The sequence below is a fragment of the Triticum urartu genome, chromosome 2A (assembly GCF_056163025.1).
Source record: "Triticum urartu cultivar PI428250 chromosome 2A, HENAU_Tu73, whole genome shotgun sequence".
Taxonomy (NCBI): Eukaryota; Viridiplantae; Streptophyta; class Magnoliopsida; order Poales; family Poaceae; genus Triticum; species Triticum urartu.
The window spans coordinates 711,386,187-711,528,693 of record NC_141874.1 but is presented as its reverse complement, the minus strand read 5'-3'; the positions used below and the strand labels follow the sequence as shown (position 1 = coordinate 711,528,693).

The 142,507-nt window shown below is 44.5% G+C and overlaps 9 protein-coding genes, 1 long non-coding RNA gene and 1 pseudogene across 14 annotated transcripts; 8 read left to right on the top strand and 3 right to left on the bottom strand.

Annotated features, from left to right (window-relative positions):
• The first annotated feature begins 1,036 nt into the window (after positions 1-1,036).
• Positions 1,037-2,149, top strand: LOC125534245 (BTB/POZ and MATH domain-containing protein 2-like). The gene has a single exon (XM_048697514.2). It carries the CDS (start codon positions 1,037-1,039, stop codon positions 2,147-2,149), a length of 1,113 nt encoding a protein of 370 aa, XP_048553471.1.
• A 5,448-nt stretch (positions 2,150-7,597) lies between these two features.
• On the top strand, positions 7,598-16,699 carry LOC125539950 (phosphatidylinositol/phosphatidylcholine transfer protein SFH11). Of its 4 annotated transcripts, XR_015617531.1 has the most exons (13): positions 7,598-7,980; positions 8,753-9,030; positions 9,211-9,310; positions 9,460-9,726; positions 10,085-10,162; positions 13,314-13,415; positions 13,511-13,560; positions 13,627-13,735; positions 15,299-15,376; positions 15,661-15,762; positions 15,835-15,905; positions 16,003-16,129; positions 16,360-16,699. XR_015617531.1 is itself a non-coding variant. In XM_048703502.2 (12 exons), exons 2-12 carry the CDS (start codon positions 8,852-8,854, stop codon positions 16,046-16,048), a joined length of 1,182 nt encoding a protein of 393 aa, XP_048559459.1. In that variant the 5' UTR covers positions 7,598-7,980; positions 8,768-8,851; the 3' UTR covers positions 16,049-16,201. The 4 variants fall into 4 exon arrangements, 3 of the variants coding, with proteins under 3 accessions (XP_048559459.1, XP_048559458.1, XP_048559460.1); XM_048703502.2 differs by lacking the exon at positions 16,360-16,699 and having other exon boundaries at positions 8,768-9,030; positions 16,003-16,201; XM_048703501.2 differs by lacking the exon at positions 16,360-16,699 and having other exon boundaries at positions 16,003-16,201.
• A 2,502-nt stretch (positions 16,700-19,201) lies between these two features.
• LOC125539949 (putative amino acid permease 7) lies at positions 19,202-21,007 on the top strand. Its single transcript, XM_048703500.2, has 3 exons — positions 19,202-19,730; positions 19,820-20,046; positions 20,136-21,007. Exons 1-3 carry the CDS (start codon positions 19,273-19,275, stop codon positions 20,903-20,905), a joined length of 1,455 nt encoding a protein of 484 aa, XP_048559457.2. The 5' UTR covers positions 19,202-19,272; the 3' UTR covers positions 20,906-21,007.
• A 34,447-nt stretch (positions 21,008-55,454) lies between these two features.
• Positions 55,455-57,498, top strand: LOC125539951 (F-box/kelch-repeat protein At1g30090-like). The gene is made up of 2 exons (XM_048703505.2): positions 55,455-55,712; positions 56,028-57,498. The coding sequence occupies exon 2, from the start codon at positions 56,091-56,093 to the stop codon at positions 57,285-57,287; it is 1,197 nt and encodes a 398-aa protein (XP_048559462.2). The 5' UTR covers positions 55,455-55,712; positions 56,028-56,090; the 3' UTR covers positions 57,288-57,498.
• Positions 57,499-57,635: 137 nt separating this feature from the next.
• On the top strand, positions 57,636-62,389 carry LOC125539947 (DUF1365 family protein). The gene is made up of 5 exons (XM_048703497.2): positions 57,636-58,117; positions 58,342-58,459; positions 58,591-58,683; positions 59,031-59,234; positions 61,931-62,389. Exons 1-5 carry the CDS (start codon positions 57,837-57,839, stop codon positions 62,201-62,203), a joined length of 969 nt encoding a protein of 322 aa, XP_048559454.1. The 5' UTR covers positions 57,636-57,836; the 3' UTR covers positions 62,204-62,389.
• A 92-nt stretch (positions 62,390-62,481) lies between these two features.
• Positions 62,482-65,581, bottom strand: LOC125539948 (S-adenosyl-L-methionine-dependent methyltransferases superfamily protein). Its single transcript, XM_048703498.2, has 8 exons — positions 65,286-65,581; positions 65,085-65,211; positions 64,944-65,005; positions 64,066-64,221; positions 63,837-63,981; positions 63,602-63,673; positions 63,072-63,180; positions 62,482-62,803 (listed from the first exon to the last, which is right to left on the bottom strand). Exons 1-8 carry the CDS (start codon positions 65,410-65,412, stop codon positions 62,702-62,704), a joined length of 900 nt encoding a protein of 299 aa, XP_048559455.2. The 5' UTR covers positions 65,413-65,581; the 3' UTR covers positions 62,482-62,701.
• Positions 65,582-65,725: 144 nt separating this feature from the next.
• On the top strand, positions 65,726-72,872 carry PEL1 (Eukaryotic release factor 1 (eRF1) family protein). The gene is made up of 15 exons (XM_048703496.2): positions 65,726-65,923; positions 66,060-66,142; positions 66,590-66,665; positions 67,211-67,342; positions 67,507-67,552; positions 67,668-67,743; positions 68,674-68,749; positions 68,837-68,869; positions 68,961-69,029; positions 70,000-70,106; positions 70,478-70,550; positions 70,719-70,757; positions 70,994-71,088; positions 72,200-72,306; positions 72,564-72,872. Exons 1-15 carry the CDS (start codon positions 65,873-65,875, stop codon positions 72,635-72,637), a joined length of 1,137 nt encoding a protein of 378 aa, XP_048559453.2. The 5' UTR covers positions 65,726-65,872; the 3' UTR covers positions 72,638-72,872.
• A 20,222-nt stretch (positions 72,873-93,094) lies between these two features.
• LOC147987037 (uncharacterized) lies at positions 93,095-94,175 on the top strand (annotated as a pseudogene). The gene is made up of 2 exons (XR_015617532.1): positions 93,095-93,315; positions 93,391-94,175. The product of XR_015617532.1 is annotated as an uncharacterized LOC147987037 (transcript).
• Positions 94,176-96,470: 2,295 nt separating this feature from the next.
• LOC125534246 (uncharacterized) lies at positions 96,471-100,702 on the top strand. The gene is made up of 3 exons (XM_048697515.2): positions 96,471-97,613; positions 99,617-99,843; positions 99,923-100,702. The coding sequence occupies exons 1-3, from the start codon at positions 96,809-96,811 to the stop codon at positions 100,301-100,303; spliced, it is 1,413 nt and encodes a 470-aa protein (XP_048553472.1). The 5' UTR covers positions 96,471-96,808; the 3' UTR covers positions 100,304-100,702.
• Positions 100,703-101,939: 1,237 nt separating this feature from the next.
• Positions 101,940-102,631, bottom strand: LOC147987036 (biotin/lipoyl attachment domain-containing protein). Its single transcript, XM_087540228.1, is given in 2 exon segments — positions 101,940-102,160; positions 102,163-102,631. Coding segments are annotated over 2 exon segments (690 nt in total).
• A 28,332-nt stretch (positions 102,632-130,963) lies between these two features.
• Positions 130,964-134,189, bottom strand: LOC147987035 (uncharacterized). Its single transcript, XR_015617530.1, has 3 exons — positions 133,883-134,189; positions 132,587-132,655; positions 130,964-131,288 (listed from the first exon to the last, which is right to left on the bottom strand). It is a non-coding gene; the product is annotated as an uncharacterized LOC147987035 (long non-coding RNA).
• Between the last annotated feature and the right edge of the window lie 8,318 nt (positions 134,190-142,507).

Genomic DNA, 142,507 nt, shown 5'->3' with positions numbered 1-142,507 from the left:
AAGGAGAGAGAAATCATAAGAAAAAGGTTTGTCTTCTCTTATTTAAGAGAAGACAAGAGATGATCTTTTAGCACAATATGTCTCATTACGTTTTTAGGAATAGCCAATTATTGAAAATAAGGCTAAGAGATGATCTATTGTAGACATTTTTTTTGTCATCTCTAAATTACATGCAAGATTTAAGATAAGACTATCTTATCAACTATTGTACATGCCCTCAGATCAACACGGCGGCGTCGAACGCGTGCTATCGATGTGGTTGTGCCATGAGGACACTAGAACACAGGTACTGTAGAACATGCATGCTCTTGGCCCACATGGCGGAAGTGAACTCGAGTGCTTACCAGACGAGTGAAGGATCGGGGGCGACTATACCTTTTTAGGACATGTACAATGGTTGATAAGATGATTTTATCTTAAGTCTCACATGTAATTTAGAGATGACAAAAAAAATTATCTACAATGGGTCATCTCTTAGCCTTATCTTCAATAACTAACTATTCTTAAAAACATGGTGAGACATGTTATGTTAAGAGATCATCTCCACAAGTCTTTTCTTATGAGTTCTCTCTTGTCCATCCATCATTCATCCTACATGATACTTTCACATCTTTGTACATGCCCTCATATTTCCATGGCACGGGCGTAGGCGTGACCGTAGAGGGATCAGTCACGTGAAGACTTTTTTTCAGGGAGATTCACGTAAAGACTTGATGCATGCGATATAGGCTTTTAATAAATTTTTATTTAAACTGGAAAACAGGTACATGCATACACGGCTCCTGATTTACGTAGGAAACCAACCGAACGCAAGCGAACTTGTAACGTGATTATCCCCTAAAAAAGAGTTTTTTTTAGAATAGAAAACAAAAAGAGTTGTAACGTGATTATTGCGTGGTACGGGTTAGAGACCCATCCGAATTAGATTAATCACCTGGGCCCTCTTATATACTCAACCCTTAGTTAACAACCTCCTAATCTAATCTGATCAAAACCTCAACAACTTTTTTCTAAACCCTAGACAGATCCGTTCGACATGGGCGTCGGCCCTTCCGTCGCCGACGGCGGCGACACCACGGCGGTGACGGGGTCCATCAGCGAGGTGCCCAAGGTGTCCGGCACCCACGAGTTCACGATCCGCGAGTACAGCCGCACCAAGGGCATGGGCGTGGGCAAGTCGATCCTGTCGCAGTACTTCTCCGTCGACGGCCGCCGCTGGTACATCCGCTTCTACCCGGACGGCTACAGCACGGCCGACGGCGCCTGGGTCGCCTTCTACGCGCAGACGCTCTACAAGCCGCAGTTCCGCCCCGTGCGCGCCGAGTTCACCTTCCAGCTCCTCGGCCCCAACGGCGACGTCCGCCACACGCGCCGCTCCGATCGCGCCTGCAAGTACGACACCTTCTGCAACAGCTGGGGCATCCGCCGCTACATCACCCGGGAGCAGCTTGAGAGCGCCGCGCTCGGCGCCATCCACGCCGACTCCATCACCGTCCGCTGCACCGTCACGATCCACCTGGCGCGGAGGAGGAGCCTCGCCATCAACCGCCCGGGCCTCGTCCAGATGCCGCCGCCGCCGCCGTCCAACCACGGGGAGAACGCCCTCAGGTTCCTCGCCGGCGGGAAGGCCCCCTTCGACGTGCGCTTCGACGTGGACGGCGAGATCTTCGAGGCGCACCGGATGGTGGTGGCCGCGCAGTCGGCATGGTTCGAGAGCCTCCTCTACGGCCACGGCCGCGAGGCGGGCAAGGACGTCCTCGAGGTCGGCGGCGGCATTGTCACCCCGGAGGCGTTCCGGGGCGTGCTCCACTTCATCTACACCGACGAGCTGCCTCCCGAGGCCGCCAAAGGGAGGGGGTCGTACGACCTGACGCTGCGGCTGTTCGAGGCGGCCGACTACTACCTCATCGAGAGGCTGAAGCTGATGTGCGCGTGCAGGCTGGGCGACTTCATCAAGGACTCCACCGTGGACGCGCTCATGGAGATGGCGGAGGACTACTCGTGCAAGGACCTCGCGCAGGCGTGCCGGAACTTCGCGGCGCGCAGGGGCCTGAGTTTGGCAGCGATAAAGAGGAGATTATTGTCCAGCGGCGCTGCTCCGGCGACGAGGAGGATCATGGACGTGCCGGCGCCGTCGACGAGCGGCTGAGTGAAATTTTCTTGTGCATGCATGCATGTGGTACGTATACTTAGTATCTAGGGTAATCTCTCGGACTACATATATACGATATAGCTTTGTTTTCTGCTGGAAGGTCGAATTTTTATAGTTTATTAGGTTATTGGTGTGCTGAAGTACTGTTTATACTCCATACTCCATAGTACTATTTAAGCAAGAGTCCAGTTTATGATAGACGCCTCTCTCATCGTCGTGAGAAAGAATTTGATATACCTTTGTAGTTAGGTTATTGGTCATATCCACAAAATTTGATTGCCTTGAGTTTGCACTTTACACTACCCATGATATAGGGCTGGAAAAAAAGCTCGAAGCTCGCGAGCTAAACGAGTAGCTCGTGACTCGGCTCGAATCGACTCGAACTCGAAGAATAATGAGTTGAGCCAAGCTTTAGTTTAAGATCGTTTATAGACCAAGTTAAACGAGCCAATCTCACGAGTATTCGTGTAACTCGTTAGGCTCGGTACAAAAGATCAGCCACTCTCAATACAAAAAAAGATAAGCCACTCAGCACCCTACGTTCCAGACGCACAACACAAGGCCCAGCCATTGAAGACCCACCCGCCTAGAAGACTCATGCATTACAAGAAAATTACAATTGTTTAGTGATATATATGTTTAATATATACATAATTATTTTTTATCATTTTGAGGGTTTTATGTTCATATCTTTAACGAGCTTAACAAGCTAAACGAGCCAGCTCGCGAGTTATACGAGTCGAGTCAATCTTGGGTTTAAGCTCGTTATAGTAACGAGTCGAGTCGAGCTAGCTCGTTAACGAAAGGAGCTCTAGCGAGTCGAGCCGAGCTGGCTCGACTCGGCTCGAATTCCAGCCCTACATGATATGTAAGAATTTGCTTTCATGTTCTTGGTTTTCGTCGGCGTTTTCGCTGGGTTATGAACTTTGCTCTATTGTTCTTTTCAAAACCTGTCACTATTTGTCGCTTAAGCGACAGAGATGCAAACACAGAGATGGAAAAAGCGACAGAGATTACAAAAGCAAACACAGAGAAGAAAAACATGGCCAAGAAATTAGGGGGCTAAGGGAGGGATTGTGTCAGTTTTAAGTTATAGGATATCTGAGGTTGATCATCGGGTCTGGAAACAATGCATGCTGCTCAGCCCAATTGTTGTGAAATAACTAATCTCTGAAGTAACTGACGGACCTCTGGGCATACGTGTGCCAGCATTGGCGTCCCACATCAATTAAATCCTATCCTGTGTTTTCACTTTGGGCACTGATCTGCGTGGGCGCGCCGGCCCAAATTCGGGCCGGTCGCCTAGCAGCCGCCCGGTTGGAGCGGCCAGGTTTGTTTGATTTGCATCTCTCCTTCCTCCCGCACAGGATCGAGCCCGCGCCGCCTCCGCCTTTGCACCTCGCGCCGCCTCCGCTTTCGCACCCCACGCCGCCACCTCACGCTCGTCCGCGGCTAACGGCCACCACCGCTCGCCCCCGGGTCGTCGTGCTCGTCGTCTACTGTCGCCATCAGCGAACACACCTCTTTGATGGAAAAACCATGACGGCCGTCGTGGCAACATTTTCATCATTGGTCGAAGCAAAACAGAGACATAGTTGTAGCAAAAAACATTGTGGTTGTCTGCTACCAGTTGTAGCTCATCGTGCAGGTCGCAAACACACGGCTGCCGTCGTGGCAACGATCTACAATTATGGTCATAGCAAGACGTGGCCACGGTTGTAGCAAAAGAACATCATGGCCGCCACCGCCAGTTGTAGTTGTCGTGCAAGTCATGAACATTAGCATCTTCGGTTGTAGCAAATCACCTCATCGGTTCCAGCAAATGAACACCGTGGTTCCAGCATTTTTCGCTGCCGGTTCCAGCATCTAGCGAGAACGGATTGCAACATCTGTAGGCGCATGGTCACCGCGGCCACCACCCCGTAGTAGCAAAAAATCATGCCGGTTTCAGCATCTAGCCACAGCGGTTGCAGCATCTGCAGGTGTGGTCACCGCGGTCACCGTCCGCAGTAGCAAAAAATTATGCCATTGTAGCACTTTGGCTCACCGGTCGTAGCATATTTGGACGCCGGTTGTAGCACCCCTTGCTTGTCAGATGCATTCCGGTGCTTGGCCTCATCGCACGCGGCCATGGCGAAGGGAGCGAGCATGGTGACGGGCGCATCCATGGCGACGACGAGATCTGGAGAAGGACGAGGAGTGTGGCCACCCCCGTGCGTGGACCCAGCTAAGAGAGTAGGGGATCGGAGAAACAAGATAAGGCGGGGGCACGGTGCTCGCGCCAAGCGTACGATGGTCTCGATCGAGTGGCTCGCGCGGGACCGGCCGAAAGTTTCGGCCGGCGCACCGCGTAGAACTTTTGACACACATTGCACTGAAATCAGCACTATCACAAACAAAACAATGAAGAAGGCATGCAATGCAAACATGATAGCAGTACCCCTGTTTTCCTGAACATAGCAAAAACAGGGCGTTCGGCAGCAATTTGTACACCGTTAAGCAGAACATTCAGTGGGAGCTTGTTTAGATCAGTGTGGATCGTGCTGGTAATCTGCCTCCCGGCGAAGAGGTGGATCGTGCCATGTACTTGTGTCCTGGGAGGATAGGATTAGTTGCTGATAATTGGAGCTTCGTCTGAAAATATCTACAACCACAGTCGATCTTGATCAGCTGTATGTTATGTTTTGAACCTCTAACCACCACAACTCTCCTTGATTCCGCTACCGCCAACAGTGGCGGAGGGGTGCCATGGCACCCCCTATAAAAATGAAAATAGTTTACATTTTTTTTTGAGAATTCTCGCCACTTTATTGAATAATGTTCATGGATACACGGTTCGGATTATGCGGGGTACCCAACCAGGTATGCCTACCTAAGGCTAGATTACAAGCAAATTTAGCGAGATTATGAGCCTCAAAATTGTGACTCCTACGCTCATGAATAAAAGTACATAAACTGAAACTAGTTCTACTGGCTATTATTTCACGAATGATTGCAAATAGTTTACATGGTATATTTAATCTTATTTTTTGGACTAATTATTGGATTTATGACGACGTTTAGGCCCAATCATGCTTATTTTGTGTAATTTATTAAAAACTTTTACCCATGTATTGATGTTTGGCACCCCCAGCAATTAGATCCTAGGTCCACCACTGATCGTCAAGTTGGTGGCACAACTGCCGGATAAGACCATCCCATTCACCAAATCTCTCACCTTATATTACCTTAACCTCAAACATCGAATTCAACTTGCTCCGTCGCCATGAGTACCCATGACAACAATTCTTTTTCACATTCTTTGTTTTGGTTGGGTTGTGAGCTTGCTCTGTTTTTCTATCCAAAAAAACCATCACACTGTTATGTTGCCGATGCTTATCGGTTATCAGAGACAGGGGGTGGGGGGGGCGCTTTCCCAAGTGGATCATCAGGTCAAGAAAACATTCGTCTGGCTGAGTCCAATTATTGTACTCCCTCGGTCACAAGTATAAGATGTTCTAACTTTTCTCTGAATGGGCTGTATATATTTGTTAAGGAAGGGAGTACACTTTAGCTATTTATCAGTTACCTGAAAAAAAGATTTGGATAAGTTAATTCCGCGTGAAAGCCACAACGTGGGTGGTGTACTGCTTATGTGTCTCCCACGAGGCTGAATCAAGACCTCGTTGGAGACAGAGATAATGCAGGTGCCCATGGTGTCACCAGCATAGACGAGGACGAGACTTCACATGTGCGGGTGAGTGGCCGGGACATCATCCGAGATCGACATGGCGACGCCACGACAGCGGGCGAGGCATGTGGAGTGGAGGATGCAGAGAAGACATTATGTACGTCGCAACGTATAAGATGAACAATCACCGCCGATGGGCCAAGCTTTCGCATGTTCTGTGCAGCACCACGCGTTGTTGGCGCCCACGCTACCGCTTCTCTTTAACCTTGTCTCTTTATAAACGGCTTATCATCCACTCGTTTCCTTTTCTTCTATGATCCTATCTATCCTTTTTCTCCCTCCGTTTTTTTTCTAAAGGCTGCCATGGACGTGCCTTTCCTCACCTTTTTGCTATCATTGCCGCCATGGATGCTCTTCTCTCATGTTGTTGTGGTCGCTAAGGGCACCCTCCCTCCTCGCCATAAGCATCATCTCCATTGCTCACCTGCTCTTCTCTTTCCATATGTTTTTTTCTATCATTTTTTTCTTCAAAGTTTTCCGTTGTTCTTTATTTTTTAATCGGTTTTCTTTCCTTTTTTCCATTATCCTTTATCCTTTTAAATTTTCTTCCTTTTCTTTTCATTTTTATTATTCAAATTCACATTTTAATTTCATGAATTGTTTTTCATTAATATTAATATTTCTTGAATTCGAGATTTTTTGGATTTCACAAACTTCATTTGAATTTTGAAAACTTTATTTGAATTCGTGAACACTATTCAAATTTGTAAACTTTATTTGAATTCGTGAGCATTTTTTAATGCATGTTTTTTAATTCACAAACATTTTTTCAATTACATGAACTCCTTTTGAACTCAAAAATATTTGTGATTTTGAGCTTGTTTAATTCCATGATCTTTTCTCAATACGTGAACATCATATCAATTCACATCCATTTTTTAAATTCACTAGCATTTTGTAGATACATAATTTTTAAATTTCATGAAAATTTGTTTGAATTAATTGACATTATTAAAATTCATAATTTAGTTCAAATTAGTGATTTGTTTTAACACTATTCACATTCATGAACATTAGCAAAAATGTGATTTTTTTTAAATTTAGGAACATTTCTTCAATTTCGTGACTTTTTTCAAATTCACAAACATGTTTAAAATTCATGCACATTTTTTGTTTCATGATATTGTTGAATGTCATGAATAATTTTTTAATTCATGAACTTTTTCGAGTTCGTGCACATTGTTGTTGAATTTGCATGCATTTAATTTTATTTGTATTTTTAAAAATTTCCGGAACTTTTTTCATACTCGTTAACATTTCTTGAATTTGTGATGTTTTCTCAGAAACCGGTTCAAAAACAAAAAATCGTAAAAAAACGCTGTGAAAACCAGACACGCAGTTATTAATTTAGCGACCTGTGTTGTTTATTTAGCAAAAAAACGCACATTTCTTTCTCTTTTTTTGACGGGAATAAAACGCACATTTCAATTTCGTGCTGATGCGTCGCTCACAGTTTTTTTTTACAATCTCGCGTCGCTCACAGTTTTTTTTTACAATCTCGCGTCGCTCACAGTTTTTTTTTACAATCTCGCGTCGCTCACAGTTACTACTAATCAGAGGGAAAAAACGAACTAAACACGGCCATGCGCGCGTGCGCTCGCTCGTGGCTGCAGTTGGAAGATGGGCCAGGCCCATGTAGCGACAGACGCGAGGCGCCTGATTTGCTGCAATTTGTCTAAAAAAAAGCCTGATTTGCTGCAAGGGCGACACACACCACCCCCACATGTCAGTGACGCGAGAAGGCGTTAAGACCTCCCGAGCGACGCCAATGGATTCTCCGCGCACTCGGAGCGAAGCAGTCGGCAGCCGCACGTGATGGGCCTGGCCGAGGAGGAGTATGCGGCCGCTTCACGTCGCTTCTCCGGCGCCGTGTCCATGAGGGAGACGCCGGATTCCTCTTATTGCCGCCCGCGGAAGCATCCTTTCCCTTCCGCCTGGCACCCGCCGCATGCCCACCAGGCGTTCGACGTAATGCCACGCCCAGGAGACCCAGCCCCCATTTTATATCTTCCAAGTCCAGGACGAGGAGGACTCCTGGTTTATTCGCAAAATAATTGGTAGCGCGCTCACAAGCAGCATCCCGGAGCTTCAACCCTAGGTAAGATCCTATGTTGGTTCTTGAGATTGCAGAACAGCAAATTCCTTGTGTTTGTGCATACATGACATGCATTTGATTTTTTTTTTGAGGAAACATGCATTCAAAATTAGCGGAATTGCGCACGGTTATCAGTGCTCAGACGACGCTGTGGACCTATTGCACTAGTGACTATTTCATTTTCTCTTTCTTAATTTTCTTGCGGTGCCGCCTTAAATTGTAGCTGCACTGATGTGCATCAGTTGGACCGTGCAGAAGTGGAATTCTTGAGTTCTTCCATCTTCTGCGTGGGCCAGATTAATATTGCAGTACAAAAGCAAAGCATCATCCATGAACAGAAAATAAATCACAAGTATCTAGCTATATTTGGCAATGGGTTACTGTTGGCCAATCAAATTACGGCAAACATGATGGTCTATTGAATACCTTCCTCATCTTCTTTTCTTGGTGATGCCAGAAATTCACGATAGTATATTATGCTATATAGGATAGGTGGTCTTAAATATTCCTCTTTTCTTAACTTATAAAATATTAAACTCTAAAATTTAAATCAGGGACGTTGATGGTATTACAGAAAAAATAAATCGCAGCACAGAATACTAATGACCATAACTACCATATTGTTTCCCCATGGACTTGCACAGTTAAAACTCTCTTTCCTTTCTGCTTTGTGTATGCTTGCTTACATTGTTGGATCAAATAAAAGAAAGTGGAATGCCAAGCGAATGTAATGGAGTCAAACCTGCTTCTAATGGCCTGCCTTCTTTTTACGAAGGGTTCAATACCACAGCTTCAGAACTAATTTACCAAGTTTCCACTTGAACCTTACTGGCACTTCCTGCAAGTGGATAACAAAAACAGCTCCGTATCAAAGATGAGCTTCAGATCTATTGAGCAACTACTTAGAAGGAACAGCAAGATCAAAATTTCTCAGAGTATTGCCAATGGTATTCATGACCAGAAGGAAGAGCGGTCTGTGCAAGCGTTGAGGGAGTCACTTCTTGCGACCAACCAGCTTCCAGAGAAGTTTGATGACCATCATGTCCTACTACGGTATCTAAGTTTTATCCATTATCCAGAAACTATGTTGTATACTTCTATACATAGTTACATCACCAAATTATCCATCTAAATAACTGGGAGATATTTTACACCTCAACAGTTAGGAGGTCAGACGTACTCTTATTTTTTATTGAAGTTGGACTTGATCTGATTGCTATCTTCATCATGTAGCTTTCTGAGAATGCGAGGATTCAATGTAATAAAGGCAAAAGAGATGTTCTTGAATATGCTGAAATGGCGTGAGGATTGTGCTGTTGATACCATTGCAAAGGTATGCCATGGCTGTCATTTGTAAATATTCTGTTTGTAATTTGTCCAAAGAGTCTCGTAATTGTCTTGTATCCTTCTACATTTCTAGTTCCACAGTATTATTGTTATCTGGTTGAAATATTAAGGGGAAATGGTGTTTCTATGTCACAGGATTTTAAATTTGAGGAATTTGACGCATTAAAACGATGCTATCCTCATGGATTTCATGGAGTTGACAGATTTGGAAGGCCACTATACATTGAACGGATTGGCTCAGTGGATCTCAGTAAGCTCATGCAAGTGACTAGTATTGATAGATATATAAAATATCATATATCAGAACAGGAGAAAACTTTATCTTTGAGATATCCTGCATGTTCTGTTGCCGCAAAGAAGCACATATCTTCTACAACAGCCATATTAGATGTCAAAGGATTGGTGCGTTGCTGTCTGTGAAATCTTCTTCTCAGCGCTATATACATTAATTCCATTGTTTCATTGAAGAGGGTAGTTGCATAGCTGTTTGATCATTTCTTCATTGCCTGATACTGAGGCCAAGCTTTTGTCTTGGAAGCAGGTACTCAATTTGTTTTTGTTGTCATGTAACTTGGTTCATTCTTAAGGCTGTTCCTCTGTCAAGTTTTATTTACATTAGGAATTTTTGGCTGCAACAGCAATGTACATTCATGAAACTATCATATGTCTAAGCTATTAGTTTTAGTACTCAGCACTAGCACATGATGAGGCTATTTTACTATGTACCAAAATATTCATTTGGATACTCCTGTTATTTCAGGGCATGAACAATTTTTCAAAAGCTGCACGAGAGATGTTCATTGAAATTCAGAAGATTGACAGCAATTACTACCCAGAGGTAATCTAATCTAGTTAGAAAATGTCCATGTTAGACCCTTGACTATGTTCCTGGAAGACTAGAATCCCGAAGTTCAAAATCATTTATCTAAAAAATTATTTTGTTGTGGACCTTGGCCTATAATAGCTTTGATAAGATAATGGTCTGAAGACCAGGGATCAGGCACTCGCCCTCAATAGCTGCAGCAGGGGTTGTTCCTGACGTGGAAGTGATCTATTAGGCTTTGGGATTTCATTGCTTCATCTAAAAGCTCAATTGAAACTTTCGAACTCAAGGCCTAACCATAAATCTACCTTCCTATTCAATTGAACCCTTGCTAATTTAACTGGACTCTTTCATATTGAGCCAACAGTATCCAACAAGGATATTTATCACTTATTTATTCCTTTTCTTAATCTTCATATCTTTAACATAACCTATCAAATGCCTTCACGAACAGGCCTATCTCCTGCTGCCTTGTGCACTCACGACCATAACAACTTCTAAACCGTTTGCTTTAAACCCTAAGGTTCTTTTCAAGGTGATTTTGATATGGTGGATGTTGGCGACGTGATAAACCTTGTGTTTGTGAGTAGCTAGTCTTCTCCTTCGCCTCTTCATCTATGTCTCTCTTGTCATTATCCTCGACATCCTAGCCGTCACCTTCTTCATTTTTAGTTTCATCAGGCCCAGTGGCATGTCATCAGTGACAACAGTAGTCCCATGGTATTCCATGGTGAGGTACATGATGTTGTCAACCAGCCCTTCATGGAAGCGTCTTCCTGTCACAAGGTCATCGCCACAGATGGTAGCACCGACCAATTTCGCGGTGTGCCTTTGCTAGTTCGTCATGTGCCGCATGCCCATGGCCATGGAACTGGAACCCTGAGGTTGATATGCACCTGCAGTCCAATGGATAATGAAACTGAACTTTGAGATGTTGGATATCGGCAAGCAGTAGTGCAAGATGGCACTGCAGCGTCAACTGGGCTTCCAGGCCGTAACAACAAGCTAGTCCTCGGGCCTGCCAGGTATCTAGACCTGGATGTCATCACTGATGTAGTCCCATGAATCATCAGGTAGGAAATGTTCGGAAAATTAGCAATATTATGATTAATTTAATCCATAAATAAATCATGATGATAGCAGTAGCAGTATTAACCTCATACTGATCTGTAAACATGCGAGTGCGTACTAGTTATAGAAACGACATATCTATTAATGTGCTGAGTACCGGAAACGCATAAGCCAGTAAAACAGGGATTCACAGATCATACCTCCAGTTGCCCAGGTAGCATCCTCGGCGCCTTTTTCGTGGCTTCGGAGTTTTCACCCATGGCGATTTCGTGGAGGTCAAGGACGTAGTCGAAGTAGAGGACAAAGAGGAACAACAGCGAGCACCGAGCAGTCGCGCCGAGACGCTCCTCAAAAATTAATCGCCCTTCTCCCAGTGCAGGATCACAAAAGGCGGGGTTTCGGAGGCCTGCTCTCCCACATAGCCGTGCACGCGGTCAATGGGATGGAATTGCTGAAAGCAGTAGTAGCGAGAGGAACGACAGTGGGTTATGCGCTAGGAGGCAAAGTAGATGCAATCTGATAAGGTGACGGCTAGGGTTGCCACTGCCCCCAATATATATGCGGTCGGGTAGGAAGACGTGGTGCTAGGCCCATGACCGAGTCGGCAACAACCCACAATCCGACGGTTTCAGATATGGTTGTTACATAACACGTCTGTTAATGACTCACAATTAATTAATTATCTGTTCCTGGCCGGCAAATATAAAGCGCACATGACATAGGTCTGAGCTCGGCTTGGCTCGTTCACGAAACATGAGGCGCGCACGGCGGAGGAGGAGCACGCTTGTACCACTCCTCTTCTCAAGCTCCAATCGCATGTGGAAGAGAATCCGCTCCAATAGCACGTGGAAGAGAATCTGCTCCAATAGCATGTGGAAGAGAATCCCTTATATGTTTGTCTCACCTCTCCTCCGAGACCGCGGTGGTACTAAACTTCCGACCATGTCATGACAACCCACATGAGCATTTGAGATTTTGCAGGATTTATTGTTTGTATGGGCCTAAAGCCCATCTATAATTCAACAATCCCCCACCAGATCTTGGAGGCCCATTGTGTTGTCCTCTGTTCCGAACACTGTTTTGATATACCAGTATAGTATTTTCAGTGGAGACTGGTAAGGTTGAACATCCTCCTAGAGCAAAGAACTACACTTCTCTGCAACTGAACAATGGACTATGCTTTGAATTGTCAGTTTGGCATAAAGAAGTTTCACTAATTGTCTTACTGGTACTAGGCAGCCGAAGGTTAACCCCGCTTGTGGAGCATATTAGTCACACTCCTGGCCTATTCATGAGCTTACTAGAGATTACCCTATCTCATAGACTGTGTAACCAGCAGTCGGGCTTATATAGGTCTGCTCTTCCAAAGATTGCTCTGCATCTCGAACAGAATGGGTTAGTAAAGTTACTCTCCTCCAGTTAACTAGTAGTTTGTTTTCCAAGGTCCTACTTCACGGGATCTCCGATCACATAGGCTGGGTTACCACCATGGCAACTCATGTGGGTCTCTTACCCATCTCCCTTGATGCATTTTCTATCACAACACATGATAAAGCTTTTGTGAAGGTATCTGCCAGATTCTTAGCCGACTTGATATAAAATCCAACTCTATCCTTGCTATGCTTAATCCATAGTTTTAAATAGCAGGCTATGGCATTCTACGTTTGGAGCTAAATTGACTCTATGGCGTGCTAAATGACGCTAAGTTGTACATGATGCGTTTAGCGTGAAGCCCCTCCAAACACTATAGCGGAGCTATAATGCCGACACAGCGCGCTACTTAAATTATTGTCTAATCCGATAGTCTAGATTTTTATTTCTCTTTATTTATTTATTTTATGCCGCAGATAGTTAATACATGACCATGAGAGTGTTAGGAATGACTTTCTATTTTATTTTGTTTTCCATTAAATTCTGCTGCTTATTAGCACCTACGAATTTTTTGCTGGGAAATTATGGATCTTCATAAAAACAGAGCCAGTTATGGCTAATATCCTGTTGTTCGGAAACAAAACTAGTTCTAGATTTCTTGCTTCCAATCTCAGCAGAAGATAGTTTCAACAATATATTCATATGGCTTTGATTTATGATACAGACATTACATCAACTTTACATAATCAACGCTGGTTCTGGATTTAGAGCATTGTGGAAAGTACTAAAAGCATTTATGGAGGCAAGAACTTTAAAAAAGATTCAGGTAGCGCATGTTTTCTTTCTGTAAGTGCCAATTATTGTTCTTGGACAAAAGATTGAATCACTGAATACTGTGCTTACTCACATGCTACTTGTAAGGTTTTGGGGACCAATTACCTCAGCACCGTACTAGAAGCTGTTGAGCCAAGGTAAAGTGCATCAAGTTATAAGCTACTTTTACATGTTAGGAGAATGACATTTGCTCTTTCCTGCAGCAATTTACCTGAATTTTTGGGTGGAACGTGTACTTGTTCTGCAACTGGAGGGTGCTTGCTCCAAGATAAAGGACCTTGGACTGATGCTGGAATTATCCGTGCTTCTAAGGTGAGGTATGATGCTTCTTTTAAAGTTTGTTCAAAAGTTGCTGGGAAGCTGAACTAATTGTTGGGAGTATATTTGTAACTAGGAAGTTTTTGGAGAAGTGGGAAATCTTTCAATAAGATGACTTCTATAACTGCAAGCAGGCTATTTTGTTAGTATTGTTGTTTGCAACTTTAGCTTTGGCTGAGTGAAATCTATCCTTGGATTGCCCAGTAGGAGGCTACAATAGTGTTGTTTGGTCAGTGGCCATTCATGTGTTGGTATTATACTTCTCAATTTCAAGTGTTATGCTACGTTGCACGGATACTTCAGAAAGCGCGCGTATCCAGCCGGATACTGCCCGGATACTCGGATACTGCCCCGATACTTCCTGATACGTATCCCGTAAGTATCCCTTGATATTTTGATATAAAAAAGAAAATAATATTTGATACTCCTAGGATACTTCTGCGGCACGTTTTGAATACCTGAAACCCCTCGTTCGACGTGAAATCCCCTAAAAAATAAAGGCGCACCTTTTGAAGATTCCCAACATGGGCATGAGTTCATGTGAAAACATGTCTGTCAATGTTTTTGTTCAATTGAAAGGTGAGCAAGAGAGAATCGATGCACTGATTGGAACAGCAAACCTAGGCACACCTCCCTGCCAATTAATGGAAGTGTACTAGTAAGTGCAAGAAAAGAAAGGGGTAATCGTATTGAGGCATGCTTTGACCTAGAACCTCCTTAATTTTTTTCTTCATATTTGTAATAATTAATATATGTAACATCTATATATAAACGTATCCCCGTATCCATGTTTTTAGAAAATTGGCGTATCGGGCATATACCCGTATCGCGTATCCGATACGTATCCAAGTATCCGTGCAATGTAGGTGTTATGGACTAGATACTTCATGGTTGTTCAAGTTTTAATCTTGATTTAGTATATCTACTGCCCTCTTTTATCTTTATCACTCCCATAAATATTTGAGTTGGTGGCGGTGATGGACATCCTTCCATGCCACCTCCTCTCCTCCAGCAAAGTATCTTCATAACTGGTTGGGCAATCTCTCCACAATTTCTACCATCTTGGATTTGCATAATATGTCGTATGGTTATTTTTAGTCTTACTTTTTCTAAGTTGCCCTGTTCTTTAAATTCCAAGTCATTTTTGTGTGGCCACGATCCTATACATGATTTTTTAAATTAGTTTCATAGCAACACACGGGCATTCTGCATAATTAAAAAAAAACAATCTCATACTTGTGAGCTTCCTTTCCTGGATTGCCCCCTCCTCATCTCTCCATTGAGGTTTCCTTTCTTCTTCAGTGGCTGATTTTCAGAAATATTATTATTACATAACATAGGGACCTTTCCCATCAAAAGAAAATATCTATTGGAGAAAAATAGAAGTGTAACACCTTCATTGTATCTACTCATTTCATCTTCCTTTTGCCCTCCCACCTCAATTTCATCACCAAGTGTCACATCAGAATAGAAGAAACATACGCCTATCTTCTCTCGTTTTCTCCCTCCTTTCCCTTGCAAAGAATGCATTATGGATTTCTGACACTTCATTTGCAGGAGCCTTCAGCAAGACATGTAGATTCCACGTGTGGTAGGAAACGTACTCTTGGCATGTTGTTGTTAGAGGATAATCAGGTCTTGATACTGTTACTGAAATTATGCTTCTGCCCTTGTATACTTCCATTTAAAAACTGGAACAGCACATATGATAGCACATAGCACAGAAAGTATAAAAAAAAACTCAAATGTTTCTGCTATGGTTTGACCGTGAACCAGTCGTGCAGTTGCACTTCGGGAGTTCAGATTAGCAGATATTACTTGCATGCCTTTCGAATGAGTGGTTTTGCCTCATAGCCTAACTACTCCCCATGAAATGGGAATTCTCCAGTTACTAATTGTTGCAAATCTGTATGGAACAGGTTGCTAATCAGATGAGTGAAAATACTCATCAGAAACAAGCCAGTGAACAGATCTCAGGGAAGATACAAGAACTTGAAGACTGTGCTGCTCAGACCAAGGAGGTGAGAAAAGACACTTAATTAAGAAATTGCAGCCTAAGCATCAGCTGAGTGATATTTTCTTTGTACGTGCAGACCCTAGAGACACTAATATGTAATCAGAAAGAACTTGGTATCCACATTGAACAGTTGAGGGAACTCCTACGGTGGGAATGACATCCTCCTTTACCTGTCTAATTGCATACTGTGAATCCTTTTCAAATTGAGGCCGTAATATGTGTTTTGTTTGTTTTGTTAATACAGGGATGATGTCCCGGCAGAGAAGAAAACAAGTGAGAAGGAAAAATAAGTCATCACCGCATTGCGGTTTTATTTCTAGTGTACACGATGTCTACTACTGCTCTACCTTGTCCCATATTATGTTACTCATGTAATCTCCCTTCCTCTAATTATCATGAATAAAGTTATCATCTCTTATAAGTACTAAATTTACTTTATGTGATACTTTTGCCAATAACTGCCATCCACAAGGCTTCTTTCAACATCGCGGTTGCATTTCAAAGGCACCTTAATGTCAAGATGTAATTCTAGCTTCTAGGGTTGTTTTGGTTTCAGTGATATTTCAAGGCCTTGATCACCACCTGGTTGTCTGAAACACAGGTGCACCACCAGGACCCCAAAGAAGAAATCCAAATTGAATTCAGACGTGGAAATGTTACCTCCATTGTACTCCCTCCGTTTCTAAATACAAATCTTTTTAGAGATTTCAATAAGGGAAAAGCTTACCATCATCCGACGGATCGTAGTGGCCGCGTTCGCCACCTCCGCTGCATGACACGCGTCCAATTGATAGCTCACATGCCGTTCTTTGTCGAACGCGCTTTCGAAACAGAGGCTATGTTTTAGAAACATATGTGGTGTTGTAATAGTCTATGACGGGTCTAGTTTTACAACAAAACCTCTGTTGTGGAAATTTTCCGCAACAAGACCTCAGTTGCAAAAAAAATTGCGACAAAACCCTAGTTGTAAATTTTTTTCGTGACAAAACAGGCGTTGCAAACAAAATTCCGCAACAAGACCTATGTTGCAGTTCTGGAGTCACACTCGACTCGCTTGATGCGGCAATCCAACAGCTCACGAGCCGGCTGATCTTTTAAAAATATCAGCAGGTGGACCCGTAGCACGCCCCTTTCAATAGGGACTACATACGGATGTATACAGACATATTTTAAAGTATGTAGTCCATATTGAATGTGCTCAGTCCGGTTTGTGTAAGATAAAAATCAACAATACATCTGAACACCAAACAACTAGCGATGGAAATACCGAACTGAAAACTATAAATCGAATAAACCAGAAATATCCACCGACTCGGTTAGGTTAGGATAGGTTTGATCCTCAGTTTTTGATTTCTTTTTAAAAAAGACTTATTCCACACTTTCACGGTCAAAGAATGGCGCGGCAAAGCTCGCCGTCACCCTACAGTCTTGTTGAATCCCGAGTCCGGGTCGAGGCAAATCGGGGGGCGACATGCGAGCCCCTTGCCAGCGTTGTTTAACCCGGTGGTCGCGGAGATCCCCGTGACTTGAACGCGACGTGCACGCCATCGAGCAAGTGTAGGACCGCCACAGCCTGTGCAGTGTTTGTGCAGTGGTGGTTGGGCTTCCCTCGTCTTCTTCTCCGTAAAAAAAAGAAACAGTTTGTCTAATTCACGTCTAGATTTTTTTAAGAATATCACATCTAAACTCCCACAATATATAATGCAGCAACAAAAAACAAAAAAAACTAGGACAAAAAAATAAATTACAAACAGAATAAAAATCTAAACTGATGTGTCACATCTAGATGTGTCCTAGACAGACAAAAAGAAAACGACGACCCTGCAGTCGAGCGAGAAGGCGGGCTCTGCCCGGCAGCTCGATCGGCCGTGGCGTTTTGCGCGTAAACCGAGCCGGCTTTGAGACAGACGAGACAAATCGATCTTCTCTCCGATCGAGCTTGTCCAGATCACCCACCCACTCAGTACTCATCATCAAGTGGCAATAATAATGCGGCACCAGCTATCCATCCAGGTCATTTTTCTTCCCATGATCAGTAGTCAGTCAACTCCCAGCTACTGTGCAACAGGAGCAACATCCCATTTCAAAGTTTATCCAAAATATGCTTGGACTGCTTAACTTTTCTGATAAATAGATAAAAACGCTCGGGAAAAAAAATTAGACGCTCTTAGTTTGTTAACCGGAAACACAGACTTGTTTAAAACCCTGTTGTTTTTTTCTTGAAAAAGGTTTGAAAGTGTACCAACGTCTACTCCATCCATTCCTAAATGCAAGTCTTTTTAGAGATTTCACTATAAAGACTACATTCAGATGTATACAAACATCTTTTGAAGTATAGGTTTATTCATTTTGCTTCGTATGTAGTCTATAGTGGAATCTTTTAAAAGACTTATATTTAGGAACGGAGGGAGTATATGAGATTCCTGTGAAACCATAGCTTTCATGGCCGGATAGCATAGTTTGCAGGGGTTTGTTATGAGATATGCGCCCTTTGCATTTTAACTATAGATATTTCATCTTTTTTGCGGGTACAACTATAGATACGTCGACCGGTATGACCATGGATATTCTTCCTGCGAAAGGGCCCAAGGCCATATATTAACTATCGCAGGTCTTTACAAGCACACTTATGCAGAAAAAAAATTACATTCAAATCTTTGGAGGTGCCAAAGTCTTCTTCCTCCTGCATCCATCGGCGGCACCTTGTGACTCGTGAGCATAACTCAATTCCGCCTCTACGCCTCCGCCTCAAGGGAGCAAAATATTGAAACACAGAGCTTGTAGAATAGAACCAGCAGACGGGAAGTCGTCGATGCAGATTAGGGGACGCTGCCAGCCGCCCCAGAGAAAAGAACGCCGATGAGGACCTGCAGAAACTCGAAAGACCATGGATATTCATTATTCTCTCTGTCCTCTTTTACACGTTGCCCTTGTTTTTCAATAATTAATTAACAATATATGCGTTATACGTCATAGAAAAATATGCATCATTGTAAATTTCGTTCAGATACAAATCCGATAAAATGACCATGTTTTTTTTTCTTTTTTTGCAAATATGACCGTCGATACTTTTTTTTTGATCGTACACTAGGACACTCCATCTCTCATCATCTCCCCTATAAATCTGGCAAATTTTATCAGATGATCCCAGAAATCTCTACGATGTGACATGTGATGTGCACATGATCGAATAAATGTACTTTCTTGGTATATATCGGCCATTTGGTACAGGCCGTTGAGCGGTTGTTGGGCTTTGCCGCATCTTTCACAAGAAAACGGGAGAAGAAAATGACCGGCCGTTGGTGAGAGAGAGAGAAGAGGTCCAAAGACTCTGAGCAGGACGGACGCGGCTCCATCGCGCCGGTATTTTCAACTCTGAACCACGGACCAATCAGGTGCCGCCACGTACGTATGCCGGCTAGCATATCACCTCGCATCTCGTCAGATCGGTCAAACTCTCGACTCCCCCGTGTGGACTCCCGAGTCCCCCGGATCGACGCCGTCAACAACGACAATGGCGCCGTCGTCGCACCGCGGCGGCCAGCCCCTCGACCTCGACGCCGCGCCCGCCGCTCCCGCGCTCGACGACGACGGCCGCGTCGCCCGCACGGGGAACCTCTGGACGTGCGTGGCGCACATCATCACCGGCGTGATCGGGGCCGGCGTGCTCGCGCTCTCCTGGAGCGTCGCGCAGCTCGGCTGGGTGGCCGGCCCCGTCGCCATGGTCTGCTTCGCCGCCGTCACCTACGTCTCCGCCGTCCTGCTCTCCCACTGCTACCGCTCCCCCGCCGCCCCCGGTGGCCCGGACTTGCCGTCGTCCGAGGGGGACAAGACGCGGCGGAACTACACCTACATGGGCGCCGTCCGGGCGCTCCTCGGCCGGAAGCACACCTACGTCTGCGGCTCGCTCCAGTACCTCTACCTCTACGGGATCGGCGTCGCCTACACCATCACCACCGCCACCTGCCTCGGGTAAACACTTCACAAACCAGAGCTCGATCGATTTGTTCCTTCCTTCCTTCCTCGTCGTTGCTGATGGGGTCGATCGCGGTGGCCGGCAGCGCGATCAAGAAGGCCAACTGCTACCACGACCACGGCCGCGGCGCCGCCCGCTGCATCTCGGACGACCGCGAGCAGCACCTCTTCATGCTGCTCTTCGGCGTCGCGCAGCTGGTGCTCTCCTTCATCCCCAACTTCCACAGCATGGCCTGGCTCTCCGTCGTGGCCGCCGTCATGTCCTTCACCTACTCCGGCATCGGCCTCGGCCTGGGCCTCTCCAAGACAATAGGTACGTATGTGCGTCGGTCGCGTCAGATGATTCAGTCAATTACCTGAACCTTTTGTTCTGAACCTGACACGTTCCGAAACTCTGTTCAGGCGACGGCGTGATCCGAGGCAGCGTCGCCGGCGTCCCGATGCACACCCCGATGCAGAAAATGTGGCGGGTGTCCCAGGCCATCGGCGACATCGCGTTCGCCTACCCGTACTCCATCGTGCTCCTGGAGATACAGGACACGCTGCGGTCGTCGCCGCCGGAGGGGGACACCCTGAGGAAGGGGAACGTGATCGCGATGCTCGCCACCACCTTCTTCTACCTCTGCGTGGGCTGCTTCGGCTACGCCGCCTTCGGCGACGCGGCACCGGGGAACCTGCTCACTGGCTTCGGCTTCTACGAGCCCTACTGGCTCGTGGACTTCGCCAACGCCTGCATCGTGCTCCACATCCTCGGCGGCTACCAGTTCTTCAGCCAGCAGATCTTCACCGTCTGGGACCGCTGGCTGGAGGCGCGGTTCCCGGAGAGCGCCTTCGTGTGCCGGACCTACGCCGTGAGGCTCGTGCCGGGCCTGCCCCGCTACGGGCTGAACCTGCAGCGGGTCTGCTTCCGGACGGCGTACGTGGCCAGCACCACCGCGCTGGCCGTCGTGTTCCCCTACTTCAACGAGGTGCTGGGCCTCCTCGGCGCGCTCATCTTCTGGCCGCTCATCATCTACCTCCCCGTCGAGATGTACTGCGTGCAGCGCCGGGTCCGGGCATGGACGCCGACGTGGGTCGCGCTGCAGGCGTTCAACGTCGCATGCTTCGCCGTCGGGACCTTCGCCTTCGTCGGCTGCGTCCAGGGCGTCGTCCAAAAGAGGCTCGCCTCCTAGGCCAGACCGTCCATTGTTGTTGTTGTACATGTCATCCAGTAGCTAGCACTTTACAAACTGCCCAGTTGTACGAAATTTGTTGTACATATCTTCCTGCTAGCCTGTACTTTCGAGTTTTACTATTCTAATGTACTCCCTCCATCCCGATTTACAAGCTAAAACAACTTGCAAAATAATCTTATATTATAGGACGAAGGAAGTAGTAGAAACATAAACTTGTGGCTCGAATGTATCCCCCCACCCTCCCTGGTTTGGTGCCTCCCGTCGGTCTAACATTGTCCAAGAATCTTCCATTTGTCTTTTTTTTCTTCAAAAGTAGTTAACTGTATGTTACAACAAGAGTATTTTTTTTAAATGAAGGCAAAAGCTTTGCCTTATTTCATTAATAAAGAAGAAGAGAGTTGCTCAGTTAATTACGAAAAGCCAAGCAAAACCCAATACAAACGCCCACACAGGGCAACACACTAGCCGAATTGGCTACCAACGCAAAACCCACACGTCATCGAAAAGACAGATCACTGCCAAGGTTGCCATTCAGCGTCATTGTTGTCACTCCTCCACGAGCCAGCGATTCAACACGCAAGACAAGAGAGCCATGCCATCCAACAAATTGGCAAAACTTTCGCCACCCACTGATGGAAATATGAGCAATTTATCAAATGGCTTTATTAGCAGAAATATTAGATAAAGCATGACTAATATAACAGTGACAAAACAAGCCATGCGATTTGACAAAGAGAAAGTAAACAGCATCTTCATATATGAACTGTAACTGAACATATGTAGAGCAGTCAGTATAACAAGTTGCATATATGAAATAGAGTCTAACATATGTAGGGCAAATACTAGAACAAGGAACTGCAGCAGGACCTCTAACAGAAAGGAGAAGAACACGTACGGGACAGTAGCAGCAGAAGCGCTGGACTTGGGGTCGGTGTCCTCGCCTGCCATGTCGCCGAGGAGGTCGTGGACGTCGGGGAAGTAGTCGTCAAAGTCCGTGATGAAGAAGCCAGTAGTCGCGCGGAGCGCTCCCCAAAAACCTTATCACCCTTCTCCCGTACAAGATTCAAAAGGTGCGGTTCCGGAGGCCTACTGTCCCGACCTGCGGTGCACGCCGCAAGACGGGATGGGGAAGAACGTAGCAGCAGCGCAGTGGTCGAAACTTTGTGGCGAGAGGAAGAGGAGCTTCTGTTGTGTCTCTCCGGAGAGGAGCGACCTCTCTTATATAGGCACAGGAGAAGGACGCGAAGAGACTGTGGCGGGAGGTGAAGCAACGAAGGGAGACGAAGCGAACAGGCAGCGGCCGATGAGGCGCGCCGTTCGAATTCAGTGTCCACTACAGAAAACGTTTCAACTCCCACGTGACTTTTTGTATGCCCGTCGTGCGTGGCAAAAATTTAGACATCGGCTCGGCTCATTCCCGCAACCCGCGGCGCGGCGCGGCGCATCGTGACGAGGCGTGGCGAGGCGGGCGGCAGAGGAGGAGCGCGCGTGGATGTCCCTCTTGTTCTCATGCTCATGCATGTGGGGAAAGAACCTTCCTTATAAAGAGGTCCAACTTCCTCTAAACTAGCAATATGGGACTAAACTTTTGTTCCACCTCTTGCCTTGCATGAATGGGCTGCGTGGGCCTCTAGGATTTATTAGGAATTTCTGAAACTGCTACTGGGCTAGGCCCAAAATAGACAAAATTCCAACAATCCCCCACCAGATCGCAGAGGCACACAAAATTTGCCTTTGGTTCCAAAACATTGTTTTATATACCGGTACTGTAGGGGAGACTGTTAAGTTGAACTTCCACCTAGAACTCTATACTACACTAGTAAGCAACTCGAACAGTGGACTGGGCCTTGAACTGCAAGTTTTCTGTGAATCTAGCTTCACATAAAGCCTTGACCGATACGTGGCTACCGTGGGTCTTCCCCGCGGGTGGAACTTATGCGTCATACTCCGAGACCTTTCATGAGTTTACTAGAGAGAACCCTACTATCATAGATTGCGACGTTTAAAAATCAGACTCATATATGTGTGTTCTTCAAAAGATGTTCTGCAGGACGACATCTCTGCTTCAATGAGCCACTTAGAACACTTTAAGATATACATCAACCTGTCATGCAGATTAGGAGAGTATTGCATCTTCATGGAGTGGTATTGTTGATAGTAAGGATACTCTCCTCTCAGTTGACCAACAACTTGTCTTCCACATCTAATTCACGGGATCTCCGATCACAAAGAATAGGTTACCACTGTGAACAACTCATATTGTGGGTCTCATACTCATCTCCCTCAATGCATTATCTATCACATTACGTGATAGACCCTTAGTAAAAGGATCTGCCAGATTCTTAGACGTTTGGATATAATCCAATGCAATAACTCTGGAGTTTCTCATTTTCCTGACAGATTTTAACCTTCTCTGAACGTGTCTTGATGAATTCATGTTGTCCTTTGAGCTGCTCACTTTCGTGATCACAGTTTGATTGTCGCAGTTTATAAGGACACCCGATACAGGTTTCTCAACAACCGGCAAGTCATTCAAGAGCCGACGAAGCCAATCTGCTTCGACCGTAGCTGTATCTAGTGCTGTGAGTTCTGCTTCCATTGTTGACCTCGTTAAGATGGTCTGCTTGCAAGACTTCCAAGAAACAACGCCACCTCCATGCGTGAATACATATCCGCTCGTGGCCTTTATCTCATCAGCATCTGAGATCCAGTTTGAGTCATTATACCCTTCAAGCACCTTTGGGTGCCCGGTGTAGTGAATTCCATAATTTGCAGTGCCTTTCAAATAACGCAAAACTCTCTCTAGAGCTTTCCAATGCACATCTCCTGGTTTTGAAACAAACTGACTCAGTTTGCTAACAGCAAAAGAGATGTCAGGTCTTGTAGCACTGGCTAAGTACATAAGCGAGCCAATAATCTGAGAATACTTCAATTGGTCTCTAGCAATTCTTCGATTCTTTCGAAGCAACACACTAGCATCATATGTTGTTGGAGAGGGCTTGCAGTCACTGTAGCCAAAGCGACTCAAGATCTTTTCCACATAGTGAGATTGAAGCAATGTAATCCCACCATCATCGTCTCTCAACAACTTGATATTCAGAATGACATCAACCACTCCTAAATCCTTCATCTCAAAATAACGAGATAGGAAATTTTTTACCTCCTTAAGAGCATTCAGATTTGTTCCGAAAATCAGTATGTCATCAACATACAAGCAAAGGATAACTCCCTCGCCCCCACCATGGCGATAGTACACACATTTGTCAGCTTTGTTTACAACAAAGTCTGCAGCTGTTAAAGTTCTTTCAAACTTCTCATGCCACTGTTTGGGTGCTTGCTTGAGTCCATACAAAGACTTCAGCAACTTGCACACTTTTCCTTCCTGACCATCTAGTACAAACCCATCTGGTTGTTCCATATAAATTTCCTCGTCCAACTCTCCATTTAGGAAAGCAGTCTTAATATCCATTTGATGAACGAGAAGACCATGTGAGGCAGCTAGTGAAAGTAGAACTCGAATAGTGGTCAGTCGAGCCATAGGTGAGTAGGTATCAAAGAAGTCTTCACCTTCCTTTTGGGTATAACCCTTAGCCACGAGTCGAGCCTTGTACTTTTCAATAGTACCATCAGGCCTAAGCTTCTTCTTGAATACCCATTTGCATCCTATAGGTTTGCACCCATAAGAACAATGAGTTATCTCCCAAGTTTCATTCGCTGAGATGGAATCCATCTCGCTACGAACCGCTTCCTTCCAGTAGTCAGCATCTTCAGATGCATAAGCCTCTGAAATAGAACTGGGAGTGTCATCTATGAGATACACAAGAAAATCATCACCAAAGGACTTTGCAGTCCTCTGCCTCTTGCTCCTAGTAGGAACTTCATTGTTTTCCTCCACAGGACTTTCAAAATGTTCTATCGAAATGGCAGGTTTGGTAATTGTAACTGGTTCCTGATTCGATGAACTAAGCATCTACTAATTAGATGAGGTAGCCATATCGTTCATGGGAAAGATATCTTCAAAGAAAGTCGCATCATTCGACTCCATGATCGTACCGACATGCATGTCAGGTACCTCAGATTTTACAACCAAGAATCTATATCCAATGCTATGAAAAGCATATCCCAGGAAAACACAATCCATAGTCTTTGGTCCAACCTTTCGCTTCTTTGGAATTGGAACATTGACTTTCGCCAAACAACCCCATGTTCGTAGATAAGAGAGTTTTAATCTTTTATTCTCCCATTCCTCGAATGGAGTTATCTCTTTGTTCTTTGTGGGAACTGGGTTTAGGACATGACATGCCGTCAATATCGCCTCCCCCCACCATGCCTTGGAGAGACCCGATGTGTCTAACATGGCATTAACCAAATCTGTTAGAGTACGGTTCTTTCTTTCGGCCATCCCATTTGACTGAGGTGAGTAGGGAGGCGTCCTCTCATGGATTATACCATGTTCCGCACAAAAAGCATCAAATTCATTGGAAAAATACTCTCCACCACAGTCGGACCTAAGCCTCTTGATTTTTCGATCAAGTTGGTTTTTCACTTCAGCTTTATAGATCTTGAAAAAGTTCAAAGCCTCATCCTTAGATTTCAGAAGATACATACGGCAGTATCTAGTGGAGTCGTCAATTAACGTCATGAAATATTTCTTTCCACCTTTTGTCAAAACGCCATTCATTTCACAAAGATCTAAATGTATGAGTTCTAGTGGTGCAAGATTTCTTGTTTTCGCAGTCGTGTGAGACTTACGAGGTTGCTTAGCTTGCACACACACTTGACACTTAGATCCCTTGACAGTGGTGAAACTAGGGATTAAGTTCAACTTTGCTAGTCGCGACATGCAACCAAAGTTAACATGACAAAGATGTGAATGCCACACATTTGATTCACTATTGTTGCAAACATGATTAACAACTTTATTGTAAACGTCTGATAAGGATAAACGAAATAGGCCTCCTGACTCATAGCCTTTACCAACAAAGGTTCCATACTTAGATATTACAAATTTATTCGACTCAAAGACAAGCTTGTAGCCATCTCTACACAGAAGGGATCTGCTAACAAGATTTTTATTGACGGAGGGGACATAATGCACGTTCTTCAGCCGCACGATCTTCCCCGAAGTAAACTTCAGATCGACCGTGCCAACACCACAAACAGAAGCACTTGAACCGTTGCCCATCAGCACGGTTGAAGTCCCTGCGGTCTGATAAGACGAAAACATGGAAATATCACTGCATACATGCACATTAGCACCAGTGTCAATCAACCAATCAGGAGAATGACATACTGAAAGAATAGTGGGAAATATACCATACCCAGCATCCTTCATATCAATGTCTCCAATGACAACATTAGCGGTCTTGCCGCCTTTCCCAGGATGACGCTTGTCATAGCGATTAGGGCAACTAGGAGCCCAATGATCAGGATCCCCACACACATGACAGACACCTTTCTTCTTGTCATTCTTCTTCTTGAAGTTCTTGTGCTGGACAGCCTTGTTCTTCCCATCAAACTTTGCTTTACCATCAAACTTGCCCTTGTTCTTGAACTTGTGGGGCTGGAAGTTCTGCTTATGTACCACATTGGCACTAGATCCTCCCTCAATACCTCGAGCACGTGTGTCCTTTGCTCTCGCCTTTTCTTCCACATCAAGAGTGCCAATGAGATCCGGGACGGAAAACTCCTGCCTCTTATGCTTCAGCAAGGTAGCAAAGTTCCTCCATGAAGGAGGAAGCTTAGTGATGATACCTCCGGCAACAAACTTGTCCGGTAGCATACAGCTGAAGTGCTCAAGTTCTCTAGAAAATGACTGTATCTCATGAGCTTTCTCAACCACGGAGCGCTCTTCAGTCATCCTGTAGTCATAGAATTGCTCCATGATGTACAGCTCAGTGCCAGCATCTGAGACCCCAAACTTGGCCTCGAGTTCATCCCACATATCTTTTCCATTATCAATTGATACATAAGCATCAACTATGTTCTCACCAAGAACACTCAAGAGAGCAGCCTTAAACAGAGTATCCATTTTCTGAAAGGCTTGTGCCTGTTGAGCATCAAGCTCCCCTTCAGGTTTGCCGAGAGTGGCGTCATAGCAACTCATGGTTTGAAACCATAAGACTGCTCTCACACGCCACCTCTTATAGTGGATACCCTCAAACATAGGAGATCTCATGGAAGCAGCAAAACCACTTGGGGTAAATTGCCTATAATAAGGATTTTGGATTGATGGAAATATGAGCAATTTACCAAATGACTTTATTAGCAGAAATATTAGATAAAGCATGACTAATATAACAGTGACAAAACAAGCCATGCGATTTGACAAAGAGAAGGTAAACAACATCTTCATATATGAACTGTAACTAAACATATGTAGAGCAGCCAGTATAACAAGTTGCATATATGAAATAGAGTCTAACATATGTAGGGCAAATACTAGAACAAGGAACTGCAGCAGGACCTCTAACAGAAAGGAGAAGAACACGTACGGGACAGTAGCAGCAGAAGCACTGGACTTGGGGTCAGTGTCCTCGCCTGCCATGTCGTCGAGGAGGTCGTGGACGTCGGGGAAGAAGTCGTCGTCGGGGAAGTAGTCGTCAAAGTCCGTGATGAAGAAGCCAGTAGTCGCGCGGAGCGCTCCCCAAAAACCTTATCACCCTTCTCCCGTACAAGATTCAAAAGGTGCGGTTCCGGAGGCCTACTGTCCCGACCTGCGGTGCACGCCGCAAGACGGGATGGGGAAGAACGTAGCAGCAGCGCAGTGGTCGAAACTTTGTGGCGAGAGGAAGAGGAGCTTCTGTTGTGTCTCTCCGGAGAGGAGCGACCTCTCTTATATAGGCACAGGAGAAGGACGCGAAGAGACTGCGGCGGGAGGTGAAGCAACGAAGGGAGACGAAGCGAACAGGCAGCGGCCGATGAGGCGCGCCGTTCGAATTCAGTGTCCACTACAGAAAACGTTTCAACTCCCATGTGACTTTTCGTATACCCGTCGTGTGTGGCAAAAATTTAGACATCGGCTCATTCCCGCAACCCGCGGCGCGGCGAGGCATGGCGAGGCGGGCGGCGGAGGAGGAGCGCACGTGGATGTCCCTTTTGTTCTCATGCTTAGACATGTGGGGAAAGAACCTCCCTTATAAAGAGGTCCAACTCCCTCTAAACTAGCAATGTGGGACTAAACTTTTGTTCCACCTCTTGCCTTGCACGAATGGGCTGCGTGAGCCTCTAGAATTTATTAGGAATTTCTGAAACTGCTATTGGGCTAGGCCCAAAATAGACAAAATTCCAACACCCACATCTCGCTATCTTGAAAAACCTTGAAACATCAAATGATGGACTCCAATCCAAACAATGCCCAGTCACTCCGGCAACGCCAATTATTTGGCTTTGCAGTCCAGGGCTCCCATCCAAACTTGCCTTAATGAAACATATGGATCCCTATTTTTCTCCTTTTTTGAAGTCAACCCCTTAGAACTTAGGACTCGATTCATTAAAAAGACAAAAGAGAGTAGTCTAGTTATTTTGTGGAGATCATTGCAACATGCCCTCAAGAAAGTGCACCCTCGACCGATCTGACTATCCATAAGACCCCCACAAACCTCCCCCCCCCCTCCCCAAAAAAAAATAGCAAGCAACTCTGACTCCATCATGGACGAGCAACCATATGCCCTCAAAACGAACGAGGCATGCGAGCCCTGTTGGCCTATGCCAAACAATCAACCAAAAGCATCAAGAACCAGTCAACTCCGACTTCGATAACATGCTTGACATGAGAAAGAATCGTTTTTTACATGATGTCATGTTTGTCAAAGATCCCAGAGTGAACACCATCACTAACCTTGTCTACTAGATCCACTACTTGTTTTCTCATATGGCTTCGACTCATATAACAACTATTTTGTTGCACGATTACCTAAACCCCAAGGAAAAGAAGAGATCGTCGTAGTTGTTGTCTTTTGTGAATAGACCAGGTGAATATGCTCACTTAGTTTTTTTCACGGTTACACCCTTACACCGTAGAAATAGTACTTCAAGCATTCCTTCAGAACATATCACTAATGGTCAGTTTAGTTAGAGATGTAGTCTTTACGACTTTACCAACCATATGTGGAAGGAAGTTTTTAAATCTCTAAACACCCACCAGGGGTCCATCACAACTTACCATCTCCAGTTTAATGGACATATCGAAAGGATTAACTAATGAATGGAGAAGTACCATAGATGTATGGCCATAAATTGAGAAACAGTATAACATAGCCACCTAGGAGCCCTCTCAACGACTTGAGATACTAAGCCATTGGATCCTTGCACGAGCGCACTAGATCGATTGGCCGTCTTGCTGGCATCCGGGAGACCGGGAGGCATTTTTCACCCGTCACCCCGCTTGCCACGCCTGGCCCACCGTCTCCGGGCCGCTGCTCCGGAGACTGACCTGGGCGTTCTCTCTTTAGTTGGGCCGAATAGGGCCGAGTTTATTGGAAGTCGATCCACGTTGTTTGTTTCTTGGTTCTCCACAGCCCTCCGAGCATTTGCTTCGGTTCATCTCCTTGCGGCGGCGGCGTTTGTCACGATTTGGCCTCCTCGTTCGGCAGCGCAGGACGTGTGGGCTGCGGCGGCCCATCAACAACGGTGGTGGGTTAGGCAGTGGCGTATGGTTGGGGACGGCAGCGACTTTCTCGCGCTTCACTCCGGCCGACTGTCCATCTCTCCTGAATCCCAATGCTTCATGCCTCTCCTCGGCACAGCGACGGCGGCTGTGTGCGTCGTACTCCCGGCTTCCTCACTTGTGCCCGATGTGTCTTGCGCTGGTGCTCCGTCTGAGGGTTGTATGATTGTATCCGTCCAAGAGTCCAAGACCGCCCTCCATACGAAGGCGCTTCTTGGCTAACAACGCTCCCTTACCTACCTGGTAGTCTGGTACCAAAACTTTCTCCCCATCCTTTCTCTTTCTCTGCGTATGCAAACTCTTTCTTAAATTACGATGGAGCACTGCCTATTTTGATCTTGTGCATCCAAACTCTTTCCTATACTAGGATGGAGCCCTGCCTATTTTGATCTCGCGAGGCAACACGACCTACATAGGTAATCTTTTTAAGTAAATTTAATCACAGTACATTTTAAGTTTTGAACTGTAATATGTAATAAGCATAACAACATTGTTATTCACCAAAACTTGGGACGTAATTTGTGTGACACTCAGATCAATTAGAACATATGCTATATCTAACTTCTTTTATGCATGACAAGCTGATATTTCAGTTTTGGTTGCCCAGACTGGGAATACTGAATTTTGTTGGACAAAAAAAACATGCAAAGAACTTTAGAAAATGATCCACATGTACCCGGCCTTATGGTTTGTTGAATGATGGATGTGTCCCCCCACGGCTTGATCAAATGCATTCTTGCCAAATCCTTTTCTTTATATTTTCTTACTACAGAAACATCTTACATTTTAAGACAGGGTGAGTACTACGAAATGACAAAATGAGAAACAAACGAGCTTAACAATAAACAATATATACTTCTGCTATGAACAAACTTAACTTTACTTTTTGTATTTTTTAAATAAGTATGTTAATTATAGAATTAGGTGGGCGCGGCAACGCGCGCTATCATGATCTAGTGAACCTATAAAGTGGACATCCTGACTCTCCTGGCTGAGTTTCAGTACAACTCAACATTCCAGAAAAAATCCTTACTCCCAAGCTCTCTATGCATCTCTGCCAACGGAGTGAATTGCAGAAAACATCGACACTGAAGGCTAGGGTTGCAGAAACCACACTTCTACAATTTTGTGCCAAAAATCACTAATTCCGAGGCTAATTTTTTGCAAAAAAACACTAGTTGTCCGGTTTGCTCGTTTTAAGTCCGATTATGACAGATGGGTCCCGCTTAACAGGGTGGCGGTGACACGATATAACAGATCACAAATAGACAAAATTGCATGGACCAAACTGTAAAAAGGAACTAAGGTTGGTGCTATGAAAAAAAAAGAGGACAAGGTCATGCCTCGGCCTCCCGCTGCCCAGCCGGCGAGCTCACTCCACCTCCTGGCCATGGACGCCCAAGTTCGCCGGCAAGCCCGCCGTCCGGCGGACGCCCCACCCCGCCTCCCCTACATCCCTTCTCTCTCTCTCTCTCTCTCTCTCTCTCTCTCTCTCTCTCTCTCCACGAGCAGCTCGCCCCCGCCTGTGTCGCTCACGGCCAACTCCTCGGGTCGCCTCCGGAGCTCCGCCCCCAAACGCGAGAAACCGCGGCCGGCCACCTCGCCCGCGAGTTCCCCAAGGCCTGTAGTTCGAATTAAGGGCCGGCCTCAACCTCCTCCCCGCACGCCGGGTGCTGCTCTGCACGGTCGCGAATACCCACGACGTCGGTGCTGCACCGGAACCGGCGGGATTCGGCCGGGAATCGAGCCGCCGCCGCCCGTTGACCTTCAATGTTGGGGGCTGGCCGCCAGCGAACCCGACAGCCGCCTCGTCCCCGCCAGGCACTGGATCCGGTAGGATCCGCCCCTTCTTGCTCTTTCGACAGGGGCGGCCTCACGCCACCTTCCCCCTGGCTCTCAACGGTAGCTGCCCGGAGAGGTATTGGCCGCCAGCGTCCACCACCGGACCGGTGCGAGGTGAACGTAACGGAGGACCCGATTGCTTTCTTTTCAGGGGTCTTTTTGCAAATCATAACTGTATCAGGGTGTAATTTGCCTTTTCTTTTGCCACGTCACTCTATCCAGTGGGACCCATCTGTCATAATAGTGCTCAAAACGTCCTAAGCCGGTGACTAGTGTTTTTTTGCAAAAAAATAGCCTCAGAATTAGTGATTTTTGGCACAAAACTGTAGAACCGTGGTTTCTGCAACCCTAGCCTTAAATGTCGATGTTTTATGCAATTCACTCCCGCCAATGAGATGAACAACCACAAGAAACCAAGCTCGTCCATGTCTGCTTGCAGGAGGGAACCATAAAAAGGTAGTTCTATCGACATCGATTGTTGAACTTTCCTAAGAATTACTGAGTCGAGACCAAACTTTGATGAGCTTCTAGTTTTGTTGAGCATGTTGGGAGGCCGTCGGAATGACATTTATGCGTTTTTGGCAATTTATCCATGAGCTAAAGATCAGGCTTATTGATTAAACAAAGTATATAAAATCGAACAAGCTAAGCACAAAAATGACGATAAAACTACAAAGTTACATCAAAGTTCTTCGAATTCGTAACTAAAAAACAGTTCTTCCAAGTCATCATTTCTAACATAATATTTTGCATCTCAACTTTTATCATGAGTCTTTGTTAATTAAGACACCGCATAAGACCAACCCACACAAATTGAACTATTCTAGGAGGTTCTGGAGAGCGGCATGAATCATCCACTCCAATAGTGACCAGAGAGCATTTATGAAGGCAACTGATAGCTTAAACTTATTGCACGGCCGTAGACAACCATACCCCTTCTTCGTCTTCTTCTTCTTCTTCTTCTTCTCTCTCTCTCTCTCTCTCTCTCTCTCTCTCTTCGGGTGAATCCGGTGCTATGTCTAGGGCACAAGAGGAAAAAAAACAGAGGAAGGAATGGAAAAAGGAGAGAATTTGGACCAGGAATTGCATTTTATCATCCACAGACTATGTGACATAGGATATAAGCATTTTACATTACTCATGCTAGCAGATATGTGAATATAAGAAATGTGAGACATTTTAAAAAATCTTCCATATACGACATCTAAGTCATTAGGTCAGGGAACACATTGTGGCTAGGGACACACTCCTTTGCAAGAGAAGTTTTCTTTGCAGTTGCATGTCCACTCTCATATTCGAACCTGCACATGTTGTATCTCGATTGCAACACACACACAATTGCAAGGGGTAGAATAATTTTTTTTGGTACAACATGATTGCAATAGAGAGGGGAAGGGGGGCAATGAGATTTTTGCGTGCTTTGTTCGTGTGTCGCTGTTGCGGAGGCCCGCCCCGCCCTCCGCCCTTCGCCCCGGCGCCGCCCTCCGCCTGTCATGCACGAGGTGCTCGACGGTATGCCCGCAACGACAACGTCGTTCATGGGGAATATTCCGTTATGAGGGTTGGGTTTGAGGGTTTTAATCTTTGTCCCTGTTTTTCAACCTGTAAAAGTGCACAAAAAGACCATTTTTGGACCCTTAAAACGCTAGTGAGGGTTTGAACGTTTGAGGGTTCTACTAGACATGCTCTAAGTATCCCCGCCCTGACATCCCTCCGATCGTACTCATGGATGGGTTTTGATTAAGAGTGTGGCTGAGGCTTAGTCGTCTAAGACTTAACCATGTCTCAGTCGGCTAACTGTCATGTGTGTGGGGTTTCGCTCGCTTTGACTCCCCTGTGCTGGGGTTGTATTGACCGTTGTGGGCTTTAGTCGTGGTCTCTGATGCCTTTGTTTTTGGTCTTTTAGTTGGGTGGGCTTGACTGTTTTGGCTGGGCTTATCCCTGATTGTACCTTTTAGCACTTTTCCCTTTTTATTTGATAAAAAAGATACGGGTTTGCTAAGTCTGAAGAGGCTAGCTGTAAAGTTGACATAACCAAAATGGGCATCCTGTCTTGCGATGTTGCACTGTGTTAACTGAACAGTATTCAGATGTTACTGGCTAGCTACAAGGAGTGCACAAAAATCTGAAGACAGAACTAACTACTAGGAGTCTAGGACAAGTCATACAAAATTGAAAAAAAAAACTTTTCATGTGAGCATGACCCAGCTCATTTAAGATGCATGAAAGAAAAAACCGTTGGACTAAAAACTTGTGGCATTAAAAATGCCCGACAAAGTTACTCAAAAGAATTTCTCGATCACATGCTCTTCACCTCTTGGCAACTTGATAAAAGGCGCAGCACGGAAAGTTCTGTGTATGCAGTATGCACACCCTGTTTAAGAATTTCAGGCCTACAAAAAGAGTTTCTATCCCTAAATGATATAACCTCGTGTAAAGTTGTTGCCGAACAGTTCTCTTTAAACCTGGGAACGGTCTGGACTGAATCCATAGTTTCAGTCAGTTTTTGTACTGGGTTGCCTTTGGATTGGATGAAATGGGCCAAACCCCTAAATCAATTTAGTTTGGTCTGGGCCTTAACAATTGTTGGACTGAGTTGGTTTGGTCTGGACACGAACCGAACGGTTCCAAACCGTCTCGACCCATAGTCTGAAACCAAATCGATAGACCAAATCGTGACCTATGTGAGGAGCGCCTCTGTACTGAGCGATGGTCGCCGCCCGCCACTCCTAGGATCTTCCACTGCCGCCGCCGACCAAATCGAGGGATCTTCTGCTGCCGCTGTCGTTGCCGTCGGCTGGAGCATGGTCGCCGCCTTCCCCTCCCTTGGGCCTTGGCTGAGCTTGGCCGCCGCTCACCGCTGTGGTTAGGGCTCGCCGGCTGCCGCTGCAGTTGCCGCTGGCTGGAGCTCGGCAGGTCAGTGCATCCTTCTCTCTCTCTCTCTCTCTCTCTCTCTCTCTCTGAACCTTACTCGTCTCTGCAGGCTGTAGGTAACTCAAGACGCCACCGCCGGTGACTCAAGATACGGCTGCAAAAGTTGGTTGGATTCTGAAATATTTGATCGATGCCTGTTACCTATTGTGTGAGATTTGGGGAATTTTGTGTGAAATTTATCATCTTGGACATGAATCATGTGCTGCTGTGCATCTCTGCTTTTGTCATTGCTCACCTCCTTTGTTTTTAATAAAGTGGTTATGACACTGCTCACCTCCTCCGTTATTTTACATTAGCAGTTCAAGAAGACCATTGCAATATTTGTGGGTAAATAAACTGTACAATCCTTCTAAGGTGTTCTCAGAACAGAGTTCTTTGAGAAACCAGGCCTACTTTTGTTCTATTAATCTACTCCTAACATATTGATTGTTTCTTCAAGAACAGAGGGAAACGTGATGTTTTATTAGTTGTATCAGAATAGCATGTGAACTGTTCTTAGTTGCTTCAGAATAGAATGTGAAGTATTCTTAGTTGTTCCAGAATAGCATGGATGATTTGGTGAACTATAATTATCTAGCTTCTGGATGATTTGCCTATATTTACTTATATCCATATAAATCATTCCGTTTATGAGTGCAAGCTGATGTCACATGAAGGTTTAAGTTCTTACATACTATTCTTAATTGAGGGGTCATATTGTTCTGAACCTTTTATTATGTTTGTCACATGCAGGTTTCATCATTCTTCTTCTCTTCATACCAAGCCTTTCATACTTTGAAGGTGTTGTGATTTGGGACAGAAGGAAGGCAGGACAGGAGGTGTTTGATTGTTGTGATTTAAGCTAGCATCCAAACCAAAACCAAACTACATGCGTTTTCCACCCAGACCAATCCAAACCATATGCCATTTATGGATTTAACCCATAGTTTCAATCCATGGACAAGGAATAAGAATGGCAACCCAGTTTTACTAGGAAAAGGATAGCTTCCTGACTAACTAAGTAGCCGTTGGATGTTACAGCATGGGGTCTAAAATTATTACACATAATACTGGATGTTACACAATAACTCAGTTACATAATTCATTTTACATAGTTGCTGGACATCCATCTCCCTTTTCTGAATGGTTTCTTCTACCCCGGCTTTCGTCTTGATACATGAGTGTATTAACAGGTACATCAGAATGATATATAGCAATCGCCGCACTTTAACACGACCATATCTCACTAGTAGAACACAGATTTCTTCAATTCAAAAAATCTGCAGCCTTAGAAGAATATCACTCCTATGGTTGCTACGCTCTGTTTTTATCTTCACATGGAAAGCAAGAATTCCCTATGGATGCTTCTAAAGAAACAAAGAAAAATTGAACGTCCATCACATCCCTGTCACTATACACTGTTAGTATGTGGTCAAATCAAGAGAATTTTCGTGACGGGAAAGCAGAGTATTTTGACCAAAGAATATTATGTCACTTGAGACTAGTTTGCTGAGGTGAAGTGTGAACCATCACTCAAAGTCCAAGGAGAATTGACCAAATATCACTCTATTTGGCACATCAATTTCTCTGTGCATAATCAGTCAAATTTGGCAACAAGAAAGGTATTATATTTATGTACTAAAGTGTAAATGAATATAACTTGGGGCATCCAGCACAGTTAACTATACTACTAGTAGTACTAGTTGTTTCATAATCTACAATATGTATCGCTGACAGAATGATGAAGATTTAGACCGGAACCTCTCGGCAACATGATGAAGATTTAGACGGGAACATTAGCATTACAGCCATGACATGAGACGGTCTAAAACTGAATCTATGCAAATGTCCATATATTTTACTTACCAATTTGTTAACATAAGACCTTTTCTTCATTAGGCTGTCCCACTTGGGTCTGCACTTTCAAAGTACATGTTAAGCAACATAAAGCTTTCTCAGTATACTAGTAAAGAAGTTTCCAGACCAAACAGGGAAAATAATATCATACCTTCATTATTTGGAATTTTGATAAGCCAATCTTTTCCGCAAACTAAAGCCTCAAGCGTTTCGGGCGTCATCGAGCATCGGGAATCTCCTAAAGTCCTTCCACTTCAACTGAATGCTGATTCAGATGACACGGTGCTAAGAGGTATTGCAAGGAAATCACGAGCCATGGTTGATGTGACGCCCCCGATTTAACCGTACACTAATCATGCACGCAAATGTGTACGATCAAGATCAAGGACTCACGGGAAGATATCACAACACAACTCTACAAATAAAATAAGTCATACAAGCATCATATTACAAGCCAGGGGCCTCGAGGGCTCGAATACAAGAGCTCGATCATAGACGAGTCAGCGGAAGCAACAATATCTGAGTACAGACATAAGTCAAACAAGGTTGCCTTAAGAAGGCTAGCACAAACTGGGAAAGAGGCGCATGCCTCCTGCCTGGGATCCTCCTAACTACTCCTGGTCGTCGTCAACGGGCATCACGTAGTAGTAGGCACCTCCGGTGTAGTAGGAGTCGTCGTCGAAGGTGGCGTCTGGCTCCTGGGCTCCAACATCTAGTTGCGACAACCAGGTAGAAGGGATAGGGGGAAAAGAGGGAGAAAGCAACCGTGAGTACTCATCCAAAGTACTCGCAAGCAAGGAGCTACACTACATATGCATGGGTAAATGTGTAAAGGGCCATATCGGTGGACTGAACTGCAGAAAGCCAGAATAAGAGGGGGATAACTAATCCTGTCGAAGACTACGCTTCTGGCAGCCTCCATCTTGCAGCATGTAGAAGAGAGTAGATTGAAGTCCTCCAAGTAGCATCGCATAGCATAACCCTAACCGCTGATCCTCCCCTCGTCGCCCTGTGAGAGAGCGATCACCGGTTGTATCTGGCACTTAGAAGGGTGTGTTTTATTAAGTATCCGGTTCTAGTTGTCATAAGGTCAAGGTACAACTCCAAGTCGTCCTGTTACCGAAGATCACGGCTATTCGAATAGATTAACTTCCCTGTAGGGGTGCACCACATACCCCAACACGCTTGATCCCATTTGGCCGGACACACTTTCCTGGGTCATGCCCGGCCTCGGAAGATCAACACGTCGCAGCCCCACCTAGGCACAACAGAGAGGTCAGCACGCCGGTCTAAACCTAAGCGCACAGGGGTCTGGGCCCATCGCCCTTAGCACACTTGCACGTTGCGTACGCGGCCGGAAGCAGAACTAGCCCCCTTAATACAAGAGCAGGCTTACGTTCCAATCCGGCGCGCGCCACTCAGTCGCTGACGTCACGAAGGCTTCGGCTGATACCACGACGCCGGGATACCCATAACTACTCCCGCGTAGATGGTTAGTGCGTATAGACCAAATGGCCAAACGCAGATCAAATACCCAGATCTCGTTAAGCGTGTTAAGTATCCGCGAACGCCGACCAGGGCCAGGCCCACCTCTCTCCTAGGTGGTCGAAACCTGCCCTGTCGCTCCACCTCAAAGATCCACTCGCGGGTGCTCCTACGAGCCGACCCGTCTTTAATCACCACATGTATCATGTATAAAGTATATAGTATATACCCATGATCAACTCCCGAGTGATCACGGCCCGATAGTATAGCATGGCAGACGGACAAGGATGTAGGGCCACTGATGATAAACTAGCATCCTATACTAAGCATTAGGATTGCAGGTAAAAGTAACAATAGTAGTAGCAAGGACAGGCTATGCATCAGTATAGGATTAACGGGAAGCAGTAACATGCTACACTACTCTAATGCAAGCAGTATAGAGAAGAGTAGGCGATATCTGGTGATCAAAGGGGGGGCTTGCCTGGTTGCTCTGGCAAGAGAGAGGGATCGTCAACTCCGTAGTCGTACTGGGTAGCAGCGGCGTCGGTCTCGGTGTCTAGCGAGAGAAGAGGGGGAAGAAACAATAAATATTTAAGCAAACAGATGCATAGCGATGCATGACATGACAAGTAGCGGTGTTAGGGGTGCCCTATCGCGGTATGAGGTGATACCGGTGAAGGGGGGAAACATCCGGGAAAGTATCCCCGGTGTTTCGCGTTTTCGCACAGATGAAACAGAGGGGGAAAGTTGCGTGTTCGCTATGCTAGGGATGCGTGGCAGATAAACGGGCTGCGTATTCAAATTCGTCTCGTCGTTCTGAGCAACTTTCATGTACAAAGTTTTTCCATCTGAGCTGCGGTTTATTTTCTATTAATTTTAAAAGATTTAAATCATTTTCAGGATTTATTTAATTATTTTAATACAACATTATCCAGAACAGTGCCTGCTGACGTCAGCATGACGTCAGCAGTCAACAGAGGTGTTGACTGGTCAACTAACGTGTGGGACCCACTGGTCATTGACTGTTTAGCCTAATAAGTGTTCAACTAAACTAACTACTGTTTAATTAAACTAATTAGTTAGCTAGGTTAATCTAATTATGATTAATTAACTTAATTAATTCATTAATTAATTAATTAATTAAATTATTATTATCTATTTATTTATTTTATTTATTTTACATATTATTTTTAATTCCTTTCTCTTTTTTTTAATTCGTTCTGGAGGCGGGGCCCTCCTGTCATTGGCCCAGAGGGGCCATAGCGGGTCGGGCGTGCGGGCGCGGCTGCGGGCGAAGCCGCAGCCCGCCCAGGAGCGAGGCGCAGCAGGAGCAGGGCCGAGGGGCGCGGCTGGTGCAGCCGGCCGGCGGCGGCGGCAGAAGGGCCGCCCCGGGTGGCGCCACGGGAGGGCATATGGAGCGGAGGCGGCGACGAGCGCTACGGGGCGCGCGAGCGCAAGCAGGTGTGGGGCTCGCGGCCAGCACGACCAAGGCGCGGGCGCAGCCAAGCCGTGGCCGGCGGCTGGAGACAGGGGGAGGCCAGTGCGGGGGGGGGGGGGGCGAGGCAACGGCGGGTCGGCGGCGCGAGGCGCGCTGCGGGTGTGGCATAGGCCGCGGCCGATGCGTGGCCGTGGCCGGGGATGCCGCGGCGGAGTGCGAGCGGGCGCTGGGAGGGGCCGCGGTGCGCGGTAGCGTGCGCGTGCGGAACGGCGCGGCGAGCGCAGGACGAGGCCGCGGGGCGTGCGCGTGGAAGACAGGGAAGGAGAGGGGGAAGCTCACAGGGAGGCGTAGGGGTTCGGGCAGTGGGGGTTGAGGGGGATGTCGTGGACGAGCGACGGAGTGGAGGAGGACGGCGAGGTGGCGGCGTCCGGTGAGGGAGGCCCGGCGAGGTCGATCCGGCGATGGCAGTAGGTTCCGGGGCGCCGACGAGGATCGACGGGGTGGCGCGCGACATCGGCGTCGGCGGCGGCGGGGTCGGGGCGCGGCTGTCTCCAGATCCAGAGGAGAGAGGAGTGAGGTGTGCGATGGGGTCGAGGCGGCAAGGGCGGGGCGGCGTCGGGAGACGCCGACGGCGAGGTGGGCACCGGGGTCGGGGCCCGATCCGGATCGTGGGGGAGTGAGGGAGGAGAGGGGAACGTGCGATGGGGAGTGGGGTTCGAGGTAGGTTAGGGTTTGCCTGGGGGTGGGGGGATAAGGCAGGGGCGGGGTGGGCTGGCCTGACGGCCCGTCGGCTTGCTGGGCCGAGGCCTAGATGGCCAGGGGGTTCTCTCCCTCTCTTTTATTTTTTTTGTTTTACCTTTTGTCTTTTCTTTTTATTTATTCTTTTCTGTTCTAGTTTAGTCATACTTTATTTTAGTTTTTTTTATAAAATATGACCATAGCTCCTAAAATAAGGTTTCAGAACATCCCTCTACCATAAAAAGTTTGGTGGTCAATTAAACTAGTTTAACATTTGTTTATTATTTAAAATCATTTGAATAATTGTTTTGCAATGGTTTTATTCACTTTAGAGTATTTAATCATTTCATAAAAGTGTGGTTCCTCCACCATAATTGATTATGATTTAGTTGCTACAATTTGAACATTTTTGATTTGACTATTGGAAACTTTTAATGTTTGACTTTAATTGAAATTTGAATTTGGCTCGGATCTGAACTAACACGAGATTATCAACAGTAATCGTGGTGACATGGCATCATTACCAGAGGGTTACTATAGCTTGATTAACCGGGCGTCATAGTTGAGAGCACGGGATATTTTTCAGCATGGGTTTTCCACCATATCAAAATATCAAAACTTCCCCCGGAGCTGTCGAATTTTTTCTCCAAATACATGTCCAGCTCAGACTTTGGTTGCATGTACGACCTCCTTCTTGACTTGTATTGAGCAAACTCTTCTTCCAGCCTCCTTTTGCCAAGAACTGGTGATCCTATATTGGCGCTGACTTGCCGAGATACCGAGTGCTCGGTGGTTCTTCTGGCTTCCTCGTATTTCTCATAATACAACCTCATCATGTCTTTTACACCTTCTAGACACTTCTCAATATCATCCACATTTTCACAATACTTTTCAAAGAAGAATTCCAAGAAGTCAGATTTCTTGGTTGGATCTAACACCGTTGCGATGACAACTGCAACATTCAGTTTTGACTCTTTCCAGTATTTATCAAATTTGTGGCAATCGCATTGAAGGATTGAATTCTTGATGGCGAAGAAACGATATGCCTTAAAAGTTCACAGATTTTTTCTATGGTCTTGTGCACATATCTTGTTCCATCTTGAACTAAGATATTAAGGATGTGTGCCGAACACCTTACATGAAAATCCACACCACCAAACAACATGCCATGGTCTTGATGTTGCACAAATGAGTCAACTGCCGGTTTATTGTTTGCTGCATTGTCCAAGGTCAAAGTAAACAATTTCCTTTTGATGCCCCATTCATTCAAACACTTGCACAAAGTCTCTTCAATGGCCGCACTTGTGTGCGGATACTTGACTTTTTTGAAGGATATGACCTTCTTCTTCAGGTTGAAATTGCCATCAATGTAGTGAGCGGTAACACACATATAGCCTAGTTCTTGTATAGAGGTCCACATGTCCGAGGTCAAACAAACACGGGAATCAAGAGACTCGAACTCAATGCGCAGCTGATCCTTCATTTGCTCATATGCGTCCACACAGTCGTTGCGAACAGTCTGGCGCCGAATGACTTTAAAGGTGGGATGCATCGAGTCCATCCACTCTTCAAAGTAAGGATCGTCAAACTTCCTGAATGCAACCTCGGCGTGGATGCAATATTTGATCATGAGCTGATGACTTCTCTAAGGATCGAAAACAAACCCCACATCTGATGGTTTTTTCTTAATTGTTGCAAGAAACCTATTTCTGGACTCATCATCGATTTTGGGGCATGACTCACCAATGTGGTTTCTAAGGCTGCTCGTCCCAGACTTGCATGCTAATTTCATGGACCAATACTTACACACAGCCTTCTGGACATTGTCCACCTCTACCAAATCTGGCTCATAGTATTCCCAGACTTTAGCGCGCCTACTATGTGGTGTTTGCAACAACTTATCAGCTGATTCACCAATACCTGAGCTGTCTGACACATTCCCAGACATGGTTCAAGCCTTTTTATCACACCAATCAAACACCTCCTGTCCTGCCTTCCTTCTGTCCCAAATCACAACACCTTCAAAGTATGAAAGGCTTGGTATGAAGAGAAGAAGAATGATGAAACCTGCATGTGACAAACATAATAAAAGGTTCAGAACAATATGACCCCTCAATTAAGAATAGTATGTAAGAACTTAAACCTTCATGTGACATCAGCTTGCACTCATAAACGGAATGATTTATATGGATATAAGTAAATATAGGCAAATCATCCAGAAGCTAGATAATTATAGTTCACCAAATCATCCATGCTATTCTGGAACAACTAAGAATACTTCACATTCTATTCTGAAGCAACTAAGAACAGTTCACATGCTATTCTGATACAACTAATAAAACATCACGTTTCCCTCTGTTCTTGAAGAAACAATCAATATGTTAGGAGTAGATTAATAGAACAAAAGTAGGCCTGGTTTCTCAAAGAACTCTGTTCTGAGAACACCTTAGAAGGATTGTACAGTTTATTTACCCACAAATATTGCAATGGTCTTCTTGAACTGCTAATGTAAAATAACGGAGGAGGTGAGCAGTGTCATAACCACTTTATTAAAAACAAAGGAGGTGAGCAATGACAAAAGCAGAGATGCACAGCAGCACATGATTCATGTCCAAGATGATAAATTTCACACAAAATTCCCCAAATCTCACACAATAGGTAACAGGCATCGATCAAATATTTCAGAATCCAACCAACTTTTGCAGCCGTATCTTGAGTCACCGCCGGCGGCGTCTTGAGTTACCTACAGCCTGCAGAGACGAGTAAGGTTCAGAGAGAGAGAGAGAGAGAGAGAGAAGGATGCACTGACCTGCCGAGCTCCAGCTAGCGGCAACTGCAGCGGCAGCCGGCGAGCCCTAACCACAGCGGTGAGCGGCGGCCAAGCTCAGCCAAGGCCCAAGGGAGGGGAAGGCGGCGACCATGCTCCAGCCGACGGCAACGACAGCGGCAGCAGAAGATCCCTCGATTTGGTCGGCGGCGGCAGTAGATCCTAGGAGTGGCGGGCGGCGACCATCGCTCAGTACAGAGGCGCTCCTCACATAGGTCACGATTTGGTCTATCGATTTGGTTTCAGACTATGGGTCGAGACGGTTTGGAACCGTTCGGTTCGTGTCCAGACCAAACCAACTCAGTCCAACAATTGTTAAGGCCCAGACCAAACTAAATTGATTTAGGGGTTTGGCCCATTTCATCCAATCCAAAGGCAACCCAGTACAAAAACTGACTGAAACTATGGATTCAGTCCAGACCGTTCCCAGGTTTAAAGAGAACTGTTCGGCAACAGCTTTACACGAGGTTATATCATTTAGGGATAGAAACTCTTTTTGTAGGCCTGAAATTCTTAAACAGGGTGTGCATACTGCATACACAGAACTTTCCGTGCTGCGCCTTTTATCAAGTTGCCAAGAGGTGAAGAGCATGTGATCGAGAAATTCTTTTGAGTAACTTTGTCGGGCATTTTTAATGCCACAAGTTTTTAGTCCAACGGTTTTTTCTTTCATGCATCTTAAATGAGCTGGGTCATGCTCACATGAAAAGTTTTTTTTTTCAATTTTGCATGACTTGTCCTAGACTCCTAGTAGTTAGTTCTGTCTTCAGATTTTTGTGCACTCCTTGTAGCTAGCCAGTAACATCTGAATACTGTTCAGTTAACACAGTGCAACATCGCAAGACAGGATGCCCATTTTGGTTATGTCAACTTTACAGCTAGCCTCTTCAGACTTAGCAAACCCGTATCTTTTTTATCAAATAAAAAGGGAAAAGTGCTAAAAGGTACAATCAGGATAAGCCCAGCCAAAACAGTCAAGCCCACCCAACTAAAAGACCAAAAACAAAGGCATCAGAGACCACGACTAAAGCCCACAACGGTCAATACAACCCCAGCACAGGGGAGTCAAAGCGAGCGAAACCCCACACACATGACAGTTAGCCGACTGAGACATGGTTAAGTCTTAGACGACTAAGCCTCAGCCACACTCTTAATCAAAACCCATCCATGAGTACGATCGGAGGGATGTCAGGGCGGGGATACTTAGAGCATGTCTAGTAGAACCCTCAAACGTTCAAACCCTCACTAGCGTTTTTGTTGGAAATATGCCCTTGAGGCAATAATAAATTGGTTATTATTATATTTCCTTGTTCATGATAATCGTTTATTATCCATGCTATAATTGTATTGATAGGAAACTCAGATACATGTGTGGATACATAGACAACACCATGTCCCTAGTAAGCCTCTAGTTGACTAGCTCGTTGATCAATAGATGGTTACGGTTTCCTGACCATGGACATTGAATGTCGTTGATAACGGGATCACATCATTAGGAGAATGATGTGATGGACAAGACCCAATCCTAAGCATAGCACTAGATCGTGTAGTTCATATGCTATAGCTTTTCTAATGTCAAGTATCATTTCCTTAGACCATGAGATTGTGCAACTCCCGGATACCGTAGGAATGCTTTGGGTGTATCAAACGTCACAACGTAACTGGGTGACTATAAAGGTGCATTACAGGTATCTCCGAAAGTGTCTGTTGGGTTGGCACGAATCGAGACTGGGATTTGTCACTCCGTGTAAGCGGATAGGTATCTTTGGGCCCACTCGGTAGGACATCATCATATGCGCAATGTGACCAAGGAGTTGATCACGGGATGATGTGTTACGGAACAAGTAAAGAGACTTGTCGGTAACGAGATTGAACAAGGTATAGGGATACCGACGATCGAATCTCGGGCAAGTACAATACCGCTAGACAAAGGGAATTGTATACGGGATTGATTAAGTCCTTGACATCGTGGTTCATCCGATGAGATCATCGTGGAACATGTGGGAGCCAACATGGGTATCCAGATCCCGCTGTTGGTTATTGACCGGAGAACGTCTCGGTCATGTCTGCATGTCTTCCGAACCCGTAGGGTCTACACACTTAAGGTTCGGTGACGCTAGGGTTATAGAGATATTAGTATGCGGTAACCCGAAAGTTGTTCGGAGTCCCGGATGAGATCCCGGACGTCACGAGGAGTTCCGGAATGGTCCGGAGGTAAAGAATTATATATAGGAAGTGCTATTTCGACCATCGGGACAAGTTTCGGGGTCACCGGTATTGTACCGGGACCACCGGAAGGGTCCCGGGGGTCCACCGGGTGGGGCCACCTGCCCCGGGGGGCCACATGGGCTGTAGGGGGTGTGCCTTGGCCTATATGGGCCAAGGGCACCAGCCCCAAGAGGCCCATGCGCCAAGAGAAGAGAAAAAGGGGAGAGTCCTAAAGGGGGAAGGCACCTCCGAGGTGCCTTGGGGAGGATGGACTCCTCCCCCCCCCTGGCCGCACCCTTCCTTGGAGGAAGGGGCAAGGGCTGCGCCTCCCCCCTCTCCCTTGGCCCTATATATAGTGGGGAAAAGGAGGAGCAACCATACCTAAGGCCTGGTGCCTCCCTCTCCCTCCTGTGACACATCTTCCTCCTCCCGCAGCGCTTGGCGAAGCCCTGTTGGAATCCCGCTACTTCCACCACGCCGTCGTGCTGCTGGATCTCCATCAACCTCTCCCTCCTCCTTGCTGGATCAAGGCATGGGAGACGTCACCGGGCTGTACGTGTGTTGAACGCGGAGGTGCCGTCCGTTCGGCACTAGGATCATCGGTGATCTGAATCACGACGAGTACGACTCCATCAACCCCGTTCACTTGAACGCTTCCGCGCGCGATCTACAAGGGTATGTAGATCCACTCCTCCCTCGTTGCTAGATGACTCCATAGATTGATCTTGGTGACACATAGGAAAATTTTGAATTTATGCTACGTTCTCCAACAGTGGCATCATGAGCTAGGTCTATTGCGTAGATTCTATGCACGAGTAGAATACAAAGTAGTTGTGGGCGTTGATTTTGTTCAATATGCTTGCCGTTACTAGTCTTATCTTGATTCGACGGTATTGTGGGATGAAGCGGCCCGGACCAACCTTACACGTACTCTTACGTGAGACAGGTTCCATCGACTGACATGCACTAGTTGCATAAGGTGGCTAGCGGGTGTCTGTCTCTCCTACTTTAGTCGGATCGGATTCGATGAAAAGGGTCCTTATGAAGGGTAAATAGCAATTGGCATATCACGTTGTGGTTTTTGCGTAGGTAAGAAACGTTCTTGCTAGAAACCCATAGCAGCCACGTAAAACATGCAAACAACAATTAGAGGACGTCTAACTTGTTTTTGCAGGGTATACTATGTGATGTGATATGGCCAAAAGGATGTGATGAATGATATATGTAATGTATGAGATTGATCATGTTCTTGTAATAGATGATCATGGAGCCCCAAGATGGAGATCAAAGGAGCTACATGATATTGGCCATATCATGTCATTATTTGATTGCATGTGATGTTTATCATGTTTATACATCTTATTTGCTTAGAACGACGGTAGTAAATAAGATGATCCCTCATTAAAATTTCAAGAAGTGTTCTCCCCTAACTGTGCACCGTTGCTACAGTTCGTCGTTTCGAAGCACGCCGTGATGATCGGGTGTGATAGATACTTACGTTCACATACAACGGGTGTAAGACAGTTTTACACATGCAAAACACTTAGGGTTAACTTGACGAGCCTAGCATGTACAGACATGGCCTCGGAACACAGAAGACCGAAAGGTCGAGCATGAGTCGTATAGAAGATACGATCAACATGAAGATGTTCACCGACGTTGACTAGTCCGTCTCACATGATGATCGGACACGGCCTAGTTCACTCGGATCATGTAATCGCTTAGATGACTAGAGGGATGTCTATCTAAGTGGGAGTTCATAAGATGAACTTAATTATTCTGAACATAGTCAAAAGGATTTTTGCAAATTATGTCGTAGCTCACGCTATAGTTCTACTGTTTAGATATGATCCTAGAGAAAAATTAGTTGAAAGTTGATAGTAGCAATTATGCGGACTAGGTCCGTAAACTGAGGATTGTCCTCATTGCTTCATAGAAGGCTTATGTCCTTAATGCACCGCTCAGTGTGCTGAACCTCGAACGTTGTCTGTGGATGTTGCGAACATCTGACATACACATTTTGATAACTACGTGATAGTTCAGTTAAACGGTTTAGAGTTGAGGCACCAAAGACGTTTTTGAAACGTCGCAAAACATATGAGATGTTTTGAGGGCTGAAATTGGGATTTCAGGCTCGTGCCCACGTCAAGAGGTATAAGACCTCCGACGATTTTCTTAGCCTACAAACTAAGGAGAAAAGCTCAATTGTTGAGCTTGTGCTTAGATTGTCTGAGTACAACAATCATTTGAATCAAGTGGGAGTTGATCTTCCAAATGAGATAGTGATGTTTCTCCGAAGTCATTACCACCAAGCTGCTAGAGCTTCGTGATGAACTATAATATATCAGGGACATATATGATGATCCTTGAGATATTCGCGATGTTTGACACCAAAGTAGAAATCAAGAAGGAGCATCAATTGTTGATGGTTGGTGAAACCACTAGTTTCAAGAAGGGCAAGGGCAAGAAGGGATAGTTCATGAAACGGCAATTCAGCTGCTGCTCTAGTGAAGAAACCCAAGGTTGAACCCAAACCCGAGACTAAGTGCTTCTGTAATAAAGGGAACAGCCACTGGAGCAGAATTACCCTAGATACTTGGTAGATTAGAAGGCTGGCAAGGTCGATAGAAGTATATTGGATATACATTATGTTAATGTGTACTTTACTAGTACTCCTAGTAGCACCAGGGTATTAGATACCGGTTCGGTTGCTAAGTGTTAGTAACTCGAAATAAAAGCTACGGAATAAACGGAGACTAGCTAAAGGTGAGCTGACGATATGTGTTGGAAGTGTTTCCAATGTTGATATGATCAAGCATCGCACACTCCCTCTACCATCGAGATTGGTGTTTGCATTGAGCATAGACATGATTGGATTATGTCTATCGCAATACGGTTATTCATTTAAGGAGAATAATGGTTACTCTGTTTATTTGAATAATACCTTCAATGGTCTTACACCTAAAATGAATGGTTTATTGGATCTCGATCGTAGTGATACACATGTTCATGCCAAAAGATAGTAATGATAGTACCACCTACTTGTGGCACTGCCACGTAAGTCATATCGGTATAAAACGCATGAAGAAGCTCCATGTTGATGGATCTTTTGGGCTCACTCGTTTTTGAAAAGTTTGGGACATGCGAACCATGTCTATTGGTATATATGCATGAAGAAACTCCATGCAAATGGACCGTTTTGTACTCGCTTGATTTTGAATCACTTGAGACATGCAAATCATACCACATGGGCAAGATGACTGAAAGCCTCGGTTTCAGTAAAATGGAACTAGAAAGCAACTTGTTGGAAGTAATACATTTTGATGTGTGCAGTCCAATGAGTGCTGAGGCATGTAGTGGATATCGTTATGTTCTTACTTCACAGATGATTTGAGTAGATGTTGAGTATATTTACTTGATGAATCACGAGTCTGAATTATTGAAAGGTTCAAGTAATTTCAGGGTGAAGTTGAAAGATCGTCGTGACAAGAGGATAAAATATCTATGATATGATCATAGAGATGAATATCAGAATTACGAGTTTTGGCACAGAATTAAGACATTGTGGAAATTGTTTCACAACTAATACAACCTGGAACACCATAGCGTGATGGTGTGTCCGAACATTATAACTGCACCCTATTGGATATGATGCATACCATGATGTCTCTTATCAAATTACCACAATAGTTTATGGGTTAGGCATTAGAGACAACCACATTCACTTTAAATAGGGCACCACGTAATTCCGATGAGATGACACCGTATGAACTATGGTTTAGAGAAACCTAAGCTGTCATTTCTTAAAAGTTTGGGACTGCGACGCTTATGTGAAAAAGTTTCAGGCTGATAAGCTCGAACCCAAAGCGGATAAATGCATCTTCATAGGACAACCCAAAAACAGTTGGGTATACCTCCTGTCTCAGATCCGAAAGCAATAAAGGATTGTTTCTAGAATCGGGTCCTTTCTCGAGGAAAAGTTTCTCTCGAAAGAATTGAGTGGGAGGATGGTGGAGACTTGATGAGGTTATTGAACCGTCACTTCAACTAGTGTATAGCAGGGCACAAAGAGTTGTTCCTGTGGCACCTACACCAATTGAAGTGGAAGCTTATGATATTGATCATGAGACTTCGGATCAAGTCACTCCCAAACCTCGTGGGATGACAAGGATGCGTACTACTTCAGAATGGTACGTAATCCTGTCTTGAAAGTCATGTTGCTAGATAACAATGAGCCTACAAGCTATGGAGAAGCGATGGTGGGCCCGGATTCCGATAAATGGCTCGAGGCCATAAAATCCGAGAGAGGATCCATGTATGAAAACAAAGTGTAGACTTTGGCAGAACGGCTCGATGGTCGTAAGGCTATTGAGTGCAGATGGATTTTAAAAGGAAGACGGACAATGATGGTAAATGTCACCATTAAGAAAGCTCGACTTGTCGTTAAGATGTTTTCCGACAAGTTCAAGGAGTTGACTACGATGAGACTTTCTCACTCGTAGCGATGCTAAGAGTCTGTTGGAATTATATTAGCGATTACTGCATTATTTATGAAATCTTGCAGATAGGATGTCAAAACATTGTTTCCTCGACGATTTTCTTGAGGAAAGGTTGTATGTGATACAACCGGAAGGTTTTTGTCAATCCTGAAAAGATGCTAATAAGTATGCAAAGCTCCAGCAATCCTTCTAAGGACTGGAGTAAGCATCTCGGAGTTGGAATGTATGCTTTGATAAGATGATCAAAGATTTTGGGTTTATACAAAGTTTATGAGAAACTGGTATTTCCAAAGAAGTGAGTGGGAGCACTATAGAATTTCTGATAAGTATATGTTGACATATTGTTGATCAGAAATGACGTAGAATTTCTGGAAAGCATATAGGGTTATTTGAAAGGTGTTTTTCAATGGAAAGCCTGGATTAAGCTACTTGAGTATTGAGCATCAAGATCTATAAGGATAGATCAAAACGCTTAATAGTACTTTCAAATGAGCACATGCCTTGACGTGATCTTGAAGGTGTTCAAGATGGATCAGTCAAAGAAGGAGTTCTTGCCTGAGTTGTAAGGTATGAAGTTAAGACTTAAAGCTCGACCACGGCAGAATAAAGAGGAAGGACGAAGGTCGTCCCCTATGCTTAAGACATAGGCTCTACAGTATGCTATGCTGTGTACCGCACCTGAAGTGTGCCTTGCCATGAGTCAGTCAAGGGGTACAAGTGTGATCCAAGAATGGATCACAGGACAGCGGTCAAAGTTATCCTTAGTAACTAGTGGACTAAGGAAGTTTCTCGGTTATGGAGGTGGTAAAAAGAGTTCGTCGTAAAGGGTTACGTCGATGCAAGCTTAACACCTATCCGGATAGCTCTGAGTAGAGATATCGGATGCATATAATGGAGCAACAATTTAGAATAGCTCCAAGTAGAACAGTTATTTGGATTAGCTCCAAATAGAACGTGGTAGCTACATCTAGGAGATGACATAGAGATTTGTAAAGCACACACGGATCTGAAAGGTTCAGACCCGTTGACTAAAACCTCTCTCACAAGCAACATGATCAAACCTAGAACTCATTGAGTGTTAATCACATAGTGATGTGAACTAGACTACTGACTCTAGTAAACTCTTGGGTGTTAGTCACATGGCGATGTGACCTGTGAGTGTTAATCACATGGCGATGTGAACTAGATTATTGACTCTAGTGCAAGTGGGAGACTGTTGGAAATATGCCCTAGAGGCAATAATAAATTGGTTATTATTATATTTCCTTGTTCATGATAATCGTTTATTATCCATGCTATAATTGTATTGATAGGAAACTCAGATACATGTGTGGATACATAGACAACACCATGTCCCTAGTAAGCCTCTAGTTGACTAGCTCGTTGATCAATAGATGGTTACGGTTTCCTGACCATGGACATTGAATGTCGTTGATAACGGGATCACATCATTAGGAGAATGATGTGATGGACAAGACCCAATCCTAAGCATAGCACTAGATCGTGTAGTTCATATGCTATAGCTTTTCTAATGTCAAGTATCATTTCCTTAGACCATGAGATTGTGCAACTCCCGGATACCGTAGGAATGCTTTGGGTGTATCAAACGTCACAACGTAACTGGGTGACTATAAAGGTGCATTACAGGTATCTCCGAAAGTGTCTGTTGGGTTGGCACGAATCGAGACTGGGATTTGTCACTCCGTGTAAGCGGAGAGGTATCTCTGGGCCCACTCGGTAGGACATCATCATATGCGCAATGTGACCAAGGAGTTGATCACGGGATGATGTGTTACGGAACGAGTAAAGAGACTTGTTGGTAACGAGATTGAACAAGGTATAGGGATACCGACGATCGAATCTCGGGCAAGTACAATACCGCTAGACAAAGGGAATTGTATACGGGATTGATTAAGTCCTTGACATCGTGGTTCATCCGATGAGATCATCGTGGAACATGTGGGAGCCAACATGGGTATCCAGATCCCGCTGTTGGTTATTGACCGGAGAACGTCTCGGTCATGTCTGCATGTCTCCCGAACCCGTAGGGTCTACACACTTAAGGTTCGGTGACGCTAGGGTTATAGAGATATTAGTATGCGGTAACCCGAAAGTTGTTCGGAGTCCTGGATGAGATCCCGGACGTCACGAGGAGTTCCGGAATGGTCCGGAGGTAAAGAATTATATATAGGAAGTGCTATTTCGGCCATCGGGACAAGTTTCGGGGTCACCGGTATTGTACCGGGACCACCGGAAGGGTCCCGGGGGTCCACCGGGTGGGGCCACCTTCCCCGGGGGGCCACATGGGCTGTAGGGGGTGTGCCTTGGCCTATATGGGCCAAGGGCACCAGCCCCAAGAGGCCCATGCGCCAAGAGAAGAGAAAAAGGGGAGAGTCCTAAAGGGGGAAGGCACCTCCGAGGTGCCTTGGGGAGGATGGACTCCTCCCCCCCCCCTGGCCGCACCCTTCCTTGGAGGAAGGGGCAAGGGCTGCGCCTCCCCCCTCTCCCTTGGCCCTATATATAGTGGGGAAAAGGAGGAGCAACCATACCTAAGGCCTGGTGCCTCCCTCTCCCTCCCGTGACACATCTTCCTCCTCCCGCAGCGCTTGGCGAAGCCCTGTTGGAATCCCGCTACTTCCACCACGCCGTCGTGCTGCTGGATCTCCATCAACCTCTCCCTCCTCCTTGCTGGATCAAGGCATGGGAGACGTCACCGGGCTGTACGTGTGTTGAACGCGGAGGTGCCGTCCGTTCGGCACTAGGATCATCGGTGATCTGAATCACGACGAGTACGACTCCATCAACCCCGTTCACTTGAACGCTTCCGCGCGCGATCTACAAGGGTATCTAGATCCACTCCTCCCTCGTTGCTAGATGACTCCATAGATTGATCTTGGTGACACGTAGAAATTTTTTGAATTTATGCTACGTTCCCCAACAGTTTTAAGGGTCCAAAAATGGTCTTTTTGTGCACTTTTACAGGTTGAAAAACAGGGACAAAGATTAAAACCCTCAAACCCAACCCTCATAACGGAATATTCCCCATGAACGACGTTGTCGTTGCGGGCATACCGTCGAGCACCTCGTGCATGACAGGCGGAGGGCGGCGCCGGGGCGAAGGGCGGAGGGCGGGGCGGGCGCGGGCGGAGGGCAGTGGCCGGGGGGTGGGAGGCGGGAGGCGGAGGGCGCGGGAGCGGGCACGGGCTGGAGGGCGGTGGCGGCGGGTCGAGGCGGAGGGCGCGGGAGCGGGCACGGGCTGGAGGGCGGTGGCGGCGGGTCGAGGCAGAGGGCGCGGAGCGGGCACGAGCCGGACGGCGGTGGCGGCGGGTCGAGGCGGAGGGCGCGGGAGCGGGCACGGGCTGGAGGGCGGTGGCGGCGGGTCGAGGCGGAGGGCGCGGAGCGGGCACGGGCCGGAGGGCGGTGGCGGCGGGTCGAGGCGGAGGGCGCGGAGGCGGAGGGGCGCGGGAGGAGGAGAGGCCGGGAGGCAGGAGGCGGAGGCGGCGGGCGGCGCGGGCGGCGGGACGGATGGCAACGGCCGGGGGCGGGGCGAGCGCGGCCGCGACCGGGAGGAGGTGGAGGAGAGGTTGGCGGCTGGGGGCGGGGTGGGCGCGGGCGCGCGGGAGGTCGACGGGGTGACCGGCGGCGGCGGGGGCGACTAGCAGCGGCGGACGCGGGCATGGGCGCGGGATTTTTCCCTCCCGAGCGAGGATAACCGTCAAATGAGGGTTAAGGTAGATTTTGCTTTCCAATCCTTACTTTTCAGGGTTGGAAGATGGCTTGAGGGTTGGATCCTTAAAAAAATTTAAGGGTTTGAGGGTTAAGGGGTTCTAGTCTATGCGATTTTTTGCTCGTAAATTGTAAAAAAAGCGGTTATTTATAAAGGTTTAGGAGTTTGAGGGCTCTATTAGAGATGCTCTTACACCCGGCTGTAGGATGTATTTTCCCTATATTTTCTCTAAAGCCTCGAGTTCAGAACCCTGGCTCCTTGTTGACTAGCTGTAGTTCCTGCCCCGGTAAAGGGCGGCAGTAACTCTAACCGTCTCAAGGTAGCGAAACTTTCTTTTTTAGTACAGGAAATGAAATTTTTTGTCTATCTTTGTCTCATGTGTGATGAAAGGCACCATTTGATGTAGGTCCCATCTAATTCAAAAGAGTGAAGTCTATTTTAAACCTTAAAATTGTAGAGCTTGTCATAAATGAACCCTCATCTTTAAATCCCCGAAGTCTATACCCTATACTCATGAATCCCGGTCATTCCCAACCCTTAACCTGTTTGGTGCACGGGGAAAAACATGATCCCAGCCAGAATCATTTTTTTTTTCTACTCACTACACCGGTCCACATCGTGATGGCTGTTGCCCTGGTCCTGCCGTCGCTCCGGAAGCAGAGCACGAAAGTTGACTACCTTCTGCGTGCTGGCCAGCTGGATCAGGCACAAGGCGCTGGAGCGTGCGAGTCCGGCTATACCGACGGCGCCTGAGGGGGCGGGCTTGCGGGTGGTGGTGACAGCGGCAGAGATCACGGACAGCGGGCTGCTGCCGTCGGTGGAGTGGGTGGAGAGCGTCCCGGTCGTCGTCTGCCCGCTGCACGGCGACGTGGTGGTCCGTGCAGATAGGTCGAGCACCGTCAGGTGGCCGGTACTCAGCGGCGCGGTGTAGAGCGCCGTGGCCGCACGCGCACCACCCTTGATGATCGTCGTGAACAGATGCTTGCCTGTAGAACGGAAGAGAGAAGTGAGGCAACATGATTGTATTGCTCAAGCCAAAGGGCAATCGTACATGGGCCATGCAGATGCAAACGTGCATGACGACGTGCTAACAAACTCCGAGAGGCTAGCTAGCTAACCAGCTAATGATCCTAGCTTACAAGAAAGGATAAGCACAAGTATAAAACATTGCCTTTGGTCGTCGCCGTGGAGACGGCGAGCTGGAGGAAGACGAGGACTGACTTGCATGGACAGCCACATTTTGGCTTGTGGTTTGTGTATTTTGTGTTGGAATCGATGATGTGAAGGAAGGCGTGCATTCATTTCTAGCTAGACATTGCATGCGTGCTACACACTCGCCCAGTTTCCACATGCGTTCTACTTTTTCTGTGTTTACACATGCGTACTCAGCTGTAGCATTGCAAACTGGCCATGTAATATCCAAGATCCAAGACGTGCAGATCATATCAACGGCACCTCCTTCCGAGCGCTCTTGCATGTGGCCGACGCACTGGCCCAGTTTGCGCAAGGACCAACGTACGCTGCATTGCTGCTCGGATTGAATGGGCCCAGGCAAGAGAGAAAAGGAAGAGGAGATGAAGATGACATGCAGGCCCAGGTTGTCATAGAGAGAAACGAGCGATCCCGGCCGGGATTATGCTTACAAACTGGTCTAGAATTGGTTTAGGGTTGAGAACGACCGAGATTGCAGAGGATAGGGTACAAACTTCAGGGATTTAAAGGTAAGGATTTATTTACGACAAGCTCTACAATCTCAAGGTTTAAATCAGACTTCACTTAATTCAAAACGGCTAATTCCAGGATCGAACAGCTCCATTTCACTTGGTGGCCGAGTCTGTCCCTCCAATCAAAGCGGTGTCAGTTGGTTGGATAACGATTGATTTGTTCGGCTCACCAACCCCCTCCTCACCTAACACTCAAGGAAAAACACCTCACCTAACACTCCAGAGATTCTAGGTGCAATCTCTATCTACCACTGTACACAATATGTATTTCGAGGAAAATGGGTCTGCCTTCTTTGGTAGCATCTTCTTCCCCTCGTGGATCGATCGATGATGGATACCTGTGGCCGGCACCAGCTCGGATGATTTTCAGCTGGAGCCCCTCACTGTGTCACTGGAGCAAACACAAACAGAATTGCATCGTCGAACATGCATACAGATACAGGGAGAAAACACACAATAATAAAACAAAATACGGTTAGGCCTTGCGTATTTCTTTACTCAACTAGAATATGATGTATATATACTGATGAAAAAAAAAACAAGAGGGGGTAGGTCGTCCAACGGATGGTGGGACCCGGTCGCCGAACAAGGTGTTGAAAGTGCAGACGACGGGGAAAGGTTCAGCTCAGCCGCTTTGCTGACCCTCTGCTTTTGTTTGGGTTCGACGCTGCCTCTGTTTTTTTGTGGCTAAAAGGAGCAGTATCGGCTAGTGGAAAGCAAGCACGATGGCAGGGAGATTTTTGCCCCTCCTCCTGCAGACGTCTCCTCCTTGAATCAGACACACCACGCCACACCACCAGGCAGGAAAAGGAGGCAGGAGAAGAGAAGGCTCTCCTCCTTGTAGCAGGCATCATCGGTTCTATCAGCAAGCAATTCAGGTTAGTGCCTTATTTTCTCTTGATTTTCTTGTGGAAGTATCATCTTGATTCACATCTTCTTCCAAGAATTGGAACTTAGATACTACTGTAGTTTCTTCTTTCTTGGTGTGTGCTGTATTTAGCTGAGACTGACTGCGAATTGGATAGTGCGCGGGTTAAAATGAACTAGCTAGGGTTTGGTCAGCTCGCAGTTCTTCCATGGGCAGCTCCGATTTTCTATCAGTTGTTCTTTTGATTGGCAATCAGTTCCTCTGTACTAGTAGAACGAATGAATTCTCAAGTGACTGACTGATCGATTTCCTTCATGCGCATCAGGTTGGCAGGGCGCAAAGAAATTGGGGATTTTCCCCTGTGCAGTCAGTGTTCTTGGAGACGGGCATGCGCCGCGTTCGAGTCTCGTCTCACCACTCTCCGGTCCAGAAGCTGGGCGATTCCGACATGAAGCTGACGCCCAGGTTCCGGCTCGCCGGCACCATCTCACCGTCCTCAACCGAACCGGAGCAGCAACCTCCATGGGAGACGCCCCTCATCCCGGGCCTCCCGGACGACGCGGCGCTCAACTGCCTCCTCCGGCTGCCCGTGGAGGCCCACGGCGCCTGCAGGCTCGTGTGCCGCCGCTGGCGCCACCTGCTGGCCGACAAGGCGCGCTTCTTCACGCACCGCAAGGCCATGGGCCTCCGCTCGCCCTGGCTCTTCACGCTCGCCTTCCACCGCTGCACGGGCAAGATCCAGTGGAAGGTGCTGGACCTCGACTCCCTCGCCTGGCACGCCATCCCCGGCATGCCCTGCCGGGACCGGGCCTGCCCCCGCGGCTTCGGCTGCATCGCCGTCCCCGGCGAGGACGCCGCCCACCTGCTCGTCTGCGGCGGGCTCGTCTCCGACATGGACTGCCCGCTGCACCTGGTGCTGAAGTACGACGTTTGCAAGAACCGCTGGACCGTCGTGCCCCGGATGCTCTCGGCGCGCTCCTTCTTCGCCGGCGGCGTCATCGACGGCCGCGTGTACGTCGCCGGGGGATACAGCACGGACCAGTTCGAGCTGGACTCGGCGGAGGTCCTCGACCCGGTGAACGGCGTGTGGCAGCCGATCGCCAGCATGGGCGCCAACATGGCCTCCTCGGACTCCGCCGTCGTCGGCGGCAGGCTCTACGTCACCGAGGGCTGCGCGTGGCCCTTCTTCTCGTCGCCGAGAGGGCAGGTGTACGACCCCAAGGCCGACCGCTGGGAGGCGATGCCGGCCGGGATGCGCGAGGGGTGGACGGGGCTCAGCGTGGTCATCGACGGACGCCTCTTCGTCATCTCCGAGTACGAGAGGATGAAGGTGAAGGTCTACGATCCGGAGACGGATTCCTGGGATCCTGTGGACGGGCCTCCCATGCCCGAGCGGATCATGAAGCCTCTGTCCGTGAGCTGCCTGGAGAGCAAGATCGTCGTCGTCGGCCGTGGTCTCCATGTGGTCATCGGCCATGTCAAGAAGCAATCTTCTTGTGATTACTTGGTTCGTTGGCAGGATGTGGAGGTTCCCAGGGCGTTCAGCGATCTCACGCCTTCAAGCAGTCAGATTCTACATGCTTAACTCTTCTGCCTCTAGAATAAATAAAAGCTCTCTTAATCTGCCAAAAAAAAGCCTTGTTTGATGCTTCTGTATGTTATTGTTATTAGTAGACTCTTTCTTGCTGTCATCTTGTATAATCTGCAAATGATGATGTATCGGTAAAGAAACAATTCGAGACTGTACTAGATGTTTCTGGGTACTGAACTAAACTGAACTGTTGCATTTCACTTCTTATCTTAGACTGATCCGACTTGTTGCTGAATTTCCAACTAGTGTAGTACATTTGTAGTCTCCATTTGTGCCAGATGATTGGACGAAAAAGTTAACTGAAATCCCCATCTACCTACGTGTAGGCACTGTCCACCGCAAACGCTAGTCCACAACAGCACAAGAATCCAACCCAAAATGCCCTCTTGTCTTGTGGCCAGCATCAATCCACCAACTGAAACCTGACATTGAAAATAGGCAACTGAACCAATTTCAGGCATGTTTTTCAACTGAAACCTGACAAATCCTGAATTTTCCCTTCAGAAAACAAGTTGCGGAGACCGAAGCAGCAGCGCCACACCAATGGAGGCGCTCTACCTGCTGGCCTCCCTGGCCACCACCCTCCTCACCTCCGCCCTGCTCTCCCTGCTCCTCCTCCTCCGCCTCCCCTTCGCTCGCCGTCCCGGCTCCGGCGGCGCCGCGCGGCTCTACGAGGGCCGCGTCCGGCACTCGCGCCGGCGGCCGGCGGGGCACGCCTTCGAGTACGCCGTGCGCTACGCCCTCGTGGACCTCGACCTCCTCCCCCTCTCCGGCCACCTCTCCGCCGCCGAAGCCCGCAGCATCGCCTCCACTTCAGGCCCCGTGTAAGGCCCTGAACCCCTGACGCCCTGCGATGCATTTCTCAACTCTCTGACACGTCTCGTGAACAAATCTCACACCCCTTCTTGCACGCTATTGTAAAATCACATTGCCTGTTCTAGTATGTAAAAAATATTTGTATTGCAAAAGCATAACTAGGATTTTTGTTGTTGTTGTAAATTTTGCTCATTTGCGCTGAGGTGAGCTAGTTCTTTGTTGTTTGATAAAGGCGTCTCCTGACGGTGCCCAAGAGCGTGGGATACGAACAGAACCCACTAAGCGTCTACTACTGCTATGACGCAGCGGTGCAAGGACAAAATGAAGACCTCAAGATGTGCATCGCTGAAGTGAGGCATCTCCTCTGTGTTGGATTCATGTTGATTGGTTTTTAGTTAGCTCATTGCATTGTTTTCCTTTTTCTTCTTTTTGCGAGGGTCATTACATTGCTGACTGTCTAATATTTTACTATTGGTTTCAGGTCACAAATACTCCCTGGGGGGAGAAGGTGATGTTTACCTTCCAACCGGGTTCCGATCTCGTTGCAAAACCTTTACATGTCAGCCCCTTCATGGTATGGTTCTCATCTTATAGAATATACATGGAGGTGTTCATTCGGACAAATGTGGGCGTGATGAACCGTGAATTTTTTAGGCAAGAAATATACAAAAAAGTTGTGAATTACTCTGTTTGCTCCTTTTCTCAAATGAAACATTTTTGGCTCTATCCTGTTGCATACGGTGCTCACTGCATAATATTTTTCTGATGGCTCACAAGTGACAACTAATGGTGTTTATACTATGCAAATTGTCTGCTGGTTTCTAGTTTCTGCTAATTTGGACTTGTTATATCCGATCCACTACCATTAATTAGTCCATTACATAATCTTAGTGGCTTTCCTTTTTGTTGTGTGACCTCTAGGATATGTCTGGCAATTGGAGTATTCGTGCTGATGCCCCCGGCAATAATCTATACGTGGCTATTGCGGTTCAGCATCCAACACTTGGGAACTATTTTACTGCAGCTTTGGATGCCAAGTTAGTTGGTCAGACGAATGACTCAGTTAAGCTAGCAACATTCTTTTGGCTGATGCCTCATAAGGTTGCTGCAGGGATATACTGGGAGGTAACTTTCCTATGTTCAATGCTCCTGTTCTGGTACCATGCTTATGTTTATGGTTACATTCTCATATACTCCCTCCGTTCCTAAATAAGTCTTTTTAGACGTTTCAAATGGAATGCAACATACAGGTGTATGTAGACATATTTTAGAGTGTAGATTCACTCATTTTGCTTCATATGTAGTCACTTTGTGGAATCTCTAGGAAGACTTATATTTCGGAACGGAGGGAGCATAACGCTATCCTCATAGACAGTCTTTCAGATATTTTTAGATCAACTTGTTCGTTACTTCTCTTTCCTATGTTGATCATTTGATTCTTGAATTATCTTTCTTGGTTGACCAACTGGACTAATATGTATAGATAATAGAGCTTAGTTAAGAGTTTTCTTTTTGATCTACGACATCTCTGCCATTAAAAATATTGAGAAAAGCTTCAAAGTTTTTTAAGAGTGTATTCCAATTTTCACCCCATAGTTGAGACTTTGTGACAGCTGTTATCCCATTTACATAATCTTGATGCATTTCATCCGCTACTTCAGACCTTTTGACAGCTTTAACCCGTTTAGTTATTTACACAAACTTGACAAGGTGGGACCTTAGGATATGTATTCGTTGGAGATGTAAGGAATTATGTTAAGTCTCATCAAATTTTATGAAATGGTGTCAAATTTTGTCAAATAGGTGCAGCTGGCCGCATTGTGCTGCCCCTATGCCGTGTCAAATATTGTCTTTAATGATACAGGTCTGAGTTGTCCACCAAGTTAGCTGCGACATCATACTGACATATGGGTCCACCTTGTCAATTTGGAGAAAATAATAAAGTAGGGTAAATGCCATCACATGGACACAACTAAGGGTAAATTGTGGCAAGATTTTTTAAATGGGGTAAATGACTTCACAACTCAAGGGGTCAAAATCAAGGGGTAACTGTGGAATATACTATTTTTATGATCTCTATGATTGTATTTTCACCCCATAGTGGAGACCTTATGACAGCCGTTATCCCAGTTACATAATCTTGCCGTATTTTATCCCTTACTTCAGACCTTTTGACAGCTTTTATGCCGTTTTGTTATTTACCCAAACTTGACAAGGGGCGGCGTGGCAGCTAATTGGTTGACAGCTCGGATATGTATTCGTTGTAGATCTAAAGAATTGTGTTAAGTCTCGTCGGATAATAGTGTCATTTTTTGTCAAACTGGTGCAGCTAGCCACGTCGTGCTGCCCCTGCGTGATGTCAAATATTGCCCCTAGTGAATAACATGTCTGAGTTGTCCACCAAGTCAGCTGCGACATCATCCTGACATATGGGTCCACCTTGTCAATCTGAAATATTGCCCCTAATGAATAACATGTCTAAGTTGTCCACCAAGTCAGCTGCGACATCATCCTGACATATGGGTCCACCTTGTCAATCTGGAGAAAATAATAAAGTAGGGTAAATGCCATCACGTGGTCACAACAACGGGTAAAATGTGGCACGATCTTTTAAATGGGGTAAAAGCCGTCACAACTCAAGGGCTAAAAAATAAGGGTAAAATGTGGAACATGCTATTTTTAGGATCTCTATATTGGATTTTTGTTTAAACATTATGTTTTTTTAATAAATGCAGCAGCGCTGCTTTTCATTGCCGTTAAGTTAGGGGGAAAGTACACAAGGTTAGTACATTGTGCAAATGGAAAGTAAAGAAGAAAAGCTGTACATGAACTAGCAGATTAAACTAAAGGTGGGGAAACTATGGCTGTGACGGCTGGGATTGATTTATGAGAGAAAACCGAAACATTAGTGCTGTAGCAACAGTTTGCCCCCCTTCAGGCCAGACACTTTCTATTCGTCTATCTCGTCAGAGAGAAGCTGTGACAGCGCAGTCAGTGACTTGGCTTCATTGCAGAGGACCATGTTGGCATTATTTTTCTCCGGTCATCTGCGTGCAATCCATTATTAGTTGTCCTTTATGACAGGATGAGTCAACTTAAAATCACAAAATTGACATGATGTGCGCATTTCAAACACAGAATTCAGTGACATGAACTGTTAAAAGTTCAGAAGGCTGTTCTTCTGGAAATCGTACTAAGCACGTAAGCATTGCTCAAGAAATAGCTGATGTTGGGAATTGCTATTGTTACAAAAGTTCAACTAAACATCCTGACTGAGTTATCAGTTTCATCGTGAAATTAAATTGGGGGCGGGGAGCTCCTTTATTTGAAAAGGAGGTTGAAGTAAACATTGGTATTTCATATCTCCCGTATCGGATTTTGAAGTTGCAGGGCACAGGATATCTTTAATACTTGAGCTAGAACTATGATCAAACAATTGGGAGTTGTAAATTTGAAACGACTGTACTATCAACACCAAGATGGTCCAAGTAATTTGGCAGATGCACCCTTGAAGAGTATGCTGGTTGTTGGTTGGAGCATCATAAATCTATATAATTCTCACTGTCACTAAAATTAGGAGATAGCTTGTTTCATATCCTGAACTAACATTTTCTCTACGTTTCACTGTGCATTTTGCGTGTATACATGCATTTGTGGCCCTTGATCTTAAGTAGGGCTAGAATGAATTGTCTATTCAGCGTAGCTTTGAATCATCTCTTTAAAATGCTTCAGTCAGTCGATTGTTACTGGACATAGTTTACGCCTTTTGAGGTTAAGCAAGCTCATGTAATCTTTGTTGATGTTCCTCTGCTCCTCTTCAGGCCTTCAGGCTTTGGTTGAAGAATGTGAGATTCCTAGACCATCCGAGGTACCTGAGCGGGAGCTACAGGTCCGAAGCTCTGAAGCGCGACCTTGAGATCCGTTCCTCCTGCAGCTTCCTGCATCAGAAACCCAGAGAGAGCATTGGGAGAAGCAGCACAGCAACGACCGATGAAACAACAGAAAACTCGAACCATCAGGATTACAAAGATGGCAGAGGGAGCATCGGGGCGAGGTGGTGCGTCTGGAGGGATGCTCAATGGCCATGGTGCTGATGGTAACACCAACAGGGAGAAATCATTTATAGTAGATGAGATTATTTTTTGAAATCCTCCAAGCTATGTATGATTGAATCAAAGCTATTTTGTTTTCTAGGGTATCTGCAATCAATGGAAAGACACATTGTTTTTCTCTTTCCATATTTATCTGTCAGGATTTTTAGTAGTGATTTCCTCCCTACATTTTGGTGTTGTGTGATCTTTGCTCTCCCCCAGATGACAAATTTACTCGATAGCAGGTTCAAAGATATAGAGATGCAAGGTATAGCACAAGCTGAAGAAACAGGGATTGCTTGCACAAACTATATAAATTGTGAAAAAACAAAACCACTGAGCAGATCATCATCTGTCCTTATTTTGAATTACATAAACAGGAATAATAGTTACATGATTTTTTTAACAAAGAAAATGGTAAATTGTTAGCCCCAAATGCCTGATCCAGATCCACCACTACCTACGGAAGCGTCTGTCGGCCGTGCTGCTATTTGACCTATACTACAGTTTCACTCCAGAGTGAATGGCAACTACACCGCCCACCAGATTTTCATATTCGACCGCTTCAAATCCAGCTTCCTGGATCATCTGAGCAAACTTTTCCTGGAAAGTAAAAGTAGTTTGATCAGCAGACATGCGGAACATATACAGACACATGAAATGCTTGAAAAGTGTTGTAATCTTGCATCCTTCAGCTTTATATCTTTTGCTGTGACAGGAACAGTCAATGTCAATACTGTTTTACAAGGTACTAATTACTCCTAGATAATCTAGAGGTTTGACATATGGTAGAAATCACTAAAAAGCAAGAAGTTTCGAAGAAACCAGTCAGCTCAGTAACAGGAAATGCTTTAGAAATGCTGATCTTCACCTGTTTTGGAAACCGACGAATGCTCTCGACCAAGTATTGGTACGACTGCCTATCACCAGCAACTAGCTCTCCCACAGCCGGAATCACAGAAAATGAATAGATGTCGTAACTGGAGGAAAAAAATGGATAGTGAACTTCCAAAAGTTCAGAGAGAAATAATCGAAACAGTAGAACACAACATTAACATTACTTTCCACAAAAGCACTGGGAAGATATTTTTTTGGGAAGGATGAGACAACACTATGATTGAAGCAATAAACAAAAAAGGGTCATTTCTATTTGTACCAAATAAACGACAACAAGAAACATGAGCCTACTTAGGGCAAGTTCAGCCGATGTTTAACACATAGCCAAATTGGTTGCTAACAGATTATAACTTTGTTGCAGTGCCTACTACAAATGCTGAAAACGAACAGTGCAGTTTAATTGTAGGACCGGCATCTGCTTGTTTAATTTTAACAGAATGTTGAAGACATTTCTCATACAAATTTATCCTACAATGCTGGCATACTTGACCAAAGAAAACTTACATGTCTTTAAAAACTGGAACATCTACATGACTCAACTCCAAGCATAGGAACCTTCCTCCTTTCTTTAGAACTCTGAAACACACAAATCCATGTGAAACTGATTAGATGCAAAGAACAGAAACCCTAGGCAGATTTCACACGCAACAAATCCTACAGCATAGTAGAAACTTCAGGAGATCAAAACTGAGACTGGGGTATGATCTGTTAGTTGGTTCAGGATTTTTATGTGGCCCACCTGTAAGCTTCTGATAGAGCTTTCTCAATGTGTGTAACATTTCTGATCCCAAATGCAATAGTATAGCCATCCATAGACCCATCCTCAAAAGAAAGAGCTTCTGCATCTCCCTGTACCCAACTAAGGCACTGCTCTTCATTGTAGCCTGAAATAAGAATAACCTGTCAGACAACAGAACAACATTTGAAAATTAAGGTGGCATGATGAAATGAGTTTCATGAACCACGACCTTTTTCGGTAGCACGCTTCTTTCCAACATCTAGCATATTTGGATTAATGTCACAAACATAAATGTGAGTGTCTTCTTCCATATCAGTAAGAGTACCCTGCGTAGCTCTGTGGCTCACACTCTTAATTCTTTCGACTACACGGAACGCAACATCCCCTGGTGTTGACATAGAAGAAATGCCAGGTACATTATTTCACATTTCATAACGAGTGTTCAAGAGCATTGGCAATATATTGGTGCAGAAACTTCTTAGCAGCATAACATGTCAAAAGGAAGTCATTCATAAATAAAAAGATACAGTAGCAACAGGAAGACAAGGTGTACACTGTGCAATCAATCTAGAACAAGGCTATGATAAGCTGAGCATCACACAATTTTTAGAACAAAGAAGAGGTCCTTACTTAAATGCATCACTTTGTAGATAATACATGTGATCCTCTATTTGCCAATTTGGAGAGGAAATATGGACAATAAATCTTGCATTGCCACATGGAGGGAGGCAGAACAGAAATTTAAATACTTATTGTGTTAACGATCAACATTAGTACATAAATCATGACAGAGAATGAACGAGGAGTCTATCACAGACTAACATAGAGATATCATTAGCAACAGGAAATGCATAATTCTTATGTTAGGGAAAGGATGGACATGGGAACAATGCTGAGGAATCAGTATGAAGTTTGTGTAAGGTAAGCCATCCCAGAACATGCAATTTGGGAGAGCCACAGTACCAAGACATCTGATTCCACTAAATTCGTTTGTGACTCTCTATGTTGTCATAATTGCGTCAATCTGATGATTCCCATCTTATATTCTGAATGAGGGTATAGTGCTAGAAGGACACCCCTGTTAACTAACTAGGAGTATTATTTTACCTGTCCCACCGGCCACGTCGAGGTGCTTCATCCCGGGAAAAGGATTCAGCTTTGAGATCAGCCTAGAAAAGAAGTCAGAAGAATTCGGTAAGAAGAACGAATCCCCATTACAGAGTGATGGACTGAGCTCCACTGACCAACCTGTCCTTCCAGAGCCTGTGCAGCCCAGCGCTCATGAGGTCGTTCATGACGTCGTAGCTGGAGGCGACGCTGCTGAATACGTTGCCGACCAGCTTGCTCTTCTCGTCCTCGCGCACCTGCTTGAATCCTGACGAGGAACGAGGCGGTGAGCAGCAAGCATGCCACGAGAGAGGGGGCGACGAGGGAGGAAGTGGGGCGTACCGAAGCTTGTGGCGTGGGAGTGGAGGAAGGCCGATTGGCTGGCGGTGGCGGCCGCCGGCAGGAGGTGGCCGTGGCGGCGGCGGAGGCTGGAGGACGCCAGCCTCGCGGCGGCCGCTCGCAGAGCCATGCCCTTCCTTCCTCGGCGGCGCGAGATGGCCGGTCCGATCCCGGAGTAACAGACAGCCGCCGGCGGGGGGAACGGGGGAGAAGGGGGGCACGGCGGCGACGGCGGTGCGTGCGGAGATGCGAGCGACACGGCGACCAGGGGGAGAGAGGGGGTCTGTGCTGTTCTCTCGGCTTGCTGGGCCGCGTTTTATTTTTTTGAGGACTTGCTGGGCTGCGTCGCTTTCCGCAAGCCTTTGTCGGCCCTGCAGTCACGGGCCGCATCTCCCCTCGTGCCGCCCAAGGCCCAAGCGGTGTAGCACAGGGAATCTCGAGGATTCCTAAACCGAGGAGGAAAAAAAAGAGAGCAGGTTAATTACCCTCGCCGCCGCGAATCCCCTCCCCTCCACTCGCCGCCGTCCCCGACAGCAAAGAATCGCCTAGCGAAAATCCTTGCGGCTCGGATTCCGGCGGCCGCCGCCGCGATGAAGCTCGTCCACCGCAATCTCGCCCGCAACGGGCCCGGCTCCGCCAAGGTCTTCCTCTCCTCTCTCCCCTCCCCCACCCCTCCCTCTCGGCGCGCTCTGTTTGAGGAGCGGCCCGGGCTGGCCCCTGGTGGGGTTCTTTGGGCGTGGCTGCTGACTAGCTCGCTCCTGTGTTGGTGTTGCGCAGCTGCTGCCGGAGGAGGAGGACGACCTGTGGCACGCGTACAATCTCATCGCCGTCGGGGACAGCCTCCAGGCCGTCACTGTCCGGTGGGTTCTCCTTTTGCATCGTGGTGCTTGTGTTACTTTTTGGTTCAGCTCATGTGCTCTATGCACACTATGCTAGTAGTAGTTAGCAACCGAGTCCTCTGGTGGATGCTGCAGCCGCCATAATTTGCTCTCCCCGGTTTGGCACTTTCTGATTGCTAGCTTCGAAGTACTCTTATGGATCTCGGTCGACCATTGCAAGTGCAAGCAGAGTTAGGGTAGGTTCCTGCATGGGAGGCATGGTTTGCCAGGTGAAGAAAAACAAAAATAAGGTCGAGCTGGCTATGATGGGTATTTCTCAGCTCTTGACCGTGGTTTGTGGAATTGTACACCATTTGTGTATAGTTGTGACAAGTTCAAGCCTCTGTCCAAGGGCCTTCTAGTTATCTGGTATACCATGGAAACTCATAATCCCCTCGAAATTGATCATCTTCTTCTGTTCGTTTACAGGAAAGTTCTCAGGGATTCTGTTTCTGGAGGACGTGATGCGGAGCGCGTGAAGCTAAAGTTGGAAATTGTAGTTGAGGTGATATTGTCTGTTTATTCGGTATTCCCATCGAGTGACTTTGTTTAGTTGGTGGTTCTAGCTGTAACCATTTTGGCTTCCAACATTAGGCATCATCGTTGTTATGACTGCGTACTTTTTGACATCACAGATGGAAGGTGGTAGGGGATTAGCATACTGGCTGCAAAAGCTTAGAGTTATTACTGATTCTAGATCATATCTGTCGGATATGTACTGAAATGGCTCAAGTAATACATGACCTGAAAATTAGAGAAGGGATGCAGTTGTATAGGTCTTATATGCATGTTGCTGCCACTGCGTTAGAATAATAACATAGCGCTTTCCTTGCAAAAAAAAAAGAGTTGTATAATGAGCACCTAATGAAGCATCATCACTTGATAACTCGAAAATGCATTGAGCAGAGGTAATAAGGCACCATGCCTAGGAATTAACACCTTATACATCGCTTTTCTTTGTTTTGTTTATTGTTCTTTCCGATGCTATAAAAAACAAAATTATATGATTTTCTAATTTGATAATGACACGATTCTTTATCTTGGGCATAGTCTGTAGATTATGACAAGGAGGGGAACGTTTTGCGCGTCCGTGGCAAAAATATTACTGAGAATGATCACGTGAAGATTGGCCAGTTTCATACTTTAGAACTTGAGCTGAAGAGACCTTTTGTTCTACGAAAGGTATGCCCAAAAGTTATTTTAAGCTATTGTACCTGTTTACTCTGTGGACTACCATATTGGTTTACAATTGATGATAAGTACAGTACCCTTTGCTTAAACTTTTAATCAGTTTTAATTTTAGACATGACTCTGAAAATCTAAATGGACTCTTTCTACTTGTGTAGGAATATTGGGATTGGTTAGCACTTGATACCATCCAACAAGCATGTGGTATGTGATTTATCTTCGACAGATATTACAGCCTTTATCATTATCTGCTTCACTGCTACTGCTTCACAAAAGAAAAAAGACAGTATTTTAATTGTGTGCACTTAAACCTCTTCAGATCCTACTGCAAGTGCTGATCTAGCAGTTATTCTTATGCAAGAAGGACTTGCCCACTTATTCCTTATTGGGAGAAGGTATCCAAAACCATTTTTCACTCGCTGAACATAATATTTCATTGTTTTCTCTTCTTGAATTGCTTTAAATAATTAGATCCCATGCAAGTCATGCTAAATATGATTATTTCATAGGATAACCTTACAATAAGCTTGTCTGATTCTCTCATGATAAGCATACCTCATGAAGTTACATTGACCTTTGCACCCTTTTGATGAGGTTCTATTATCCAAGCGACCATTACCTTAAAAGTTGACTTTCCGTTTTGTGAGTATGTGTGTGTGTGTGTGTGTGTGGGGGGGGGGGGGGGGGGGGGGGTATTTCCAGGGACAGATCCAACAACAACAACAAAGCCTTTCAGTCCCAAACAAGGTTGGGGTAGGCTAGAGTTGAAACCCATAAGATCTCGAAACCTAATCATGTTTCTGGCACGTGGATAGCTAACTTCCACACACCCCTGTCCATGGCTAGTTCTTTGGTGATATTCCAGTCCTTCAGATCTCTCTTTACGGACTCCTCCCGAGTTTGGTCTACCCCGACCTCTCTTGACATTATCAGGTATCAGCACGCTTTATCCTTCTGCTATGCACCGGCGCTTCTGGAGCCCTGTGTTGTATATGCCCAAACCATCTCAGACGGTGTTGGACAAGAATCCATAACTATAAAATATGTAATGGAAAAGAATAATCTTGTGATGGCACCGATTTTGAACTAGAATGTCAGATGGTGCTAACACCAAACTGAAGTTTCATGAGTATTTTCATTCAATATTCACGCACCCTGTGCAGTTACACAGGAACAACAGATTTGTCTATGGTCTCCCCTAAATATGAACATCCAGTGGTCATACAGATTCTGGCATGTTCTTACTATTGCTTCCCTAGTCCTTGATTGGCTTGAGTTGTTTCTGCCTTTTCATTCAACTTACTAGTTATGACTGTTTTAAACAGCATAACAGCAACAAGGTCACGTATTGAAACATCGATTCCTAGGAAACATGGACCTGCCATTGCTGGTTACGAATCGGTACGTTAACTATTCTATAAGATAATGTGGATTTTATTTGTCTTATCTATTTGCTACTGAGTTGGCAGCCTTTTTTTCCCTATGCAGGCTCTCAAGAAGTTCTTTGAGCATGTTTTGCAAGTAAGCACATAATAATCTGTTCAAAGTTCACAAGAAATGAGAATGTTTATAAATGATTTTTTTTGTAACACATTACATTGCTTATCTGCAGGCCTTGCTGAAGCACATTGATTTCGAAGTGGTCCAGTGTGTTGTAATTGCAAGCCCAGGTTTTACTAAGGTAATCACATACCTAGAGGGAAAATATATATTATTATAATACTTTCTTTATAAGGGTCATCAGTCTGAAAACATCTTAAACAATGTTTTTTGAAGAATGATAAATGTGCCTGTCATGTGTTGTTAAATCAATTTCTGAGTCGATCTTGATAGGCAAAATAGAAACCAGTTGGTTAATGTTAATAACCTATCAAATAGTAAAATAAACCATGCCTCACGAAAAAGGTCTCGGGCTTATATGTTGCTCTGGTCGTATCATATGTCAGCACTGGTTCATTGTTTATAAGGTGGTAACATGACCTAAGGCAAGCAACAACCACCCTGACGCCTAAGCGCCTAAAGCGGGCATAATTGTAAGGCGCTGACAGGGCACCTTGGCACCGAAGCGTCGCTTAAGCATCCAAGACAGGACGCCTTATAAACAATATGTTCTGCAGATATATTCCATGTCTCGAGGGACTACCCAAAGCCTGATGTTTCCATTCCCTAATTTCGTTACCAACTTGAGTGCGTAGTACTGTACTAACATCCGCCGTCTACATATGGTTTACCATCACTCGTTGTCCTGTTTTAATGGGTAACTAGAGAGTTTGCTGAGTACATACAGTTTAAATTTTACTCCCTCCGTCCAAAAAAGCTTGTCCCAAGCTTGTTCCTCAAATGGATGTATCTAGCACTAACTTGGTGCTAGATACATCCATTTGAGGGACAAGCTTTTTTGGACGGAGGGAGTATGTACCAGTGTAATATGGTCAAATTATCATGGTTTTGGCTGCACCTGGCAATACAGTCAATTGCATCATTGCATGTTACTTTTGCCATCGACACTTGTTTCCAACTTGAAACATGTGCTACTGTCTACTTCCATTTTGGTCCATCTATTGCTACTTGCATAAGTTAAACCCTCCATATCTTCATGAAAATAATATCAATTCCTATTCTTTTTTCTTCTCTTTTTATCTTAATCACAGGATCAGTTTCGTGATTACATGCATCTTGAAGCTGCACGGCGAGACTTGAGAGTAATAATTGAGAACAAATCACGCATTATTCTTGCACATGCACCTTCAGGCTACAAGTGAGTTCTATATTTTCTCAGTCAATTGATTCTGTGTACTCCTCGACCTGTTTTGGCTGTCTATCTTTCCCCTTCTATGTAAGCTAGAACAGGGTAATACTTGGAGATTTAGGTTCTGCTTCTAAAATTCTGAATAATCTGTTGGAAACTTGCTTGATGTCGTACTACTAACATGTCTATCCGGCTGATACAAGTGGTTCATTTGCTTGTGACCAGTTGTATGGTCATTCTGGAATACTCTAATCCTCTACTGAGCTATATATTTGCTAAATGAGTGGTTGGTTTATGTATTTCCTGGTCCTCTATTTTCTCTTTGCTCTCTGTTTGCTTTGATCCTAATGTTGCTGTTGATTATTGGTTATTTGGTATAGGCATAGTTTGAAGGAAGTATTGGACACTCCAGGTGTGATGTCACTGATAAAAGATACAAAAGCGGCACAGGAGGTAAGTCTGATTTAGAACTCCCCGTTGTCAATATATCACGTAGCTTACACGTATGATTCCTCTGAAAAAATTCCATATTTTGATTAACTACACATGCCAGACACTTTCAAAACAGATTCTAAATGCAGCTGCTCAGATCTTGTCTTGTATTTCTATTGTAATTTGCAGGTGCAAGCTTTGAAGGAGTTCTTCGCTATGCTTACTAATGTAAGCCTCTTGAACAAGCGAACTTGTAACTGATGGTTTTTCAGTACTGATCTTAACTTATCTAATATGTTGCTACTGCTTAGATGTTGACCATGTATGCATATACATACACACTTGTATTTTAGATCAGAAGAACAGTTACTGTACTGATTTTATGTGTTTATGACTTGCAGCCGTTGATTCTGCTTAGTTCAAGCATATCTGATTAGACTTAAATGTTTGCTGCTTAATTGCAGGACTCAGCCCGAGCGTGTTATGGACCTAAGCACGTTGAGGTCGCACATGAACGTCTTGCAATACAAACTCTTCTGATGACAGATACTTTGTTTCGGTAAGTCATGTTTATGGAATTGATTATACTGTTATTTCTTGTGCATATGTTCTGTTCGAAAAATGTGGTTGGTTTGGTATTAGAACAATAGCCACAAAAAACTTGACAAAGAAGTCTCAATGCAACAAAACTGTGCGATGTGGCCATTGCGGTAGGTTGGTTAAGCTTGCTTGCCTACCTGCTATGGATGAATTGTGTGGCTCACCAGGAAACATTAGATTAATGAAATACTTGGGTTTTGCAAATTCTGAAATATTGGTTCGGTATATATATTAATTTCCACTCCTTATTGTTCATCATGGCATGAACGAGCACTTGATACCAAGAGAATTATTGTAGCAACTACTACTATGTGTTCTAACTAATGAGTACTACAAACTTTATTTTTGAAAGGTCACGAGCAGAAACTTAGGTCAAGTTATTGCTTTATGTAGCCTGCTTTGTTCAGTTGAAATAAGTTTGCATCATGAGCTGGTTGCTGATCACTACTCTTGATGTTGAAGATGCTATGGAGTGAGGATAAAGAGACCCATCTATCTACAAATTCTATTTGTTCAATAGACCTTTGTCAATGGAAATACAATGGTAAGAAAACAAATTAGATAGAAAAAGTAAATAAAATAGGGGCTTATGTTGGATTGGCACGATATAATATAAATCCAAATAGGATTAAAAAAGAGGTAAATTGTGTCTAAATAATTAGACAACTAGGAATACTAATAATCTTCTCCTATCCTATTTTTTGATTAGGCTATTTACACCACAGGAATGGAATCGAAAATTTTCTGCAAGGAAAAATAGCAGGCTTCCCTTTCAATAGTTCATTTTGTTAGTCTGAGCATATCAACAATTCACTTTTGTTAGTCTGGTGAGCATATCAACAATTCACTTTTGTTAGTCTGGTGAGCATATCAACAATTCACTTTTGTTAGTCTGGGCATTAGCAAGGGAGGTTCCCATATTTGATGAGTGGCTTCAAGCCGAATATGTGTATGTACATGCGCTTCCTATGCATCTAATATGACCTGAAAATTGAAACAGAAGTTCATGAGTTGCAATTTGCCTGTACAGTCTTGCTGTTTATTTATTTTCCTTCTGCTTCCCCTTGTAGGAACACGGACATTGCTAGCAGGAGAAAGTATGTGAACCTGGTTGAGTCAGTCAAGAAATATGGTGGTACAGTGCACATATTTTCTTCGATGCATGTCTCTGGCGACCGTGAGTATGCTGTCACTGTTCACCTTATTCATAATTGCTCATTTCACACTACAATCAGTGAAAAATATTGAGATGGAATAAAGTGTCACGCCGTTGGAAATGTTGCGAAGAGAATTAATAATTAACTAAATGTAGTTATAGTTGCATGCTATGGCAAAAAGGTTGAAGCAAGAAGGAATTTCTTTATTACAAATCAATTTTCTGCACAGTTTCTGCGTTCTGAGATTGCATTTTTCTCTGCTGATGTGTTTGAACAGAATTGGCGCAGTTGACAGGAATAGCAGCTATACTTCGTTTCCCTCTGCCAGATTTGGAGGACATCGAGATGTGATTAGTCCAGCCCTGTCTGCAGCTGCCTAACATTGTTTGTACCAAGCTGTTAACTTATAGCTGATCAAGTGTAATAACAATATAATAATAATATAACAGTTGGTTCTATGTAGGTAGCAACAGAAAGAAATCCTGACTACATTTTAAGTATATCCTTGTTGTAAATGGTTAGCTATGCCACATCTATTGGTTATTCTTGACTTAATAACAAGGGCCCTCTCCATTTTTGGCCTTGAGATGTGGATGCTGAGGTACACAGGTCGGCCAGGGCTGCCACTTCTCTAGCTTCATGTCGACATATCTCGCTGTGTAACCACCCTCGTTATATGTGTGTTCTGTAAACATTTACTGGATAAAGGTTGGTCGTTCCCTGGAAAGCTTGTCGCTGCCTCTACCGTAGAATCCCTAGTTGATCTAAATATAACCCTAGCTGCGGCCATCCTTTCCTTTCCTATTGTGGGGAACAGGCACCAGAGCTATGTCTCGCTCTTTGCGATACAGAAGCTAGTCCCGCCTTTGGCGTGTGGGCAAGCGGGCCAGCCCACATATGTGTTCTTGGAGACTTATCTAAGCAGTTTTGGTAAGTTTTCATGGATCAGCATTAGAAGTTTCCATCCGCTTTTTTTATTTTATTTTGTTTTGATGTGTTTTATATCAGTTTTCAATGATTTTTTGATTTTTTTTCTAATTTCTGTTTTCCCTTTTTCTTCATTTTTCAAATACATGTGGGCTTTTCCTTCAAATACATGCTGAACATTTTCCGTATACAGGCTTACCATTTTTTTAATTACGCAATTTTTTTGACATTGTATAAATATTTAAAAATGTCATGAACATATGTAGAGTGTGAATATTTTGATGGTATGAACCATTTTAAGAAAATTATATGCACATTTGTTTACATTTCATAACATTTTTTAAAATGTGATGAACATTTTTCGAAACACATAAATATTTTCTTTAAATGTCACATACATTTTTTTGGCAATAAACAGTTTTTGAAATTATGTGTCATTTTTTATATTGTAATATTTAAGAAAAGAAATGAGAAGACTATTTAAAAAATACATGAACATTTTTTAAATTTCCAAATTGTTTTTGAACCATAGGAACATTCTAAAAATTAGCGCGGACAATTTTTTTACACTGCATAAATATATTTTAAATGAATGATGAACACTTTTTAAAAATTGTAAGTAAATTATCTTTTGGAAACGTGTGTGCAACATGTGTTGTGGGCCCTTGCACGTCAGTTTTTCCTCCTCTCCTTCCTTGGACGGATCTGGCATCTTCTTCCTCGTACTCGTCTCAGCCCCCCTCCCCCCATTGACACCCAACACATCCTCCCTCAAATCTCCTACCTAAATCCTCTGCAGCCCAAGAGATCCCCTGCTCAAGAACGACACCCCATTATGTTGTGAATTTAGTGAGACGACCTTTGCGCAGAACGCGCAACAATTTGCATTGCAAGACTAGGGCACCAATGTGGACATGCAAGGACGGGGTGTGCTGCGAACCAACATGTGGTTGGATGGCTAGGTGTACAATGGTATCCCCAGCCCACCAGGATTCAAGTCCCAGTGCTCCTATTTATCTTGAATTTATTTCAAGTTTTTCGGTGATGCGTGTTTAGTGGGAGTAGACATTCTCGTCGACTATGAGGCGCCTAGGTGATTTCGTAAAATTTCAAAATGATATGTCGGCTCAGTCTTTCGGAGATGCTCATAGAAATAGGGTGTGCATGTGTGTGTTTATAGAGGTGAGTATATGCATGTATATATGAGCACCTACTCATGCATTGTGTTCAAAATAAAGGACGGGGTGTGCTTGCCGTGCATCGTCACACGGGGGTTGCAATCTCAGAGACGACGCGACGGAGGAAGAGGATAGACGCTATGCGCCACGAGGGACAGAGGTTGTTGCTGCTGAGACGATTTTATGCAAGAACGACGGAGTTGCAAACAACGACGACAAAAACAACGATGCTGCAGCGAAAACATCTTTCATTGCGATTTTTTTTGTAACATCAGCTATGTTGCAAAAGAGTGAAGATCCAAAAAAAAAAATCTACATGAGTCGGGCGGTCCTTCTGTCTCGCAATGAGACCTTCTAATTCGCGCATATAGCGCCTAATGAAGAACCAGCGCTCACGTGCCGCTGACCACGACGACCCACTGATCTTCCAGATCTCTCCTTCGCCAGGCTTGCTCGGCCGCTCGCCCACTCACTTATTTTTCTTGCTTGTTATTTGCAAGGGCTGGTTCTTTGTCCATGAATGTTTGAGAAATTAAAAATATTAACGAATTTGAAAAATATACAGGAAATGCAAAAAAATGGGGACTACAAAAATGTCCACATATTCAAAGAAGTGTTCATGAATTAAAAAAATGTCCGTGAATTAAAAAAATTCATGGATTAAAAAAACTCATGGATTAATTTTTTTCATGAATTTGGAAAAAAAGAGTTCACCAATCTTAAAAAGTACATTGAATTTCAAAGAAAAAAAATCATGATTAAAAAAAGGAAATATAAAAAGTTCGTGTATTTGAATTAGTTTTCAAATTTTAAAGATGATTGCGAATTTGAGAAAGTTCACGAGAAATAATGATCATGAAATTTAAATAAACTACATGAATTTTGAAAAATCACGCGTTTAAAAAAAGAGGCATGTAATAAATAAAATTAAGAACGAAAAATAAATAAAAAAATCAAAAATGAAATAATAAAACAGTACGAAAACTGAACAAAAATCCAACAGAAAAGCAAAGGAAAAAAAAACTAGCTACGTTTGTCCCAAATAAAACCACGCGTAGCGCCCGTTGCGAAAGAAAGACAATAGACCTAGTTAGGCCAGCCCATGTAGATCATCTGGGGATTCAGTTCTCGCAAGTCGCAACAGTCGTCGATAGGAAGTGGCCACGGATCCAAGCTGGAGCCGATATGAAGTAGCGACGGATCCGGAGAGGTTCTGGAGATTTTGGACTAATTCGATTCAACCATGGGTTTATATAAGTAAAGACGACCATAAAATTGCGAAATACGAAGACGGATATTTGGTTGAAGGCGAGTTAGGGACAAGGAGAAGGCTAACAAGTCCCAATGGACAGCAGGATGGAGGTCGAGGATGATCTTGTCGGAAGGGCGGAAACTTGTTAGAATTAATCCCGTGTCCGTGTATGGAAAAAAAACTTGTACGAAACGGGTCGCACGCTCCAAATCGTTGGACCCTGTTCCGATGCTGCCACCTGGAAAAACGGATCTAAGCATCTCCATCTTCTTCCACCACCTCCAGGTAACTTCTCCGATTCCCAAAACTATTCGCCAAATTCCTTCACAGATCTCGCCATGGGGCTGCTTCTCTGTTCCCGCCGGTGCACGCGATGCCTGGCGCTGCTGCTCCGTCCTCAAACCGTCCTGGTTGCTCGGCTTCACCGGTCTCGATGACGATGCAGTTGCGCTGCTCGCCCTCCCCTTTTGGGGTAATTTTTTAAAACAATACAGTTTTTATATTAAATTTCAGAAATATTACGCCGTAATTATATTTTTTAAAAATATTACCCAATCGGCCTACTGCTGACCGATTGGATCCAGGCCTGCTGGTGGCCATTGCCCCCAGTCGGCCCACTGCCGGCTGATTGGATCCAGTCGGTCCACTGCTGGCCGATTGGCCTCAGTCGGCCCACTACTGACCGATTGACACCCAGTCTGCTTCCTCTAGGCCGACAGGTGCATGCACCCATTTACCTGTTAAATAGGTATTTGAAAAATGTTGAAGAAGTATTTGAAAAAAATGTTAATCATGCATATAAAAATGTTAATCAAAAAAACATATTGAACAAGTATTTTAAAGATGTTGAACAAATATTTGAAAAATATTGAATATGTATTTGAAAAATATTAAAGAAGCATTTTAAAAAATGTTGATCATATATATAAAAATGTTAATCAAGCATTTGCAAAAAATGTTGAATAAGTATTTCAAAAAATGTTGAAAAAGTTTTTAAAAATATATTAATCATGTATATAAGAATGTTGAACAAGTATTTGTAAAAATGTTGAACAAGTATTTGAAAAAATATTAATCATGTATATAAAAATGTTGAACAAGTATTTGTAAAAATTTTGATCATGTATATAAAAATGTTGAACAAGTATTTAAAATATGTTGAACAAGTATTTAAAAAATGTTAAACAAGTATTTTTAAAAAATTGAACAAGTATTTGAAAAAAAGTTTAACATCTGGAAGCTCGTGGGGTAGTTATTAGCTGCGTTGGGGATCGATGCCTGGTCTCCATGGCAATCACCAGAGCAGCTAACCACCCCATTAGTTTCCAATTGCTGGTTCGAAAAGGGATCGCGACCAACTAAAGGTGACTGAGCCGGTCTTCTCCATTATTTCATTCTTTTTTTCTTTTCTTTCTATATTATTTTTTAAATACTTGTTCAAAAAGATTAAATACTTGTTCAAATTTTTTCAAATACTTGTTCAACATTTTTATATACATGATTAACATTTTTACAAATAATTGTTCAACATTTTTATTTACATGATCAATATTTTTTAAAATACTTGTTCAATATTTTTTTCAAATACTTGTTCAACATTTTTTTCAAATACTTCTTCAACATTTGTTGCAAATGCTTGATTAACATTTTTATATATACATGATCAACATTTTTTAAAATACTTCTTCAACATTGTTCAAATACCTATTCAACAGTTTTCAGATATTTGTTCAAAATTTTCAAATACTTGTGCAACATTTTTTAAATGCTTGATTAACATTTTTATATGCATGATCAACATTTTTTCAAATACTTCTTCAACATTTTTCAAATACCTATTCAACAGATAGATGGGTGCATGCACCTGTCGGTCTAGAAGAAGCAGACTGGGTGTCAATCGGCCAGCAGTGGGCCGACTAGATCCAATCGGCCGGCAGTGGGCTGACTGGGGGCCTATCGGCCAGCAGTAAGCCGACTGGATCCAATCGGCCAGCAATAGGCCAACTGGATCCAATCGGCCGGCAGTGGGCTGACTGGGGGCCTATCGGCCAACAGTAGGCCGACTGGATCCAATCGGCCAGCAATAGGCCAACTGGATCCAATCGGCCAGCAGTAGGCCAACTGGATAATATTTTTTAAAAATATAATTGCGGCGTAATATTTCTGAAATTTAATATAAAAATTGTATTATTTAAAAAAAAATTAGCCCCCTTTTGCGGCCACGCTCCTCAACACTGACTAAATTCCGCTGCTCGCCACTGGTCCCATGTGCCCTTGGTCTTGGTTCTTTTTTCCCGAATACACACGAGCATGCGTATCATTCGTTGAAGAAGAAAAGGGGAGACTCCTCAAGTGTCATATGTACAAAGTTTATTTACATGCCGGATTTTCTGGCACTACCTTGGAAAGAAACTAAGGTCTACTAGGACTTAACGGCCCACCGGTCTACCTCCGCCTCAAGACCCTCTGTGCCCTTCTTGAGTAATCCGGCCTTGGCCCATAGCCTTCCTTCGTCCATAATCCGCTGCTTCAATTGGGGAATCGATGGTAGCACGCCATATACCACGTCATTTATGTGCTTTTGTAGCATTCACATAGTCAGTAGGCATTTGGCTCTTGTTGACTTCCCATCCATAACGGTCGAGTCCTGCCTGGTGCACCACACACCTAAATCCTCATCTGCAAGCGGCTCAAAAGCCGGCCTATCCGTGATCCTCCCCAACCAGTGCCAAAATTGCTTGGCTGCAAAGTGGGCATGACTCCTGATGAGGCAGCCCTCGACGGGCAAGACGATCTGAAGTCCAACATATGTTCTTGAAGGCTAGCCAGGCGAAAAAACGGCATTGAGAGTGGTGCCCACGATCCCCAAGTAAATGCCGCTGTCTGCGACACCTCGAGCCCCATAAATCGGGCCGCGTATGCCGAACGAGCTGAGAACTGACCGTTCTTCTCCCAACTCAACCCAACCATGTTCGCAGTCTGCCTTCTTGTAGGCGGTCCCCTTGTATCCGGTGGCCCTTTCCCTCCTGAGCCGCGATGATGGCTCATGCACAGAGGCGACGAAGCTACATTGCTAGAGGCAGTCACGAAGCCCCTCAAGGCGGGTACTTGCCGGCGCTGCTCCGGCCCCAGCGAACTTGGACCTGCTTCTCTCCGGTGTCCGTGGCTGTCGGTGTCCTCTGCCTGGTGGCTCCGGCCTTGAGAACCCAGCAGCCGCATTCCTTACAGCTCGCCTGGCTCCTCAACGTCCCGACGGCTATGGCCACGACAACTCGGATCTGCGTTCCTCCAGTCCTAGCTTGCCGGCGTTGCTGTTCGCCGCCGCCCCACCCCCTCTTGGTTTACTTCACCGTCTGCCCAACCTTGTACACTTCAAAGCCTCCCCCTTTTGCCAGATCCAATGCTCGTGGATTCGGAGGAGGTGCCACCCTTCGACGGCAGGTGCAGCCCGCCAACCCCCTGAAAGGATCGATATGGTTGACTAGAGGGGGGGGGTGAATAGGCAACTAACAATTTTTAGCTTTTCTTTAACAATTTAAACTTTGCATCAAAGTAGGTTGTCTGAATATGCAACTAGGTGAGCAACCTATATGATGCAACAAGGATAGGAACACAAGCAAGCAAGAGATATGAAACAAATAAGCTTGCTCAAATAAAGGCACGAGATAACCAAGAGTGGAGACGGAAGAGACGAGGATGTGTTGCCGAAGTTCCTTCCCTTTGAGAGGAAGTACGTCTCCGTTGGAGAGGTGTGGAGGCACAATGCTCCCCAAGAAGCCACTAGGGCCACCGTATTCTCCTCACGCCCTCACACAATGCGAGATGCCGTGATTCCACTATTGGTGCCCTTGAAGGCGGCGACCGAACCTTTACAAACAAGGTTGGGGCTCTCTCCACAACTTAATTGGAGGCTCCCAACAAAACCACGAAGCTTCACCACAATGGAATATGGCTCCGAGGTGACCTCAACCGTCTAGGGTGCTCAAACACCCAAGAGTAACAAAATCCACACAAGAAAGTATGGGGGAAGCAAATATCCTTTGGTGGAAGTGTAGATCTAGGTCTCCTCCTTCAATCCCTAGCAAATCAGCAAGTTTGAGTGGCTAGAGAGAGAGATAGGGCAAGAGAGCTTGAAGTGCATTAATGGTGGAGTGAGAGAGGTCAAAAGGTAAGAGTGGTAGGTGGGAGAAGCTCCCTTATATAGCAACCCTAAATTCCAGCCGTTACTGCGTTTTTTGCACTGCAGCGGTACAACCGGTCCTCGTCCCGGTACAACCGGGACTCACGGTGTATTTGCAGAACCCTACCAAGCGGTACAACCAGACCTGCAGGCGGTAGTACCGGCTAAGAAAAATAACCGGACTAACCGCCTAGCCACCGCACAACCACCGCATCAAAATAGGAGCTTGACCGGTACTTGGGCGGTGCCTGGTCGGAACAACCGCATGGCCTTGAGCTCTTGGGCGGCTAAGTTCTGAGCGGAAGAATCGCTCGGACCACCGGTGGTACCGGTCATCGAGGAACGACCAGACCAACCGGGCCACTACCGCCCAAGAACCGCATCAAACCAGAAGCGCGAGCGGTACTTGAGCGGTGCATGGCTGGAACCACCGTCCTAGCTTTTGCAGAGCATGGTGGCGGTACCACCGCCCGGAGGCAGCGGTACAACCGCTCGAGCAAAGCTGATGAGCGACAAGACCCAGCGGTACAACCGCTCCAGAGAGCGGTACAACCGCTGGGCAGAAACAGTGAGCAAGAATAGATAAGGGAAGAGACAAGGAAAACTCTCTCTCTCACACACCTGAGAAAGACAAAGGAGGGGTGACAAAGGTGTACGTGAAAAGATTCCCCCAGTTCTTTCTAATGAGGATTCCCTCTTGATAGTACGGGTTCCCTACGACCAAAGAGATAAAAAACATAGGGGACACCGTCTTTGATCTTTTCCTACAAGAGAGAATAGCAATCCGATGTAGGCTTAAGCATCGAGAACCTGAAACATATAGCACACGATTAGACCACAAAGGGTTGTCATCATCATCCAAAACATAAAGAGGGAAATGCCCTTTAAATCTCCCCCTTTTTGGTGGATGATGACAACAACACGATTTGCAAGAGATAAGTCAGTGAAATCTAGACGGAACTCCCCCTGAATGTGTGCCCCAACAGGAACCAGCTGTTAGAAAGCATGGGCACACTTTCAGGACTAGACTCCCCCTAGATTTTATAGACTCACCACTCTGAGCACGAAAAGGAGAGACAATATAATACTTAGAGGTAAATAATAACGATAATGACCGAAGAATGGAAAGGTAAAAGGAGAACATAAGTCTCTCCACAGCAAGGAACCAACACTAAACACGAGAAAAAGAGAAAAACCCAAAGCCCAAGCAAATCCCCGAGACCTATAGAACCCTCTCCCCCTTTGGCATCAAGACACCAAAAAGGAAAAGAGCGAAGCTAGCGTCCCAAAGCTCAGGCGTCCTCCTCTGACTCCTCGGTCGCATCTGGATCCTCATCATCAGAGTCGTCATCATCGTCGTGATCAGATTCTTCCATGGCATTGTCAGCTGCTGCAAACGAGGAGGATGGCTGGGGAGGGGCTTCGTCATCAGTCCAGGTGCTATGGATAGAAATCCAACGCTCCTCTGGGGTGATGCTCTTCTCAGAGCCACTCTGAACCGGCATGTTGAGGTGCTTCATCATTGCAATTTGGCGACGCCGTGCAAGCTTCTCATTGACATGTGCCTCATACATCTTCTTCTAGATGTCAGCCTGGAGACAAAATGTCTTCTTCACCTTGGCAGTAAGTTTGGCCACCCACGAAGGCTTGGCCCCTGGCTCCAGCTCAAAGTCCTCATCATCAGAAGTAGCATAGACATCCTCAGGAGTATTTTCAGGGAAGCGAGGCTCGGCATGATTCTTCTTCTTAAGGATCTTGACCTCATGATCAGTGAGGTTGTCTAGAGAAGTGAGGATCTCTCCAGGACGACGAACAGCCCACACAGAGTTCAGAAAGCACATGACAAACGGGGCAAAGATTGGGACTTTACGGTACATGACCATGTTGTACATCTCATGCCACATCCAATTTGACACATCAAACGTTGCCCCTGTCCCCACCATGGTCTTCATAGCAACCATCAAATCAACCAGATAGCCATGAATCTCATCTTGATTTCCCACCTTGGGCAAGAGCACATTGTGGAACACTCGGGGCATGATGTCATAGACCTTCTCCAAATCCTTGAATTCTCCAATAATCCCACGGCCCCGAATGTACAGAGGGGCAAGCTTCTCCTTAGCCATGGACTCAGGAAAATCATGAGGACGAATGCCACCCCTTCCTGCTAGACCGGTATCCTCGTACCCAATAGCATTGCAGAATGCCCTCCAGGGAACGTGAAACAATTCATCGCGACACATGAAGGTGAGAGTGCGTGCATCATCTTCCCCAAAATGAACTGTGGCATAGAACTGATGAATGAGTTGAACATCAAAGACACAGTTGACTGACATGAGCTTGACAAGATCAAACTCCTCGCAGAGAGCCAGCGCCTCACCAAAATACTCCATGTTGTTCCTCCAATGGTCAAGATCAATTGTCCACTGCTTGGCATATCTGTTCTTATTGTTCTCAAAGAGTTCATGAACAATCCGCACTTGCATCTCATTCCGGAACTGAACGGTGGTCCAACGGGGAGCAATGGGAACCTCATACAGATTCTTTGATTGGAAGGCTTCCCAATCCTTGGCTTTCCAACGATGCAACGGCATAACCACACGTTGCTTAGCAGCTGCAGACTTTTCACGGCGAGTGGGCTTGGTGGGAATCACAACTTCTTCTTCATCATCAGACACAACCGGGCGCAAGGTCCTTCGTGCCCTCTTCTTGGTCTTGCAAGGAGCAGAGCGAGAACTAGAGCCACCTGAACACACACACACGAAAAGAACACACAAAAAACCCAACAAGGATGAGAGGATTGCACCCACTAGAAGAAAAGGAACAAGTTGCAACAACAGAGAAGATAGAACAGTGCTTTGTGGTTGATATACTCCGGTTGTACCAGATCTTCCGCCGGTAGTACCGCTCCAGCGGTTGTACCGCCCGTAGGGGCGGTAGAACCGCTGACAGTGGCACTACCAGGGAAGATAAATCTAACCGAGGCATACGAATCACACAAGTAATATTCCGAATTCTAAGTGCTGCAAATAAGACAGGAGGCTAACAAAGATCTCTTCTATACCAAAGTTCGAACACTAAACGCGGAACGTTAAGTAATGCCCTAGACAAGGAAGAACCCTAGAAAGAACTAGAAGTAAAGAACACGAGGCATTACCACCATCCATGGGAAGAGATCGGGAGGCCTCCACGGAGAGAATCCACGGAGAGCCAAGGATCCGAAGCGCGAGACGCACTCCAAGGCAGGGGTAGAGATGGCCGGCGGCTAGGGCAAAGAGAAGAGGAACGAGGACGAAGGGAAAAAGACAACCCTTTAGCCCCGTCGGGTATATATAGGCCCGTAGACACGCCCCAGTAGAACCGCTTAGGGGAGCGGTTGTACCGCTCGTCTGGTACAGACCGGTGGTTGGAGGCAATACTTCCGATGCCTGGGAGGCAGCGGTAGTACCGCTTGACGTCAACCGGTAGTACTGGACGTAGGTTACCATGGGTTTGAGCGGTGGAACCGCCCAAGCACCGAACGGAGACCCAATGGGACGGCACAACCCGGTACCAGCGGTAGAACTGCCCGTGATACCGGTTGTACCGCCCGACCACCTATGCCCAAGCCAAGATCAAATGAGTGCAATCCGAAGGGAGGAGGAAGGGGCACAAAAACAGGAGAGAAGCAACACCCTAGGAGAACCCAACACAAAGAGCAAAGACAGAACGAGAGAAAACAACACGAGAACAACAAGGCTAACTCCAACCTCTCGAAGAGAGGACGGTGGCCGAGGCCACCTATGTTTGAGTCAATTGGTATGGCACCGCGAAGAATTATCCTTGGGTCCATGACCAAAACTCGTCTTTGAAGCACTAGTACCATCAAACATGGCTAATGTGAAAGACTTGATTGATTTATGCATAATGGGGGGAGGAGAGTTCATTGAGAGAACATCACTCCCCCTATGTCCATGCCTACATCTAAATAGGACAACACGTTGAGTAGGGTGGGGTGTGCAAGGGTTCAAGCAACATTGCTCGAATCGATGATATTTAGCTCATGCCTTAACTCGCGAAATCTTGCTTCATCCAAGGGCTTCGTGAAGATATCTGCAAGGTTATCATGAGTGTTGACGTAGTTGAGCTCGATCTTTCCTCGCCTAATGTGATACCGGATCTCAATATGCTTCGTCTTGAAGTGTTGCACCGGGTTGAGAGAGATCTTGATGGCACTTTCATTGTCACACCAAAGAGGCACTTTGTCACAAGTGACACCGTAATCCTTCAAAGTTTGCCTTATCCATAAGAGTTGTGCACAACAACTACTGGCCGCCACATACTCCGCTTCGGTGGACGAAAGAGACACACAACTTTGCTTTTTGGAAGACCAACTTACCAAAGAGCAACCAAGGAATTGGCACCCTCCGGAAGTGGACTTCCTATCCACTTTGTCTCCCGCCCAATCGGAATCCGAGTACCCTACAAGCTTGAAGTTTGATCCTCTTGGGTACCATAAGCCAAAGTTTGGGGTATGAGCCAAATATCGGAAGATTCGTTTGACCGCCACATAGTGACTTTCCTTAGGTGCGGCTTGAAACCGTGCACAAATTCCCACACTCAACACGATTTCCGGTCTAGATGCACAAAGGTAAAGCAAGGATCCAATCATGGAACGATATACCTTTTGATCCACCACTTTACCATTGGGATCTAAGTCAAGTTGGCACTTGGTGGGCATTGGAGTGGAAGCCGGCTTGACGTCACTTAGCTTGAATCTCTTGAGCATGTCTTGAGTGTATTTGGATTGATTGATGAAGGTTCCTTCTCTTCTTTGCTTCACTTCGAACCCTAGAAAGAACTTCAACTCTCCCATGAAGGACATCTCGAACTTCGAGGTCATGAGAGCGGCAAATTCCTCATTGAAAGCTTTGTTAGGAGAACCAAAGATAATATCATCAACATATAATTGGCACACAAACAACTCCCCTTTGACCTTCTTAGTAAAAAGAGTGGGATCGATTAGCCCAACTTCAAAACCACGGTCTTGTAACAACTCGGTAAGGTGGTCATACCACACACGTGGGGCTTGTTTAAGGCCATAGAGTGCCTTATCGAGTTGATACACATGATCGGGAAAGTAGGGATCCTCGAACCCGGGGGGTTGCTTGACGTAAACCAATTCATTAATAGGACCATTAAGAAAGGCACTCTTCACATCCATTTGTTGTAACTTAAAGTTGTGATGAGAAGCATATGCAATCAACATGCGAATGGATTCAAGACGAGCAACAGGAGCAAAGGTTTCACCGTAGTCGATACCCTCGACTTGGGAGTAGCCTTGTGCTACCAGACGAGCCTTGTTGCGAATGATAATCCCATGGGCATCTTGCTTGTTCTTGAATATCCACTTGGTTCCTATGACATTGTGATTCCCGGTTGGTCTTGGCACCAATCTCCACACTTTGTTGCGCTCGAAGTTGTTGAGTTCTTCATGCATGGCATTGAGCCAATCCGGATCTTCTAGCGCCTCATAGACCTTGTGGGGTTCCACACAAGAGACAAACGCGTGATGCTCACAATAATTTGCTAATTGTCTATGAGTGCTTACCCCCTTTCTTAAGCTTCCAAGCACATTCGTCATGAGATGATCCTTGGTGGAGAGCTTGGAAGCAACCTTGGCGGCACGGCGCTCTAATTCCTCCTCGGTGGTGAGTTGAGGAGCAGTTACTTGATCATCTTGAGTGCTGTCATGAACTTGTTCTTGATCTTGAACTTGCTCGGGGGAGAGAACTTGACCTTGGGCATCACTTGGTGTGTCCACACCGTCTTGAGTATGATCTTGCCCTTGGTCTTGTTCATGAGGTTGAGGGCCTTCACTTTGTTCTTCGGAAGCGTATGGGCCTTGGGTTGGTGATGGCTCCACTTGAGTGGAGCATTGTCCTTCTCCTTTGGCCACAAGGGGTTCCTTAATGGGTAGAATAAAACCAACACCCATTCTTCTTATGGCTTGAGGAGGAATTTCATCACCTACATCACAAGTGCCACTTTGCTCCACTTGGGAGCCGTTATTCTCATCAAACTCCATGTTACATGTCTCCTCAATAAGTCCCGTGGATTTATTGAGGACACGGTAAGCATGAGAGTTTGTAGCATAACCAACAAATATGCCCTCATAAGCTCTAGCCTCAAATTTAGACAACTGAACACCTTTCTTGAGAATGAAACACTTACACCCGAATACCCGGAAGTACTTGAGGTTGGGCTTGTTACCGGTGAGTACCTCATATGGAGTCTTGTTCAAGCCCTTGCGGAGGTAGAGCCGATTGGATGCATGACACGCAGTGTTGATGGCTTCGGCCCAAAAGTTGTACGAAGACTTGAACTCCGCCATCATGGTCCTTGCCGCATCCATCAACGTCCGGTTTTTCCTCTCCGCAACACCGTTTTGTTGAGGGGTGTAGGGTGCGGAATATTGATGTTTGATTCCCTCATCACTAAGAAACTCATCCAAGGTGTAGTTCTTGAACTCGGTGTGCCGTTGTCACTTCTTATTGTCAAGATCTTTGCATTGTGTTGACGTTGTGCTTCATTTGCAAAGTCAGTGAGAGTTTGTTGGGTCTCGCTCTTCCTCTTGAAGAAATACACCCACGTGTACCTTGAGTAGTCATCCACAATCACCAAGCAATACTTCCTACCTCCAATACTATCGAAGGACGGAGGCCCAAATAGATCCATGTGAAGGAGCTCCAAAGGCCTCTTTGAATAAATGATAGTCGTGGGAGGGTGAGCCTTCTCATGTAGCTTTCCTTCGATATAGGCACTGCAAGCACGATCTTTAGCAAAACTAACATTCGTTAGTCCACGGACATGGTCCCCCTTGAGGAGACTTTGCAAAGATCTCATATTGACATGGGCTAAACGGCGATGCCAAAGCCATCCACATCAACTTTAGCCATTAGGCACGTCGCGGTCTTAGTGGGTCGCTCCAAAAAGTTAATCACATATAGACCGTTCTCGATATGCCCAACAAAGGCTACTTTAAGAGTCTTGCTCCACAAGAGGCCACGGTATCGATACCAAAGAAAGTGGCAAAGTCCATGATTGCAAGTTGACGAGCGGAAAGTAAATTGTATGCAAGGGACTCCACAAGCATGACCTTCTCGATCGTGAGATCATGAGAGATGACCACCTTGCCAAGTCCCAATACCTTAGAAGATGAGGCGTCACCTCACTCGACATTGGTGGGCATAGATGGAACCTTGTGCACGTCCACCACCAAGTCCTTGCTTTCGGTCATATGATTTGTAGCTCCACTGTCGAGCAACCATGATCCACTACCGGAAGCAAACACCTACAAGAGATCAATGCTTGGTTTTAGATACCCATTTTGTAATGGGTCCTTTAATGTTAGTAACAAGGGTCTTAGGAACCCAAATAGACCATTCAATGTACTCATGAAGAGAACCAACAAATTTGGCATAGACATGCCCATCACTAGCACGGCATAACACATAAGAAGGGTTAAAATCGCCGGCTTTGTTGGGAAGGGTGACATTGCCCTTCTTGACATTGTTCTTCTTCTTCTCCTCGGGGGCACTCTCTCCCTCCCTCACAAAGGTTTGCATGAGAGGAGGAGGTCGTTTGGTCTTGTCATTCTTCTTCTTGTTCTTGGAGTCGGGCACGTACCCAACCCCTTTCTTGGCCACAACTCCCTTTTGGTTGATCAAGAGATCGTTGAGGTTCTTCTTGCCTTGTATGCAAGTCGCAAGACCTCTCTCAAGTTGCTCCTTCAACTTAACATTTTCCTCAACAAGATGTATATGCTCACAACACGGGTTAGTAGCATTTGCATTATCAATTAAGACCATATGAGGAAAAGTTGCTTTCTCCTTAGTTAGCTTCACTTGGAGTTGATCATGAGACTCCTTGAGGCTAGCGTGAGTACCCTTCAAGGCCTTGTGGGCCTTGTCAAGTATATCAAACTCCTCTTTAAGTCTAGCAAGATCAACCCCGAGTTTGGCCTTCTCGGAATTTAGCACACGAGAAACAATGAGGACATGCTCATAATCTTTCTTTAACTTAGCATGATCAACGTTGTGTGACTCCTCAAGAGCCAAACGAAGACCACGCTCTTCCTCAAGAGTATTGGAAAGATCCGAAATCTCATTGGCATAGTCACGACTATGCCCTTCCATCTTAGATATGGTGTCTTCGTGAGCCTCGATCATGTCATTGGCTTCACCAAGTTGTTCCAAGAGAGCAACAAAGTGCTTCTTGGATTTTCCCTTAAGTTTGCCCATAAAGGCCTCAAACTCGTTTGCCTCCACATTAGCTCCCTCAAGTTCACTAATGTTATCCGTCGGAGAAGGATGATTAATGATGGTAGTTTTGATATTGGGGGTTACCTTGTTGGTGGCTATAGCCATGAGGCACTTGGCGGTGATGCTCTCATTGGGTGAGTCGAAGAGAGACACCCTTGAAGTCGTTGCAATGGCAACGGAGGCCATGGCAACCGACTCATCATCTTCGTCATCGTCATCATCCTCATTGTACTCTTCTTGTACAGCCAATGCTTTGGGAGGAGTCTTCTTGGTGAAGTTGTTCTTGTTGGGGAACGACTTGGCCTTGTCCTTTCGGATGAGCTTGCCACCATTGTCTTCCCTCTTCTCATACGGGCATTCCGCAACAAAATGACTCACGTTGCCGCAATTGTAGCAAGTCCTTACACGTTGCTTGCCCCTCGTGCCACTCGAGTTTTTTTTACTAAAGTTTGGCCTCGAGTTTTTCTTGCTCCAAAATTGCCTTGAAGCAAGTGCCATGTGTTCGTGATATGCATACTTCGTATCTTCGGGGTTGCTCTCCTCTTCTTCCTCTTCTTCTTATTCAACGATGAGCTTGGCCTTCAATGCAAGATTAGGCTTCTTTGCCCGTTGAGAACAGAGCACCGCATTATCGGCGGTCTTGTCCAAAATGTTCATGGCCACAAACTCATCCAACACTTCGCTTGAGGTCAAAGTGTGGAAGTCCGGTCTTTGACGAATGACGGAGGACATGGCCTTGTGATAGGGCATCATTGCCTTGAGGAATTTTCGCTTGATCCAATTGTCATCCATGTCCTTGCTCCCGTGATCTCGTAGTGAGACCGCGAGTTTGGTTACTTTCTGATAGAGCTCACGAGGTTCTTCATCTTCCTTCATTGCAAACTCATAGGCCTCATCTTATACCACTTCATAGTTGGAGCGTTGAATGCTTGCACTTCCCCGGTAGAGAGAGACGACACAATGCCATGCATCTTTGGCCAAGGCGAAGGGACGAAGATGAGGTAGGTCTTCGGGTGGAATTGCATCTTGAATGATGAAGAGAGCATTCTCATTGAATTGATTGTCCGCGGCTTCTCGAGGAGTGAAGTTGCTTGGATCATGTGGATAGAAACCTTCTTCAATGATTCTCCAAAGGTTAGTGTTCACATGATTTAAATGACGTTTAAAGCGGTAAACCCAAGAATCAAAATCCTCATTTTTCACAATCTTAGGGGGAGGACCGGCATGATTCAAATGAGTGGAAGGAACCGGTCCACCATAAACAAGTGGTGGTTCCACATGGGCAAAGATGCTGGTGCCATTCTTACCACTAGAATAAGGAGCCTTTTCACTACTAGCTTCCCCTTTGTCGGGGATAGCATCCGTCACCTTGTTAGCGGGATCACCCACTTTCAACGGTGCGGTGGATAGTTTAAGCCCCTCAAGAAATTTAGTAAACATGCTTTCAACTTCGGTCGTCATGGAGGTTTTCAATGTCTCCAAGGCCACATTGAACTCCTCACGTGAGACCGAGGTTCCCCCATCGCCCGTAGACGAGATAGGATTCACACCGGAGTGTTCCTCCACACCGTCTACGGTATCAACCATACTCTTTGAACGGTAAAGTTCTTAATAAAGAGACGAGGCTCTGATACCAATTGAAAGGATCGATATGGTTGACTAGAGGGGGGGGTGAATAGGCAACTAACAATTTTTAGCTTTTCTTTAACAATTTAAACTTTGCATCAAAGTAGGTTGTCTAGATATGCAACTAGGTGAGCAACCTATATGATGCAACAAGGATAGGAACACAAGCAAGCAAGAGATATGAAACAAATAAGCTTGCTCAAATAAAGGCACGAGATAACCAAGAGTGGAGACGGTGGAGACGAGGATGTGTTGCCGAAGTTCCTTCCCTTTGAGAGGAAGTACGTCTCCGTTGGAGCGGTGTGGAGGCACAATGCTCCCCAAGAAGCCACCGTATTCTCCTCACGCCCTCACACAATGCGAGATGCCGTGATTCCACTATTGGTGCCCTTGAAGGTGGCGACCGAACCTTTACAAACAAGGTTGGGGCTCTCTCCACAACTTAATTGGAGGCTCCCAACAAAACCACGAAGCTTCACCACAATGGAATATGGCTCCGAGGTGACCTCAACCATCTAGGGTGCTCAAACACCCAAGAGTAACAAAATCCACACAAGAAAGTATGGGGGAAGCAAATATCCTTTGGTGGAAGTGTAGATCTAGGTCTCCTCCTTCAATCCCTAGCAAATCAATAAGTTTGAGTGGCTAGAGAGAGAGATCGGGCAAGAGAGCTTGAAGTGCATTAATGGTGGAGTGAGAGAGGTCAAAAGGTAAGAGTGGTAGGTGGGAGAAGCTCCCTTATATAGCAACCCTAAATTCCAGCCGTTACTGTGTTTTTTGCACTGCAGCGGTACAACCGGTCCTCGTCCCGGTACAACCAGGACTCACGGTGTATATGCAGAACCCTACCAAGCAGTACAACCAGACCTGCAGGCGGTAGTACCGGCTAAGAAAAATAACCGGACTAACCGCCTAGCCAGCGCACAACCACCGCATCAAAACAGGAGCTTGACCGGTACTTGGGCGGTGCCTGGCCGGAACAACCGCATGGCGTTGAGCTCTTGGGCGGCTAAGTTCTGAGCGGAAGAACCGCTCGGACCACCAGTGGTACCGGTCATCGAGGAACGACCGGACCAACCGGGCCACTACCGCCCAATAACCGCATCAAACCAGAAGCGCGAGCGGTACTTGAGCGGTGCATGGCCGGAACCACCGTCCTAGCTTTTGCAGAGCATGGTGGCGGTACCACCGCCCGGAGGCAGCGGTACAACCGCTCGAGCAAAGCTGATGAGCGACAAGACCTAGCGGTACAACCGCTCCAGAGAGCGATACAACCGCTGGGCAGAAACAGTGAGCAGGAATAGATAAGGGAAGAGACAAAGAAAACTCTCTCTCTCTCTCTCTCACCTGAGAAAGACAAAGGAGGGGTGATGAAGGTGTACGTGAAAAGATTCCCCCAGTTCTTTCTAATGAGGATTCCCTCTTGATAGTACGGGTTCCCTATGACCAAAGAGATAAAAAGCATAGGGGACACCGTCTTCGATCTTTTCCTACAAGAGAGAATAGCAATCCGATGTAGGCTTAAGCATCGAGAACCTGAAACATATAGCACACGATTAGACCACAAAGGGTTTTCATCATGATCCAAAACATAAAGAGGGAAATGCCCTTTCACCCCCTTCCGACATGGTGGCTCCGATCAGCGTTGGCTTCCTCATCCTCTTTTCCAGATACGGCGGCTATGGGAATGCTCAGCCTCAGGCCAGGGAGAAATCCCTGCTCGGTTTGCCAATGCTGGCAACGGCGGCGTCTGCGGATGTCGTTTCCTCCTTGAAGGCGTTGTCAAGGCCCTTGGCTACGCTCCTCTTCGAGCTCAGGGGAAACCCTAGGTCTGGTTGCTGCGGACCAGATGGCGACGACGTCTCGGTGTCGTATTCCTTCTTCAAGGCGCTATCTTACTCGCTCGCGGTGTCCACGGTCTTGACTCCGGCGATGTTGGTGACCTTGTTGGTTCGAGTTTGCTGCTCTTTGTTTGGGTTTGGTAGGTCTGTGTTGTATCTTTTCTTCGGGCTGAGCATTCCTTGTCTTTTCTGCTTTGGGCATCATGTTCACGTCTGTCTGCGTTCGTGTCATGTGTTGTATCCCTATCTGTACTTATTCTACTCCTTCTATCAATGCAATGATACGCAAACTTTGCGTATTCGCGAAAGAAAAACTCCACCCAACCACATCATCCACACCCTCTGTAATTTGCATCACTGTAACTCGCGACCAAAGACGAAGGAACTAGAGCAGCGCATCCGCTATGAGATCAGGGCCAATGTCGCCGCCGTCGGTTCTGGAGTTGGTTGGCCGGCCACCGCCGTCTTGCCTCGCGGGGAAGGAAGAATCGAGATTAGGCAAAGGATTGTGGATAAGTTGAGAAGAAGTTATACGGATGCTTTAAGATTCACACTGCCACGTGTCTTTTGATGGAATAGGTCTACAGATCGTTAGCGTGCGTCCAGGTCATATATGATTTTTTTTCCGTGTGTGTATGCGTATCCATGTACGATACCTATACCTAGTCGGTTTGTGTTAGGCCTAGCTTAGTATCGATCCTGTTGGCGCTAGTACGTTCCGCCGACAGAGCCGATCGCAAGTTAAAGCAAAGCCCAGGCCAACGTGGTATCGCTAATCAATCCACCTGCTAGCTTGTGTGCTTGGCTTGTTGAGGCTAGGCTATAGCTTGCACGTACGGGTTGCTCCGGGTGGATTTGTTCTGGCGTTCAAAAACCAACAAAACTAAAGCGGAGATGATCGGCCGCCACGCCGAAGAGGAGGAGGAGGAGGTGTCTGGGATGCCCCGAAAATCGCTTGACGAGTCGCGCATGGATCATCTCCAAGACGAGATGCAGATATTGCTGCAATCTTCATCGACCAATGAAAGGGATGCAGTGAGATCCTGGCTCAAGTCTGAGCGCTGCCTGCGCGCGCTCTCCCAGCTACAGTCTATCTCCGCACGCATCGATGGTCTCCGGAGGTCGAACCCAGGCCTCGATCATGACCTGAAATTGATGCTGAGACCTTCCAAGCATGAATCGGACTCCGCGGAGGAGGAGCGGGAGTTCGCTGCCCACCGTAGCATGTGGGAATTGATCAACCCCAACAAGTTTGAGGAATTGAGTGAGTACATCTTCTTTTCTTGCTCTCGCTGCATGTGTTACTACTTGTGTAGTAGTACCAACTCTGCACTCAACTCTATGTCTATTAGTATTGGATTTGGCGGATTAGTCTTTTCTTCATGTCAAGTGCCTATGGCTACATGTTAATTACATTGATATAAATAATGAAATCAGATGTTTACCTTTTCAGTCTGCGTTAGATTCCTAACGCACTTGACTTGGCTTCATGCAGCATCACCGACTTCCATGCTCTTTACAAGCTGCACACCTAGACGCATGCCATGGTACGCTGTTAACCAGCTGAGCTTGCAAATCTACTCAATCAAGATTACAGAAATTACTGATCTCGAGTGGCCACTGGTGGTTTATGGAATTATTGCCGCCCGAGACACCGTGGACAGCTGCCGAAACCCTCTGTTCCTTTGTCCAAGGGATGAGTGGCAGTGCATCACCCAACAGGTATGCATGGTATAATGTTTGTTCTTCTTGTTGTTGCTTCGTTGATCAGTAAGTGACAAATGATAATGGTTGTAGGATCCCTTTTTGCGCTTGACTGGCCCAGCTCGTGCGATTTTGTGTGAAGACGCCGTTTCTTTTGAAATCCAACTAAAATTAAAGGGCAGAGCAGAGTCTGAAGATAGAGTATTCATCAGTGATATATTGTCTCATGATGCGAATGCTGGTGATCGGTTTTCTACCCTGAATGTAAGCAACCACTTTTGCAAGATGGAGCTTTGCGTTGAGCGATTTAAGGGGTCAGTCCAGGCAACTATCTTGGATGTTCATGTCGTTGAACATGGATCACCGCCTTTTCCACATGGCGGCCGAGTTGTCTGCTCCTCGCTGCCTCGTGGTGTACATGAAGTCAATTGGCCCTCATCTAGGCAAATTGTGTTGCTTGATTCAGTTGATGGGAGAAGGTTTATAGATGAGCATGGTTATATTGATCTGCAGAGAAATGTTGTTTCTGCTGAATTAAGAGGAGAATTGATTGTCTGTATCAAGGCCTACTCACCATGTGGTGACATATGCGGTGATGTTCATTTTACACCCAAGAAGTGCAATTTCAGTAAAGAGAGAATTGTCCTTGGGGACATGGAGGTCGAGGTTACAGTGGCTTGGTCTCTAATGGTTGACGATGATGTGACTATCCAGGCAAGTGGCCATGCATGTGGACCCATTTGGGATGTGCCCACCTCTACACCCCTCTCTGTTGAAAGAAATGGACTGGTCTGTTTATGCTTAGTCTTTGGTAGGATCTGTATTATGTTATGTTCAGAGAAATGAATGGATATGTCTAGTCTTTGGTATGATCTGTGTTATGTTATCTGAACCTCTGGTCTGCAACTAGTACGTTTTTCTGGAGACAAATAACTGCCCTGCTTATGCACATACGATTGTTATATCTTAACTGCTTTATTGTCCGTTGGAGTTGTCTGTTTGTTATTTCTGCCTATTAATGTTGCTAGAATTGATGCTGATTTGTCTCTGCCATTGTGTTCCAGTTGAAATAACTCTCACAAGACCCTTGTTATTCTACTCTATTGTATCATGAATAATTACATTCCTCGGCTGTTAGAGTTGTGTCGAATATTATCTATAAGGTAGGTTACAGTTCGACTTGTAGTTGTATTGTGTTTAGATAGGATATGGAGTCAGATCCAAGTAGGACACTTGTATCTTAGGCCTCTCATATATAGCGGGGTAGACACACGATATAACCTATGCCAACATAATAGCACAGGAACGCAGGGGAAACCGGCGGCATGTGCCGGCGTCCAGGGTGACCTGGTGCGGTATTGTAGCGGTGTCATGGGGAGGATCGCCCGTAGTCAGGCCCCGGAGATGTTGATGAACCTCGTTAACAAATCTCGGTGTCGTACTCGTGTGATTGCATGGTTCTCGGATGATAACGGTATGTCTCGGATTTCTTCTAACATCGGCCACCTTGACATGCTTGTTGTTAATCAGTCATGCTACACACGTAATTCAGTTGTGTTAGACAAATTTTCTAGTGGTAATCCAGTCATCTAAACAGGCCACTTGGGCGGATCCATGGCGTGCTGCAAGGTTCCCGTGCTGCCGCCGAACGCGACTCGTCGCTGGTGCTTGGGTTGGATCTATGCATGACGTTGGGGTTGGGTTTGACAGGGAGTGCAAGAGAGCTCGTGTTGCAAAGCGCCGAGCACAACACGTGCATTGCTGCAAAGGCTGCCGCACCTGAAGGCTCGCTGGGGAGAGATCGGACAGTTGTCCCGCGCTCCATCCAACAAGTGGTCGATCTTCTAGAATTATGGGTTCCTATAAAATAATGAAATTGAGAGTTATTGGTTAAATAAACACCCGTCCTCTCATTTGCTTGTAGTCCCTAGTTTCTTTTTTACTTCATGTATGAAGATTTGTTTGAAGTCAAACTACACAAACTTTGACCAAATTTATAGTTAAAAATATCAACATCTAGAATGCTATATTGTCAATGTTGATATTATTTCCTATATAAAGTTCGTCATACTTTATGAAGTTTGACTTCACACAAATTTTATATGCGGACACAAAAAACAAAGGAAGTACCATAGAATCCCTAACTCTAGCTAAAAAACCCGGATGTGATAACTGGCGAAAGGTCGCGAGGAGGTCCATCCCAGCGAACGCCTTCCCCACCATTGCACGTATCTTGGCGCAAGACTGATCAACTGGAGCCGTTCGCTGTTTCTCGGTTCCTAGCGAAAATTTTCTTTTTTGTTTCCTCCAGAAAGTGCAGGACCAAGGTGCGCGAGCATGGGTTCGAACTCGCAACCTCCTGCGTATGAGGCAGGGGCACTTACCCCTTGACTAAAGTTGCGGGTTGTTAACACCTGCGTTTAAACTATGAAAATTTGATTTTTTGACAGATAATTTTTGTTTTAAATTTGATTATTCATTTGAACTATTTTTTTTCCAAAAATAAGGTTTTTTTTTCATTTTTAAAAGAAAAAAAATCTGTTTTGAAAGAGGTTTTTTTTTCTAAACTTTCCATGTGCAATTTTTTATTATGGGTAGCCTGACTTTTTTTTAACCATGGCATTTTTTGTCTTCCAAAACATGAAACTTATTCATGGAAATTTTTGAATTGTTTTTTTTACATTCTCATGTGGCAATTTATTATTAATGTTATTATTAATAGCATGCATTTTTAATAATTAATAAAATGGAAATTATTATTATTATTATTAAGATAGAATGGAATTTTTATTATTAAGAGGAGGGACATTTTTTTTACAAAAAACTTATTCAGGCAATGGCCAATTTATTGGATTTATCTAAAAATTAATTTTGTAAAGTATTGCATGGTATTTTTTTTATAAAATAGAGCATGACAGTTGTAAACTACTCCCTCTTTAAAGAAATATAAGAGCGTTTAGATCACTACTTTATATTAGTTTACGGAGGAAGTATATTTTTCTTGTACGAGTTTTTTCACATTTTTTTGTTAATGGCATTTTTTTGTGGAAAAACTGCTATTTGGGCCTAGCCCATTTTTTTCATACACAATGGGCCAGGATCGACCCCTTGGCGGATCGACCCCAAGGGTCCCCAGAAAAAATCCCTAGCTGCCGAAGAAAAAGAGCGCAGCGGCGGTGAAGAGAAAGATGAGTGGTCGCCGCCCTTGTGTGATGGATCCACTAAGAACTGGCAACTGATCCGAGCTGGAGCCGATAGGATTCGTGGGTGTCATGGGGATCGGATCAGGGAAGCGCAATGGCATCTCCCTCAGGAAAGCTGAAGTTGCTCCTGCCAAAGGGCTCCTATCCGGACCCGGATAGCTGATCGTGGGGATGTTCAACTTCGACTAGGAATCAACCGTGAGGCGGATAGGAAAGACGGCCACAAGATTGCGGCCCTCCGCTGCAAAGTCGAGGTTGCTCCAGGATAAAGATCCAAGAGAAAGAAGTGTGCACGTTGCCCTTGTGCGATGGAGCCGGTAAGAAGCGGCGACGGATCCGGCGAGCTGATCGGGATCGGATCCGGGAAGCGGAAGGGGGTCGGATCCGGGAAACGCAAGGGCATCGTATCAGGGAAGCGCACGGGCATCTCCTCAGAAACGCTGAAGTTGCTCCTCGCAGAGGCGTTGAAAACCAGGGCAAAGAATCAGATATCGAGTCGGTTGAGGAATATCGACGACCAAGGCCAGCGGATCCAGGCGCTGCGGGAGTTTCAGGCGTGGATCATGCATCAGCATCCACAGTCGAGCATAGACGCGCCGATGCAGACCGAGAAGAGCGAGGGAATCGAAGATCTGGGCAAGCTGGTCGACACTCTCGCCGGAGAGATATCGAGTTCGATGGTGGTGGAATTTGCACTTCGAGAAAAAGAAAAGAAAGTGGAGCAGGAAGAGAAGCTCGTTTGCGCATTAGATTCGTGCTCCGAGGAGATCCGTGATCTGTGGGAAAACTTCCCAAGATACGAGCACGATCTCGCCCTTCTCTCCAAAGTGCAGTCAATCTCTGCAAGTATCGATATGCTTCGGAGACTGGAACCGGAGCTTGACATCAAACTGAGATCGATGGAGGTGAAGACTGAGGAGGAGGAGATCAGCAGGGATGATCTTGATTGCAAACTGGGATCGATGGAGCTGAAGGTTGATGAGGAGGAGTTGAGCAAGGATGAAGAAGCAAAATCCGAATCAATAGCAGCCGGGATGGTGGTCGAGGGATTGCAAGCCTACCGTAGCTGCTGGGAGTCGTTATGGCGCCCTGCGAGGAGTTTCGAGGACATGAGTAAGTAAACAACTACTTACACACATGCTTTTCGGTTTTCACCTTGATCGTCTTTACAGTTAGTTTGTTTTTCTACTTGCTCCAGCTGCACTTTTCACTATGCAAGCAAACCTAATTGCATCCACTCTATAACCTCTGAACCCTTCGTTCAGTAACTAGAGAATGTTTTCTTTCAAAATAACTAGAGAATGTTTGCATTGCAGATATATATAAGTACTTGATCTATATTCAATTGACTCGATCTAATAGAGAGTATATTATTTTTTCTACCTTTCAAAATTCATTATAACAAATAAATTGGCTACTGTAAACTCAACATATTTAGCCTTACAATAAATGAAATAAGACACGCATAGTGTCTTACACGTAGCAAAAAGATCCATGTACATACAGAAAAGTCTGAAGAGGGTTGACTGAAATAAGTTTATAGGGACACGACATATTTTGTTGTGCAAATTATTGTTGAGGTAGCAAAATTCGATTGAGCTGCACAGGTTTCCTGCATCACATCAAAACAGGCGCCACATTACTGGACCTTCACTGTGTTTGTTCATCTTCATCATCCATGAACTCCAAAAACCACACGCGGACAGGCCCTGCTGGGGCACTCCACACACACACTCCTCGGCCCGCCACCGAAACCCGTTATTGCGAACTTTAGGAACGTTTTGTCTAGCAAATGTTCATGGAAAATTACCTGTGAAACCATGATCTTCCTGAAGATCCAACTATTAGTTCATCCTTTTACAGCACCCTCACACATTACAGTAGGTAAATTCAGTCATCAGTTCCTAGGCAGCCACCATCCAACAGGAACAAAGAGCAATGGAAGATAGACGACTACACAGAATGACATTTATAAAAAAACAAAAAGCAGAATTTCCTAAGACATCAGCCCTTGTGGACTGATGTACTCTGCAACAGTACATACAAACTAAAAAACACTTGATAAACGATGACAGTGAAGTTGTATGAGAGTGACTAATACAAAGACTAAAAGGACAAAAAAGAAGAAGAAGAGGGAAACAAACTACATGAACCAGGGTGCTTTCCTTATATCCATCCTGTGATAGGACCCCAAAAGATATAGATCATTCAGCTGAACCCCATATCAACCTATCAAAGCACATTGTATCCTCAATGTAGGCATACATCAGAGCGGATAAAGTAGAATTGCAACTGAATGTCAGCATATAATTTTGCATAACTGCAATAACATTGGCACAGCAGTTAAAAACATTGAGTTGATTGCTTCATTTGTGAACTTGAAGGAAAAAGAGAAGGCTCTCAATCGATTTAAGAGTTATTTTACGAAAATAAACAAAGGCCACTATACCAATCTGAGTGTATATTATGCACCATTCCGTTACATTGCGATACTTTCTTTATTATAAAGGAACAGAAAATCACAAACAAAAACAACCCTATGGTTGCCCACGCCTTGTTTTCTGAACATGTGGGTCCGAGTCTACTTGTTGTTCATGGATTATATAGCTTAAAGCGCCTGTTTCATTGTCTAACTATAGCTGAAACTTGAGAAGGTAAATAGTTTACATTTGGTAGCAGTAATCAAAGATTTTGAAATGTGTATTTTCCTAGCTGAAAAGTAATGTTGGCAAGAGAACTTGAAAATAGCATTGTAGATTGCAAAGCTACGCATCAGTGTACTTAAATAAGGGGATGCTATAGGACAAATGCCGGGAAGATTGTACTCGATACTTACACAGAATTTGTAGACTCACTAAAAGCTGTACCTTCCACATAGGCAACAGAAGTTTAATTAGTATTTATAAATTATATTAAGTATTATTCTTTCTTAAGCCTTATTCTACTTGCTCCCATTGCACTTTCACTATGCAAGCAACATAGTTCCATTCATTCTTTAACATTAGTTCTATAATTAGGGGAGGGATTTTCCTTTGTATGTAACCAAACTGGTACAGGGGACCTCATGCTCAGTTTGTAGTTGTTTAATTTCTAACTAACACTTCATTGGCATGCAGCGTTAGCGAGTTCCATGCTCTTTACTCACTGCACACCAGGCCGTATGCCAAGAAATGCCATCGTTGGGAGCACCTTGCAGATCTACTCAATTAAGGTTGCAGAAATACACGGCTTTGAGAGCCCCCTGAAGGTGTACGGTGTGGTTGCTGCCCGAGACACAGTGGACAGCAGTCGTAACCCAATCTTCCTTCGTCCAAGAAATGGCTGTCAAATCCTCAATCTGCAGGTATGTATGGTTATTCAACTATTTTTCTGGACATCTTTGTCGCTGTTGATTAGTTCATGACAACTGATGATGCTTGCAGGAGCCCTTTCTACACTTAACTGGCCCATGTCGTGCAATTGTGTCTATGAACCCTGTTGACATTGAGATAGAGCTGAAACTAAAGGGGGCAACCAAGTCCGAGGACAGGATATTGATCAGCAAAGTCTATCACTACAATGGTGAAAGGTTAGGTACATATCTCGTCGGCGACATGCATTGTGGGATAGAATTATGCTTTCAGCAACTTGAGCAGTCCATTCAGGCCACAATCTCGCGTGTTCGGATTGTTGAAAGGGACTCAGCGCCTTTTCCGCATGGTGGCCGAGTTGCGTGCTTCTCGCTACCTCACGAGCAATCCGAAGAAATTGTGCTGCTTGACACAAAAGGTGGAAATGCCAATGGGGAAACACCGTTGTTTTGAGCTGTCCAGAAAGGTTGTCTCTGTAGAATTAGAAGGGAAGCTCAAAGTTATGATTCAAGCATATGCACCATCTGGTGAAATCACCGGCGGTCATGTCCTCTTCACACCACAAAAGTGCGGCGCAACTAAAGGTATCTGTCATCTTGGTGAAACTGCGGTGGAGGTTACCGTTGCTTGGTCGCTCCTCCCCTCGCCGAAGGAGACCTTACCATGTCCATTGCCTGTAGACAGGATTTGTTAGGAGATGGCTATATTTTGAATGATTATGTGTGCACTTTGACTTGTGCATTTAATCTTTTGTGTGGAAAGTTGGTGCTTCGATGGTGTACTAATTATTTGTGAAAGCTAAGATATTGTATGCAAGCATCAATTTCTTCATCAGCTACACATTCATCTTGTCTTGTGTGAAAACAAACCAATTCGTGTGTGTGTGTGTGTGTGTGTGGAAACACGGAGTAGTATTATCATCATCGAGTCCTACCGTTTTCCTATTTATTCTCATCTCTGGCTCTGAGATACAATCTACACTCTACTAAGCTTCCTGATAGCCTCCACGATGAATTTCTTGATCACCTTGGCAGATGTATTTCTTGCATTTCGATGCAAATGCTGTGGATTCTGCTTAATTTTCTTCAATGGACGGCAACAAAGCAGAATTTAGTTCTGAGTCAAAGTAGCATAATTTTCTGAAACAACACTACACCAGTATGTACAGTGTGTTCTATGTACCCATGTTGATTTAAAAATAAGGATGTGGATAAAAACTTTTAGACAAAAAAAAAGATGTGGATAACGAGCTATGAGTTCATTTGGCTACGAGCCTCATTTGTGCCATTTAAATTCTTCATAATCCTTCCTATACAAAACTGATCCAAGCCTGTGGATGTGGAACACACGCATGTACGTACCTGCCCTATTGTCATCCCAACAGATATGAGACCACTGAACGAACATTCCCCCTCTTTTTTCTCGGCATGCTCTGACAAACACCGGAGAGTTAGTTGGTTGCCAAGTGGCAAACAGCTTGCATTCCGGAAGGAGCAAAATCCACATCGCAAGGCCCACTGCTGTGGATGTGGTGACGACGGACTAATTTGTCCTGTCGACAAAAGGTTGTGACCTTCCTTTGAAGAAAGGAGAGGATCTTTTGACAATTCATAGAACGGAAAATAGTTTTCTGGACGTTTATGTTAACTCTAGATTCGTGTTTTTTGACCTTTGGATTGCACGTGGCTGATCCTAGATTTCCATAGGTTGGTTAATCAAATAAGTGGTCCAAGGGATGCAAACTAATACACAGGAGAAAAGCAGAGGGTATCTTAGAAACAGATAAGCCCCTGGACTAAATTGCTAGTACTAGAATTTGCACATGGAACAAATTTCTGGGCGGCCGCTTGAGAGTCAATCTGGCTGACCTGAAAGCACCAGCTACCTGGACAAAACAGGGCACCAGTTGAAGTAACTAAGCCAGATGCTGCCCTCTTGGGTTAGAGGACTCCGCAAAAGTCGCAAATCCGCAAAATTCCGGCGAATATACGGGCTTTTCTGGTCAGCATAGAGCTCGTATACTCGCCCGGCCCGTAATTTGTTTTACCGCGGCCCACAAACCGCCCCCCCCCCCCCCCAAGCAGTATATCTACGGGTTCGCGGTGCATTTGCGGGTCGAAACCCTATCCCCCCGTCATCGCGTCTCTCCACAATTCCCCACTCCTCTCCTCACATTTCTCGCCGCCGGTGAGCCCCTTCCGCCTCCGGCCGCCATGTGAGGTCGCATGTGGAGCTCTGGCCACGGCTCCGGAAGCAGCTCCGGCGGGGGCGGCGACCCCGAGCGCGAGCGGCGTGTCCGCTCGGACGGTGCGGGGCAAGGAATTGGACAAACAGGGGCCTCTTGCCGCCGCCGAGCTTCCTCGTCCGCGAGACGGAGGAATACGACCGTCGGCACGGGCGTACACCCTCCTCGGCCGCGGGCTCATCCTCCGCCGCGAGTTCTTCCCATGCCACGAGCTCTTCCTCTTCCGGCGCGAGCCTTCTTCCCATGAAGAGAGAGTGGTCGGAGGAGCCGGAGGAGATCGAGGTCGTCGCCGTCAAGCAGGAGCCCGAGGAGATCGGGAGCCGCGATGTCATCAGACCCGAGGACTTCGCCGCCGATGTCGACGCGATCGCGGCCGCCATTGCCGAACGCAGCTTGCACGAGGAGGCGGAGCGCTGGCGCCACCACGAGGAGCTCGAAGACCTCGTGTTCCAGCAGGCGGTCGCGGCAAACCTTGCCGCCAAGGAGAAGGACGACGAGTAGAGGCACATCCGCGAGGAGCAGAAGGAGAAGTACATCGACCTCCGCAGCTCCGACGAGGAGGATTGAGCTCCTCCACCGTGTCGTCTATGGCCGCGAGCTCGGCGCCGTGAGATCCCCACCCCCTCTAGTACTAGTAGTGAATGTAGTATGTAGTATGAACTAGTGTTTGTAATGAATTAGTGTTTGATGATGTAGTATATGTAGTATGTGATGAACTACTACGGTTGCAATTTCTTTCGCGAAACTTTTTTTTTTCAGATTATGCAGTTTCATATACGGTTTTTGTTTGGCTACATACGTTTTCGACCCGCAAACGAGATCTTCGTCGAACTACAAACGCATTTTGTAGGGTCTGCTAGAGATGTTCTTATTTTGGTCACCAGGGCATCAGGCCAAGTTGGGGCAGCGGCCATGCCACCCGCAAGTGGGTGGACTCGTACACTGACCGGACCATGAAGTTTCTGCCCATTAGCGAAATATTCTCTCCGTCTAAAAATAAATACTTCTCCATCCGAAAATATTTATCAGACAAATGGATCCTTGATTTAGTGCTCTAGACTCGTGCGTTTTGACCTTTGGATAAGCCCTGAGATTGCACGTGGTTGATTCTGCATCGGTTAAAAATTGGTTCAGGTACATGAGATACAACCTACAAATAAGCAAGCGAAAGGCATCTTGGAAACAGACAATCCTCTTGGATCAAATGGTAGACATCACGAGTGGAACAAATTCCCGGCCGCTCGAGTCAATCTAGCTAACCAGAAAGCACCAACTACATGTGGACAAAACAGAGCATCAGATGCTGCCGTCTTGGGTTATTTTAGTCACCTGGGCATCAGGATCAGGCCAGATGCTGGGGCGGCGACGTACACTGACCGGACCATATAGGACTGAAAAAAAAGCTCGAATCTCGCGAGCTAAACGAGTAGCTCGTGACTCGGCTCGAATCGACTCGAACTCGAAGAATAACGAGTCGAGCTAAGTTTTAGTTTAAGATCGTTTATAGACCAAGTTAAACGAGCCAATCTCACGAGTAACTTGTTAGGCTCGGTATAAAAAATCAGCCACTCTCAATACAAAAAAAGATAAGCCACTCAGCACCCTACGTTCCAGACGCACAACACAAGGCCCAGCCATTGAAGACCCACCCGCCTAGGAGACTCATGCATTACAAGAAAATTACAATTGTTTAGTGATATATATGTTTAATATACACATAATCATTTTTTATCATTTTGAGGGTTTTATGTTCATATCTTTAACGAGCTTAACAAGCTAAACGAGCCAGTTCGTGAGTTATACGAGTCGAGTCAATCTTGGGTTTAAGCTCGTTATAGTAACGAGTCGAGTCGAGCTAGCTCGTTAACGAAACGAGCTCTAACGAGTCGAGCCGAGCTGGTTCGACTCGGCTCGAATTCCGAACCGAGCTGGTCCGACCATAAGATTTCCGTCCATTAGCCAAAAATGTTAATTTGCAGTGGCAAACCCCTGGGGATTGGCCAATCCCCTGACCTAACCATCAACCACCTGGCTGACTAGCCAGTGTCCGTTATGCGCCTGACCAGTCTGTTGCTTTACCTAGCTTCATTAATCTTCTCTCCTCGACCAAGTGGACAAACATAAGCAATATAAACATCTACTCCCTCCGCTTCCTAAATACAAGGTCTTTTTAGATATTTCAATATAGACTACATACAGAACAAAATAAGTAAATCTACGCTCTAAAATATGTCCATATACACATATATGTAGTTCATATTGAAATATTTAAAAAGACTTGTATTTTGAAACGAATGGAGTATATAATGTTGAACTATATTGCCCATCTCTTTTCATCAGTTCAGGTTGATGGGTAAACTGTTTAGGTGTACAAACTTGCAACCAAGAGGTTCAGGGTTCAAAACCTAATAAACGCCCGCTTCCACTGCCCACGTCTAAAGAAATATAGACGTGAGGGGAGTGTTGGAGTATAATGTCCGGCCCTCTCTTATAGTTCGGACTTTCGAATGAGTTGGCTGAATTTCTGCCGGAGCTGAGCTGCTTCCCATAAAAATACTAGAGTTCAGCCAAGTTCTTTTCCGTGCATTTTGAGCACCGTGCCTCCGTCCTGGTTCTAAAACAACAAATCGGCAGCCCGTACGTTCGTCACACGCCAACTTAACCGTACTAGTGGCCTAGTATACATCCATCATGCTGTCAACCCTCTTAGACCAGGGTCCAAATCTCTCGCCTAGCATCCTCATTAATCTAATACTACAAGCAAGAGATTTAGGCATTGATTGAAGGACATATCATCGCCCTGATGAGCAAAGCTTGAGCCGGACATTATACTCCAACACTCTCCCTCACGTCTATGCTTCTTTGGAGCTATATGACGTGGGCAACGGAAGCGGGGGCGGGCCACAATTATTTATTGCGTTTACTGAGTTTTGAACCCTGAACCTGTTGGTTGTAAGTTTATGCACCTAATCAGTTCATCCATCAGACCGATCTAATGGAAAAGACTAGACAACACATTATACGTCAACACTCCCCTCACGTGTGGCTCCCTCGGGCCTAAACGTAGACCAAAAGTGGGCTGCAATTCAATTGCGTCAGCCGGGTCTTGAACTCAAGATCTCATGACTCTGATACCATGTACAAGTGCATGCTCTAGCCAATGCAACCAAAAGACTGATCTGAGATAAAGGGCCGGACATTATACTCCAACATATACTCATATGCATGGCTGCAATCATCACAATAATTGTAAATTATCCAGCTTGCGGACGGCTTAAATATTAAATCTCTTTCATGTGTACCTGAAAGCGGTGGCGAAGCTTTGTAGAGAGCAACCTGGGCCATTGCCCCCAACCCATGAGAAAGTTAGCAAATATCCCCTAGTATTCAGCCCATATGTCGAGTTAAAATCAGCCTAAAAGCATGTTTCTTCCTCCAGCCCATTTGCCCCTCCATAAATTCAGCCCAAGCTCCGCCACTGCCGGAAAGGACCAGCTAGGAAGTAATCAAGAGAAAATTCCAACTAAATCGGGCCCAAATAGCCTAATTTTTTTGCGGGAGAGCCTAATTAAAATGATAATGCTAAAGATATCTCATATACGTATATAGGACACGTCTCCCTCTCCCTAAAAAAAAAATAGGACATGTCTCCGTGGGAAGTCCCAGTACTTAGCATTACTTCGAACTAACCAAGAGCTGGCCTCCATACTCTTATAGTACATTATATCCATTAATTAATTTTTTACAAGTAAAGCACTAGGTCATCTTCTAAAATGGAAGCTAGCAATGTAGCTGATTTAAGTTCCATACGCATATGATCTAGCAATCCATGTTTTTCTTTTGAATAGTTTGGATTGCTTATAGTACTCTTTAATCTCTTCTTAGGCTTGCTTAAGTCTGATGTGATACGATCCCATATTTATTTTTGATGATATGGTAGCTGACTAGGCGGGTCAACCGGTTAAAACTACTCCAACTCACCAAAAACTGGTTTGAGGAGAGGGCAGGGTTGAAACTTGACCGGTATTGATAGTTCAAGGTGGTAACTTAGACGGTTTCATAGTTTATGGTTGATTCTTAGACAAATGTGACAGTTCAGGGTTGAAATATGAACTTTTTTTCCATTTACTGGTCCACTCATTTCTAGCATGCATTTTCCTCTGGTTAATAGGTTTTTCATATCAATGATGTTTACTGCTAACCATGGCCTTGAAATTCTATAACCCACACTCCCCCCCCCCACCAAAAAGAACACTATGAGGGCATCTCTATTTCGAGACCCTCATTTGTTTGATGGCATTTCAACCACATGTTCAAAAGCATCCCCTACATTAGTTTCTTTCTCTTTTACTTATTTGTACTCGACGCAAACTATATGCATACAACACATTCTAGCCTCGAGATAATATGGACATATATTCTACCACACCTAATTTATCAACATTTCAAAACTTAAAGTCATAATTCATTTTGAATTTGAAACACAAAGCATGGTAATTATCAAACACATGCTTCTTTTGGTTGGGTTTCTTGAGTAGCTTTTTGTAGGAAGAAGCTGAAACCCAGCCATACACATTTTTTGACCAGCTACAGAACCATGGTCCAAATTTGCTTCTAGTTATAGAGTCCATAAAGAAAGGTTATACAACCCATAGAGATCACCCAACGTAATACCGTACCAAAGTCATTGTTTTTCCAAGTGTCGGCTCTGGCCTTCCATTGTAACTACAACAAAATTGTCACATGAGCGCATGACACCAAACGAAGTGGTTTCCCCTTCTCCTTAATTCTGGTTCTCGCCCCGAGCTAGGAATACACCCACACCTAGGGATATAGATCCACCACGCCACGGCCCAAGTTCACATGACGCAATCGTTCCTTGGCTGTTGGATGCATCCATCGCAGACGGTAACACTCGTCGTCTCTCCGCCGACCCTAACCGACCCACCTGACCATGTTGCCTTCTTGCGATTCCTAATCAGGCCGCCTCCCATCACCACTAACCGCACTGTCTGCCTCCTATGAGCAAGTGCCTCCACTTACATACCATACGCATCGATCACCACTAATAATAGCACTAGTAGACTCCTACATCTTCTTCTGACCATCCATGACCACACAGTTGTTACCGACCAAATTCAGCCATCCAATGCCACACCACCATTCCCGGTGAGTGCTGCCGCCGCATGAATGTCCTGGTCATGCCTAGATTATAGATTTTGGAGTTTTTCCTTGATGCAAATTGGAAGTGTGTATATGTTTTCTTCATAACTAGAAAGGACAATAGACTAGGGAAGGTTATAGTCTTTCAATTTATTTCAGTTTCATAAATTCCTTCTATAGGACTAGGTGTGTTTCGACTCACGATGTTGATTTAATAGATTTTTACTTCATCTTTCTTCTCACATGCACTATAGTGTAAATATAATATACTTAATGCATATGTACATGTGCACACTGACACATTAGCTATTTTTATTACGCACATAAATTTGCTTTAGAAAGATTTAGAACAAAAAAACTAGGAGTTCACATGGGATCTAATGTTGCTTTATCAAAACTGGTCTTTTCACCCAAAGCTTCATTTCATATCCGCTTGGCCATGCTCGAGCATGTTTTGCAATGGCTTAGTATTCATGCTACAATCAGAAATGTCTAGTCACAATTGAGGAACACAATATCAAAATTTGAAAGCTTGGAACACTCTACGTAGATGCCTAAAAGAACTACATTTTTTGGCTTTAGATTGCTTGTCGATGGCTATGGGATCCTAATGCTTATGAAGTTTAAAGAAAACATGTCAACAAATTAATTATCTAATCGTATCATGGTATAAAGTAAAAGTGAAATAAATAAACTGGCTAGAAAGCAAAGGGAATCTGAAGCTTCAGAGTCAGGCATATATGAAGATGAAGGTGAGGCCGGGGTACATAAAGAGGTTAAGGACATGCTCAAGAGATTATATGAGGAGATGGATGAGAAAGTGTATAAGATATGCATGGCTAGAGATTATATCTAATTGGGAGGATCTAGTTGTAGAACTGATGCGGTGTTGATCTAAACAAATGACTTCTTTGAATCCTGAAAGTGATCACTGAAAGGTGTCATCAAACCAAAATTTAGACAAGGTAGGAATCAAAAAGTGTGTTGTAAGACTCGGTGCATGTACATTGAACCCACAACTTGTAGAAGACTCTGAAAGTTCATACACTATCTTTCTCAATTTTTGGTAATCAAGCATTCATAATTCTTAATGGTTAGGTATTTGCATCTAGAAAAAAATGTGTTATGATAATAACATATATTGGTAATTTTTGTTTGTAATTACTTGGCTAATGAGACACTTCATAATTTTTTTGTATTATGATATTATGGCATATAGCTTCTAAGGGGTTGTTGTCTTGCCTGTTTACACGGGATTTGCAAAACACCTACTTTAATAGTATCCCTCTATTTATAAAATATCATAACTCAAAAATTGACCATGGATGTTTCTTGTTTTTTTTCTGAAGCCCACCAGAATATTTATCCTTTTTAGCATTCATGCCAAATATGTACTATGTTGTAATATAGGAAAGGACAAAAATTTATATAATTTGTAGGAATAACCATTAACAAATTGTCTCACTGGTATAACATTAGAGCATGTATAATGGAGGTGCTTAAGAATTAAGAGGAGTGCTTACAGAGAGTAAAACCTTGAATTTTTGCCGCATCACATTCACCAGGTGTTTGTAGAGAGGGATCGTTGTTTCCTTTTGCTTGCGCTACTAGCAATTGTCATAAATGAAAATCACAAACACTGACCGAATCCCACGAGATCCGCCGGAGACAAACCTTCACATGCTACAAGAAAAAGACACTCTAAAGCATGTGGGTGTCCCATGATTATCCTCGACGTCTCTTGCACATGCCGGTGTATCATATGCTATATACCGAGATGAGATCAAGTCTACAAACATTAGTGGCAGAAACTTGCGCCTTCATATTTTCATGATTTCGAGCTTGGCGCCTGAGAATCAAGTTGACCAACATGTGCTCCCCGCTCTATTTTGAAAACAACAAATCGGTAGCCGTTCGTGACACGCATACCAGGTTAACCATCATCCAAATGTCTCATCAAAAATCCTCCTCAATCTAATCCTTCAAGTAAATGCTTTAGGCTTTGTTTTCTTGACACGTCAGCCATATAGTACTCAATGCGTGGCTCCAATAATTGCGACAACTATAAATTACCCAACTTCTGTTGATTAATTTAGCCCTCATTACAACACGACAACTAAGATATTTAAAAAAAATATCTCCTCACAGGAAAAGATAAGATATTAAATCGATAAGCCCCAACATCTAGCAATTAATACTAATCGCATGTACCTGAAAGGACCAACCAGGCCTTAAACAAGCGCAAATACCATCTAATCAAGGTCCAGATAGCCTTATTAAAAAGCTAAAGCTAGCTCTCTCATAGGACACGTCTCCCTTCAAAGTCCCAATACTTAGTAGTCCTTCGAACCCACCAAGGGCTGGCCTTCATGCTCTTATCACATTATATCCATTATTAATTTGTCCACATTATTAAAGTTTAGCAATTCGCCATGTTCTAAAATGGAAGCTAGTGATCAATCGAGGTGATAAAAGTTTCTCATGATTTAGCCAGCCTCTGAGTTGGCCGTCTTATGGTATATTTAAACTATATTTGAAACCATTTATATAATTGAAATCTTGATGAAAAGATCTTTCAAAAAGACCGTTATAGGATAAATTTTAGACTTGTTAATTTTGGTTGTTTTGCAAATTGATTAAAATTAAATTAATTTCACAAGTGATAACAAATGTATAAAAACATGTTTTAAATATTTTAAAAAAGTTTTCGGGTACTTCAAAATAATAATTTTAATTATTCAAAAGTGATTTTTATTAATGCACCAAAAATGTTTTCATATTTCAAAATTGTTTTTTGAACTGTTTCTAAAACATGTATCTCACATATTTCCATTAATGGTACTACAAAAATGATTTCTATTTCACTTTATTTTCAAATAATTTTTGCAACATATATCTCACTCATTACATTGCCTAGTTTAGTTTCACTTTTTTTTGACATATTTCACAGATCACATATTTCACTTTTTTGAAATATTTCTGAAACATGTATTCCACATATTTCACTTGTTTAACATACAACCCACTCATTTCTGTAGTTATTTTAGTTTTAATTTAATGATATATTTCACATATCACATATTTCACTTATTTGGAATATTCCTGGAACCTATATTTCACTTTTTCAAAAAAAAAATTGAAAGACATATCTTACTCATTTTAGTACATATTTCAATTTCACTTATTTTAAATACTTCGCAGATCACATATTTCACTTATTGGAAATATTTTCAGAAACATACACCTCAATAACTCCCCTGCATTTCAGTTTTTCCTATTTGAAATAGTTTGGAGATCACATATTTCACTTATTTGAAATATTTCACATATGAGAACTTTACCTATGTGAAATAAATGAAATATTCCGTATGTCCGGAAATACTTGTTGGGGAAATGGATGAAAATGGATGTATCTAGAAGTAAAATACGCCTAGATACATCCATATCTCTGATGAGTATTTCTGGAAAGAGGGAGTAAGTAACATATTTGAAATTCACTTCAAATCATATTTCACTTATTTCACATATCACAATATTCCCTTCACATATCATAACTGAAATATGTCAATGTTTCACTTTTTTATTTAATAGAAGCAGTGATCACAACATCAATTTTAGATCTTAACATGAATTTCAAAAATATAATTTATCGACCAAAATATTTCAGGAACTAAAATATGATAATAAGTAATATTGGACAATTGATTTAACTTAAATTGAAGTATTATTAGAACAATGAAAATAAAACTAGTCAAAATATACGCAAGATTGGTCATGTATTAAAAGTATTGTCGCCAGGAATTCAAATATATATACAAAATCAAAATTATACTAACAATTTGAAAGATAGCCATCATCTAAATCATTACAATGAAATAAAGATGCAAGAATTTTAGATAGGGAGAGAGAAGCTATAACTACGCATGTAACATACTATGTCTGCACACTCTCTTACCTTTATATTTTCTATGATAAAAGCTTACCAAAATACACATCTTGGGACCACTTTTACGGTATATGGGAGACTGTATTGTGTGTATAGTTTAGGGAAATAGACTGACAGATTTACCAAAAATATGTGCATGAATCTCCATGAATGGTACAAAGGTGAATCCTTAGCCTAACATACTTTTACCTTTTGATTTATTTTGTTATTAACTAGGCCGACTCCTCACATGCATGCCTTTTCCTTTGGTCAATAGTTGCTTCATGTTAGCTATCTTTACTTGCAACCATGGCCCTCAGATTCTACCCCCTGCCCCCCTGCTACCTCTTGAGCACTGCGTTGGATTTCCCCGAAGAGGAGAGGATGATGCAGGAAAGTAGCGTAAGTATTTCCCTCAGTTTTTGAGAACCAAGGTATCAATCCAGTAGGAGACTATGCTCGAGTCCCTTGTACCTACACAAAAACAATAGCTTAACGCAACCAACGCGCTTAGGGGTTGTCAATCCCTTCATGGTCACTTACGAAAGTGAGATCTGATAGAGATGATAAATAATATTTTTGGTATTTTTGGTATAGAGATGCAAAGTAAAAAGTAAAAGGCAAAGTAAAAGCAAAGCAATAATAAAGTGATGGAGATTGATATGATGAGAAAGAGACCCGGGGGCCATAGGTTTCACTAGTGGCTTCTCTCAAGAGCATAAGTATTCTACGGTGGGTGAACAAATTACTGTTGAGCAATTGACAGAATTGAGCATAGTTATGAGAATATCTAGGTATGATCATGTATATAGGCATCACGTCCGAGACAAGTAGACCGAAACGATTCTGCATCTACTACTATTACTCCACTCATCGACCGCTATCCATCATGCATCTAGAGTATGAAGTTAAAAACAAAGTAACGCCTTAAGCAAGATGACATGATGTAGAGGGATAGTTTCATGCAATATGATAAAAAACCCCATCTTGTTATCCTCGATGGCAACAATACAATACGTGCCTTGCTGCCCCTTCTGTCACTGGGAAAGGACACCGCAAGATCTAACCCAAAGCTAAGCACTTCTCCCATGGCAAGAACAACCAATCTAGTAGGCCAAACCAAACTGATAATTCGAAGAGACTTGCAAAGATAACCAATCATACATAAAAGAATTCAGAGAAGATTCAAATATTATTCATAGATAAACTGGATCATAAACCCACAATTCATCGGTCTCAACAAACACACCGCAAAAAGAAGATTACATCGAATAGATCTCCACAAGAGAGGGGGAGAACATTGTATTGGGATCCAAAAAGAGAGAAGAAGCCATCTAGCTACTAGCTATGGACCCGTAGGTCTGAAGTAAACTACTCACACTTCATCGGAGAGGCTTGGATGATGATGTAGAAGGACTCCGTGATCGATTCCCCTTCCGGCAGAGCTCCGCAACAGGCCCCAAGATGGGATCTCGTGGATACAAAAAGTTGCGACGGTGGAATTAGGTTTTTGGCTCCATATCTGATCGTTTGGGGGTACGTAGGTATATATAAGAGGAAGAAGTACGTCGGTGGAGCTTCGAGGGGCCCACGAGGCAGGGGGCGCGCCCTAGGGGGGGCGCCCCCCACCCTCGTGACCACGTCGTGGCTTTCTTGACGGGGGGGGGGGGGGGTCTGAGTCTCCCGGGTCTTATTTGATGAGAGAATCACGTTTCCGAAGATTTTATTCCGTTTGGACTCCGTTTGATATTCTGTTTCTCCGAAACACTGAAATAGGCAAAAAAACAACAATTCTGGGTTGGGCCTCCGGTTAATAGGTTAGTCCCAAAATAATATAAAAGTGGAAAATAAAGCCCAATATAGTCCAAAACAGTAGATAATATAGCATGGAGCAATCAAAAATTATAGATACGTTGGAGACGTATCACCCCCCAAATACCTTTTTGTTGGAGAACCTCTCTATCTTGAAATGCTCATTTGTTTGGCCGACATTTCAACCCCAACTTTGAAATCATCCTCCGTATTGGTTTCTCTCTCTTTTATTCGTCCATACTCCATGCAAACTATATACATACAACACCTTTTGGCCCCAAAGTAATTTGAACATATATATTCTATCACATATAATTCAAAAACATTTAAAAACATCGAAAACCATAATATTTTTTATTTGAAACACCAAGCATGGTAGTCATGAAACATAAGCTCTTTTTTATTGTGTTTTTTGAGAAAATTTTCGTAGGAGAAAAATCAAAACCCAAACAAACACGTTTTCAAACCAGCTACGGGATGATGGTCCAAATTTGCTTCTAGTTATAAAGCCATAAAGACAAGTTATACAATCCATAGAGATCTCCCAAGGTAATTCCGTACCGAAGTCATTGCTTTTCAAGTGTTGGCTTTGGCCTCCCATCGAAACTACGACAAAATTGTCACATGAAAGAACTGTTGGGGAATGTAGTAATTTCAAAAAAATTCCTACGCACACGCAAGATCATGGTGATGCATAGAAACGAGAGGGGAGAGTGTTGTCCACGTACCCTCGTAGACCGAAAGCGGAAGCGTTAGCACAACACGGTTGATGTAGTCGTACATCTTCACGATCCGACCGATCAAGTATCGAACGCACGGCACCTCCGAGTTCAGCACACGTTCAGCCCGATGACGTCCCTCGAACTCCGATCCAGCCGAGTGTTGAGGGAGAGTTTCGTCAGCACGATGGCGTGGTGATGATGTTGACGTTCTACCAACGCAGGGCTTCGCCTAAGCACCGCTATAGTATTATCGAGGTGGACTATGGTGGAGGGGGGCACCGCACACGGCTAAGAGATCAATGATCAATTGTTGTGTATTTAGGGTGCCCCCTGCCCCCGTATATAAAGGAGCAAGGGAGGGTGCATCCGACCAAGGGAGAGGGCGCGCCGGGAGGAGTCCTACTCCCACCGGGAGTAGGACCCCCCCTTTCCTAGTTGGATTAGGACTTGGGAGGGGGAAGGAGTGGAGGAGAAGAAGGAAAGGGGGGGCGCCGCCCCCCTCTCCTTGTCCTATTCGGACTGGGGGGGGGGAGGGGCGCGCGGCCCAGCCCTAGCCGCCTCTCCTGTCTTCCACCTAGGCCCACTAAGGCCCATTAGGTTCCCGGGGGTTCCGGTAACCTCCCGGTACTCCGGTAAAATCCCGATTTCACCCGGAACACTTCCGATATCCAAACATAGGCTTCCAATATATCAATCTTCATGTCTCGACCATTTCAAGACTCCTCGTCATGTCCGTGATCACATCCGGGACTCCAAAAAACCTTCGGTACATCAAAACATATAAACTCATAATATAACTGTCATCGAAACGTTAAGCGTGCGGACCCTACGGGTTCGAGAACTATGTGGACATGACCGATACACGTCTCCGGTCAATAACCAATAGCGGAACCTAGATGCTTATATTGGCTCCCACATATTCTACGAAGATCTTTATTGGTCAGACCGCATAACAACATACGTTGTTCCCTTTGTCATCGGTATGTTATTTTCCTGAGATTCGATCGTCGGTATCTCAATACCTAGTTCAATCTCGTTACCGGCAAGTCTCTTTACTTGTTCCGTAATACATCATCCCGCAAGTAACTCATTAGTTGCAATGCTTGCAAGGCTTAAGTGATGTGCATTATCGAGAGGGCCCAGAGATACCTCTCCGACAATCAGAGTGACAAATCCTAATCTTGAAATACGCCAACCCAACAAGTACCTTAGGAGACACCTGTAGAGCACCTTTATAATCATCCAGTTACGTTGTGAAGTTTGGTAGCACACAAAGTGTTCCTCCGGTAAACGGGAGTTGCATAATGTCATAGTTTTAGGAACATGTATAAGTCATGAAGAAAGCAATAGCAACATACTAAACGATCGTGTGCTAAGCTAACGGAATGGGTCATGTCAATCACATCATTCTCCTAATGAAGTGATCCCGTTAATCAAATGACAACTCATGTCTATGGTTAGGAAACATAACCATCTTTGATCAATGTGCTAGTCTAGTAGAGGCATACTAGTGACACTTGATACGTCCATTTTGCATCATGCTTTTGTATCGATATTTATTGCATTACGGGCTGTTATTTCACATTATGTCACAATACTTATGGCTATTCTCTCTTATTTTACAAGGTTTACATAAGGAGGGAGAATGCCGGCAGCTGGAATTCTGGGCTGGAAAAGGTGCAAATATTAGAGACCTATTCTGCACAACTCCAAAAGTCCTGAAACTCCACGGAATATCTTATAATAAATAATGAAAAATCCTCGCCAAAGATGAAGACCAGGGGCCCACACCCTGTCCACGAGGGTGGGGGCGCACCCCCTACCTCGTGGGCCCCCTGGTGGCTCTCCGATGACCATCTTCTGCTATATGAAGTCTTTCGTCGAGAAAAAAAGAAGAAGCAACCTTTCGGGACGAAACTCCGCCGCCACGAGGCGGAACCTTGGCGGAACCAATCTAGGGCTCCGGCAGAGCTGTTCTGCCAGGCAAACTTCCCCCCTGGAGGGGGAAATCATCGCCATCGTCATCACCAACGCTCCTCTCATCGGGAGAGGGCAATTTCCATCAACATCTTCACCAGCACCATCTCATCTTAAAACCCTAGTTCATCTCTTGTATCCAATTCTTGTCTCCAAGTCCGGGATTGGTGCTAGTAGGTTGCTAGTAGTGTTGATTACTCCTTGTAGTTGATGCTAGTTGGTTTATTTGGTGGAAGATCATATGTTCAGATCCTTTATGCATATTATTACCCCTCTAATTATGAACATGAATATGCTTTGTGAGTAGTTACGTTTGTTCCTGAGGACAAGGGAGAAGTCTTGCTATTAGTAGTCATGTGAATTTGGTATTCGTTCGATATTTTGATGAGATGTATGTTGTCTAGTCTCTAGTGGTGTTATGTGAACGTCGACTACATAACACTTCACCATTACTTGGGCCTAGAGGAAGGCATTGGGAAGTAATAAGTAGATGATGGGTTGCTAGAGTGACAGAAGCTTAAACCCTAGTTTATGCGTTGCTTCGTAAGGGGCTGATTTGGATCCATATGTTTCATGCTATGGTTAGGTTTACCTTAATACTTTTGCTGTAGTTGCGGATGCTTGCAATAGAGGTTAATCATAAGTGGGATGCTTGTTCAAGTAAGAACAACACCCAAGCACCGGTCCACCCACATATCAAATTATCAAAGTACCGAACGCGAATCATATGAACATGATGAAAACTAGCTTGACGATATTCCCATGTGTCCTCAGGAGCGCTTTTCCTTATATAAGAGTTTGTCCAGGCTTGTCCTTTGCTACAAAAGGGATTGGGTCACCTTGCTGCACTTTATTTACTTTTGTTACTTGTTGCTCGTTACAAATTATCTTATCACAAAACTATCTGTTACCACTTATTTCAGTACTTGCAGAGAATACCTTGCTGAAAACCGCTTATCATTTCCTTCTGCACCTCGTTGGGTTCGACACTCTTACTTATCGAAAGGACTACGATAGATCCCCTATACTTGTGGGTCATCAAGACTCTTTTCTGGCGCTGTTGCCGGGGAGTGAAGCGCCTTTGGTAGGTGGAATTTGGTAAGGAAAAATTTATATAGTGTGCTGAAATTTACTGTCACTTGTTACTATGGAAAGTAATCCTCTGAGGGGCTTGTTCGGGGTATCTTCACCCTGACCAGTAGAGCAAAGAGTTGCTCCTCAACCTACTGAACCTATTGAAAATGAAATTCCTTTTGAGTTTCCTTCGGGTATGATAGAAAAACTGCTAGCTAATCCTTCTACAGGAGATGGAACAAAGCATCCTGATGAACACCTAATATATGTGGATGAAGTTCGTGGATCATTTAAGCTTGCTGGTATACCCGATGATGTTGCTAAGAAGAAGGTCTTCCCTTTATCTTTGAAGGGAGACGCATTGACATGGTATAAGCTATGTGATGATACGAGATCATGGAACTATAGAAAATTGAAATTGGAATTTCATCAAAAGTATTACCCTATGCATCTTGTTCATCGTGATCGCAATAATATATATTTTTTGGCCTCGTGAAGGAGAAATCATCGCTCAAGCTTGGGGGGGGGGGCTTAAATCAATGTTATATTCATTCCCCAATCATGAGCTCCCAAGAGAAACAATTCTTCAAAAAATTTATGCTCGGCTTTCTGAAAATAATCGCACCATGCTCGATACTTCTTGTGCTGGCTCTTTTATGATGAAGACTATTGGATTTAGATGGGATTTATTGGATAGAATTAAACACAACTCTGAAGATTGGGATCTCGACGAAGGTAAGGAGTGAGGTATGACACCTAAGTTTGATTGTGTTAAATCTTTTATGGATACCGATATTTTCCGTAAGTTTAGCACTAAATATGGACTTGATTCTGAGATAGTAGCTTCTTTCTGTGAATCTTTTGCTACTTATGTTGATCTCCCCAAGGAGAAGTGGTTTAAATATCCTCCTCCCATAGAAGTAAAAGTAGCTGAACCTATTAAAGATGAAGAAAAGACTATCACTTATAATGATCCTATTGTTCCTAGTTCTTATGTTGAGAAACCACCTTTCCCTGTTCGAATAAAGGATCATGCTAAAGCTTCAACTGTGGTTCGTAAAAGCAATAATAGAACTTATACACCTCCCGAGCAAGTTAAAGTAGAACCTAATATTGCTATTGTTAAAGATCTCTTGTCTGATAATATTGATGGGCATGTTATTCAGTTCTGCGGTGAAACTGCTAGAATTGCTAAACCTGAAGCTAAAGATAAACATAGACCTGTGGTAGGCGTGCCTGTTATTTCTGTTAAAATAGGAGGTCATTGTTATCATGGCTTATGTGATATGGGTGCTAGTGCTAGTGTTATACCTTATGACTTGTATAAAGAAATCAAGCATGAAATTGCACCTGCTGAGTTAGAAGATATTGATGTCACAATTAAACTTGCCAATAGAGATACTATTTCAGCAGTGGGAATTGTTAGAGATGTTGAAGTCTTGTGTGGGAAAACTAAATATCCTATTGGTTTTCTTGTTCTTAGTTCCCCACAAGATAGCTTTTGTTCCATTATATTTGGTAGACCCTTCTTGAACACTGTTAATGCTAAGATAGACTGCGAAAAGAATGTTGTTACTATTGGCTTGGATGATATGATTCATGAGTTTAATTTCTCTAAATTTAGTAAACAACACCGTGAAGAAGAATTGCCTAGTAAGGATGAAATTATTGGTCTTGCTTCTATTGCCGTACCTCCTAGTGATCCTTTAGAACAATATTTGCTAGACCATGAGAATGATATGTTTATGAATGAAAGAAGGGAAATAGATGAAGTATTCTTTAAACAGGAACCTATTCTGAAACACAATTTGCTAGTTGAAATCCTAGGGGATCCCCCTCCACCTAAGGGTGATCCCGTGTTTGAGCTTAAACCATTTCCTGATAATCTTAAATATGCTTATCTTGATGAAAAGAAGATATATCCTGTTATTATTAGTGCTAACCTTTCAGAGCATGAAGAAGAAAGACTATTGAAAACTCTGAAGAAGCACCATGATGCTATTGGATATACTCTTGATGATCTTAAGGGCATTAGTCCCACTCTATGTCAACATAAAATAAATTTGGAAGCAGATGCCAAACCAGTTCGTGATCCTCAACGATGTCTCGATCCTAAAATGAAAGAAGTGGTAAGAAAAGAAATACTAAAGCTTCTGGAGGCAGGTATAATTTATCCCGTTGCTGATAGTCAGTGGGTAAGTCATGTTCATTGTGTCCCTAAGAATGGAGGTATTACTATTGTTCCTAATGATAAAGATGAATTGATTCCACAAAGAATTATTACAGGTTATAGGATGGTAATTGATTTCCGCAAATTAAATAAGGCTACTAAGAAAGATCATTACCCCTTACCTTTTATTGATCAAATGCTAGAAAGATTATGCAAACATACACACTATTGCTTTCTAGATAGTTATTCTGGTTTCTCTCAAATACCTGTGTCGGCTAGAGATCAATCAAAGACTACTTTTACATGCCCTTTTGGTACTTTTGCTTATAGACGTATGCCTTTTGGTTTATGTAATGCACCTGCTACCTTTCAAAGATGCATGATGGCTATATTCTCTGACTTTTGTGAAAAGATTTGTGAGGTTTTCATGGACGATTTTTCCGTCTATGGTTCCTCTTTTGATGATTGCTTAAGCAATCTTGATCGAGTTTTGCAGAGATGTGAAGAAACTAATCTTGTCTTGAATTGGGAAAAGTGCCACTTTATGGTTAATGAAGGTATTGTCTTGGAGCACAAAGTTTCTGAAAGAGGTATTGAAGTTGATAAAGCCAAGGTCGATGCTATTGAAAAGATGCCATGTCCCAAGGACATCAAAGGTATAAGAAGTTTCCTTGGTCACGCCGGATTTTATAGGAGGTTCATTAAGGACTTCTCAAAAATTTCTCGGCCTCTAACTAATTTATTGCAAAAAGATATACCATTTGTCTTTGATGATGATTGTGTAGAAGCATTTGAAATACTTAAGAAAGCATTAGTCTCTGCACCTATTGTTCAGCCACCTGATTGGAATTTACCCTTTGAAATTATGTGTGATGCTAGTGATTATGTTGTAGGTGCTGTTCTAGGGCAAAGAGTTGATAAGAAATTAAATGTTATTCATTATGCTAGTAAGACTCTAGACAATGCTCAAAGAAATTATGCTACTACCAAAAAAGAGCTTTTAGCAGTTGTATTTGCTTGTGACAAGTTCAGACCTTATATTGTTGATTCTAAAGTAACTATTCACACTGATCATGCTGCTATTAAATACCTTATGGAAAAGAAAGATGCTAAACCTAGACTTATTAGATGGGTTCTCTTGCTACAAGAATTTGATTTGCATATTGTTGATAGAAAGGGAGCTGAGAACCCCACCGCGGACAACTTATCTAGGTTAGAAAATGTTCTTGATGACCCACTACCTATTAATGATGACTTTCCTGATAAACAATTAAATTTTATAAGTACTTCTCGTAGTACTCCATGGTATGCTGATTATGCTAATTATATTGTTGCTAAGTTTATACCACCTAGCTTCACATACCAGCAAAAGAAAAAGTTCTTCTATGACTTGAGACATTACTTTTGGGATGACCCACATCTTTATAAAGAAGGAGTAGATGGTGTTATTAGACGTTGTGTACCTGAGCATGAACAGGAACAGATCCTACGCAAGTGTCATTTCGAGTCTTATGGAGGACACCACGCTGGAGATAGAACTGCACATAAGGTATTGCAATCTGGTTTTTATTGGCCTACTCTCTTCAAGGATGCCCGTAAGTTTGTCTTGTCTTGTGATGAATGTCAAAGAATTGGTAATATTAGTAGATGTCAAGAAATGCCTATGAATTATTCACTTGTTATTGAACCGTTTGATGTTTGGGGCTTTGATTATATGGGACCTTTTCTTGCCTCTAATGGATACACACATATTCTAGTTGCTGTTGATTACGTTACTAAGTGGGTAGAAGCTATTCCAACTAGTAGTGCTGATCATAACACTTGTATTAAAATGCTTAAGGAAGTTATTTTTCCGAGGTTTGGAGTCCCTAGATATTTAATGACTGATGGTGGTTCACACTTTATTCATGGTGCCTTCTGTAAAATGCTTGCTAAATATGATGTTAATCATAGAATTGCATCTCCTTATCACCCACAGTCTAGTGGTCAAGTAGAGTTGAGCAATAGAGAGCTCAAATTAATTTTGCAAAAGACTGTTAATAGGTCTAGAAAGAATTGGTCTAAGAAACTTGATGATGCATGGGCCTATTGAACTGCATACAAAAATCCTATGGGTATGTCTCCGTATAAAATGGTTTATGGAAAAGCATGTCATTTACCTCTCGAACTAGAACATAAGGCATATTGAGCTATTAAAGAGATCAACTGTGATTTTAAACTTGCCTTTGAGCAGAGGTTATTTGATATTAGCCCACTTGATGAATGGAGAACCAAATCTTATGAAAATGCCAAGTTGTTTAAAGAAAAAGTTAAAAGATGGCATGACAAAAGGATACAAAAGCGTGAGTTTAGTGTAGGTGATTATGTATTGCTATACAACTCTCGTTTAAGATTTTTTGCAGGAAAACTTCTCTCTAAATGGGAAGGCCCCTACGTTATCGAGGAGGTTTATCGTTCCGGTGCCATAAAAATCAACAACTTCGAAGGCACAAACCCGAAGGTGGTAAACGGTCAAAGAATTAAGCATTATATCTCAGGTAATCCCATAAACGTTAAAACCAATATTATTGAAACCGTAACCCCGGAGGAATACATAAGGGACACTTTCCGGAATGTTTCAGACTCCGAAATGGAATAGGTATATGGTACGGTAAGTAAACCGACTCCAAAAAATTTTTTAAGGCAATATTTCTCCATTTTGGAATATTTAGAAAAATAGAAAAATAAGTAGCAGCCCGGGAAGGACACGAGGGCCTCACGAGGGTGGTGGGCGCGCCCCCCTACCTCGTGAGCGCCTCGTGTGCCTTCCGGACTCCGTTTTCTTGCACGTTACGTATTTTGGTCGGTAAAAATTCATTATATATTCTCCCGGAGGTTTTGACTCCCGTATCATGCAAACCTCCTCTGTTCTTGTTTCGAGCTGTTTTCTGTCAGGGTTTTCCAGACTAGGCATCATGTCGTCTCCCTCCTCCAATAATGGTGACAACGATGCTTGGCTAATGAAGATAGATCTGAAGAGGGAAGAACCCACGAGGGTCAACAAGGATGAAAGGATTAAGAAGGCCACGGAGGATCAAGCTCCAGCAGCAAAAGACATCCTTCAACTCGATCATAACCTTCTTACCCCAACTGAGATCGAAGCTTTCAAGATGATTGAGTTAGCTCGTATACAAAACAAGTATCTCACACAAGAAAATATTTTGTTGAAGGAGCACATTGTCTCACTCAAGGGCATTATTCGCAAGCTGGAGGACCTCTTACGCTCGATGTGCGATTATCCGTCACCTCCACCGTCTCCTATCTTTACCTTTTTTCTTAGTTCGATCCTATTAGAAATATCTTGATCTAGTAGAATAAAGTTTATGGCATGATCTAGTTTTGAGTTTTGCTTTATGATCTCTCTATGTAATCGAGTCCGTGAGTTATATATAATAAATATTAGTGTTGAGTCAAGGGCTTGATTATTTTGCCATGATCTTGGGTGAATAAAAGAAAATATAAAAAGAATAAAAAGAAACAAAAGTTCATATTGATCTTATTGAGAGTAATGACTTCACATAGAAAGAGTATGATGATTAAAAGTTGTTGGGAATTGGCAAACATAGCTTTGGTCATTGTTGCAATTGATAGGAAGTAATAAGGAAAGAGAGGTTTTCACATATAGATATATTATCATTGACATCTTTTATGATTGAGAACACTCATTAAAATATGACATGCTAAAGAGTTGATGTTGGACAAGGAAGACAACGTAATGAGTTATGTCTTTCTTATATCTGAGATAAAGCATGTTGTCATGGTTCCTCTAACTTGTTGAGCTTGCCTTTCCCCCTCATGCTAGCCAAATTCTCAGCACTAAGTAGAAATACTACTTGTGCTTCCAAATATCCCTAAACCAGTTTTGCCATGAGAGTCCACCATATCTACCTATGGATTGAGTAAGATCCTTCAAGTAAGTTGTCATCGGTGCAAAGCAATAAAAATTGCTCTAAATATGTATGATTGATTGGTGTGGGAGAAATAAGCTTTATACGATCTTGTGATGTGGAAGTAATAAAAGTGATGGACTGCATAATAAAGGTTCATATCACAAGTGGCAATATAAAGTGACGTTCTTTCGCATTGAGATTTTATATATCCAACCATAAAAGCGCATGGCAACCTCTGCTTCCCTCTGCGAAGGGCCGATCCTTTACTATTATCTTCTACCTTATGCAAGAGTCATGGTGATCTTCACCTTTTCTTTTTCATTTTATCCTTTGGCAAGCTCAGCATGCTGGAAAGAACATGATATATATATATATATATCTAATTGGATGTAGGGGAGCATGAACCATTATTGTTGACATTACCCTTGAGGTAAAAGGTTGTGGGGCAAAACTATAAGCCCCTATCTTTCTTTGTGTCCGATTAAAACTCCGTAACCACAAGTATCGCGTGAGTGTTAGCAATTATGGGGGACTAAATGATAGTTGAGTATGTGGACTTGCTTTTTAGCTCTGACATAGACTCTTTCCGATGTTATGATAAATTGCAATTGCTTCAATGACTGAGATTATAGTTTGTTGGAGCCCAATAAGGTTTATGATTTATATATTTGCATTGTGAATAGATCATCACTTGAACATAAGTAATCATATGATGAAATCCATATAAGTTGCTGTTATGAGAATAATCATGATGCCTTCATGTCCGTATTTTATTTTTATCGACGCCTCTACCTCTAAACATTAGGACATATTTATTGTTATCGACTTTTCGCTTGAGGACAAGCGAGGTCTAAGCTTGGGGGAGTTGATACGTCCATTTTGCATCATGCTTTTATATCGATATTTATTGCATTATGCACTGTTATTTCACTTTATGTCACAATACTTATGGCTATTCTCTCTTATTTTACAAGGTTTACATAAAGAGGGAGAATGCCGACAGCTGGAATTCTGGGCTGGAAAAGGAGCAAATATTAGAGACCTATTCTGCGCAACTCCAAAAGTCCTGAAACTCCACGGAACGTCTTAAAATAAATAAAGAAAAATCCTCGCAAAAGATGAAGGCCAGGGGGCCCACACCCTTCTCACGAGGGTGGGGAGCGCGCCCCCCTAGGGCGCGCCCCCTACCTAGTGGGCCCCCTGGTGGCTCTCTGATGCCCATCTTCTCCTATATGATGTATTTCGATGAGAAAAAATTAAGAAGGAACTTTTCGGGACGAGACTCCACTACCACGAGGCGGAACCTTGGAGGATCCAATCTAGAGCTCCGGCAGAGCTGTTCTGCCGGGGATGCTTCCTTCCCGGAGGGGGAAATCATCACCATCGTCATCACCAACGCTCCTCTCATCGGGAGAGGGCAATCTCCATCAACATCTTCACCAGCACCGTCTCATCTCCAAACCCTAGTTCATCTCTTGTATCCAATTCTTGTCTCAAACTCCGGGATTGGTGCTAGTGGACATGACCGAGACACGTCTCTGGTCAATAACCAATAGCGGAACCTAGATGCTCATATTGGCTCCCACATATTCTACGAAGATCTTTATCGGTCAGACCGCATAACAACATACGTTGTTCCCTTTGTCATCGGTATGTTACTTGCCCGAGATTCGATCGTCGGTATCTCAATACCTAGTTCAATATCGTTACCGGCAAGTCTCTTTACTTGTTCCGTAATACATCATCCCGCAACTAACTCATTAGTTGCAATGCTTGCAAGGCTTAAGTGATGTGCATTACCGAGAGGGCCCAGAGATACCTCTCGGACAATCAGAGTGACAAATCCTAATCTCGAAATACGCCAACCCAACAAGTACCTTCGGAGACACCTGTAGAGCACCTTTATAATCATCCAGTTACGTTGTGACGTTTGGTAGCACACAAAGTGTTTCTCCGGTAAACGGGAGTTTCATAATCTCATAGTCATAGGAACATGTATAAGTCATGAAGAAAGCAATAGAAACATACTAAACGATCGTGTGCTAAGCTAACGGAATGGGTCATGTCAATCACATCATTCTCCTAATGATGTGATCCCGTTAATCAAATGACAACTCATGTCTATGGTTTGGAAACATAACCATTTTTGATCAATGAGCTAGTCTAGTAGAGGCATACTAGTGACACTCTGTTTGTCTATGTATTCACACATGTATTATGTTTCCGGTTAATACAATTCTAGCATGAATAATAAACATTTATCATGATATAAGGAAATAAATAATAACTTTATTATTGCCTCTAGGGCATATTTCTTTCAAGAACGACATTGACCAAAGTGATTTGTCCTTCTCCTTAATTTTTCCTTCCGACCTGAGCTTGGAATGCACCTGCACCTAGGGTTCCATAGTGGACTGCAGTTGTAACCCAATCTTCCTTCGTCCAAGAAATGGATCTCAAATCCTCAATCTGCATGTATGTATGGTTATTCAACTACTTTTCTTGACATCTTTGTCGTTGTTGATTAGTTGATGACAACTGATGATGCTTGCAGGATCCCTTTCTACAACTAACTGGCACATGTCGTGCAATTGTGTCTATTAACCCTGTTGACATTGAGATAGAGCTGAAACTAAAGGGCACAACCAAGTCCGATGATAGGATATTGATCAACAAAGTCTATCACTACAATGGTGAAAGGTCAGGTACGTATCTCATCGACGACATGCATTGCGGGATAGAATTACGCTTTCAGCAACTTAAGTAGTCTGGGACTCGATGCCTTTTCTGCATGGTGGGCGAGTTGCATGCTTCTCGCTGCCTCACGAGCAATTCGAGGAAATTGTGATGCTTGACACAAAAGGTGAAAAAATGCCAATGAGGAAACACCGTTGTATTGAGCTATCCAGAAAGGTTTTCTCTGTAGAATTAGAAGGGAGTCTCAAAGTTATGATTCAAGCATATGCACCATCTGGTGAAATCATCGGCGGTCATGCCGTCTTCACACCACAAAAGTGCGATGCAACTAAAGGTATCTCTATCTTAGTGAAACTACCGTGGAGGTTACCGTTGCTTGGTCCCTCCTTCCCTCGCCGAAAGAGACCTTACCTCATCCATTGCCTGTAGAAAGGATTTGTTAGGAGATGGCTATCTTATGAATGATTATGTGTGCACTTTGACTCTTGCATTTAGTCTTTTGTGTGGAAAGTTGGTGCTTCGATGGTGTACTAATTGTTTGTGAAACTTAAGATATTCTATGCAGGAAGCAACGTCTTCTTCAACTACACATTAGTATTTATACTTTCATAGCACACGTAAAACAAACGCGGTCTGAAATTGTTAGGGGAGTTAGTGACTGTATGTCTGTGGTACGTACGTGCTACCCTCACGGTCTTTGCCCAGAAGCTTCAACTCGACCACCCGGAGCTTGCCTTCATATTCGAGCTCGCAAAACGCCACACAGGAAGTACACTACGCTCGATGGCTCAATGCAAATCTCCCTGGAGCCCGTGTTGCCCACTGTCGTGTTTTACGTCGTCCTAGTAAGCCGGTTCTTCCGTCCCCGAGCTCTTCGGACGTTGCTGGTGTCACGCCGATGAGATGAGCCTTGCCATGGTCCGGGGTTCAAGTTGTGCAATATCGCCATGGTGCAGGTTGTCAGGTTCGCGTTGGGATGACCACACTAGTAGAGGAATGGCCTTTAGTCCCGGTTTACCTATCAGGACAAATAAATCGGGACTAAAGGCCTCCACCCTTTAGTCCTAGTTGGCCATGGTCCTGGACTAAATTTCTTCCATGTGGCCAGTAGCGCGTGCCAGGGGCCGGGGACCTTTAGTCCCGGTTGGTGACACCAACCGAGGCTAAAGGTTTAGGGGTTTATTGTTTATGGCTTATTTTTCCTTTTCATTTTGTGTTTTTCATTTAATTTTTTTTCTTTTCAGAAATAGTGTACGCTACTACATACTGTACATGCACTACTAGGGAAAACCTTATACACAGAACTTTAGCAGTAGCGCTCGTTAAAAAAGTATGCTAGTGCTAACTAGCAGTAGCACGTTGGCGAAAATCGCGCTACAGATACATATAGCAGTAGCGCGTTTAGCCATAAAAGCGTTACTACTAAAATTCTCACTGCTAAGCCGATAGGCTACACATAGTAGTAGCGATCTTATAGAAACAGCGCTACCGCTACTTGTTTTATAGCAGCGCGTTTACCAAGAAAGGCGCTATGGCTAACGAAAATTAAATTAAATGGAAAGCAAATAAAAAAGAGAAAGGAATAGCAGTAGCGTATGTTCAGAAACACACTATAGCTAACATAGCAGTAGCGTACTTCCTGGAACACGCTACTGCTACTTATGACTTAACCGTGCAGTTCGTTCTCCCCCCACGGCCACTTTCCCCAAATCCCTACTCCTCCGCTGTCGCCGCTCTGCATCGCCGTCGGCCGCCGCGCGCTCTCCCGTCGCTCTCTGCACACCCTCAACGCCGCCCCTGACCCCGACCTCGGCGTCGCCCTCCGCCGCGTGCCCGAGGCCCCGACCCCGACCTCGACACCTCCTGCCCCGACCTCGCCGCAGGCACCCGAGGTGAGCACGCCTCCTTCCCCCCTTCCCTACCTCTGCCTAGCTAAATTTTCTAGGGTTCTTCAAATTTTAGATTGCATCAAATTAGTTAGGGTTCATCAAATTAGATAGTAATTAGGGCAGTAGTTCCTAGCTACTAATTAGTTAGTAAGAACTAGGGCAGTAGTGTTTAATAGAATTAGTAAGAAATTTAATAGAACTAGTTGAACTAGTTTTTTCAGTAAGAACTAGTTGAATTAATAGAACAAGTGTATTTTTAGTAATAAAATTAATATAACTAGTTGAGTAGTTTATTTTTAGTAAGAACTAGTTTATTTTTATTTATAGTAAATTTATTTTTAGTAAGAACTAGTTGAATTAATAGAACTAGTTGAACATGTCACATTTGTTGTTATTTTTTTAGTTAAAGCAATTATTCCCGCATCGATGTCGACGATGCCTATCCCGCATCCTCGTCGTCGACTCAGCGGAGGACACCTGCTTGACCAGATGGGCCATCTCCGGGACTGGGCCCTGCCGGGCTAGTACTGGGAGGCGCTACCTACCGGGGGGCGTAGCTTGGTGAGGAGCCAGCCCGTCGTTGACCTGAACCTTCTTTGGTGGCAGTCGCGTGGGCCAGTGACGGTGCAGAGGCTTGAGGACCCCGCGGAGGTGGTACGCCACCGTGTCAGCGAGGAGGACGCGCACGTCCGTCGCTACTTGTTTGCATTGGAGCATAGGTTTTCCAATACCTGGCAGGTTCTCCAGGGATCTCACTGGAGATATGATCCTGTGATGGTTCCTTCTCTTTGGGTGTCCATCGCCCCCGCCGATACCCGTCGTGCGCTAGTGTTTTAGTTGTATTAGTGATGTTATATGTATGATACTATTCGGGATGTATTAGTGATAATATTCGACGATGTACGGACACAAGACATGATTTACTTTTGCTTATTGAATGCATGCTAATTTGAATACTTATTTATTTTACGATTTTGTTTTGCTTATTGAATGCTCAAATTGGAGAAGTACTCCTATTTTGAATGCTCAAATTGGACCCCCACTATGCAAGGCGTATGCATCCGATTAGCTGATAGCTTATAGGGTTTTTGTTTTTGCAGAAATCTAGGAGCCCCTCCATCATCCCCGTTGTCGTCCCCGTCACCGACCCCTTCCGACCTCGAGGTGAGACCAGCCAAATATCCATATCAATATGAGTCCTATAAGATATTTTGAAATGTTTTTGCTCATGTTTTCAACCATTGAAATGCAATGACCATCAAGTTTGAATGCTCATATGATGATGCAATGACCATCAATGGTCATGTTAGCAGGTTACACCTCCGAGTGTGGCCTATGTTTTGCCGGAGTGTTGATTAATTTGCGTTTCGACAAATTTCAGGCGCTCGATATGTCCTTTTTTAGCAAAGGTCATGCTGGACTTTTTCGTTAATTTTGGCATGACTTAGTTTTTGTAGTACATATATTTAGTTGTACAAGTTTAATCTTTGAATTATGAACATAGAAAATGTCATACTCGGACGACGAAAGTCTCTCGGAGGAGTGCGGCTGGTGCAACGACGACCGAGGTCTGTGCGACAGGCCTCACCTGGACGAAAATCGGCGCTTCAGCATTAAGCTCCAGGAGACCTTTGATGTTGAAACGGTACGCAACGGCGACAAGTGTTTTTTCGTAATTAAGCACGACTTCAACTATTTCAACGTGTAATTTTCAATTCGACTAGCTTATCCCATGCTATGCAAGACACTATGTCTTGGATAGGATGGGTTTTGAAGACCATAAAAATTTCGAAACAAAGAGAATACACCTAAGGACCCATCATGATATGGATTTTGAAGTAAATCTGTACAATTCTCAGAGTGTAACCCATTTTGATTGCCAAAATTGGGAAGCACTTTGCAAGATGTATGGTTTTTATGAGGATATGATTGTCACCATGGATCTTGGTGATCCTGACATCGAGCAAAATAATATGGACATTTGGGTCCTTACTGATACGCTTCCGATTCTACCGCTATGTGAGTTTCTCAAACATAGTTATTAACTAATTTATATTGTTTATTTCAAAATAGTTGACAGCTTATTTTCATTTTTCAAACAATGTGCGGAAGATGGTAGACAAAACCCACTACACCGATGGTTCCGAATTAACTTATAAGGAGAAAAATCATCCGATCGCATTTTATACCGAACTTGAGAATTACAATGTCTATTATGGAACTCCTCCACATTATGGTTAATACGTGCCACTAGTGCACATGTTGAACCACGGTAACATCTATGGAGATGCCATGGTAAGATTTTTACTATTACGACATCTGTGCATCTTTTGCATACTTCTAAAACTGAACTACATTGCTAACTACGAAGTTATTACTATGTTTTTCAACAGAAAATCCCGAAGGATTGTGTGCCTCATCTGATGTATCAGAATGGTCGCCTTGATGTTTTGAACGTACGGCTAGGTCATCCTACGAATCTCACCTTTCATATCGGATTTCTAAAACTAGTGAAGATATGAAAAATCAAAGAATGGAAAAAATGTATGGATAGTTGTAAGGAGGTACTTGGAAGCAACATTGTGCGAAAGGCAAGAATTGGAGACATGATAATCTCCATTCTCCATAATGGAGAGTAAGGGGCTATCTTGTTTTATGCTATTTTACCTAAGAGAATATAGTAGGTCTTAAGAGAATGTAGTAGGTCCTATGAGGTATAATGTTTATTATGTGGTACAATGTGTTAGAGTTGATGATAAGGAGTAGTTATGATTATGACTAGTGACCAACTTGCTATGTGATGTCTCATTGATGAAAACGATGATCATGAGGAGGTGTTATATGACAATGATGTATTATGATGATAAGTTGTTAATGATATGATGATGATATTTATTATATCATTGGGTGAAAGAACCGCGGATTAGTTTCAAGTGGATGTCCATCCACTTGAAACTAGTCTATGGTTCTTTCACCCCTTGATGTAATAACTCATTATGATATAAAAACAATCTATAAATTGCTGCTGTATGAAAACTTGTATAAAGGCGTATGAATACAACATGAAATAAAATACGAAATAATAGTAGTAGCGCGGGCTGGTAGAAGCGCTACTGTTAACTACCAGTAGCACTGCTTGGGGAAAGGGCTACTACTAAGTCGATGTAGTAGTAGCGTGGGTTGACCCACGCTACTGCTAACCTTTAGCTGTAGCGCCGTACCAGTAGCGCTCCCACCCGCGCTACTAATAGGCCTAAAACTCGCGCTGCTGTTAGGCTTTTCCCTAATAGTGATGCCATGCATATATAATAGAATTTCTCGTACGAGCATGCATACACACACACACACAATTTGGTATGTACAATTTCTCCTACAATTTGCAAATCATTACATGCAGGCATTAGGTGAAATGGTATTCTTCGCCGGGATGTATGATGTGACGCCCCCGCTTCGATCGTACACTAATCATACACGCAAATGTGTACGATCAAGATCAGGGACTCACGGAAAGATATCAGAACACAACTCTACAAATAAAATAAGTCATACAAGCATCATATTACAAGCCAGGGGCCTTGAGGGCTCGAATACAAGAGCTCGATCATAGACGAGTCAGCAGAAGCAACAATATCTGAGTACAGACATAAGTTAAACAAGTTTGCCTTAAGAAGGCTAGCACAAACTGGGATACAGATCGAAAGAGGCGCAGGCCTCCTGCCTGGGATCCACCTAAACTACTCCTGGTCGTCGTCAGCGGGCTGCACGTAGTAGTAGGCACCTCCCGAGTAGTAGTAGTCGTCGTCGACGGAGGCGTCTGGCTCCTGGGCTCCAACGTCTGGTCGCAACAATCGAGTATAGAAAGGGGGAGCAAAGCAACCGTGAGTACTCATCCAAAGTATTCACAAGCAAGGAGCTACACTACATATGTATGCATTGGTATCAAATGGAAAAAGGCTATCTTATTTGGAATGAACTGCAGAATGCCGGAATAAGAGGGGGATAGCTAGTCCTATCGAAGACTACGCTTCTGGTAACCTTCATCTTGCAGCAGGAGAAGAGAGCAGATGGTAAGTTCACCAAGTAACATCGCATAGCATAATCCTAACCGATGATCCTCCCCTCGTCGCCCTGTGAGAGAGCGATCACCGGTTGTATCTGGCACTTGGAAGGGTGTGTTTTATTAAGTATCCAGTTCTAGTTGCCATAAGGTCAAGGTACAACTCCAAGTCGTCCTATTACCGAAGATCACGGCTATTCAAATAGATTAACTTCCCTGCAGGGGTGCACCACATAACCCAACACACTCGATCCCATTTGGCCGGACACACTTTCCTGGGTCATGCCCGGCCTCGGAAGATCAACACGTCGCAGCCCTATCTAGGCACAACAGAGAGGTCAGCACGCCGGTCTAAATCCTATGGCGCAGGGGTCTGGGCCCATCGCCCTTTGCACACCCGCACGTTGCGAACGCGGCCGGAAGCAGACCTAGCCTAGCAGGCGTTCCAGTCCAATCCGGCGCGCGCCGCTCAGTCGCTGACGTCACGAAGGCTTTGACTGATACCATGACGTCGAGTGCCCATAACTGTCCCCGCGTAGATGGTTTGTGCGTATAGGCCAGTAGCCAGACTCAGATCAAATACCAAGATCTCGTTAAACGTGTTATCTTGAAATAACCGCGAACGCCGACCAGGGCCAGGCCCACCTCTCTCCTAGGTGGTCTCAACCTACCCTGTCGCTTCGCCACAAAGATCCACTCAGAGGGCCGTCGGGGCAACCGTCCTTTCGGACCCAATCCGTGAATCACTCGCGGGTACTCCTACGAGCCGACCCGTCTTTGGTCACCACAAGTATCATATATTATGTATAGGTATATACCCGTGATCAACTCCCGAGTGATCACGGCCCGATAGTATAGCTTGGCAGACGGACAAGAATGTATGGCCATTGATGATAAACTAGCATCCTATACTAAGCATTAGGATTGCAGGTAAAGGTAACAACAGTAGTAGCAAGGACAGGCTATGCATCAGGATAGGATTAACAGAAAGCAGCAACATGCAACACTACTCTAATGCAAGCAGTATAGAGAGTAGAGTAGGCGATATCTGGTGATCAAGGGGGGGGGGGGCTTGCCTGGTTGCTCTGGCAAGAAGGGGTCGTCGTCGACGTAGTCGATCACAGGGGCAGCATCGTTCTCGGGGTCTATCGAAGAGAAGAGGGGGAAGAAATAGTAAATATAAAGCAAACAAGTGCATAATAGGACAGCAGGCAGAGCTAGGCGTGTTCTAACGCGGTACTACACGTAACCGGCGAAGGGGGAAACATCCAGGAATGTTTTCCCGATTCCGGACCTGTGTCAGATAGATGACCGGAGGGGGAAAGTTCCATGTTCAGATAGTTAGAGGCATCTGACAGGTAAGCGAACCGCGTGTTCGGATTCGTCTCGTCGTTCTGAGCAACTTTCATGTATAAAACTTTTTCATCCGCTACGGATTATTTTATATGATTATCCAAAGATCAAATGATTTTAGTAATTTCTAAAATATTATTAATTTCGAAATTTAAACAATGAAATACTAAGAGCACCCAGCTGTGGACTAGCCACAAAGGCTGACGGGTGGGCGTGGTCAACTGCTGACTCAGCAGTTGACTGGTCAAGATGTTGACTGGGTCCACCTGTCATTGACTAATATTTTGACAACTATGCTAAAAAGGTTTATTTAGCAAGGGGACCCACATGTCACACTCTAATTAGCATCTCAAGTTACCACCAATACCTAATTAGATTAATTAAACGGCCAGCCACATGTGGCAGTGGCAGTGGCACAACCAGCTATGCCCACGGCTGTGTTGCCATGGCCATCACGCACTTGGTTGTGCACACACACGCACAGCACATGGTTGTGCACACGGCCATGGCCAGCACGCACACGAGGTGCATGGGCAGCAGCGAGCATGCGCTGGCGCGGGCAACAGAGCAGCAGCGGTAGCGGCTAGGAACAACAGCATAGCAGTAGAAGACGAGACGCAGCAGGAGGCAAAGCAACAACGGCAGCAGCTATGCAGCGGCACCAGCAAGAGCAACTCCAGTTTAGAGCAGCAGCAGAGAACCGCAGCAGCAGTGGGCAGCAACAGAGCGGCGGCAGCAGCGGCGCAGTAGCAGGAGGCGGGCGACGGGAGCGCTAGGCGGCAACGGCGGCGGTTAGCGCGCAGGCTTACGGCGAGAGGCCAAGCGGGGCGCGTGTGGGTACTGGCGCGGGCAAGGGGTGGCGCCTGGGGTGGCCGAAGGGAGCAGCCGGACAAGGCGAGGCGCAGCCCGGGTCGCGCTCGCGCACAGAAGCAGAGCTTCAGGCGTGACCTCGGGAGGACTTGGGCGGCGGCTACGTCGACGGGAACTAGGGGGAAAGGCGGGGGATCGGCGCTTCTCACCGCGGGAGGGCTGATGGTGAGCTCGTACGGTGCCGGGGTGGACGAGAAGACGCGGATCGACGGCGAGGACGCGGCGGCCGCGGCGGAGAAAAACGATGAGGGCGACACCGGCGTTGCTCCCCGAGCTCGATCCAGTGCGGTAGGCGATGGAGGTGACCTTGGTGGAGCTCCAAAACACCAGGGGGCGGCTCGGGGTGGCCCCGTTCCGCGACAACGACGGTGGCGCGGCGACACATATGCTCAGGAGAGCTCGGGATCGAGAGGGAGACGCGAGGGGGAGAGGGTGAAGGGGGGGAATGAAGCTAGGGTTCACCAGTGGGTCGTGGGGGTCGCCTTATCCAACAGGGGGGCCATGGGATGGCCGGCACGCGACCATGGCGGCCGGATGCACGCCACGCCTCCCGTGCCTCCTGTAGCGAGGAAGGAGAAGGCCGGTGGTGGGCTGGCCCAGGTTACTGTAGCACTAGGCTTCTAATGCACAGTAAGCACTTAGCCTTTTTCCCTTTTTTATTTTGCCTTTTTTATATTTTAGCTACGGCCTTGCATTCTAATTTTTGCTTCCAATGAATTGAGTTTCATACAAAACTTGTCCCATAAATATTAGTCATCACATTGGAGAGGCCCACAAAGTGTTAAGCAGTTTGGAAAAACCTAAACGTTTATTTAATTTTGAAAAGGCTATTTTGGTTGTTATTGGACCACTTTATATTTCCTAGGAATTAACTGGTGAGTCAAATGAAGTTAGTTTTAACATGACAAAGATCAGGGGGGTTATACTAAAATGTGAACATTTTAGTATTATAGTTTGGAGAAACAATATTTTGACTTGTCTTTTAATTTGAATTTGAGGTCGGTTTGGCACAAAGTGATGATTAGAAAATTTTAATTATGATGACGTGGCACCATTAATAGGAGTTTACTTTAGCTTGACACCCGGGATGTTACATATGACCTGCTCAAGGAAAAATCCTGCAATTTTCTTTTGAAGTGCTCGTATGCGGTCCTTTGGTAGGATCCTATCCCGCATCTCCACCATCTTTAATTAAAGAAGGAGATCAATATGAAAATATTAGTTGTGTGTATATATATTAGATCATGATAAAAAAATTATGAATAGTGTTTACGTACCCAAAGATGTCTTGCATCTCTGCTTTTTCGGTCATAAAGTGAATATTCTCGCAAACGTAGTATGCACATAAGTTATTCTCCCTTTCCCGCCTCATGCACTTTACGAGAATAGAATTCAATCAAATAATAATCAAGCATGATAATTGTATTGAAACTAGAATTAAAGAGATGCACGGACGTAGCTAGTACTACTTAAATACCTTGGACCGTCGCGAGTTCAGCTTTGGTTTCCATTCACCGACAACCTATTTGATGATCTTTCTCCAAATCCTGCCCGGCAAAGAAACTGAATAAATGAGTTATTAATTACTTGATATCAGGAAATGAACTAAAGAGGCCGATATAGTGCGATAATGATTGAAATTACTTGTCGAGCATCAAAAACAGGCTGGAGTATTCTTTAGGGTCTTTACCTAGTGAGTCTAGTGCTTCAACAGTTTCCTCGTCAATTCTAATAATTAGCAGGATCCAGTGAAAACTTCGCACATGTTTGTATAAGCGGTCATACATAACTCATCAGCTACATTAACATCGAGTAAGCAAAATAGAATTTGTAGTACAAGACGGTAACACTCATTTGAAGTTGTAAGGAAATAGTATTTCTGGTCTGGTATTTGGTTCCTTCAAAAACATTAGCAAGTTATTCTCTATGTCTTCTTTGTGTTTTTTTAACATAGCTTCATTAACGGTATTTGGGTCAATGAACCCAATGCCATATACCCCATCCCTCTTCATTTAAAAAAATCATTCTGCATAATACCACACAAAAGAATATAATGAGGATAATTACAAGCAATGAACGAGCTGAGCTAGAGACTTAAATTATAGAAAGAAATCACTTATAGACAATAGCAACTGACGATAGATTTTTCGAACGCGTCTTGATTGAATAACTGAAAATTTTCTGAAAACTCAATCGACACCATCGTTTCCATGGAAGTAATGCTCTGGCTTGACTTTCACCATGAGGCCCTCTCGCTCGGCCTTAACCAGGCCGGGCCTATTGCTCCGGACAAAAGGTCTGTTTTCTACTGGTGAGATCACTGGCACTTTCTACTGGTGAGATCACTTTCACCATGAGGCTCCACGGAGTAGTAGTTCTATTTTTTGTGTGTGGAAACACGGAGTAGTACTATAATCATGGAGTGTAATCTACACTCTGCTAAGCTACCTGATAACCTCCACGGATGAATTTCTTGATCACCTTGGTAGATAGATTTCTTGCATTTCGACGCAAATGTTGTGGATTCTGCTTATTTTTCTTCAATGGACGGCAACAAGCCAGAATTTAGTTTGATTCGGAGTAGCTTAACTTTTTGAAATAACAGTGCAGCAGTATGTAGACTGTGTTGTATGTACCAATGTTGATCTGAAAATAAGGATGTGGATGAAACAAAGTTATACTGGAAAAAAGATGTGGACAACGGGCTATGAGTTCATTTGGCTACGAGCCTCATCTGTGCCATTTAAATTCGTCATAATCCTTCTTAGATAAAGCTGATCCAAGCCTGTGGATGTGGAACACAACGCCTGTACCTGCTCGTTTTCATTGGTCATCCTGACAGATAGGAGATCACTGAACGAACATTCCTCTTTTTTCTCAGCATGCGCTGCAAAGAGACAAACAACGGAAGAGTCAGTTGGTTGCCGAGTGGCGAACAGTTTGCATTCGGGAAGGAGCAAAATCCACATCGCAAGGCCCACTGCTGGAGCCTTTTGACAATTCACAGAACAGAAAATAGCTTTCTTGACGTTTCTGTTAACTCTAGATTCGTGTTTTTTGACCTTGGGATAAGCTCCGAGATTGCACGTGGTTGATCCTAATCTCCATAGACAATTCTAGGTTGGTTAATCAAATAAGTTGTCCAAGGGATGCAAACGAATTGCACAGGAGAAAAGCAGAGAGCGTCTTAGAAACAGATAACCCCCTGGACTAAATTGCTAGTACTAGAATTTGCACATGGAACAAATTCCTGGGCGGCCGCTTGAGAGTCAATCTGGCTGACCGGAAAGCATCAGCTACCTGGACAAAACAGGGCACCAGTTGAAGTAACTAAGCCAGATGCTGCCGTCTTGGGTTATTTTTGCCACCAGCATCAGGCCAAGTTGGGGCGGCGGCCGTGCCACCCGCAAGTGGATGGACTCGTACACTGACCGGACCATGCGATTTCTTTCCATTAGCGAAAAATATTACAAGTTGAACACGAGCAACAGACACTTGTTTGTAGAACCTGAGCATTTCACCAGATTTCTGCGACAGTTGAACTGCTTCGTAGTGTAAAGAACATTGGAAGTTCAATGCCATGCCCAGGGTTTTATGCTTAGCAGTCAGACACAGCCCAAAATTTCCTCCACCCGTCTGTTAAAAATCGGCAGGTACGGACGCGTCGCAGCAGCATCCAAATCTCTTTAGTCTGATCCATTTTGGCATGCTCCTGGTCTTAAGGCTTTGTTTTGTTGACACATCATCGCCCCGATGAGCAAAGCCTGCCTGTCTATATGTATAGTATAGTGCAGGTGTGCATGGCTCCAATCATCACAATGACTGTAGATTAGCCAGCTATAGGTACGACATGATGCTTTAGGACGGCTGAAATATTTTTCTAAATCTCTCCTGCGTACCTGGAAGGGCCACCTAGGAAGTAATCAAGGGGAAATTCCATCCAACTCGCGCCCAAATAGCCGAATTAAATGCTAATGCTAAAGCTCTCTCATATAAATGACACATCACACATCACACCCTCTCTCTCTCTCTAAAATCATATTGTTGGATTCGTCATTGAATGCAGTTTGCAATAATATTATTTTTGTTAAGTATACTCCCTCCGTCTCGAAAAACTTGTCTCAAGCTTATTTTTCAAATGGATATATCTAGCATTAACCTTGTGCTAGATACATCCAAGTTTTTTCGGACGGAGGAAGTACCTTATAATTTACTCTCTCTATATCTAAATATAATTTGAATTACAAAACATGTTATATTTAGATACAAAGAAAGTATTACTTAAAGTTATGATCAAAATATGAATCAAAATACGAGGGAGACTAGTAAACCTGGACAGAGGTGGTATTACATCAAATCCATTATTATTTTTCTACAACTAAAGTAGTAGGCCATGTTCTAAAATGAAAGCTAGCAATGGAGCCGATTTAAGTTCCATGCCCATGACCTAGCGATCCCTGTGTTGGCCATGTTGTGATGATAGTGCCACTTAATCTCTTCTTAGGCTTGCTTGCTTTGTATTTGTAGCTACAGTATCACTTGATACAATCACATAAAGTTTTGACAATATGGCAGCTGACTAGGCGGGTCAGCTGGTCAAAACCACTACAACTCACCCAAAACTGGTTTGAGGAGAGGGCAGGGTTGAAACTTGACCATTTTTGCCAGTTCATGGTTGTAACATAGAGGGTCTCAAAGTTCAAGGTCAATCCTTCAATAGATGTGACAGTTCAGGGTTGAAATATGAACTTCCTTTTTTTCCATTTACCAGTCCACTCACCTCTTGCATGCATTTTCCTTGTTGGTTGTTTTCGTGGTAGCACCGCCGAATTCATGGTCGGAGGTGGTTCCCGGAGCCAGCGCCGGTGTTGGTCTCCAGGGGTGCGGCGGGGGACGGCTTGGCCATTCCGCTGGTCATCAGGGAAGGGGAAGGCCGGTGGAAGCGACTGAGGCGGCGGTGTTGAGGTGCGCGGGAAGGCTGTGTGCACGTGGGAGGCAATATGGCTTTTTGCTCAGATGCGCATGGGTTGACTAAAAGTTAGCAGTTGGTGGGTAGTTTTAGTGGTAAAAAGTCATATTTAGTAAAGTTTTGGTTTTAGGGGGTCTACTAGTTAGCTCAGTTTCCCTCAAACAACGTGTTTTCTCGTTGAATATGAGTTTTAGGGGATCTGCTAGAGATGCTCTAAGTCTTGTCTTTCGTGACCGAGCAACGAGCCATGAGTTAGTGCATAGAGGTGGTGCTAAAATTACTTAATTTTCGATGTGTTGTTTCAAATCATTCACCAAGTGTCTGCTAATTCCCAACAACTCCTTCATATTTTCGTGATTTAGAGCTTTGTGCCTGAGAAATCAAGTCGACATCCAGGAGCTAGCACCGAAGATTTATGGAAGAGTCCCAGCAAGGAAACGCCGTATGAAGACAGTGTGCATGGCTGTTTAGAATAGTGCTTGGGCAAGGGATCCTGGACCTGATCTCGACAATGACACCGTTATGGAATATTTGACGTTGTGGCCGAGGATCGAAGAGGTGAGGCTCTAGGAGGGATTCCATGATGAGTTCAAATAGTCATGGGAGAAGAATGATGAGTGCCCCGTCTGATCGGCATACACAGCAAGATTCACTGGAAGGGTGGTCGTGCCTTCCGCGGACTTTACGTGGAAATCCCGTGCTCTACTTCAATGCCATTTTTTCTCGTGGCTTGCATTGCGGAACATGTGTTGGACATCCGATCGATTGGCAAAGAGAGGACTCCCAGATCAGGATGGGTGCCCGCGGCCGTTCTATCAACCGGAGGAGGAAACAATTAACCACATCTTACTCACTTGTGTTCTTGCCAGAGAGGTAAGGTCCCAAATTGGTAATTGATACGTCTCCAACGTATCTATAATTTTTGATTGCTCCATGCTGCTTTATCTACTGTTTTGGACTATATTGGGCTTTATTTTCCACTTTTATATTATTTTTGGGACTAACCTATTAACCGGAGGCCCAGCCCAGAATTGCTGTTTTTGCCTATTTCAGTATTTCGAGAAAACAGAATATCAAACGGAGTCCAAACGGAATGAAACCTTCGGGAACGTGATCTTCTCACTGAACGTGATCCAGGAGACTTGGACCCTACTCCAAGAAGTTTCCAGGGAGGTCACGAGGGTGGAGGGCGCCCCCCTGGGCGCGCCCCCTCCCTCATGGGCCCCTCGGAGCTCCACCGACGTGCTCCTTCCTCCTATATATACCTACGTACCCCCCATTAGACCAGAGAGGGAGCCAAAAACCTAATTCCACCGCCGCAACTTCCTGTATCCACGAGATCCCATCTTGGGGCCTGTTCCGGAGCTCCGCCGGAGAGGGCATCCATCACGGAGGGCTTCTACATCAACACCATAGCCCTTCCGATGAAGTGTGAGTAGTTTACTTCAGACCTTCGGGTCCATAGCTAGTAGCTAGATGGCTTCTTCTCTCTTTTTGGATCTCAATACAATGTTCTCCCCCTCTCTCGTGGAGATCTATTCGATGTAATCTTCTTTTTGCGGTGTGTTTGTTGAGACCGATGAATTGTGGATTTATGATCCAATTTATCTATGAATAATATTTGAATCTTCTCTGAATTCTTTTATGTATGATTGAGTTATCTTTGCAAGTCTCTTCGAATTATCCGTTTGGTTTGGCCAACTAGATTGGTAGTTCTTGCAATGGGAGAAGTGCTTAGCTTTGGGTTCAATCTTGCGGTGTCCTTACTCAGTGACAGAAAGAGTTGCAAGGCACGTATTGTATTGTTGCCATCGAGGATAACAAGATGGGGTATTTATCATATTGCATGAATTTATTCCTCTACATCATGTCATCTTGCTTAAGGCGTTACTCTGTTTTTAACTTAATACTCTAGATGCATGCTGGATAGCGGTCGATGAGTGGAGTAATAGTAGTAGATGCAGGCAGGAGTCGGTCTACTTGTCACGGACGTGATGCCTATATACATGATCATACCTAGATAACCTCATAACTATTCTCAATTCTATCAATTGCTCAACAGTAATTTGTTCACCCACCGTAGAATATCTATGCTCTTGAGAGAAGCCACTAGTGAAACCTATGGCCCCCGGGTCTATTCTCATCATATCAATCTCCATTACTTTATTTTACTTGTTTGCTTTTACTTTTCACTTTGCATCTTTATACCAAAAATACCAAAAATATTATCTCTATCAGATCTCACTCTCGTAAGTGACCGTGAAGGGATTGACAACCCCTAAGCGTTGATTGCAAGTTGCTACTGTTTTGTGCAGGTACGAGGGACTTGCGCGTGACGTCCTACTGGATTGATACCTTGGTTCTCAAAAACTAAGGGAAATACTTACGCTACTGTGCTGAATCACCCCCTCCTCTTCGGGGAAAACCAACGCTAGCTCGAGACGTAGCAAGAAGGATTTCTGGCGCCGTTGCTGGGGAGGCCTATGCCAACTCAAGTCAAGATTTACTCTCCCGTCAACGAGCCATTTCTGGCGCCGTTGCCGGGGAGGCCTCCGCCAAGTCAAGTCAAGATTTACTCTCCCGTCAACGAGCCATTTCTGGCGCCGTTGCGGGGGAGGCCTACGCCAAGTCAAGTCAAGATTTACTCTCCCGTCAACGAGCCATTTCTGGCGCCGTTGCTGGGGAAGCCCACGCAAAAGTCAACATACCAAGTACCCATCACAATCTCTATCTCTCGCATTACATTATTTGCCATTTGCCTCTCGTTTTCCTCTCTCCCACTTCATCCTTGCCGTTTTATTCGCCCTCCTCTTTTTCCCCCTGGCTTTTGTTTGCTCGTGTGTTAGTTTGCTTACCTGTCGCTATGTCGAATTCCTTATCTTCTCCGTTATCTCCCGAGAATGAAGTGCTAAATTTTAAACAAAGGGAGGGAGAAAATCTAAAAGATGCTTGGTATAGAATTTGCAATGCTCAAAATAGATCTACCAGAAAGCAATCTACTTCAGTCCTTCTTCGCAATTTTTATGTAGGTGCTAATCCTTGGTATAGATATATCCTTGATACCATTATCGGAGGGAATTTTTTGGATAGCCATACTTTTGATTCCTATAATGTTTTAATAGATTTATTTGGCTCACCTCCCCTTTTGGTTAATGGAACTGTGTTAACCTTGGAGCATGTTATGCAAAGGCTTGAAATTATTGAAAACAAAGTTTCTACCATTGAATCCATTGAAAATCTAGATAAAAAGATTCATAATCAAATTACTCAATATGGATCTAAGGTAGGAATGACTTTGAAAAATATTAAGGAGAAGGAACCCATGGTTAATGAAAAAATAAATATAGACTCTACTCGAATCGATAAACTTGAGGGTATCATGACCAACTTGGGAACTGGTTTTTCTTCAATAAAAAGTACTCCTAGTCCTCCCACTAAAATTGCCAAGTTTATGTATGTTCCTAAAAATAAGGGTGAATCATCTAGTAAGGAAAATGCCGATCTTAAATCTATAAGTATTCACCCTGATCTTTTTACAATCATCAAGGAACCATTTGCCATGAATGAATTTTTCGATCTTATGCCTAAAAGTTTGATAATCACTAGAAAGAAAGAAAATTCTAAAGGAGGTGGATGCCTCATTGAAGAATTGCCTACCAAAGATGGCAATACCTAGATCTATCCTTGCTTTTATGCCTAGCTAGGGGCGTTAAACGATAGCGCTTGTTGGGAGGCAACCCAATTTTATTTTGTGTTTTTTGTTTTTGGTTCTGTTTAGGAATAAATAATCCATCTAGATTCTGTT

What these genes read in the sequence shown, in the direction of transcription:
- LOC125534245 (XM_048697514.2), top strand. Translation starts at nt 1,037, where the DNA reads ATGGGCGTCGGCCCTTCCGTCGCCGACGGCGGCGACACCACGGCGGTG.
- LOC125539950 (XM_048703502.2), top strand. Translation starts at nt 8,852, where the DNA reads ATGAGCTTCAGATCTATTGAGCAACTACTTAGAAGGAACAGCAAGATC. An exon ending in TATTAGATGTCAAAGGATTG is followed by an intron (nt 9,727 to 10,084) that starts GTGCGTTGCTGT and finishes CTGTTATTTCAG; the next exon opens with GGCATGAACAATTTTTCAAA. An exon ending in CAGTTGAGGGAACTCCTACG is followed by an intron (nt 15,906 to 16,002) that starts GTGGGAATGACA and finishes TTGTTAATACAG; the next exon opens with GGATGATGTCCCGGCAGAGA.
- LOC125539949 (XM_048703500.2), top strand. Translation starts at nt 19,273, where the DNA reads ATGGCGCCGTCGTCGCACCGCGGCGGCCAGCCCCTCGACCTCGACGCC. An exon ending in ACCACCGCCACCTGCCTCGG is followed by an intron (nt 19,731 to 19,819) that starts GTAAACACTTCA and finishes GGTGGCCGGCAG; the next exon opens with CGCGATCAAGAAGGCCAACT. An exon ending in GGGCCTCTCCAAGACAATAG is followed by an intron (nt 20,047 to 20,135) that starts GTACGTATGTGC and finishes AACTCTGTTCAG; the next exon opens with GCGACGGCGTGATCCGAGGC.
- LOC125539951 (XM_048703505.2), top strand. Translation starts at nt 56,091, where the DNA reads ATGCGCCGCGTTCGAGTCTCGTCTCACCACTCTCCGGTCCAGAAGCTG.
- LOC125539947 (XM_048703497.2), top strand. Translation starts at nt 57,837, where the DNA reads ATGGAGGCGCTCTACCTGCTGGCCTCCCTGGCCACCACCCTCCTCACC. An exon ending in TACATGTCAGCCCCTTCATG is followed by an intron (nt 58,684 to 59,030) that starts GTATGGTTCTCA and finishes TGTGACCTCTAG; the next exon opens with GATATGTCTGGCAATTGGAG. An exon ending in CTGCAGGGATATACTGGGAG is followed by an intron (nt 59,235 to 61,930) that starts GTAACTTTCCTA and finishes GCTCCTCTTCAG; the next exon opens with GCCTTCAGGCTTTGGTTGAA.
- LOC125539948 (XM_048703498.2), bottom strand. Translation starts at nt 65,412, where the DNA reads ATGGCTCTGCGAGCGGCCGCCGCGAGGCTGGCGTCCTCCAGCCTCCGC. An exon ending in CACAGGCTCTGGAAGGACAG is followed by an intron (nt 65,006 to 65,084) that starts GTTGGTCAGTGG and finishes CTTCTTTTCTAG; the next exon opens with GCTGATCTCAAAGCTGAATC. An exon ending in GTTCCAGTTTTTAAAGACAT is followed by an intron (nt 63,181 to 63,601) that starts GTAAGTTTTCTT and finishes TTTTTCCTCCAG; the next exon opens with TTACGACATCTATTCATTTT.
- PEL1 (XM_048703496.2), top strand. Translation starts at nt 65,873, where the DNA reads ATGAAGCTCGTCCACCGCAATCTCGCCCGCAACGGGCCCGGCTCCGCC. An exon ending in TCTTTGAGCATGTTTTGCAA is followed by an intron (nt 68,870 to 68,960) that starts GTAAGCACATAA and finishes GCTTATCTGCAG; the next exon opens with GCCTTGCTGAAGCACATTGA. An exon ending in ATACAAAAGCGGCACAGGAG is followed by an intron (nt 70,551 to 70,718) that starts GTAAGTCTGATT and finishes TGTAATTTGCAG; the next exon opens with GTGCAAGCTTTGAAGGAGTT.
- LOC125534246 (XM_048697515.2), top strand. Translation starts at nt 96,809, where the DNA reads ATGGAGCCGGTAAGAAGCGGCGACGGATCCGGCGAGCTGATCGGGATC. An exon ending in GAGGAGTTTCGAGGACATGA is followed by an intron (nt 97,614 to 99,616) that starts GTAAGTAAACAA and finishes ATTGGCATGCAG; the next exon opens with CGTTAGCGAGTTCCATGCTC. An exon ending in GTCAAATCCTCAATCTGCAG is followed by an intron (nt 99,844 to 99,922) that starts GTATGTATGGTT and finishes TGATGCTTGCAG; the next exon opens with GAGCCCTTTCTACACTTAAC.